Source organism: Nuphar pumila, chromosome 13, assembly GCF_984573655.1.
Source record: "Nuphar pumila chromosome 13, dmNupPumi1.hap1.1, whole genome shotgun sequence".
Lineage (NCBI taxonomy): Eukaryota > Viridiplantae > Streptophyta > Magnoliopsida > Nymphaeales > Nymphaeaceae > Nuphar > Nuphar pumila.
In genome coordinates, this window is record NC_143261.1 from 100,047,867 (window position 1) to 100,192,045 (window position 144,179).

General features: G+C 38.0%; 1 protein-coding gene and 1 pseudogene across 4 annotated transcripts in view; one reads left to right on the plus strand and one right to left on the minus strand.

The window, feature by feature from the left end:
• Positions 1-8,985: 8,985 nt before the first annotated feature.
• On the plus strand, positions 8,986-90,686 carry LOC149819445 (O-fucosyltransferase 29-like; annotated as a pseudogene).
• Positions 90,687-92,382: 1,696 nt separating this feature from the next.
• Positions 92,383-144,179, minus strand: part of LOC149819446 (protein SWOLLEN 1-like) — a 66,424-nt gene continuing 14,627 nt past the window's right edge. Inside the window, exons 2-17 of one of the 4 annotated variants that reach the window (XM_089984897.1) lie at positions 119,464-121,532; positions 118,972-119,241; positions 109,525-109,613; positions 109,198-109,416; positions 108,781-109,081; positions 108,621-108,711; positions 108,468-108,526; positions 108,249-108,356; positions 106,287-108,154; positions 104,085-104,193; positions 103,761-103,941; positions 96,337-96,404; positions 95,375-95,490; positions 94,354-95,220; positions 92,877-92,973; positions 92,383-92,803 (exon numbers count right to left, since the gene is read on the minus strand). In XM_089984897.1, coding sequence (XP_089841023.1) covers positions 92,778-92,803; positions 92,877-92,973; positions 94,354-95,220; positions 95,375-95,490; positions 96,337-96,404; positions 103,761-103,941; positions 104,085-104,193; positions 106,287-108,154; positions 108,249-108,356; positions 108,468-108,526; positions 108,621-108,711; positions 108,781-109,081; positions 109,198-109,416; positions 109,525-109,613; positions 118,972-119,241; positions 119,464-121,522 — 6,528 coding nt within the window. In that variant the 5' untranslated portion in view covers positions 121,523-121,532 and the 3' untranslated portion in view covers positions 92,383-92,777. Of the gene's footprint in view, positions 92,804-92,876; positions 92,974-94,353; positions 95,221-95,374; positions 95,491-96,336; positions 96,405-103,760; positions 103,942-104,084; positions 104,194-106,286; positions 108,155-108,248; positions 108,357-108,467; positions 108,527-108,620; positions 108,712-108,780; positions 109,082-109,197; positions 109,614-118,971; positions 119,242-119,463; positions 121,533-144,179 lie in introns of all 4 variants that reach the window. The other 3 variants (XM_089984896.1, XM_089984895.1, XM_089984898.1) reach the window with 3 other exon arrangements.

Here is a 144,179-nt window from a genome sequence, read left to right on the forward strand (position 1 = left end):
CTGCCATCAATATCCTTATCATATATCACTTAGTCACTTCATACAACCACCTTATGTTGTAACATTATTCATCTTAGTGTCAAATCTAGCCTTATCGGACACTTCATGAGCTCACATGGTAGGGGTGACTCGTAAACATCGCCAAGCTGAAGGAACATCACAAGTTCAAAACCGACGGGTGCATATCTTTTTAACTTTTTGCGAGGTACACATTGAGGTGTGCTGCCAGGTGAACAAGGGGACCTGGGGGTTTTTAGACCAATAAGCTCGGGAATTGAATGAGATGGTTTTCCCTGGAGATCTAAAAAACAAAAGCTAGCCATGTTGGACAGGGTTTACTAGCTCCATGAATAGCAGTCAACCTCAGGCAATCTAATCCTTGAAGACTATGCTCTTAAATGATGAATCCACACTCAAATGGCTCATGGCTGTGGCCTCATCAGTTTGATACAAGTCAAAAATAGCTGTGATCCAGGCTCAGTTTCAGCACCTTGAACCCACAATCCACCTTCCAGTCATGAGTTTAATTATCACATGATAGTCTAAACCGCAAAATGTAATACGTAAGCCTAATTAAATTAATATAACAAATTTAATAAAAGATGTGGAGAAGGGAGGGAAGAGCTCTACCAGCACAATAATACATAACTCCCTCACCACTAATTAACAAGATAACCACTACTAATCACTCAAACGACTTCCAAATCTCACACTCAACCTCTCCATCTCCGTCACCGTCACCGTCGCCCCCGACGTCCAGCCGACCACTCCTCGCTGCCAGGAGCTGGAAAGCTGATGGCTGTGAGTGCACACGTGATGCCCGCATGAGGTCTAGCATTGCTGCAGGTGCTGGCTCGAACGAGTGCAGGCTGGAGGGCGGGGACTGTGGCTGAGTGAGCAGGAACTGCTGCTTGTGATGCTGGTGGCTGTGGTAGAGAGTGTGCTGGTCGGGGCTTGGAATGTGTGGAAGGACCGAGTAGGGCTCAGAAGAGGCCAGCTGCTTTGTGAGCTCGGCGGCTCGGTCCTCGGCAATCAGTTCGTGTAGGGCCATGCTAGATCGTGAGGAGAGGCCGGGAGGTGGAGCCCATGTTGGCGAGCTTTCGGATGACAGAAGAGAGAGAGCACGTCCGGCCCGTGATGACGATGATGTGTTGTAGGCCAATGAGAGCCTGCCACCTGTCCCTCTATTTTCTGCACCAGAAATTTTTCCAAAAACAAAAGAAAAGAGCATGTTGGTAATTTTAGAGAAGAGTAAATGATGGAATAACAAACAAAAGAAGAATATTCGAATTTCCCAACGGGCTACAAATCTGGATAATGCAAGAAAATTACAAAACTACCGGCGTAAAAATAGACTAAAAGGATTTATCGCATATTTGGTTCAGTCATCTTGGTGTGATAACTGACAAGGTTTTACATAAACACTCAAAAGCTAACTAAAGCAGTAAATGGAGGTTGGTGCAATCAGCAAGAGGTAGCTCACTAAGGGGACTAACCAAATATGCAATAAATTACTTGTTTTTATCTCTTAGCTGAAGTACATATAGAAGGTAGTAACTGGTCACGAGCAGAAACCTTTTTCCATCTGTCAAATGAACAAGTCCTTGTCTTGTCCCTAAGAATATGAAGGTAGCATATCATCGAACAGGTGGAATGGGACTTTCCATCTTTTTAATGATTTTTAATTTGGTCTCTCTTTCTCAAACTGTGGTGATGACGGTATCAAAGTCAAGATCTAAAGAAACTAACATGGTTACACGAGTTGCAGAGGTGAGATTTGTCATAATGCCTGGTGCGCCAGCCCTACACAACTTGGTGTCGGCTGCAGATCCAAAACCACCATACTGAAACTTCCCAATTGATTCGACAAGACAGTTCAAATGACATTATCAACAAGAGCAGAAACTGGATTCTATCAGAATCATCATCATCCAAAGTCAGAGAGCTCGATTTTACAATTGCCCAAAAGCCTGAAAATCTCTCAACCTCACCTTCATCAGCCTTCATGTCAACTGCACGCTGTAGTTCAATATCGGTAAGCTGGAATTCTTTCCCAGTTTCCTGCAGCCTTCGGCAGATAATTTTCCAGCTGATTGAGTGAAACATTTTTCTCCAACTGTGTTTTTTTTCTTTCAGATTGTAAGATTTAACTGGTGGACTTAGTAAGGGCGTGGGTATCAGTGACATAACCCGGGGTTAAACTCGCATGGTGGCAGGCCGGGGGTTCTTAATCATAAATATAAAAAAACCTGACCTCCATGGCTTTGAATAGCGTCCAACATCCAGCTGCTTCCCAATCAACAGCCATCCATCACAGCCATGATACAACCACCATCCCAATTTCAACCCCAACCAATCCAGAACTTTCTCCACATTAACATCAACAAGGGATCCCAAACTGTTCTTCCTTTTGAAGAGGAGGTTCTGAAAGAAAGACTTTCCAGTACAGGTAGGTTAGGAAGCTATCTAGGTGAGTCAGCTCAAGGTGTTCAAGTTGAAGGATATCCAACATTGGGAGTTCGATACCCCACTGCACATCTCTTGCAGCAAGGTCGAATCCAACAGGAAACCATCCTTGGAGGGCAAGGGGGGTGATTAATCATGGAGTTTTACACCACAGGCACCAAAACAGGGTCACGATCAATGGGGCACCCCCTCGAGGCCTGTAACAAAAGGTCTGAACTGTAACAAAAGGTCTGAACTGTAACAGTGGTTTCTCCTTGTTATCAAAAAGGACATTTTACTATCATAACCTCAAGCATCGTAAATTACTTAGAAAATACTTTTTATTCTCACCGTTAACACTACTCGGTTTCTATCAAATCACCATCACTTACTACCACAACATATTACCTCTATTAGCAGGACAATGGTCTCTTCCAAATTCCATTAAGATTGTCACTATCCCAACAATTTAACCACTACCCGTATGCACACAGCTTTTGCCATAGATATCAAAACCTGTAAGCTATCATGACCAAACACGCCCAGAACAACCACCATTTTATGAGAAAGAAAACTATTAGTGCCTAGACAGGTGTTAAGAATGTTTGGGCACACACACAATGCAAGACAGTGCAACATTACCAATTTAAACTGGGAATTATATAAATTTTGCCCTCTAACGAAGCACATCCATTGGCAAGTATTCGAGATACATTTTCAGTATTACATAAGATGATGTTGTTGATATTTGATATTCATGCAAATTTCAGTAATACATGGCTTGCTGGTGAGCCGTGCTAGTGAAATATTTCTAAGTGAAATACTATTAGATTTCTATCAAAAAAGCACAGGGATGTACATCATAGACATTATTTTTTCAAAAGGTTTAATTCTATACAAATATAAGTGTAGAAAAGTTAACTAAATAATTACTTTCTTTTGTAAAGGATTCCTAAACACTGGAGATCTTTCTATTCTTAGTAAAATTCAGTTTGATAGTTGAATAACAAAAGAAAAACTGAAAAATATTTCTGAAAGTATTAAACCTAGAAATGAAAAAAAAGAAAGAAAAAGGCCTGAAATTTGTAAAGGAAAAATAATTGACATGCTTTCTAACAACAAATCTGTTGACAGCCAACTATCCTAGAGAATGGGTGATAGCCTGATAGGAAGAACGCAGTTTTATGGGTGTATCCAGTGAAACTGATCCGACGAATGCGAACTCAAATTGGATGGGAACCCCAGGGAAATGTCAGAGCAAGTCTCGGAGGGTAGGAACCGCCAGGCTAAGTTGGTGAAACCTGAGCGTAGCTATGTCACGTGAAGTGAAGAACCTCTGATTTTTTTTTAGACACTTTATCTGATTATGGACCGGAACACAGGAGCAAAGGTAAACTCATCAGCTGGATAGTCAGTGGAGAAAAATTGATATCGCTTTTCCAGGGAAACTGAGATAAAATGAAGGAGATAAATTGTGAAATAGATAGGAAGTGAATAAATGTGAAACTTTTGAAGTCACTATTAGGAAAATTTCATAAATACTCCACAATCACGAGACTTGCAGATAACATGATAATAACCATTGTCATAATTGTAACACTTACAATGAGAACCATATAATATCATCAACAGTAAGTATCAGTATCAATATTAAACACAACCAACAATTATTTTAGTAGTGGACACAATAAAAATCAAAAGAATCAATATATATAGTCATCAATCACTAAGCAAAGAAATTTGTGGTCATCATGAAATTATTTTGAATTTTATAACCTGCCAAAAACAAGCAGAATGCAATCACTTCATATGCGCTGAAGTGTACGAGTAGGTTAACGATTTTAATGAATGAAGACCTACACAAAACCATATGAAGGAGAAGTAGCAAGAGTCATGCTATTAAAGGTCCAGTCCTCCCCATCAACACAAATGGCAGTTTGAATGAGGAAGAATTTGACAGTAGCATACCTTAAACTTTGCACGCAAACTCCAACATACATTTTGAGACAGGTTTGTTATAAAAGAGAAATCATCATGCAATTAAAAAACTCTTTTTGCTTGCCAGAATTTCAATGTAAATTCCTTCCCATTCAAAAAAAAACGCAATAGCTTGACATGATTATAACAGCAAATTAAGTCATACGTAAGCAGCCATGTCTCAAATAAATATATTAGTAGTTTGGGTGCACAATTATCTCTAAAGGTAGCTTCTCTGATTTCATGTCCAGAAGAATACCCCATTGAGGAAACACAACTGCACCTAGGTACACTAACATTAATATCATTTTTGCTTTTCTTGGTAACATGCTAGACATGAAAGCCAAAAATATGGACCAACAACCAAAAGGTTGTGATGTTTTTATGCTAATCGATAGCAGAATAAGATTCTATAGTTAGGCAATCTGAAATTTCAATTTATCTCAGTACATGGACACACACAAACACAAACACAAACACAAATGTGTAAAAACACATGCACACACACCAACCGGTTCTTTTGATTCACAAGAAACTTGTACATCCTCCAGATGGTGTGCACCGAGTATGATCAGCATATATGAGCATTTTAAAATTTGAACTAGAAAATACAGCTTAGCAAGCCACAATCCAAGCAAGCTGAGGATGTTATGATATCAAGTATGCTGGGTTTTGGATGGATGAAAATTAGTCTATAATGCTTACTAAAGCCTTGAAACCTAAGCTCAAGCACTGACATAGAATGTAACTGCACCTGTAGCTGCATTACTAATGACTGAGATTGACATCAGCCAAATATAGCAATTAAATGTGAGTAAAAAACATGAAAATATGCCAAAGAGATACTAATACACTTGCCAATCAAGTTAATGATTACACAACAGTGAAACATAGGCTAAAGAAACAAATAACCCTGAATGCTAAGTAAGTGAATTGCACACATTGATTACTGCATGCAATACAGACCCATCAGTTTGTGACAATGACGGAGTGGAGAAGAAAAAATTAAAACTTCCAGACAAGCATGCAAATAAATCTCAATGCATTAAATATTAACGACCACGAGTGAAACCAGGATGAAATTACAATATAATCAGCATAGAACTAACTTATTGAAACTTATGACAAAAAAAAATGCCCGTAAATATATGTTAGTATTCCATATTAGTCACCAAATTGACACAACCATTTCCAAGCAAAGTTTGTTATTTGCAACAACTACCATCACAGCAACCATAGCTAATTTGCAAATTATTCAAAAGACAATGATGAGAATAAATAGTTTCCCTAAACAAATCTAAGAGCCAGAAAGAGAAAAAGAAGAAAAAGACATTGGTTGCGATAACATAGAACAAATAGGTTCTCTCAAGAAAACATAGAACAAATAGGAGGCCAAACATAAAGCACTAATCAACTTTGTCTCATGAAACCTGTCATATGGATACTCCACTTTGGCCCCCGTATTGTGTCCCCTTATATACTAGTCATGTTTAAAATTTCATAAAAATGGGGCATCCCTGTATCCGCAGCCATATCCATGTGACATAGCATGAAATGCATGCATGTTATTAAAATGCATGAGACTGAGAGATGGGAGAAGACAATGAGTGAGTCGCCATAAAGGTTATTGACCACAAAGTAATCATCTAATATCATTCTTATATGCTCTAACATCCTAAAAATATCTATAAACAACAAAATTTACTCAATTAAGTTAGTCAGAATCTAAAACGAGCCCCTCACGTATACCTGCTTAATTGTTGGTCAGGAAAGGGTTGGGCGAGCTCAACCTAAGCCAAACTTGATTTCTGGCTTAGACCTGAGACTAGGCTCTAGTATTCTGGAATACGTATATTATGTGGCCTCTATCAGCATATGAGGACGTTAACCTACAACAACAAATTAGCTCCAATTTGCCCAGTGGGACATACTGTTAGCCAAGTTACTCAAATCACCAGCGCAACCATGAACCCCTCTATGACTGAGTTTTTTATCTTCTTAACCAGGTCAATTCATGTGCCATGATGGTCCTAACGGAGGCGTGCTGGTGTGTGCGCACACGGGCGCGCCCTCTAGCGGGCGGGTGGGCGGGCACACACACACACCAATAACAACAACAACATACATACAAAAGCATGACTGCAAAGAATAGGGAAAATGAAGGGAGACTAGCAATACACCTTGAGAATGATTCCTTGTTGTGGAGTGGGAAGAGTTCTTTCTCCTACGCTCATTGTGACCAGCTAGTCTCCTTCTACAACTTCTCTTAGAATCATCGAACTCTGAAACCGCATGGAACCTACATTGTACAACAAATAATAAACAAGACATGTTGAACAACCACAGCGGTACTTTAACTCACCCAAAAAAAAGGAAAAGAGATGCATGCGCCAGAGAATACAATGAGAATGAACATCAATTGAAAAATAAGAATTTCCTTCAAAAAAAATGAAAAATAAGAATAAAACTAGAACTTGGCAATGCCTAAAGCTAGAATAAACTCAAAACCAATTTCCCATGTCCTAAAAGAAAGCTGTTTCTGCAACAAAAATTCTAAATACAGGAAGATGATGGTAGTAAAGGAACGGTATCCAAGAATCCGAAATGCAGATCTCAAAATAGATTGCAATCTTCTTCATTGAAACACGAGAGTGACGTGGAAGAAGGATGTTTATTTCGAAAAAAGAAAATAGAAAGAAGTGTTTCAGACGAATAGAGAACCATTAATAAAACTAAGACGGTGGTGAAAAACGATGAGGCCATCTAAAGGAACTAGAATGATGAAAAAATGGTCCATGAAACCTGTTACGTCAATCTGACAATGTCTCGGCAAATTGTAAGAGAGCCAATGCTTCGGGATTTGATTCTACAGAAAACCAGGCGAAGCAATTTGACGAAAACAAAGAAAGAAGAAGAAAAGTGTGCAATCCATCGATATTTACTGCACAAAAGCTCAACCATCAAAAGCAAAGAAACCCTAATTAGAAACACAACTAAGGATTGAGAGCCTCCAATTCATGAGAATCAAATCAATAAGAGAACATGTACAGTAAAATCATAAGGGAAAATGGGAACAGTAAAAATTAAAAAAAAGGAAAACCAGATAAAATTTCTTAGATCGTACACCACCTGAGAGAAATGGACATTTCTCCAAAAAAATATGATAAACAAAACTAGAAAGACAAAGTGAATAAAATACCAGATAACACGATTTATAAAACTTCATTCTCTGAAAGGAAAAGATCAGTAATAAGAAGCGGAACAAAGAAAGAAAAAAACAACAATCTGAAAAATAGCATCAAAATAAAACAGCCTCCAACATTAAATGAAGAAGCCCACTCCAAACCAAGAAAAAAACACAACAAACGAGAATTCCTTGCAAACACAGATCCTTCTCTCTAACGCAAAACGATCAAATCCCGAAACGGAAAAAGAAAACAATAGCTTGAAGAAACGATATCAAAAGTAAAACTCCTGGAAACCAAAGACAGCACGTACAAATAGCCCGTAACTTACCATGTAAACCACAAAACGTGAAAAGAGAAGAAATGCAACTAGAAATCAAGAAATCAAAATCTGCATCTACAACCAAATAGAGAGAGAGAGAGAGAGACCCACCTGCTGCATTGCTGGCAAAACCGTTGCTCCTGTCCCCGGACGACCACCTTGGGTGCCTTCGAGTGCATCTCACACACCTTGTGCCGCCTGTGGTACTCCTTAGCCCCCATCAAACCAACGTTGCATCCCTCCACCTGGCATCTCGGCACCGGCGCTCCGGCAACCGACGGCGATGGCAACAATGGTGGTGGTTGGTGGTGGTGGAGGAATTCCCTCCCTCCCTTCGGCAGAGAAAAACCTAACACGTGGGACTTGTCTTCCATCGGGCTCAGCTTCGGGAAACCGCCGCTGCTGGCGTCCTCGTGATAGTTGCGCTTTCCCAGCCTGAGGGTGAGAGAGTCGGAGGCGACGGCCGGGGAGTGGTGCTGGGGGAAATCGGAGTAGGTGAGGAGGTCAGTGGGGGAGAAGAGGAAGGACTGAGAGGCCTTTGTTTCGATGGGGAGGAAGGTGGGGTGGTGGAGGTATGTGTCACAGTGACTCTGGTGGTGGTGGTTGAAGGAGAGAGATGTTGAGGAGGAGGAGGAGGTTGGCAGGTCAAAAGCAGAGAGGTGGGTGCTGGTGCTGGTGCTGGGATCTTGAGAGAGATTCCATTGGGCTTGATGGTGGCGGTGGAGGTCTGGATGATGATTTTCATGATAGTGATGATGACTTTGATGATGTTGACGATGGTGATCGCTTATTATGTTCCCAATGTGGTCTTCCATCTCTCTCTCTCACACACACAGGTTAAAAACAATCTTTACCTTTGGGCCTTTAGGCTCCGATCTCTCTCCCTCTCTCTACCTTTGGGTCCTTAGGCTTTGATCTCTCTCTCCGGATAAAAACAATTTCGCTATTGACAGCTCTCTCTACTCTTGACAGTGCTCTCTCTCTCTCTCTAAGGTCTAGAAGGAGAGAGGATCAGTAACAGGGACATTATATTTGAGAGAGAGAGGGGACGTGGTGATGGTTGTGTTGGTTTCTAGTGGTGATCCGGTGCCAGACAGGAGGAAGGCTGATGGTTGGCTCAGGAGGAGGACAGACATATCATGCTATGCACTTGCGGAACAGCCTTTCTGCCAGCGCCATCCTCATTGGCTACCGACTGGTTCACACGTGAGAGAGCAGCAGATGGTAGTAGTAGAAGCAGTGGTAATGGGGAATGGGCAACCATAGATGGAGAAAACCAGAGGAAGTATGCATTTTCAGTAGTTGGTCTGAGAGAGAGAGAGTCAGTGGACTCCCAGTCTTCCACTGGCCAGATGACAAGACTTGAGATGATCGGCATTAAATGCTTCCATCTGAGAGAGCATTATTTTTTAGCATCAAGGTAAAAAGAACTCCAATGATGTTTTTGAATTTGGATAAACCCCGTTTGCTTTTCTGCTTCCTGAATGCTATACTTTTAAAAGAGGGCTCTTTTTCTGGAAATTGTTTAACGACCAGGGCTCTTTTTCTTAGATAAAATTTCCATAATTGGAATCAGCGTTTCCCCCAATAACATGCTAAAACACACTTGTGTTCTGACTTCTGATAACAAACACTGTTGCAGTTTCTTGGTGCAACCAAAGGCATGTTTTTCTCTCGAAACAATTATTGAGTTTAGCCTTGTTTTCTTCTGTTTTCCTTGCGTTGGAAAAAGATAAAAGAAACAATCCTTGATAAGTAAAGGCTCCCCATTCTTCAATTCATAAGGTTGGAAACTACCCATATAAGTGCTTTTACAAACAAGTAAAAAGTAAAAAAAGAAGGATATTTTTTAATGCCAAAAAAAGACAAAATATTGAAGAAATTATTTAAAGGAATCTTATGTGCAATGACCAGAATACCCTCTGTTGAGTATATTTTGACAACTTTTCTAAAGGATAGGATATTTTTACGTAGATCTTGAAGATCACAGAAAAAGAAGGAAAAGGAAAGGTGTGTGTAGTGAAGTGGGGGGATATTGTTTGACTGGAAGTAGCAAGAAGGCTAAAAGCAGACAGCAACATGGTTTGTAGTAATTTGACGCAACAGGAAATTCAGAAGAAACTATTGCCATAAATTATTGATTTTTTGTTCCCTAGCATATTGTTTATTTATAGGCGTTTCTCACAAGTTTCCCTAAAAAAAAAGGCGTTTCCCACAAGTTGATGGACTTTTCCTCTCTTTTTTACTTTGCTTTTAATGTTTAAATATAATATGAACAAGAAACGTTGGTAGGGAAACGGGAAAAAAAACTTCTTTTTTTTTTTAGATAAGCAAAACATAAACTATTTTTATTAATAGCATAATGAAAATATACACGAAATCAAATTAGTCCCAGTTGCAGTTACGTGACAATGGCAACCTACTACCCTAGGCCCTAGGCCCTATACTGAAGTCCAATTTTCACCCACTGGTTAAAAACGATAGACCCAATTGTCGTCGTTAGAGTCATAATATAATGAAGTTGGTCCAGTGCCACGTTTCGAACGCCCATATCTTTCTCTCTATATATAAGGGTAAGGAATTTCTTTTTTTTTACTGTGAAACAGTGCCCAATAGAGTAGGGCCTAGGCATGTGTCACTCCCTGTATCGCATTGGATAATGAAATAATAAAAAAAGGAAAAGATATAAAATTGATGGTGGGGCTAGTCTTTCCACGTTCCCCTTGGTTTTAGAGCAAATATACATCTGACACAGTTGGACCTTTTAATGGAGAAGGCTTTCTTGTGCAGACCCACTTGGGGAAAAGCTATGCCTATGTGCACAAAATCTCTCACCATGGCTACTACAAAGAGAATGCCTTTCGTCTCTTTGGGGAACATCATGTACGAATGCACTTGGAGGTTTCTGCAGAACATGAAAGATCTCAATAATTCAAGAAAGCTATAAAACATTTTCAAACATTAAAATGGCCCAAGAGAAACAAAACTAAAATAAAAAAAAGACCCAAATTTACCTTGCATCTCCCTTTTTTATACAAGGGTTTTGATTGGGATTGTACTTTAGTTTCAATACATTCTGCTAATGAATCTAAAGTACCTATATTTCAATCATTGTCACTAGATGCATTCTTTTTATTTTTTAATGGGCATCACTAGATGCATTCTTGAGTGGACACATCAAAGCAAGTTTCCTCTTGCATCCATTATATTTTTAAGTTTCCATTATAATTTGAGTCGACAAAGGGCAAAGGTCATGTAAGTTTGGATGTCATGAAGCAAGAGCATTTCAATTTCTTAGATTTGTAGTTTTGTTGCTAATGGCATGGTGATGTTATATCTTTAATCATACAGTTCGGTAAGTGTTTGAAAATAAAGAAAATAAACGACCAAAAAAAAAGTGCTTTTAATTTTTAGAAGAGGCCAACCATAGGTTTGTTGGAGTGTAGAGCATGTTTTCTACTTAAATATAAATCCTTAATTTTCTTAGATAAGTATAAGTTTGAAAGGTAGTTTTATAATTTTACTCTAGACTTCTTGTATAAACGAACTACGCCTTGTAACAGTGAACTGAAAATTTGTTTCTTGTAGATGTATAGTATCTCAATTGAATAAGAAAATTGAGTGTGACAGTGAAAGTAGCAAACTCTTGCCGAACCACCTAAAATCTTTGTTTCTCATGTGTGTTGATTAGTCAGTACAGTGGCGTTTCCTACAAGCTTCCTATCAAAGAGAAAGAGGGAAGAAAAAGTGGGCTTCCAAAATTTTTAATTGCATACTCCTTTTTTATACCATAAACTTGCACTTTTAGATATGTTATATTTGCGTGAATATTTCTTCTTCTCGATTATGATTTTAAGTGTACGCAAATGCTAAAAATGACAACAATGGATAATATTGTAATATCAATAAATATTACAAATAATTTCAATATTAAGGTGTATCCAAACATCTCGATCATTTGTCTTGTCGAAGAACATACACTACAAGAAACAAAGTCAATAATGGTGACTCTTTAACAAGGACAAAAAAGTCGCCACTATTGACTAGCATTAACGCCGACTTTAGATATCCTTGTGAATACCTTGGCCCCGCATAAATGTCTTTGTTAAAGACATGTTTGTAACAACGTCATTTTATATCGTTGTTATAGACATGTTTATAACGGTTATTATATAGCCATTAATTATTGCGGTTAAAAAACTTTTATGATAATAATTAATGAGCATATAATATCGACGTTATTAATATATAACAATAACATATAAATCTCGTTGTTATAGCCTCATATATAACGGCAATATTATACAACAATATTATATGGCCGTTAATTATTATCGTTCAAAAACTTTTACAATAATATTTAATTGGTATATAATATTGGCGCTATTAATATATAACGACAAGATAAAAAAAAACTTATTGTTATAGCATTTTTCTATAACGTTGATATGTCTGTCACTTTTATAGTCTTTCTTTTTCTCTATATCAGTGACATTTTTGTCGTTGTTATAACCTAGAATTTTAAAAGAACTCAACATACCCTTTTTAGTTTTTCCTTTTTTTCTTTTTTTCCTCTATGTCTCTCTGTGTGATCTCTATGCATTTTCATCGGATCACCGTTGGAGTGCATGCTCCCTCTTTTCTCTCTTTCTTTGTCTCTCTGCACTCTCGGCGGACCGCCACTGTCGGAGTGCCTGCTCCGTCCTCCCTGCAAGGTACCCCTCTCTCTCTCTCTCCCTCTTCTTCTTTCTCGGCCTCCTCCTTCTCTTCTCTTCTCTTCTCTTTCTTCTTCATTCTCCTCCTCCTCCCCACGTTGCCGCTAATCCCCAAAACCCACAACAACAACTTGATAGAGAAGGTTTAGATTATGGAATTCATTTTCAAACAAATGTGAAGATTAGTCATATCTTGGTAAAAATATTCTTGAAATGGTTTGGTTTGGTAACACCGAGATTGGTCATATCTTGGTAAAAAGATTCTTGAAATGGTTTGGTTTGGTAACACCGAGGTTGCTTGAGACACTCAGGCATAAATCAAATGTATCATGTTTACGGACTGGAGGAGCTACAAGTTTTAGGAAGCGGATCAGGTCATGTTGAACATGAGTGTTTTTGCTCATGCTGACATTGTGGCCATCCGATTTGCATTTTAAAAAGCTCAAAAGTCAACAAAACCACGTGGCATTCATCCAAAATGCAAACAGACGGCCGCGATGTCCGTATAACATGATCTAAGCCCCAAGTTTTATCTGTTACTGTTGATCCCCGTAACAAGGTGGGCATTCCATTCAAGTGTTCAGCACACCCATAAAGCAAACTAGAACACAAATTTTAGCATCACCAAGCCATCAAGAAATTAACTTCTTTATGTTCCTGCAATTTTTAATTTAAAAAAAACAAAATGGCCAACAACCCTTATTGTTTTCATGCCTAGTTATAACAAAGTGCACAGCCAACACAATGAATACAGCAAACTACAGTGACAATCAACGAGATAATTGCTTTTAGAGATTAAAAAAAAAAAGGAACTACATCAAAGTAATGAAATGCTACTTAACATACAAAATATAGACCCAAAATATTTAGTTATCATACTAAATCACAATTAGACCAATGAGCAATAACCAAACCAATTTTAGGGTAAATTTAAATATTTAGAAAACAAAGTTGGGTGCTCAAAAATACACAAGACAAACGAGAGAAATGAATATCAACACCATATTTTTTTAGGAAAATAAAAGTTGGCAATCGAAATCTTCACAGAAAACCTCATCAAAAAAAGAAAATGAACACCCAACATCGATTTTAAATGAAAAACTTTTGCTTCAACCGTGTCTAATGCAAGAGAGAAAGGGATGAAGGTGATGTTTTCTTGCATAGTGTTTTTTTCTCTCTTGGGTTGTTTTTTTACAGTTTTGACCCCATAAATATGTCGGGCATGGTCGATTTACAAGGAATCCAAACCTAGATCATGTGTTTTTTATGGAAAAAATGATATTTTGAGCCTTAAAATTTTACAAAGATTTTGGACCATTGATTTTTCAAACCTTATATAAAACCACCCATGTGTGGGAATCGAACACTTAAAGTGTTAATCCCTATAAATCACGTACATAGATCATATTTATATGATAGGAATTTAAAAATAAAATGAAAAAAGCTTGAAAAAACACTTATCAAACTACATTTCATTTTAGGGTCATTTTTTATAATTTTAGAAACTTAGAATTTTAGGGGCATTTTATAGAATTTTAAAAATTTGTGTTTTTATTTATAAATGTCACTGATCAAAATTTTTCTTGTTGAATATAGTGGGGTCACCGTTTGTGAATATGGATCAATCATGGATACACATTCACGACAAAAGTTCTGAACCTTATATATTTGGAATTGATTGATTCATTAAAGCATCACATGTTAAAGTCAATTCTGCTGGTAGAATGTGATGCCCAAGTCGAGACTGCAATAATAAAAAATATAAAATTCTACCATTGATCAAACTACACTTAGTTGGACGTAGTTCTGCCATGAAATATATTCAGTTCCATGTGAGTGTGTCTTAAACCCACGTAGATGCAATGCATGTACACCATGATAAAAGCGAGTATACAAGAGAGGTTCATGATCGGGTCAAAGAAATGCTAAACGATGTTATTATGAGGACAATATTGGATTCAACTCTATATGATAATGGCAAACGTAGACCCCTTCAAGACTTAATGGGTGATGCCTCGGTAATCTATATTTAGGTTGTACAAAGTTAACAAAACTAGATTTTAATCTCAAAATGTTACATATCAAATCAATAAATAATTGAAGTAACAAATTGTTGAACATGCCGATTGATTTGTTAAATGAAGCATTGCTCGAATGGAAAAGATTGTCAAACTCTTACTACGAAGTGAATAAATGTATGAATCGCATCAACTTTGATTATATCAAGATAGATGCATGTGTGAATGAATGTTTGTTTTTTTGGAAGGAGCATAAGAAGAAAAAACATGCCCAAAGTGCAATACTGCAAGATGAAAACCACACAAAGGCAAAGAAATGAAAGTTTCTCAAAAGTTGTTACGATATTTTTCAGTAAAGCCGAGGTTGCAGTGCTTGTTCATGATAATAAAAGCAGCATTAAATATGAGGTGGCACAGGACCCGATGTGCAAGTGATGAGAACATGCTAATTTATCTATCAGATTCTGTAGTGTGAAAGGAGTTTGACAGAGAACATATATCATTCGCAATGAAACCTCACATTATTTTTCTCAGCTTAACCAACAACAATTTCAATCTATTCAAAAATATGAGTCTGTCATGCAACATGTGGCACCTAGTATCATTGTCATATAATCTACCTCCATGGATGTGTATAAAAGATTCTATCGTACAACATTTTTTATTCATTTATCGACCAAAAGTATCTAAAAATGAAATAGATGTTTACATGTAGTCATTAATCAAAGATTTACTAGAGTTATAGGTTGAAGGCATTAGCACATATGACACATCAACTAAAGAGGTATTTTATATGTGAGTAATGATAATGTGAACTATCAGTGATTTTTCAACATATGTTAACTTATCAGGGTAGTCTATGAAGGAGAAGCATGTGTATCCAATTTGCAACATCGAGATAGAGTTAAATAGCTTGAAGTTCAACAATAAGACGTGTTATGTGACACTCTATACATAAAATCACCCTTGGCGTCGTCAAAAGATGGAGTTCAATGGTAAAATAGAGCTTACAAGCCCACCAAATGAATTATATGGACATAAACTAGAAGTATAATTAAGTAACATTATTGTTGATTTCAGAAAAATATGGGTTGATGGAAAAAGAAAAGAACGTGCTGACAACAAATGGTATCTAAATTAGACATATATATATATATATATATATATATATATATATATATTGACTATCATATTGGTCATCACTGAAGCTATGACACAACTTAAATGTGATGCATGTTAAGAAAAACATATTTGACAATATCTTATATACATTGTTTGATGTGAAGGAGAAAATAAATGACAACGAAAATGCACGAGAATATTTACGACTCAAAAAAACACGTTGTCACTTGCACTTAGACAGAAGTTCTGTAACACCGAAGAAACTACAAGCACAAAATACATTCGTGAATACGCATAAGGAGTTTTTGCAATGGTTGAAGGTTATGAAGTTTTTCGACGGTAACACATCTAACATTGGTTGATGCATGAACATAAACGATGGTAAATTTTTGAGAAAGAAGAGTCATGATAATCACTTCTTCTACTAGTGCCTACTTTATATTGCAGATCATAGATATCTAAGGAAGAAAATCAACATGCCTTTAATCCATCTGAATGATATGTTCAGATGGTTGTGCGCAAGGACGTTAAGAAGAGATGCTTTAACGAAGATGAAAGAAAATATTCTAATATTTTTATACAATTTGGAAAATATATTTTCACCCATATTTTTTATCAACATGGTGCACCTAGCCATTCATCTATCTTGTGAAGCCGAACTTACTAGACCGGTATAATATCATTTGATATATCTAATCGAGAGATTCTTTGGTAGATTAAAGCGAACTATGAGGAACAAAGAATGAGCGAAAGCTTCTATTCCTGAGGCATATATTTCAACAAAATATGTGATCTTTTACTCAATGAATGTAAGTGATATTGATACTAGATTTAACCATAAGGATCAGCATGAAGATAAGCCCAACACGACAAGGACACCCAATTTGTTTGTATTCTCACATGACATTCGCCTGAAAGCCGAAGGTGGTTTATCTCTTTTACTTTTAGATTCAGAATATGTGAGAGCACATCAGTATCTACTCAGCAATTATGTTGAATGTGAGTCGTATCTAAGAGAATACAGACAAATAATTCATGGTTGTTATTATCGCAAAATTTTACTTTTGCAAGTCAAACTGACCTTTGAAAAAGATTATGAAAATAACTTGCCTCCGTTTTAAAATGCGAGAAAATTTTATAGAATGGGACTCGCCTGTCGGTACGAGGTTCAACCGTTCTTGGCGCCTTTACTATGGGTAATTGAACCAAGGATCAAAAGTGTGCTTAGCTTTGCTCAACTTGTCTAAATCGTGTCGTATTTCCTAAATGCACAAAGAATCAGGCATGTGCTATGAATTTTCTGAAAATGCAGATTTGAAAACATGATGTTTGCTTCTGAGATTTGAAATACTTGGAAAAGATGTCACTTGAAAAATCGTGAATCATGGTAAAAGAATATTTTTTAGGAAAATGAAAATCGATTTCTGAAGAATCCAAATGTTTTGTGAAAATGAATTTTTGAGGAATTTCAAGTAACTTTGGAAAACTTGATTTCTCTGAATTCAAACTTTGAAATTGAATATATAACTTAGAAAATCGAATTTTAAACTTTGAAAAATACTTGAAATGCCATTTAAAAGCTCAGAATTTTGAGAAAATCATTTTCTGAGAAAAACTTAGAAAATTTTGAGAAAATCGATTTCTTTGAATTGGAATTGGGATTTGCAAATTGAATGAAGTGAATGAATATGGATTTGAAAGATATTTCTTTAAGGAATTGAGAAAATCCTTTTTGAGTTTTAAGAAATGCAGTGCATTTTGAAGTTAGCCCAAGAGTGTAGGCTGAATGTGGCTAATACGAAGATCACAAATCTGGGTCTCATTCGTATTCTGACTATGGCCATGAATACGAATTCCATCGAGTTTGTCAACTCCCTAAGAGCTTGTGCACGTGCTATTTATGTAGACCATAGTGGATTTGTAAAAAAAAATGCATGAATTGACATACATCAGATATTGATATTTGCAAAATCAAACTATATGCAATGCATCCTATTCTAAGCAAAAATGGAAATTCTTATTCCAAAGTTTATATTTAATTTAGGTCACTAATTGAATTTAAATAAAGGAAATTAAAAAAAAGTAAAGTCTTCAATATCCCTGCAAAACTAGAAAACTTTTTAGTGAAAATATGTTGGCTTTTCTAGATTTTTCTAATAATATATAAAAATTATTGGATTTTTCTAGATATAAGTCTTTTTCATGATTCTCTGAGCTAAACATAATGAAATAGGAAATAAAATTAAAGAAATATGAAAATAAGATTTGAAAATTTAAAATTTGGGTCAACATGACCAAAATACCCTTGATAGCAAGACTATGGCCTTGAAATCAGGGTTTTCAGAAAGATATTTTGTAAAAATGAGATTTTGGAATTCAAATGAAAATAAATCAAACATAAGGTAACGTGGTATAATTGAAAATAAGAAAATCCAAGTTAGGAATTTTGAAAATGAGGTAAAATAACCAAAATGCCCCCAATAGCAAGACTATGGCCTTGAAATCAGGGTTTTCAGAAAATATTTTGGTAAAAAGTTGGGTTTAGGGTTTAAATAAAATCAAATAGCAGCTAAATCAAACATGAGGTGTCCTAGCAGGATTATAAACATGAAAAAACCCTAAAAACCTGAACTTATGCATAAAAAACTAAAAATATCATAAAAATCATGATTTTGGCAGTGTTTCGGGATCCTACGGGCACCCTATTTTGCAATTTAATCTATTCAAGCATCAAATGAGATCAAAAATTGATAAAAATCGATACCTGCACTTATTATCACCCTAAAGTTAGATTGAAATAATAAGAATATATTTTTGACATTATTTCAATTCAAAAAAGGCATTAAAACCCTAAAATATGTTGTTTTTACCTGCGGCCACGTACCCATTTCAGTGTCAGACCCAAATTAGGGGCAATTCACCATGGAAATTTATAAAATTTTACAGAGCCAAAATAGACAGAAAAACAAAGAATCTCCTATTTACAGTTCAGAAAAATCATCTTTGGTTTGGGAGATATGATTCCGGCAATTTGCACTTAAATTTAACGAATATAAAATTGATCAAAACAGGCACTTTCAGTTGCAAATACAGAGAAAAATAGCAGATCTCATAAAAAAATTCTGTGATTTTAGCAGTGAAAAATAGACAGATAAATAATTAACTTCTTTTTTTACAGATTATAAATCGGATCTACGGTTAAGGATCTATGAACAACACAAGTTGAATTAGGGTTTTAGTAAATCATAACAAGTTTTAAAACATGGATATGACTTTCTGACAGAGGAAAAATATCAAACAGTGACAAAAAATTATGAAAGTTTTACAATAAGTAGTTGACAGTAACACGAAGCCACTGTACTTTACGGATCTCGAATCGGATATCAGATGAAAGAAATATCACATCTACAAGTTATACTTGAATTTGAACAATGATTTTAATCAACAAAAATCCTGATTTGAGTTTGTATTTTTCCAACAGGGTTTCTGAATTCCAAAACCTCTAATTTTTTTACAGAGACTCAATAACATATCTGTGTATCATATATAAAATATCAGAAATTTCTAACAAAGGTTTAAATACGAAACAACATGATTTCTATGGATCTAAGATCAAAATATGTGAAAATTTAATAAAACACTAAAAAAACATGATTTAACAATGAAAAATAAATAAAAAATACCTAAACAGCAAAATGAAATTTAATTTAATGCTGAAACACATGAAATAAATATTAATATAATAAAAAATAAAAAAATACAGGGAATCTATGGCAAAAATTGATTTTACCTTTGAAAGGACGGATTTAGCCAATTTAACGAGTAAATCGTATCTTTCGTCGGTTAATAACATAGAAGACGTACCTCTCATCGATTCTAACGGGTTAGAATCCTAAAAATCACCCTCAAACTGAGTTAGATCATCTTCTTGGGTCGTTTTTGAGGTTCTTGGATGAATCACATGGTTAAATTCATGAAACAGGAGGCTCTCATGGTGAAATCTTTTGAAAATCATAAAAAAAACTAATAAAAAAGCATAAAATAAAGTGTAAAATTTACCTTGGGGGCTGCAAGTGATAAAGAGGAAGGAGAGGTGCTGGAGAGGAGAGAGAGGCCACAAAATTGAGAGAGAAAAAGAGCCTCTTTTGACCTCTTGAAGTTCCCCTTTTATAGGTTTTCAAAAAGTCACTTAATTAGGGTTAATTAAGAGGTTTTTCTTTTCTCCAGGACTCTTTCTAATAAATCCACTAAGGAGCAATGATTTTTTTAGAGAATTCTAACCTAACTATAACTCTAATTAGCTAACTCTAATTAGCTAACCCTAATTGACTCTTAATTAGACTCTAAAAAAAACCCTAAAAAAAAATCAAATGTGGCGCTACTTGGCGTTTTTCAAAAAACCCTAATTTAAAATTTTAAAATCAAGGTTAAAATCTAAAGTAAAAAAATATGACTTTTAAAATCAAGTTTGGACTCTTCTAGATTCCTAACCTAAGTAGGACATTCACTAACCCGAGTCTAACCCTGACTTTATCAAATGTGGCGCCACCTAGAGTGGGCCCCACTTGAATTTTAAAAAATGATTTTAAAACTTGAAAATGAGCAGCTTTTTAAAAGAGTTTCAAAAGTAAACTTGGAATTGAAAGTTTTGAAATGGCATAGAGTTCTGACTAGGTTAGAAGTCCTCCAGATGTAGCTCCAACTAGGTGGACCCCTCATCGAAGCTTTGAAAAATTTGAAATAAAGACTAAAAACAACTTTAAAAAGGGGTTAGAATCAAAAAATGGAATTCAAAGGTTTGAAAATAGAGTCCTAAGTAAACTAGAACTCTGGACTAGAGTCCTGAATCAATTAGGACTCTGAGGTTTTAGATTTTAAAAGCCAGATGAAAAAGGTTTTTGAAAGATTTCATCAAACCGGTAAAATAAGTCAGAAAATGCAGTCAGGGTTAGAGTCCTAACTCAACAAAAACTCCAAAACAGAGTCCTGAATTAACTGGACTCTGCAAGATGACCTAATTTTTTAAAAATAAATGAAAATGAATAAAAACGAAAGTAAAAACAAACTGGATTAGGACTCTGGGACAGAGTTCTGATCGGACTGAAACTCTAGATTTTTTTTGGTATTTTCTAAAAAACAAATGAAAGAACGTGTGAAAACTGTGAAAATGACAAGTATTGAAATCAAACAGAGTTTTGATTCAGCTGGGACTCTGGGGACTAAGTCCGAATTGAACTAAGACTCTCAGAATTTTGGATTTTCTGAGAAAATAAATGAGGGGATTTTGAAAAACAAGTGAAAACAAGATAGAATTGAAGTTCGGTTTAGAGTCCTGATCTGATTAGGACTTTGAAGAGGAGTCCTAATTCGACTAGGACTCTGAAATTTTTTTGTTTTCTAAGAAGTAAATGGTGAGATTTAAACCAAGCTTTTGAAAACCAGTAAAAATGAAGTGAGAAAACAAGCTTTGGATAGAGTCCTGATTCAATCAGGACTCTGGGATAAAATCTCAAAATTTTGAAACTCCTTGATAAAGGTATAACAATTTTGATTCTTGAAGGGATAAATAGAAGGATTTTTTGAAAGATTCTCTCGAAATTAAAATCAGGGTCAGAGTCCTGATCCAACTAAAACTCTTCAAATAGAATCTTGGTTCAACTAAAACTCTGAGTTTTTACTTCTCTTTGAAAGATTTGATTAAAAACATGTAAGAATAACGATGAAAGATAGAGTCTTGATTCAATTAGGACTCTGAGAAAGAGTCCTAATTCGATTGAAACTCTAGAATTTTGGCCCAAAACAAAGGTTTTTGATAGGTTTTCTCAAAAATAGGTAAAAAGGGTAGTAAAAAATAGAGTTCTGATCCAACTAGGATTCTGAAAAAAGAGTCCTGATCCAACTAGAATTCTGGAAAAATAGTCTTGATTAGACTGAGATTCTGAAATTTTGGCCAAAAATGACAAGAATGGGCAAGGGATATGACTACATCTGGTTTAAAATCAGAATGGAGTTTTGAAAAGATTCAAAAAGATGAAAATACAGAGTCCTGATCCAACTAGGTCTCTGAAATTTTTGAGATTCTTGATAAATAAAGGAATCCAGAAGTGACACCACCTAAATGGGACTCATCTGAGAATTGATATTAATTGAGATTGACTTTAAAATGAATTCAGATTATTTTCTGAGGAAAATATTTTGAAATATAAGATCATGAGGGTTGGCAAATGGCAAAAATGTCAATTTAAAACCCAGGTTTTGAAATTGATTTTCAAAGAAAAGTTTTAAAAACTCGAATCTGGATTTAATATTTTGAAAATGGGAATTCTCGATCTCGATAATGAGATGAAATGACATGCAATGCTATGCAATGCAATGAAATGATATGTCAAATGCATGCAGTGACCTACAGTGACACATAAAATGTAAACACTGGATGAAGGTAAAAATTTGGGGTGTTTACAGATGCCCCTCTTTGCTACTAAGCCGGTTTAGGGCTGAGCTTTGTGACAAAGAAAAATACACCAAATTTGGACTATATACAAAAAAAATGCCCCAGTTACAAGAATCTAACTGGGTATGAAAGAATTTGCTCTAATGAAAATGGTAGATATGGAATGGACAATGAAAAAAAAAGATTCATTTTGTAGAAATGAATTTCAGGTTTTGCCCTTAACATGGATGAGATGAAAAACACCTCGCAGAAGAATGAGGCTCAGGTTTGATCCTTAACCTGATTGGGAAATGAAAATGATAGAATCCTCGACAGAAGAAACCATGATGGGACCTTTGAACTTCCGCACGATAAATTCGATAGGGGTTTTGCAAAAGGATGGAAATTGGGATCCCTAAAGCGTGAAAAGGGGTTGATTTTGGGCACCTCATTGCTGAGACTAAAAAACTTTTGAATTTAATGACCTTTTGCGAGAAAATAATTGGTGGCTTAACCTCAAGCCGAAATTGGACTGTCTATGGTAGGACAGTGGGGGCACAGAGAAGTGTGCGAATCTGAGAGCCCAGACACTTAGATTATACCAAAGAAGGTAAAGAACTTTGAAAACTCCCGTCATCAAGTCCTAAAAGAGATAACAAACGATATCAGGATGTATCAAAAGCGGACAACAAGCTCTCTCTTCATGCCAGGACAACTAGAAAATATTGTCAAAATATTGAAAATTATTTTTTATTATAATTGAAAATTGTGCATATTGATGAAAATATTCTTTCTTTTCTACCTGAAGTATTACCCTTGATTGGGCTTAACTTCGTAGAATCAAGATTTGAATTCAAATTGCTTGCAGTTGACTTTCTTTTAAGGAGGCTATCAATTTTCTTGATATAAACAGAAAAGAGAGTATTCTTGATATTGTGAAAGCAATTGCTAAAAGGATATTGATAAAAGAACTTCACAAAATTTAAAGAGGATTCTTGGCAGTCTGATATCCTAGGATTTTTCTCTCATGATGATCTTTCTGCTCTCTTTTTTTATTGACTGAATTAGAGCTCTCTTAGGTTTTTGAGGATTACATCATCCTTCATTTTGGAGATATCCTGACTTTTCTCTCTTTTTGGAGGAAGTGTACATCACAAACTCCTTCACCTTGGAGATGTTCTGATTCTTCTTTGACTCTGGGGTTATCTTGACGGTATTGGCTCATTGGTTGAAAATTTCTTGAAGATAGCAGAAATTAAATATCTTTTAGGGTTTGTCGAGAAGCTCATCGCAGTCGCCTTCATCTTGACGGTGATCTGAACTTTCCCTAGAAGAATCCGTCACAAACTCCTTCATCTTGGAGATGATTCAAATCTTCTTTAGCCTCGGGGGTCTAACTTGCATAATTCATCTTCATCTTGACGACAATTGAGATATCTCTTTTGCATATATTTAATTGCAGCTTAAATGATTGAAGAGTTATGGGAATTGAGTGGTTTTTCTTTCCTATCCAGGATATTTCGACTGCCTTGTCTTTACAAGAATGATCTTTAAAAATGTGCCATTGATTGCGATCAATATCGATCACTTATGGCTTTGCAACAACATGGTTTAATTGGATCCAAAATGGTTTAATTGGATCCTAGATATTTGATGAGATATTCTAGGTTCAAAGAACAAATTGGACTTTGCGTATGGATTTTTGAATGAATCAAATAAAAAATCCAGGTCTGGGAAGAAATTAGACACCAGATTCAGCATTTGATTCAATATCTGAATTGAAATAGAGAGAATCTTAGATATTGATAAAATATTTGATAAAGGAATTGATCCGAGTCTGAATTTGGGGTATGTCTCAATTCAAAATTTGTTGAAAACAGTGTCCCGAATAATTTTATTTTTTGAGGGTCTTCGCCCTACAGGGGCAGAAACACGGTACTAGACTGGTCTGAACTAATTTGAACTAGATTGGATTTGAATAAACTGAATTTGAAGCCAGTTATACTCAAATGAACTAAATTCAGAACTAAAACACTAGCTCAACCAGTTAGAGTCAGCTCGGTATGGGCTGTATTGAGCTCAAATAAGCTAAAATAAACTGAAATGAACTAAAATGAAGGTTCGAGTGTGAAAGAGTGACTTTGAACTGGAACTGAACCATTCAAACTCTTGGTGAACTTATATTAGACTCACTGAGATGGGATCTAATGGATTTGATTAACTCAGGGATAATTTGGTTAAGATTCAAGCTAAAATAAGCTTATTTCGCCTGAAATGAGCTAAATTAGCTAAAAATGGTTAGGGTTACTCCTCGCGAGCTTAGGAGAGATAGAAATTATAGACATTCTAACTTCTCTCAACTTGAGATGAGTTTGGTTGAACCTAGTTGATGAAAGGTCTAAGGGTGGTCTAGGGGTAAAATGGTAATTCTATTGGCTGGACGAGGTAAAACTGACCTCTAGACTGGGGTAGACCTAGGGGACACTCTATATCACCGTGTAGGAGACTAGCATCGGTGAAATGAGGATGTCTGGAATGGACTTGGAAAATTTGGGGTGTTTACAACATCAGGAGGATGATTGTGGAGGGATTGATTCATTAGCATTTCCCTTCACACCATCGACAAACATCTTATGCTATTACATCGACATGATTCAGAGGATGATTGATAAATATTTTGATGCATAATTGCGTAAAAGATAAAGGTTGCAACTAAATCCAAATATCATCACCACAACCAGGTTTTTGTGCATCAAAAGCAAATTAAGCAACGAAATGTTTCAATAACTATCAAGCCTAGTAAGTCTTCGTACCTCCAGAGATATCATACACGGGTAAGTTTCTTATTCTCTAAGTTTAATTTTTTATATAGTATAGTTTTTATCATGATGACTCTAATAGATTCTTAATTTATTATTTGCAAATTAAAATAGATGGATAGAAACTGACGGCGAGTGTATTCTATAAACTAGTGGATTGTCTCCATACCTCTAGAGGTATCATGCTAGAGTAGGTATCTTATTTTCTAAGCTTATTTTTTATATAGTATAGTGATAAATATGTTTAATCTCATATATTTTTAATTTATTGTTTGCAAACTGAAATAGATGGACAAGAACTGACGGTGAGTGCATTCTATAAACTAGTGGATCATCTTTGTACATCCAGAAGTATCATATGAAGGTAAGTTTCTTATTCTCTAAGTTTATTTTTTTTTTATAGTATAATGCTAAATATATTTGATCCAATAGATTCTTAATTTGTTGTTTCTAGACTTAAATAGATAGACAAGAACACCGGTATATATTTATATTTGAATTGATGTTTGAAGTGTATGTTTAAATTTGAATAAATGTATGTTTGAGGATGTTTGAAGTATATATTTGAATGGATGTATATATGTTTGAGGATGTTTGGTCTGTCTTAATTTTTATTATAATATGATGTTGTAGTTAGTGTGAAATTGATTATATATATATTGGAATTGAAGTTGATATCCTCTTAAAAGTAAAAAGATATTTTGCTAATGCTATCTTTATGCTTTTTCAAATTCTCATGAAAGTGTAGAAAAAAGCAAAAGTATTATCGAGCCTTCAATCATAATGTAATTAAAGTATATATAAGTTATCAAACTAAATTCTCATAATTATCGAGCCTTCAATCATAATGTAATTAAAATATATATAAGTTATCAAACTGAATTCTCATACTACTATGATCATCATTAACATTGTCAGAATTGTTTTCTTTTCTTTTATTTTTTTTGAATTGTAAGATTGTACTCATTCATGAAGTGTGTTTGTTGTAGGATTGGAGAGAATGTAGGGGAGGCCGTTAGAGAGGATGTATATTTGTTTTTTGAAGTGTATATTTAGTTTTGAATGTATGTTTGAAGTTGAACGTTTGAGGGGTGTAGAGAGGATAAATGTTTGAGGAGGTTAGAGATGTGTATGCTTATATTTGAATGTATATTTCAGGATGTATAAACACTAGTGTATTTTTATGTTTGAAGTGTATGTTTATATTTGAATGAATATATGTTTGACGGGTTGGAGAGGATGAATGTTTGAGGAAGTTGAAGAAGTATATGCTTATATTTGAATGTATGTTTTAGGATGTATAAACACTAGTGTATGTTTATATTGGAATTGATATTTGAAGTGTTGAATGGATGTATTTTGAGAGTGTTTAAAGTGTATATTTGAATTGTATAATGTAAAAAAAAAGTTAAAACTAACATAAAAATATTTATTTTTGCACGTTTAAGGCCTATAACATCAACATTCTTGTGTCGTCGTTATCAACCATAATCCCATGTCATCATTAGAACCTATAGTGATTACTTAATTGTCGCCTTCATAGCCTATAATGGTGACTTACTTCTCATTGTTATTGATGATAACGATGAGTTAATTCTCCCTGTTATAGTCTATAATGACAACACTCAAATGTCATTGTTATAGGGTATATCGTCGTTATTGAGTGGGTCACCGTTATTGGTATTCCTAGTTCCAACAAGTTTCTTCACCGGTGTTAGGTCACACATTAACGGCGACCTATAAATGTCATCGTTAATTAGCAACCATTTTTATCATCGTTATAGACTTAGAGCAATGATAAGTAGGGCAATAATGGTGAGAAATGTCGCTATTGTTGATGCTCATCCTTGTAGTGATATGGCATATTGAGATCTTACTTTATGAAAATAGTAAATACTAAATTAGTATTTTTAGTAGCATGTTAAAAAAATAGCTTTTATATCAATCTTTTTTTCATAAGTCTCACTAAGGCATCTTGTATATGTATGTATGGTCGAATTTCCATAAAATAGTCATAATGCTAATAAGAATTAACTTTTTTGCATTTATAGAATAATTCATATAGAATATATGAGGGTTTTTGAGAATTATAATTTATAAAATTTGTTAACCATATATTGATTGTTTTTTCATTATAGTCAATTCATACCAACAAATTCATTTTGTTGAATGTAAAATACTGTAATTGCCAATAATAAAATTTCAAATGTGAGATTTTGTAAATCATGTATGAGCAATTTGATTTATTTATTCAATAATTGGTTACATGATAAATCTTTTCATTAAATATTCATGCTTCAGGTTCAAATCCTGTTATAACTCCCCAAAATCTTAACCCAAATTTTTAGAGAAAATTTGATATTTTTTTTAACATTGAACAACATAAAACAATAATTTTCATGCGGGGATTGAAAGACTCTGAAGCGGGTTACAGATATGAAACAACAACATAAATTCAGAGAATTATTCATGAATAAGTTATGAAAACCAAAATGATTTATATATCTAAAAGTTTTTATTCACAAAATGCAGTAAGATGGATAAAATAGATAGAGTTGCAATTACACAATTACTTAGAATCAAAATGAAACAAAATCCTAACTCTAGTGCTGGATCCTCAGAGGTCCAGGTTCTCGACGCCGCTTTTGCATCTCGCCATACACTGTCTAGCATGTCAATCATCTGAAATTCCTTTAAAGGGTCATACTCATAAAAGTCTGTTAGGTATACACCGATGCTAGATAATTACATAACACTCAAATATTCATTTTCATATAAGATGTAACAGTTTATTAAAGCATGATATAATTCTAACATAGTTTATCAAGGCATGTAATAGTTTAACAAGAAATAATATGACATGTTTCAAGGTTAACAATGGTAAAAAAAACATAACCTTATTTAGAATATAATTATGCATTATCAAGGCATATTTTCATTTCAAGACTATGTGAATAAAAATGTATTTGTTTCTCTTGATTATAGTCCCCTCAGGTATGCAAGAAAAATGATCACCTTAAACAGTCACGATATTTCAAGAGTAAATTATTCATAAGTTTGTACTTTACCCAGGTGTTGAACTGAACAAGACCCAAAACAGGGAGTCTACAACCGAGAGAAAAAAACATTATAGCATATATTTGATATAAGATACATCTTGGACTAGATGCAGTAGTTGAAAATCTATCACCTTGGACACGTTGATAGCCCCGTCCTCCTAACCTTCGAGCAACTGAAGACCATTGGGATGCCTTGCTCCCATCAAACAATATTGGCACTCGATGCTTGTACCATCTACCTCTTCAGGTAGGCCACAAATCTGAATGGGTTACAAGGTTCTTATTGTGGGATTTTGTCATTTCATATGCTTTACATCATTAGGCAATTCAAGGTTTAATAACCCTAATACCCCTCGAGGGTAATTATGATTCATTCATAAGTACCCAACCCATTTAGATGTTTCTCGAGCGCTTTTACTCCAAACGAGTAATTCGCCTGTAAAGGCGAACATAACAGTATAAGTGTGTATTCATATGATAGAGTGTCCCTTTTGCACTTCATAGGTTCATATCAACTCAAGCTCGTGTATGAGCTAACATAAGTACATGCATGCCTATATCATATCATATGTCATGCACACCACATGCTCAATGACACTATACAGGTTCTTTAAACCCTCGACTCTAACATGAGCCAACACACGTATAAATCATGCATCATTTCATGTGTTAAAAAGAAAAGACATAAAATCATGTTTCACCTTTCTTGATAAGTTTCATGAACCTTGAAGTCCATCTGGAGCCATACATATATCATGTACCATGGTTATTTAAGATTTTAACATGCAAGCATAGAGTTCATAAAGTTTGTGAAAACTCATAAATATTTTAAAAGCTCTAAAGTTCATAATTATTTTAAAAACTAGTTAATATTTTAAAAGCTCATTAATATTTTAAAAGCTCTCATAAATGTTTCAAAAGCTCGTAAATATTTCAAAAGCTCATAAATATTTTAAAAGCTCGTAAATATTTTTCAAGTTCATAAATACTTCCAAAAGCTTGTGAAAGCTCATAATTTATTCAAAAAGCTCATAAATGATTCTTCTTGCATTTTCTACATAACATATATAAAGAGACTAAACATATTAGGCTCCATTTTTTGCTTTTGCCCCATTTTACCCCATAGTTTGAAGTGTTTTATGGTATATTTGAACTGTTAGATGTGTTTAGCATGCTCGATTTAGTGGGAATTGACTCTTGGATCATATTTTTTTGATGAAAAAATGTATTTTTATGAGCCGAAAAAATTGATGCCTTCATAGCCATTGATTTTGGATCAAAGAAAAAACCTATATACATATCAGATTCTGGTGATTCAAAAGCTTGTTCCCACTAAACAAAACCTATAGATCACATCTATAGTGTTAGATGTGAAAAAAAAATACTAAAAACTATGATTTTGAAGGGGTAGAACGAGAAAGTAGGCAGAACATACATATATATATATAACTATATATGTATTTATACATATATAAAAATGAGCATATTTATATATGTTATATAATTATCCAAAAAACAACATAAGGACCTTACCTCAATATTCTTGTAGGTTTACAAGGAGCAGAAAGAGGTCGTAACGAAGGTGACAACGACATGGTTCCTGAGATAGCAACAATGTGGTGGTTGTGACCACGAAGCCCATCTGATCCGGTGGTGGTGGCGACAGCGGTTCACGGGCTGCCCCTTTTGTTTTTATTGCATGACAAGGGAAGAGGGAGGGGCGGCACTCGAGTGGTGCCGCTGCTCAGGCAAGGTGGTGGCACCAAGGTGATGTTGTTGTCGCCGAAGAGAGATTGAGAGACTTGGGTGGGAGAGAGAGAGAGAGGGGTTAAGGACTCAAGTAATTTTATTTTTATTTTTACTCGGATAACCGCCCTAGGCACAGAGACCTAACTGCGTTGGCTCAGCCTGCCGTACTAACCGTCTTTGTCCATGTTGGCATAAAACTTCGAGGGCTTACTCTTCGAACCCAAAGAGTCACCAAGCTTCGGCTTACGCAGGGGGTGACACCCATGGGATTTGAACCTAAACTGTCAGTCAAACGGTCTAGGTCCCATCCCACTACGCCAAGCCCTTTGGGTCTAAAGGACCCAAGTAATTGGACTCACTTGGTAAGCCGCCCAAAGAGATAAAGCTTGGTGGTCCAAATCATGGAAGACTTGACCATATTGGGGTGGGGTTAAGCTATATACTAGGCGCTGATGAAACCAGGCTCAGTCAAAAAACGAGCTGAAGAACCATTGCCAAGCCACCATTTGACAGTTGCAGAGATGCAGTTCCACCCCCATAGAATGTTGTGCCAAGCATAGGAACCTCCACCGGCTGCCTTGTCACACCACAAAGAGGTATTTATCACGTACAAATAGGAGTGTCAACAGGCCTAGTTTACCCGAACCAGACCCTATAGGGTCGGGTATGATGATAAATAAGAAGACCCGATTAAAACTCAGGTCTGGACCCAAAAGTCCGATTAATACATGGACCCGGGCATAGTTTGTAAAATTTTATACCAGAACCGGACTCATAATTTTTCAATGTAAAAATGATAAAGAATATGGTTTTACCGGGTATGATCTGGGTTTGGTTCATGTAGTTCTTCTCAGGTCCAGATATAGTTTTTCTTATAGTGGACTCTATTAGACTCTAGAGCCGATACCATACCCAAAAATCCGGTCGAAGTCTGGTTCCACCTGGGTCTGAACCAAACCCGACCGGTTGACACTCCTACGCACAAACTATGCCCATCGAGATTTCAATGTGATAACCCTTAAGCTTACGTAGGCCATGTTAGCATGATTTGTCTCTTCAAGTTTTCGAATGCCAATACCACCTTCCCCTTTTGGCCTACAAAATTGTAATGGCCAATGATCGGATATGGTACCAACGGAGGCCGCGTGGTTGGTACAAAACCCGTGGTATGATTGAATAATAATTGGTGTGGGTCTGACTAAAAACAAAGAATGATCGGATACGGTGCGAGCAAGGACTTGATTAAGAGAGACCCAATCAAGTTTACAAGAAAAAACAAGGTCTTTCCCTTTGCAGTGATTCAACAAGTAAAGCATTGTTGATGGTCAGGGACTTCGCCCGTTGATAGATAGGGGTGTCAACGGGTCGGGTTTGATTTAGACCCAAGTGGAACCAGACTTGGACCCAATTTCAAGTATGGTATCGATTGCGGACTAGAGTCTAATCGGGTCCACTATAAGAAAAATCATACGCAGACCTGATAAGAACTACATGAACCAGACCCAGGCCATACCCAGAAAAACAATATTTTTTATGATTTTTACATTGTAAATTTGTGGATCTTAATTTAAACTCAGGTCGAGCATGGGTCTGGTAGAAAATTTCACAAACTGTACCCGGATTCATGCATTAATCTGACCTTCCGGTCTGAATCCAAGTCTTAATCAGGTCTTCTTATTTATCACCATACCTAGACGCTATAGAGTGATCTGGGTAAACCCGACCCGTTGACACCCCTATTGATAGAGATGAAACCATTGATAAAAGAGCATGATCTTGATGGAAAACCGTCCCCATCATTTGAAATAGGATGGGTTTCATCATACATTCAATCCTAACCATCAAAATGGTTAGGATTGAATGTATGATGGAACACATCCTATTTCAAATGGATGGCTAGGATTGAATGTATGATGAAACCCATCCTATTTCAAATGATGGGAATCGTGTTAATGGGCGGAGGTAACACAGTTTTAATGGCCGGTTGATGATGATACGTGAGATATAAACTTAGTGAGAGAAGATTTGCGGGGTGGAGACCTTGTCCACTGCCATCCCTAATTCTATATCTGATATTAAGGTTAGTCATAATCATAGCTTTAAACAACTCCAAGACAGCCATGTAGATTTCTTATTTTTCTATACCTAATAACTCAACAACCAGTGCCTTAGATCAACAACCAGTGCCATACATGCCAGGCCTACCATACCTTTTGCAATTGAAAAATCCCTGTTAGTTATACCAAGAAAGCAAAGCCATTGAATTCAGAGTATAAAACAAAAGGCAATTTGTTTATTTGGTTATTATTCTTTACAAAGAATATATGACACTTATGACAGACATGTCTAAAAAAAGAAACCAGCACTCTTTGTTTTTGTTTCCCCCATTATTGACAAAAGCATGGAGAATCCAAACAGTAGGTAGTTGAAAAGCGTTGTCATTTACAGGTGTGGATGTATTACAGAATCTCTTTTGGCTTTCTTACGATCTCCATCCTTTTTGTTATTATTGTAGACACAAACACAGACCCACAGTCAATATGACACCTCTTGGCCTGCAAGGGAATGTGCAAACCATAGCAGTGGTTTCTACATGTTAGATCGAAAAAAAAATGTATCTTTATAGGGAGATAGAAAGGCCCGCACATCAGGTGCAACCACAATGTACACTTTGAGTGTGCCGCTGTACCTGGATGCCATGCATCTTCTGTTGGGCCTCAAAGCTGACAGGTTGTACCTAAGAGAAGGAAAGGCCCTCAATAGAAAGTTTTTCGCTTGTCTATGTAGCATGAGAAAAAAAATGAAAAAATGTGAAAAAAATGAGAGAGATGAAGAGGATGGTGGTGGTGAGATGGATGGTGGTGGTGGTGAGATGTAGTGAGATAGGTGGTGGGGACTGTAAAAATAAATTTTCTCTTGGTAGGAAACGTTCCTCCACCCCCTCATGGAGGAATGTTTTCTATCAAAAAATGTACTTTTTAGAAAAACTCTCAGCCAAAAAAATTCTCTCGCTTGAAAGGGTCAGAAAATCTATACCAATTGCATTCTGGATCACTTTTTTTTACATCTTTCTCGCTTCCAAACATGTCAATCATGTTCTTGAGACGGACTAAACATCGGTTGAAAAAAATTTGAAATAGTGTTTGCCAAGCAAAGAACCTTCATGAAGCTCATCAAAGCGGAGCAGGCTGGACGGTGAGATAACCAACCTGGTAATAGTGTGTTATTGGGTCCCACTCAAGCAGCAAACTTTTTCCTACAATGGACATTGGCACACAAAAGTCCTTGATGTAGACAACTAAATCTTTCCCAAGCCCCTAGTGCCCCAAAACTATTAAGGACCATTTGACACTAAACAAATGGTAGAACAAGCATTAGCCAAGAAAATAAAACAGGTGGTAAATTTTTACCGAGATGGTATCCCAAGTGGTAAGCGGGGTCCTGTGTCGAAGGCCCAGGATCGTATCCCTTTGCCACATGGGGCTGTTGTTGTTCTGGTAGGAGTCGGCTTAACCCCAGCTTGCCTTTCAATATATATATATATATATATATATATATATATATATATATATATATATATATATATATATATATATATATTACAGGGTAATTTTCATATAGGTGCGCATGGCAAATTCATTTTTAGCTTTTCCTCAGATTCTAAATATTAACATAAACACCTACCTTTCTGAAAAATAGTTCAGATAACAGCCTAAGTTATTTTTACAAATTGAAATTATTCATCTTTTAACTCTAGCTACAAATATAGAAAGCTATAGAAGTCATTTAAAGAGCGAGAAAGTTTAAAAGTATCATTTCAAAGGTCTTCAAGGGCTCCACTTGTCTGGTAACAGCCACTTAAGTTGACAGTGTTCAAAATCCACAGGTGGTATCCCTTACCGCAAGGTTGAAGTTGGGTGTACTCCCGGTAGACAGGGGCCTCAAGGAGTCAAGGGTTTTACCAGCCGGAGGCCAGCCAAGGTGGGGTCAGGGATTAGGGCTTTTTTCCTTGAATTATCCTAAAAAGTATCATTTAAAAGATTTAATTATACTTAGTTGATATAAAAAGTAAGTTGGTCCCTCTTAGATGCAATTTCTCATTGGTACACACTTTTGTAAAAGCATGGCGCATGGATAACAGAAAAGGAAAAGAGTTATAGTTGTGGGGCCCGGCTTTATTTTCTCCTTTTCCATTTAAGATGTGACACCAACGGTTGGAGAACCCACAAAAAGAGGCTCCCCATAAAAAAACAAACTCTCTCTTTATTTTATACCATAATACCAATGTGGTACACACACTTATTTGCATATCTAGCCACCAAATGGTAAATCCAACCGTACATATATATTTAGCATTATTTATTTACTAGATGTCATAATATTTCTTTTTTTTAAATGGTGGAAATCAACGGCTTACAATTCATTAAAATAAATATGGTTTAAAAATGGTATGAAGTCCATTTTGACCATGAAAGCACTAAATAGCACATGCTAAACACAATCCAACAGATAGATTTCACTCTTGAAGCTTAACTCTATGTAAATCAAGTGCATACCATCGTAAGCTTGTCAAGATATGTGCTCAAATCAAGGAGTTCGGCCATCGTGGAAATCAATCAGATGAAGTTTATGAAAATTTGTTCGAATAAGGTTGTTGAAGAAAGTGGTTATCAACAATAAACATCATCACATAAGGAGTCTCAAAAGGATAAAACCTTATCTCATAAGGAGTCTTAAAAGATCAAGGCTCATCTATGGAAATCGTCCAAAGAGACTCCAAACCAAGCTGAATTTATCCAATGCAATCAAAATAGATTCCTAGATAAGATTACATGTTCATCAGACAAATCCAGGACTCTAAATGGTGTATATAAAGCAAGAAAACCTCTCTTAAGGTCGTCTAGAAAGAGAGAGTAGTTTGTGAACGTAGGTCACATATTGATCGAGCCACGTAAAAAAATTTTGTGTTATCATGTGTGTTTGGTTATGCCAAAATTGTGCTTGCCGTTTCTTTATGGTATTAGAGCCATAACCCCTTGGGCATCTCGGTTTGCATGCTCTATGAGTTTCAATCTCAATTTTTCATGCTCTGCATGTTTTTTATTCTCCATGGCCTCTAGTTCTATGCCATCATCATCAAATGTTGCTTCCCTCATGCCAAACCCTTCCATTCAATGGAATGTGTTTTCATATGTAATGTCGATCAAACTCGACAAACATAATTACTTCTTATGAAAGTCTCAAATTGATCATGTTATGTTATCTCTGTTGATGAATCGCTTTCTACACAAAACAAGTTGGTTCAAGAAGGAAATAATATGAAACCAAATCCTGAGTACTTTATTTGGACAAGAGAATATCAACTTGCCTTGAGTTGGATTCATGTCACTCTTAGTAAGCCTGTGTTACACCAATTTGTTCAGATATCTACTGCTCATAAAGCATGGACTACGTTAGAGCGGGCATATTCTTCCCAATCTAGTGTTCACATTCTTCAACTAAAGAAAGAACTTCAATATATCAAGAAGGATGATAAGGGTATGGTAGGGTATCTTGATCGCATAATTTTTTTTTCAAATTCTTTATGTGCTATTTGTGAACCTCTTTCTGATGAGAATCTTGTTCACTATGCAGTGAATGGGCTATCGAGAGATTATGAGAGCTTTGTCACCTCGATTACCACTCGAGATAATCTATCCACGTTTATGGATATTTATGAAATGTTGATCAACCAAGAGAAAAAATTATAAATTATTAACAGTCACTCTCTGCATGGAAATGACAAATCTATACATGGAGAAACCTCCTCCACTGCCTTTTTCTCTCAATGAGGATGCAGCAGAGGAGGACCCCATAGTAGAGGTAGAGGTTAGTTTAGGGGGTTGGTCAGTCCTTTAGAAACTTTCAAAATAATAATAATTTTCAAGGTGGTCACCCATGGAATTTGAACCTAGACAGACCGCCAAATGGTGTATGCCCCATCCAACTATGCCAAACCCCTTAGGTCTATAGTGCATCCACCCTTTGCTGTTATGAGTTTAGGTGAGAAGAATAGTCTATTTTTTTAGGGATAATAATAAAACGTGGTTTCAAGGTTATTCCAATTTCTTTCTCAAGTTCTTAATCTTTCTTGGGACTCCATACAGGCAGAAGGGTTGAGATGACACAATCAGTGCACCACGGAAAGCAGATTTGATCCTATTGTCATCTTCTTTTTTGTCAACATGATATTTACAAAATAAGTGGCACATCTTGGGGTATTATTTTATTTTTTGAAAATATCATTAAAAAAATCTAATATTTTTAAAATGTTTGTGATACTTGGTGTGGGCAGATTTTAAATATAAACAAAAAATGATTTTCTTTTTCATATTTAACCTGATAAAACCCCACACCCGGTCTGGAGACTTGGTCTTCATGCATCCAAGGGCTGGCAAACACCAGAGCTAGTACCCTCACCCCCAAGGCCTATACAGGACTTCGACTTATACAAGGAGATACCGCCTAGGGGAGTTGAACCCCGATAGCTAGTGTGACAGCTCCAACTATGCTTATCCCCTTTGGGTAGGGATGGCAGTGGACCGGAGGAAAGCGGGGCCCCGCCCCGCCTCGCCCAGTTTGGACCAGGGATGAAGGGTATGAAACGGGGATGGCGGCGGGTACGAAGGTTAAAATCCATCCCCATTCGGGGATGGACGTACCCTTTTTCCCGCCTTGTCCCCGCCACGATCCCCACCTCATCCCCGCCCCGCCCCATCCCAGCCACTTTTCCCCACCTTATCCCCGCCCCGCCCTGCCTCATCCCCGTTTGAACCGGGGATGGAGGACATGAAACGGGGATGAAGGCGGGGGTGGAGGTTAAAATCCATCTCCGCTAGGGATGGAGGCGGGGATGGAGGTTCTAATCTTGAGGCGGGGCGGGGGTGGAGACCTTGTACCTTGTCCCCCGTCCCGCCCCGCCCCGCCCCACTGCCATCCCTACCTTTGGGGTAAACATAAAATTACCAACCTATGGGGGCACCACTTGTCTGGTAGGAGCAGCTAGTGCACATCACCTTCTGCTGGGACGTTGCAGGTTCAAAAGCCAATGGTACAGTTGTATAATTGGTAGGAGTCTGCCTTTCAAAAAAAACATAAAAATACCATTAATGACAAGATTGTTATAGGTGAAAATGATTTGAATCTTCGGAAAAGGACATGGTGACAGTCGGATGTTGTAATGTAGGTTTTTATATGTTCAAATTCGTCTATTTTCAACTATAAATTTCAAAAAGTACTACTTTATTTTGGATAACTTCAAATTTATGAACACTTGAGGCACTTTGTGTAACTCAGAAGGAGGCTCAATGTCGCAATCTATGAGAAACTTTCTTTTTTTTAAAGGCAAGCTTGGGTTAAGCATACCCCTACGATTGGGTTTTGAACCTGCAATGTTCCAACCTACCATACAAGTGAAGCCCCTCTTGATACTAAAGTCCAACACAAGCATTGGAAAGCTCACCCCAGAAAAAAACAAATGCATTAGACGCCTTAAGCAAGAAAGGGAGCAATATGTTGGCTAGTCTTTCAAGCATGACTGAGAATCTTAATGAGTGAAATCTTTTTCGATAAGATAAGGGAATCATTAGTGTATTCAGTATGGCCATGAGGATTGAACTAATGGATCAGATCATCAAGAAATATAAAGATGATTTATCGTTCACACAAATGTTGGATGCATGTAAGCAGGATGAGTCGACCTTGCATCTGTAAGAAGATGAAAATATATGGTTTAGGATCCTTTGACATAGCCTAGCTGAAGTACATGGACGACTAGGATCAGTTCACATTCAGGTGAAAATTCATCCTAACCATTGATTGGATGGTTATAATCCTAACATTCATTAGATGGTTATGATTGAATGTAATATGAAAGTCGTCCCATGTCAAATGATGAGACCCATAGTCGTCAGTCGGGGTGGCAATGATTCAAGGGTTTGCTTTTGTCATTAGGCTGGCTTCATGGAATCACTTGGATCTAGATTTGACTTATAATGTATTTAGTTGTTGTAGATCTAATCCAGAATAGCCAAAATTTGCAAAACCTACATGAGTCTGTCCCATTTGCATCCCATGAAAGGATTCTTTCTCAGATCTTCCAATTTCAAGCCCTAATATTTTCCTAAAAATTGAGATTGGAGAGGGGCTGAGAGAAGAGGGGCTAAGTTTGAGCAATGGAGGACAACCCCTCTCAAACTCTACGTGAACTATTTAAAGAGAGGGGTTTTTGCTCTAACTCTTACTATTTTTATAAAATTCCAAAAAGAGCTTTTCTACAAAAAATGTTTTCTAAAAACTCTAAAAAAAACCTACAGTATTTACTAAACTACTAAGACTTTCTAAAAACTATTGCGTCTAATCTGAAAAAAAATCTAAATCCTAAAGAAAAAATATGAATACTAATTTCTAAACAACACTAATTCACAAAATTAACTTACAATTTATGTTTTTTCGAATTTTATCTTTTTCACATGTTTTCTCAAAACTAACAGTAAACATGAGATTTTAATGTGATTTCTTATTGGATCATGAATGAAGTAATATGAATTAAATGCTAAAATAAATGCATGATCAAATACCCCCATGTTTATCATTTGCTAGTCCTCTAGCAAACTGAAGCAAAAATTCAAGAATCAAAACTACTCAAGCTAACTCACTTTCATAGGAATCACGGTTGCATTTAGCACATGCAACAAGCCCTTTCAACCCTGAGTTAACCCAGTGGATGAGTAAGGTCTCGTGAGGGTTTGCAGTGATGCTACCCACAAACATCTCTGTCATGTATGCATAATAGTACACATCTCCACAAGCAGTAGGTAGTTAAAGACTTTGTTTTCACAAATATTTCATGTTATTACATAATGAAAACATAATTAGATTCTTTTATATACCACCACGGAATAAAAAGATTTCTTTCACTTTTCTGATATCATAATTATTTATGTTTTATTCGTGAAAAAATAAATAAATACAAGTTATTATTTACATATCCTCACTCACATGTTTTCTGCACAGGTTTTCTCAATCATACTTCTAAGCAGTGAACTTTTTCTTTTTAAGCTCTTTTCTTTTTCTTTAATTTTCAACTTTTCACACTTTTTCTTTTTACGCACTCTTTTTATTTTTATGGCTTGCGTATGGTTTGCTTTTATGCCCTGTGCAATGCCAATATCTTTTATACTTATAGGATCAATATAGGCCAAAGATATTGACTATGACATAAAAGTGACTTCCTTCATTCACCTTTTCGACATGAGACTCAAACACTTCAACTTGTGTATGTTCCCAACTACTAGGGATCACGAAGACTTCCACTCTCCTTTTCGAAATGAAACTCAAACACTTTAACTTGCGTCTGAGCCCAACTACTCAGGATTGTGAAATATATCCAAACAACCTAACACATGCTCTTTTACACTTTTGAGCTTATTTTTGTGATTTTTTTTAATTGCTTAGTTTTTCAAAAATAACACTGTGCATATTCATATTTGTGATTCAAAATAAACTCTAACATGCATCTATTGTCATTTCTTTGACATCCACATAAACAACCATAATTTCGAGATCCATGTCAATTTTTTTTATGGGGCTTAAAAATACTCTAAAATATTAGATTTTGAATAACATTCATATAAGTTCAAACTCTTGCTTTAAAGACCTACTTTTCATGAGAGATGTGTAAACATGTGCAAGAACATAGACAAAAATATCAAGGTGTGTAAAACTACACCCTCCCCCATGCTTGAATGACATTGTTCCAGGGGCATTCTCTCATGCTTATATGAAACTAAGTGAATGCACATAAAACGCAAATAAATGAGAGAAAATAGTAGAAACAACCTCAGATGAAATATGAATGTCAGTCCTATGACTACACAGAATGCAATATGCACATGACATGACATGACATGAAACTCATAAACAAAAATAAAAACACAACCTAGAAAATCTACAAATCCTAAAAGCAAATCTAATAATATACAACATATGGGTTGCCTCCCATAAAGCACTAAGTTTTACGTCCCCAGCCAAACGGATCTCTAAAAAACCTTCATCGTCCATGAGATCAATGGACATGAAGTCATGCTCAATCGGGCTCTCTGAGAAAAAGAGTGTCATCTGTAACACTGCGCACAATGTTTCTGCCCACTCTACCTATACAAGTGATATCATGACTCTCAGCATTGTATGACATGAGGTTAGTCTCATCATGGAGACTACTCTCGAAAAGAGAGTCAAGAACCGATCAACTATCAATATATGCAGCATCAAGCAAGGGATGGATGTGATCTTGCTTGACTAGGTCAAGCATTTCGTGAATATAGGTCGCATGCTTGCTAACAACAATTGGTTGCCCTAAGGCCTGAGGAACTGAAGCTCAGGAAATATATGATGAAAACTCAAGCTATGGGCCATGCCCCTTCTCCTGGGACCTGGTGGAGGAGATCGACTTGTCAGTAGGTATGACAATGGTTTCATCAGTCGTTTCTAAATGGGGTGGTATGCCTTCCCACTCTGAAGTAATATAACAGATTTGACCTGATCATGGTAAGAATCTAGGGGATGCAAGCCAAATGACATGAGATCCTTTCCCTTTGGGTTGACAATAGTCTGACTAGGTAGTCTCTCCTCGTTGCGTCTGCTCAAGGCCCCAGCCAACTGTCCCATTTGAGTCTCTAGCTTGTAGGGATGACAGTGGACCGGGGCGGAGGCGGGGGACAAGGTCTCCACCCCCGCCCCGTCTCAAAAAGCTAACCTCCATCCTCGGTCCATCCCTGTGGAGGGGGGGGCTTTGGACCTCCACCCCCGCCCTATCTCAAACAAATTATCCCTGCCTCTCCCCCGTCCCCGTCCCCATCCTCATCTCGTCTTGTCCCGTCTATATTTCTGTTTCTAATATTAAAAAAAATAGAGATTACCCTTTTTTAGTTTCCCTTTTACCGGGTGTCGGTGGGTAGGATTTGTCGAGAGGTGTCGTCGCAGATGTCATCGGGGCAGGGTGATTTTCATTGGAGCTTGCATCGTCGGGCCACAATCAAAACATCCAAGAACGAGTCTCTAGGATGGTGGCGCATGTTTCAGGACAAGGTGATTGGTGGCCATTGCCACCATCGACGGACGGGGTGGAAGTCGGCAACTCCTTGCAGGCGTGATCGTCCTCTATCCTCGGAGGCAATGCCTTCTTACTACCATCCAACATCGCTTCCCCCGTCCCTCGATGGACTTCGACGATGATGGTCGCCGATGGTGGAGAGAGAGAGAGGGGTGAGGGCAGACGAACGTGATGCTGCTGCACACGATTTAGGGTTAGTAACTTAGTAAGTTAGTAATTTTTTTAACCGGGATGGGGCGGGGATGAGGCGAGGATGGGGCGGGGTGGGGGAAAGTGGTCCATCCCCGCCTCCATCCCTGAACGGGGATAGATTTTAACCTTTGTCCCCTCCTCCATCCCTGTTTCATACCCTTCATCCCTGGTCCAAACGGGGTGAGGAGGGGCGAAGCCCCGCTTTCCCCCGATCCATTGCCATCCCTACTAGCTTGGCTATCGATTGCGTATGGGAACAAAGAGTGGCCTTAATGTCAAGAAATATCTCTAACATCTTCTTTTGAAATGATGCGCTCGATGTGGGCTCCTGCGAATAAGGCAAACTAAACTGGGGGTGGACCTGTGAAAATATGAGACGTGAGTAACCTTGTGAAAAGGTACTTTGTCTATGTTGTGTCTGAAGGAGCTGATGGGGTGGGTTAAAATTGGAGTGGTTTCGCCATCCAGGGTTATATGTAGGTGTAAAAAGATCATGCACGGGTCTAGCGAAACCTTGGGCAACCTTCACCTGCTTCTGAACAAATTCAGAATATAGCGGTGCTGTCGGACACTCGGAAACAAAGTGTGCAGGGCTAGCGCATAACTCACACACTTTTTCTACTGGACTTCTCAAAGATGAATTGGCTAGGAATTGATCTAACTTCTTAGTCAATATGTCAACTTTGGTATACAAATCGTGCTCGGACCCTACTTCGAAAATCTCAACTTTCTTATGACCGCTAGGCATAGATGTGGTCCTATCGAGCCGTGAAAACAAGGCATGATGCATGGCATTTACACTCAAAGTCTCAAATAAAGACCATGCCTCGTCCTCACTCTTGAGCATGAATGTGCCCCCACATGATGAATCAACCATTTGCCTGTCCTTCTCGGACAAGCCATCGTAAAAATATTGCACCAGTTGCCAACGGGGCACCTGGTGGTGGGGGCACTTACGGAGAAGATCTTTCATCATCTCCCAAGTTTCGTGAAATTGTTCTCTCTCAATCTGAGAGAAACTGATTATGGCTTTACAAAACAGATTCGTCTTACCAATTGGGAAGTAGTTGTTGAGGAGCTCGTGTTGCATTCTTTCTCAAGTGGTAATCTGAATCGTATCGAGAGCCTTTAGCCAGTGCTTGGCATTGTCCTTGAGGGAGAACGGAAACAACGTTAACCTTAATGTGTCATCTCCAAAGTTGTTGATCAGCATTATTGAGCAGGTCTTAATGAATTCGTCGAGATGACGGTATAGGACTTCGTTGTTAAGGCCATAAAATGATGGTAACATTTAAATGATGTTGACCTTTATCTTAAACTGATTCGCTCCTACATTTGGTCTCGTGATGCAGGAGGCGGGAGTGTATTGATTTGGCATGAAATACTCCTTAAGAGGACGAAACAAAAGTTGATCATTGGTCATGGTGATGGGATAGAGGGCTCTCCTAACAAGAGACTTGGGGTCCTCAATAAGCTCAGAGACAAGTGATTGTCGCCCTTGCATGCACCAACAGAGTAGACCGGTGCAGCAAACATCCTAAACTTTAGGTTTTTTTACCTAACTAACGCGCTAGTGGCCAAACCACAAAGTGAGTAAAAAGGAAATCAATACTAGAAAGCAAGAAATGACAAGCACCATACACTTACACACAACATAATTTTTGTGAAAAACAAACTATGAGCACGGTACCACTCATGCACAATCACCTCTAAGGGTATCCTAATAGGTGGGCTGTGCAGAAAAAGTAATTTGGTTTCAACGTTGTGCAAAACACGTAGTTCTAATCTTAAGTACAAAAAGCAAACTAAACAATCCTAATTAATCAACAGGAAAGTAAACTAAACAATCCTAATTAATGAACTAAATTAAACTAGCAACCTAAAATATGAGAACAAACATAAGGCAATAAAGTGATTACTCGTATTTTGCCGTTCTTTGGCAACGACACCAAAAATTGATGTCAGTATTTTTAAAATGATTTTGAAAAGATATTTTGATATGAAAATAACATGAAAGCCAAACACCAAAAATAAAACTGGCTCGCACGAGTGATGGAGTTTGGGTCGATAACGGGGGATACTTGTATTCAACACGCAACTAAATTACGCTTTATTGCCTAAAATGGAAAAGTACGAGAAAATAAAACCACTTAGCTATTACATCAAATGTTTGCCCTACGCAGAGGATTTAAAATAGTTTTATTACAAACCCCTAAAATTAAATGCAAATTAAATTCCTAATCTAAAAGAAAAGAAAAAAAATACTAAATGTCTTCTATGCTTGTGCCTTGTGTTGCGTGTTGAATGCATGCTACCACGTGTCTCATTTTTTTGCCTTTACTCCACGCCTTCCTGCACAACACAAGCACACGAGTAGCACAAGAGGAGGACTAGAGCTATACTATGCGAAATGCATTAAATGAATGCTAAAAGCTAAATGCTAATGTAAACAAAATCAAATGCTAAATAACTAAACAACAAGTAAACACACAATGCTAAACACACACACATTCGCTAAATGCTAAACACATGCAATATACAAGTAAACAACAAATGCTAAATAACTAAACAACAAGTAAACACACAATGCTAAACACACACACATTCGCTAAATGCTAAACACATGCAATATACAAGTAAACAACAAATGCTAAACAACTAATGATGTAGATGGATGAAACAAGGAGAGACGAGGCTGCAATGAAACAGATACAGATAAAATTGAAATGTAAATGCTGCTGCAAAACAGGAAATGCTATGAATGAAATGCTATAAAAAAAGACTGCAAAACAGGTAAAAATTGAACCAAGCACGGCAGATTAAGATAACTCCGTCTGATCAGATCTAACTCTGATTTCATGGTAAACACTTCCGATCAGATGAGGATTTCCAGTAATTGCAAGGGAATTCTCATCAGATCTGATGAAGAGTTGCAGCAATTGCAAAATAATTTTGGCAGGTCTAGATTTCAGTAGATCTGATGGAATCCAGCGAATGCAAATCCAACGGTCTGGATTTCAATTCAAAATGAAGTCAGACCAAAGATGCCTGAGTCACGCTGATAAATCAACAGAGGAATGCTACACACGAGCCTCTGGATTTTAGAGCAGAGCAAGCCAGATAAAGAGTTTTACAGCTACTGTGTCTTTACGATATTAAAAACCAGAGATTCACGTTAGCTAATATGAGATATCCACGGTGAATCAGAGATTCACCATAGAACTCAAATCAACTCCTAAAAAAATGTAATCTCACAGTAGATGCAACGATGTACAATGCAATGCAACAAGAAAAACTTTAAAAATAACAGAAAAACAAAACAATGCATAGATTATGCACAAAAGAATTTGATGAACAGGATTTATTCTTTTGTTTATGCAACTACTTGAACTAATTTGATTCAATACTAATCTAAAGCAAGAACACAAGGGAGAAGGGATATGAGAGAAGAAGAAGGGGGAAATAGAAGAAGCAGAAGATGAAAAGAGAAGCTACTTACAGATTTGGTTGGGGAAAGAAGGTGGCCGCTTTTTTGCCGTTGTGTCACCCATTGAGGAGAAATCCACCCGCGAGAGAAGGATTGAGAGAAGAGGAGGAAGAAAGAAGGAGGAAGAAGCAACAAGTGGAGAGGGGCTAAGTTTGAGCAATGGAGGACAAACCCTCTCAAACCCTATGTGAACTATTTAAAGGGAGGGGGTTTTGCTCTGACTCTTACTATTTTTACAAATTTTCAAAAAGAGCTTTTCTAAAAAAAATGTTTTCTAAAAACTCAAAAAAAGAAAATACACTATTTACTAAACTACTAAGACTTTCTAAAAACTATTGCGCCTAATCTGAAAAAAAACTAAATCCTAAAGAAAAAATATGAATACTAATTTCTAAATGACACTAATTTGCAAAATTAACTTGCAATTTATGCTTTTTTTGAATTTTATCTTTTTCGCATGTTTTCTCAAAACTAACGATAAACATGGGATTTTAATATGATTTCTTATTGGATCATGCATGAATTAATATGAATTAAATGCTAAAATAAATGCATTATCACCTCCTATAATTGTATAGGGAAACCTCTGCATTAGACTACAACGCATAAACAATGTACTCATGAGGAAAACTGGTGCATTGGGTTCAAAGGTGTTGAGAATCTTTATCATATTAATGTCCCTCACTCCGTCCTGGTGAATGGACCTGGCCAGGCTAATGCCATCTCTGTTTATAAAATATGTCCTGAGCCATTGTTCTAATCTGGAAATATAAACTTATGTCGTATTAGCAGAACTAAGAAGTGATAACTTAAGATGTATGTGTATTAGCTAGGCATTGCATGCATTATTTAAGAAAGAAAATATAATTAAAGATAAGAATATATGCACACATTGAAGGGGTTCTGCATATAGTAAGTCATGCATATTAATTGCTCCTACATTTTATTTCTTGAATGTATGAATTGATGCTCTTTTGTTAAATTTATAAAGTTTGAACATGCAGGATTAGTTGTGTAATTATTTCAGTTAATTCAAAATGCTAAACTATGAATTTTCTATTGAAATTTTTGCTTTGAGTTTTTGTCTTACAAGCTTAGCATATTTCACTCTATTGAGACATGTTTTGTCTGGCCCTATATGGTTTAATATTTTTTAGGTAATGAGGAATAACTTACATGGGAAAGTGGGAGTTTGCGACGAGAACCGAGTCTACCTTTCTTCCTCATTTATAAGATTTTTAGACTTTGATTTATTATTTGATTTTTATAACAATGGATAATTTGATTAATATTTTGCATGATTGTGGACATTGATTTATTTTATTTAAGATGAAATCTATTTATTTTAAGTTTTCACAATCGTATGGTTATGCATGAATTCGTAAAGTAGCACGCCAACTTTTAGACCATATGACCTTTTCCATTGCTATTTGTTAAAGATTTTTAAAAGCATTTAAAAAAAAATCCACCATTTTCGGGTTATAAAAATTAGGGTGTTACACAAAGTCTCTACTCTGGTCCTATTTCTTGACAAGATCCAAGACCTCACACTCTTTTGCCTGTGAGGCATCTAAAATGTAGGGCTTGAGTCTTTGCCTATTGACCTTGAAAGTACCTTGTGTACGAGGATTGTACAGGAGCACTGCACCATGCGAAAAGACCTCATGCACCACGTATGGATCATCCCATCTTGATCTCAGCTTCCTTGGGAAGAGCTGAAGATGAGAATTGAAGAGACATACTTTTTGCTCAAGCTTGAATACTTTTGTAACAATATGTTTGTCATGAAATGCATTGGTTTGAGCTTTATAGATCTTCGTACTCTCGTATGCATCATCTCTAAGTTCTTTAATCTCACTCGCAATTGCCACTCCTTGCCAGCATGGGTCTTATCAATATTAAACTTTTTGATTGCTTAGTAGGCCCTATGTTCCAACTCAACAGGGAGGTGAGATACTTTTTCGAAGACTAAACAATAAGGCAACATGCCAATATGGGTCTTAAAGATAGTTCAATAGGCCCATAATGCATCATCAAGGCATTGAGACCAATCCTTCCTGTGTGGCTGAACTGTCTTCTCAATAACCCTCTTAATCTTCCTATTTAAAATCTTTACTTGTCCTTTGGTCTCAGGATGATAAGGGGTGGCAAACTTGTGGTGTAGAGAGTATCTTCTCAGAAGAGAGGCAACTTGCACATTCTTGAAGTGTTTGCCACCATCACTAATCATCGCTCAGGGTACACCAAACCGACTAAAGATATTATGCTTAATGAACTTAAGCACTATTTTATGATCATTGGACTTGGTTGCCATGGTCTCAACCCACTTGGAAACATAATCAACCACCACAACAATATACACATTTTCAAATGATGGCAAGAATATGCTTATAAAATCAATGCCCCAAACATAAAAAATCTCCACTACAAGTATGGGGAGTAAGGACATCATGTCCCTCTTGAACATGTTCCCTGATTGCTGTCAATGAATACAGTGTTTTTAAAACTCATGAGCATCCTTGTGGAGGGTGGGCCAATAAAATCCACACTGCAAAACCTTGGTTGCAGTCTTCCTACGACTGAAATACTCTCCACAAGCTAAAGAATGACAAAAACTAAGAATAAACTCATACTCTTCCTCTGGGATGCATCTCTTTATCACTTGGTCTGCATAATACTTGAATAACTCTGGTTTATCCCCAAAATAGTGCTTAACCTATGCTAAGAATCGATGTCTTTTATTCTTAACCCAATGTGCAAGTAGTTGTTTGGTTACCAAATAGTTCACAATATTGGCAAACCAAGGCAACTACAATGATCTTACTGTCGTAATATGATCATTTGAGAAAGAATCATTAATTGGTCTCTGATTCATTATGGAATCCACAATCAACATGAAAAGATGGTCGGGTACTATATTCTCGTTACCCTTCTTGTCTCGAATCAACTACTATATTCTTGCTGCACTTCTTGTCTCAAATCTTAAGATCAAACTCCTATAATAGTAAGACCCATCAAATGAGTCTAGGTTTGGTGTCTTTCTTACTCAACAGGTATTTCAATGTTGCATGATCAAAATAGACAACAACCTTAAAACCAAGTAAATAGGACCTAAACTTGTCAAATGTGAACACTATGGCAAACAACTATTTCTCTGTTGTAGTATAATTCATTTGAGCATTAAAAAGAGTCTTACTCGTGTAGTAAATCACATAGGGCTTTATATCAATCCTCTACCCTAAAATGGCTCCTATGACGTAATTAAAGGCATCGCACATGATCTCAAATGGGATCATCAAATCTGGAGACCTCAAAATCGGTGCAGTGGTCGAGACATCTTTAAGTGTCTCAAATGCCTTCTTGTACTTCTCATCAAAATCAAAGGGTTTCTCTTTGGCCAATAAAGTATACAACAATATAGAAATTTTGCTAAAATCTTTAATAAACTATCAAAAAAATCTTGTATGCTCTAAGAAATAACACACTTGTGGGGTCAATTGTGAGACTGACTCCACCTTGGCTCGATCCACCTCAATTCTTCTCTTGGACACAATATGTCCGAGCATAATCCCCTCCTGCACCATAAAGTGACTCTTTCCCCAACTGAGAACAAGATTTATCTCTATACAATGTTTGAACATTCTGATCAACTTATGAATAAAATTATCAAAAGAAGAGCCATACACTAAAAAATCATCTATGAAAATCTCCATAACATCATCTACCATATCGAAGAAGATTACCATCACACACCGCTGAAATGTAGCTAGGGCATTGCAAAGCCCAAATGACATATGCCTAAAAGCAAAGGTGTCATAGGGACATGTGAATGTCTTCTTCTCTTGGTTATCAGGGTGTACTGCTACTTGATTGTATCCTGGATAACCATCCGAAAAAAAGAAGTAGCTTTGTTCAGCAAGTCTCTCAAGAATCTAGTCAATGAATGATAACGAAAAGTGGTATTTCTGCGTTGTAATATTCAGCTTTCTATAGTCTATGCAGCTTCGTCACCCTGTCATGGTCCTTATAGGAATACTCTCCTCCTTCTCATTTTCAACTACTGCGGGTCCCGACTTCTTAGGAACCACCTGAACTAGACTCACCCACTGACTATTCGAGATGGGATACATTATCCATGCATGTCTCACACAGACTTAAATCCTTATTCACAATAAATTTTGTGCATGCAAATGGATGGATCTATCCCTATGAGATTTGTCACTGCCCAACCTATCGTTGCTTTGTACTCATGCAAAACCTCAATCAATCTGGTCTTTTGATCCTCTGTGAGGTTTGCAGAGATGATCAAAGACAACATATGGTTGTCTCCGAGATATGCATACTTTAGTGAAGCTGGTAAGGGCTTCGACTTAAACTTTGGGAGACATTCTATTAAAGACTTGGCCAGTGTCTCAACTAAAGTGGGGAGATGCTCGAATCCTCCTCTCCAGAAAGGGTGCAGGAAACTATCAATGACACATTTAAGGACTCTCTATCTAAGTTATCTTCTACTTTACAATAAACATCTAGTGGATCTCTAATCAACAAGTCAAGAGTTTTCTTCCATCAAATCCTGAAGAATATCTACATGAAAGCAAGCATCATCTCCAACGGGTCCTATGGCAACATTAAAAATATTCAATCTTACTTTCATGTTGCCAAATAAAACATCCATCACTTCAGTACGATAATTGATAAATGCATCATCCGTTGCTAAGAATGGCCAACCCAAAATGATCGAAGTCTGGTACTGGCTGTCTACGCCCTCCATAACAAAGATAATGAAGTTGACTATAAAATATAACTCATCTACCATGACTAGCACATTCTCAAGGATTCCTCTCGAAACCTTGATAGAATGATCTGCCAGTTATAGGGTCATAGGAGACAACTTCATCTCTCCTAATCTAAACGAATCATAGAAATGCCCTAGCAAGAAATTAACACTTCCCCTAAGATATAACAACGCTCGCTCAATATGAATATTTCCTATGATGCATGAGATAATAGAAGCACCGGGGTCCTTGAGTTTAGGTAGAGTTTGGTGCTGAAGTACCAAACTCACATGCTCTATTAGAAGGACCTTAGTAGAAACCTTGTCTCTTGGTTTGAGCTTCTGCGTGCATAGTTCCTTCAGAAACTTGTCGTAGGCAGACACTTGTTGAATAGCTTCAATAGGGGAAGGTTGACTTGCACTTGCTTGAAAATTTTGAGCATCTCTTGCATTTTAACCTCTTGCTTGCTAATGCCTCCTGGAGACTCTAGGGCTCTAAGATAGGGTGGTTTCGGGACATACACTAGGGAATTCCTTTTCTTCTAAGGAGACTCACCTCTATCATTGCCTTTATTAGGGTTAGACGACTGAGCATAAGTAGAAGGCATGGTCTCATCTGGCTCATATGTCGTCTCTCTCAGAATTGACTGGTACTCTTGTCCACTCCTAAGGAGCATAACTATCTTAGCCTGCTGCTAGTGAGGACCTATCATACACAGAATAGAAGATATTATATCCTTGCCCTTGGGGTTTACTACAGGTTGACTCGGTAAACTACCATCATTCCTTGTTGTTAATGCCTCTGCTAACTGTCTCATATGTGTCTTTAACTTGACTATGGACTGCGTGCGGGAGTTTAGCACTTGGTTTCACTTTTCAAAGGCAGTTTGGTTAGAGGTTTTCACCTCCTACTGAAGAAGTCTCTCCTCAACGAACAAATGTTGGGTGGTCTCGTGCGGAGCTACTGTGGGAAACATAGGAGAGGGTTGGGGGTAGCTTGGCCTCTGGTAGGTCTGAGTGAAAGCATTAGGCCTAACTTACTGTATTTGAGGGACAGAGACCAAAGCTCATGGATTCTTCCACAAGAAATTAGGATGGTTTCGCCAATCCAAATTATAAGTAGAATAAAATGAGTTATTCACGAGTTTGGCGACCCCCTGAGCAACTTGTACTTGTTCTTAGACAAATTTAAAGTACTGAGATGCCAATGGACACTCATCAACAACATGTGTCAGGCTAGTGCATAGAGCATACATCACATGAGTAGGTGGTGGGCTAGCAAGAAGCTGATCCAGTTTTTGAGTGAGCAAGTCTACTTTGCTCTGCAACTTAACCGTTGTACCCACCTCAAAAGCTCCACCTTTTTTTCATAATTCCTGGTATGACCCTCTCAACCCGCGAGGTGGAGGCATGATATAACGAATTCTCACTCAATGTGTCAAATAGACGTCATGCCTCATCCTCACTCTTTAACATGAAAGTACCCCCACACAAAGAGTCAATCATCTGACGATTCCATTCAGATAGACCATTATGAAAGCATTGAACCAATTGCCATTTCAACACCTGGTAGTGGGAGTTCTTTCATTCTCTCCCAAGTCTCATGAAATTGTTCACCATCAAACTGTGTAAAGCTTGTAATGGTTTGTCTAAACTGATTAGTATGACCTATCAAAAAATACTTATTGAGAAACTCCTTCTGCATTTGATCCCAAGACCCTAATTCTATGATATTTAAGGACTTAAGCCAATACCTAGCCTTGTCTTTTAACGAGAATGGAAATAGGGTCAATTTTAATGCATCATCTCTGGAATTTTAGATTTTCACAATGAAGCATACCTCGAGGAACTCATCTAAATACCTGTAGAGATCCTCTTGACTAAGTCCATAAAAAGAATGTAACATCTGAATAGCACTGACCTTAATGTCATAATGTGGCGCCCCTACATCAGGTCTCTTGATGCATGATGCTTGGGTGTACGCTGTGGGTTAGAAGTACTCTCTTAAAGGGCATGCAGGTCCAGTATGCTCCATTTGATCATCCATTTTGCTTTGACCTCAAGAAGAACAAAGTAGTCTATTAGGATCTTCGACAAAAGGATGCAACGAGAAGCTCAAAGATCTACACCCTTGCATACATTGATGTATCTGTCAGGTGTAAGTGCACTAACTACTTCAGACAAATAATCTTAAATACAACAATGCAAAAGATCATGTACCTATATTTATTAACTAAGTTAAAGCCTATATTTACTAACTAAACAAAAATATCAATAGAGTGAGTAATGAATTAGACCTTATCTACGTCGTTCCCCGACAATGACGCCAAAAATTTGGTGTGATTTTTGCAAATGTTTATTTTAAAACAATAATTGCACACCAAATAATAAATTCAAAATTAGTCCTTACACTCGTGTAAAGTGGCAAGTCGGATTGTCTCCTTAGATAATGGGAAATAAGGCATAATATTTCACTTAAAAACCTCACTTTATTAATACTTCAAAAGAAAATAAAAGAATTACACTATCTCTACAATTACAATGCGATAAAAGTAAGCACGATTAAAATAAAAGCAAATCCTAAACTAAGCTCAAGACTCTCTCTATTCGGGCTCAATTAAAGAGGCAATGATAGATATCCTCCTTCGTATGTAACAACCTCTAAGAGAAAAATCCTGCAAAACAAAATAACACAACTATACCTATACTGGCAAGACTATTATTAAAATAACTAGAAAGCCTATAGGACTAACAATTAAAAACTCAATCAAATTAAACCTAACTAAATTCGAGAACAACTAAAAAAAATCAACAACTAATCAAATAATCAATAATAAATCTATTTAATTTAACACTACTAAAAAACAAGAAGATTATACTAATGGTCATAACTAAAAAGAAAACTAAATAAAAACACTTTTGTTTTTCTTGACGAAAATCAATGCACATACACATACTAGACCTAACTAACACTAATATATCGAATAACACAAAGCAACACCCAAAAATAAAATAAAAAAACTAAACTATTCTACCCAATTTGTAAATAAAGAAAACCGACTTCAGCAAGACCTATCAACTTTGTATAGAGAATGGGAAGGGTCAAAACAGATCAGAATCTCCTCAAATTTGGCATAGACCTATCCAATATCCTCTAGTTACATGTCCGCTTTGTTCTTGGATGAAAGTCTACAAATACTCACATGAAATGATGAGCTAAAATGCGAATTTCACTTTATCGATTTCTATTCTTAATGATAAAGCAATTAAAAATTAATTAAAACAATGCAATTCAATCTACTTAAATACTAATTAGAATGCAGACTAGACTAAAATCGATTCTAAACTAAGAAATAATCACTAACTTGATGACAAAAAGTTGAAAATTAATTTAAAATATAAAAAAAAACTAAATCTCACGATATAATCACCTACCGCTAATGTGAACAAAAACTCGGCTAATATCGACTAAATTAATCTTAAAAATGATGATGATGATAGAATCTAACACAAAACAACAAGATGAAAATAAATTTTAATCTAACTAATATGAAATTAAAATTAACAAACAACAAAAATTAACTATGACACATCAAAACCGCAAGACATGCTAACATCGATTGACACTATTCAATTAATCTATTATACCTTAATTTTAATCAATTTAATTTCATTAAAATTTTTAAAAAACTAGAAAAAGACTTAATGAATAAATCAATTTAATAAACTAACAAAGAACTATATGCCAAATCTACTTAAATCTATTATATGCCTAGCTACAAGTAGTGTGTGAGAAGATGTAAATGGTTGTTCAATGAGTTTTAGAAAAAAAAGAGTAGTCTACCTTCCTTGAAAACATATACTCACTTTTTTTTTTCCTGCTGCAACATTGATATCCTCTTGCTGCACACATCTCGGAGCCGAGTCTACAAAAGAGAAGATTGATGGAGAAAAAAAATAGCTCATAATTGTTAACGAGGTTCTTGACCGTTGAAAATGAAGGTAATTGAGATTTTTATGCCAAATCCGATTTAAAGCTTCAAAAGATTGTACCTACAGTGATTAAACTACAAGAAGAATAAAGAGAACGCGAAGAATATGAAGAGGATCACAGAGAAAACCAATCAGAAAAAGAAGAGAAAAATGATAGAGAAGAAGAAGAAGAAAATACGAAGAAGAAAAAGAAAAGAGGATGGCACAAATTAAAGAATACTGGATGAGTTTTATGATTGTTGTAGTTTTTTTTTTTATATGAAAAATTTATCTTATTTTCTGAAACAACTCTTAGTTCAAGCTATTTTCAAGAACCACTTTCAACTTGTTAAAATTTACAACTTACCTCTAAGCGACATCTTTGAGGGTGATTCGGTCTTTTTCTTTATCTTGAATGTTTGGGTCTTGGATGAGCTTGAGTATTATTCCATCTGATTTAAGGGACATGGTGAAGGCTTTGAGTCTGGATCTAAATCTTCTCAAAAATAGTTCTCACAACCTTCAAATAACTCTATCAAAACCACATGTAAATGTATAAATGAGTAATAAAATGATTTGCATTTTATGCCTTATCACCGTGCCTATTTTACTAGTTTTGAACGAGCTTTTAAGAGCTGAACATAAGCCGAGACACAACCAGCTTGGCTTGTTTTCCAGGTCAAATGTGCATTCGGCTTTGGTTAATCCACAGTTCCCTCGAACTCGGTCCGACCCGTTTACAAGAGTAGTGCATTTGAAAACAAACGTTACAAAATGACGGAAGAGTCCCTCTCAACCGTCTACGTACGGGAGGGGAGGCCAATATCGTCCGACGTGGCACAGAGTATAAATATATATTGGAAACGCGGGCTGCGGCGCTGTGCTGAAAAACCGCGGACGCGCTCCTTTTCAGTTCCTCCAGCCTCTTCCAAATTTCCGGCGTCCCAGTGAGACGAAGACGAAGGAAGGCGTCGGCCCGCCGGAATCCGGGCGGAATTAGGGCTCCGGGAGGGCTACCGATGAACCCTAGGCAAGATTCCCGAAGGAGTACGGATCCCTCCTTCATTGATGTCTCTCATTTATGGCGCGTCTGCACTCGATCCTTCCCTTTAATATCTTTCCTTTTTTAGTTCTTTTTTCCCGCCATTATTGCCGTCGTCCGGATCATTAATTTCTCATGATATTTTCACTGATTTAGGGTTTCCTATTCGCTCCTTTCGTGCGATCCGCCGCGTTCTCGGTGCGAAATTTTCGTTTGATGATTTTTGGATTTTTTTTCTCTTTTTTGGGGGTGTTGATTTCGACGGGACTTGAGATCGATTTTACGTGTCTTATTCTGATGATTTTAGGGTTTTAGAGGGGGACTTTTTGGGTTTTGCCTTTCTCATGGTTGCTGTCACTTGTTTTGGGTGGATTTAGGATTCTAGACGAAGAAATCCGGTGATTTTGCTTTGTGTTTTTCGCTTGTTTGTTGCATTCTGAAAGTTACGCGGTAATGTGTTTGGTTTATTTCAGTGTTTGGCGAAGTCGTGGTTGTTTTTGTACGTGATAGTGTTCGTTACCGAGAATGTGGGCTCCGAGGGGGCTTTTTGTGACTAGTGAAGGGAATTCGTGATGTCTATTTCAACCTCTATTTGTAATCATTTTGAGGGATTTTAAATATCTCGTTTCGTGATGGATATAAGATTTTTGCAGTGCGTTACATAATTTGTTTGTATTTTTTTTTGCAGGTGTAAGTTTCTAAGGGTTATACTTGAAAGTGGGAAGAAGGAAGCGGGAGATTAATGGCCTCAGAAGGCAGGATCAAGTGCTGATTTTGGTGGTTTTGGGTTTTCTGGGTCCGATGGGTGCGGTTAAGTTACGGGGCTGCAAGTTCAAGAGAGTGAGAGTGAGCTTTCCCCTGTCGAACTTCGACATGCCGCGGAAGCATTTGCAACAGAAGTGGAGGTGGCTAAGGAGACCGGCTTCTTTTTCTTTGATATGCGGAACAGCTATTTTTGCCCTTGCACTTGTTTCTTTGTTTAGTGGGTCGTTCATCGATATTGAGCTGTATCCACACCAGTTCCTGAAGCGAACCTCATTTTTCAAAATGGTATGGAAGTTTAATGAAGGATGTTTCTTTTTTTTTTCATTTTCTTTGCTGATCTGTTTTATTTGCTTGTTTAATAGGAGTAATCCTCAAAGTTCAAATTAGTTTACATGGATTCCCCTTATTTGATTGTTACGGTTCTCATGATGCTTTTTTCATAGTTATGCATGACCCAATTCATGGGGTTTAGAGAACTAATTGGGACACATTTTAAAGTTAGAATCTATAGTAATTTTCATAGTTTTCAATGTTTACATACTGTGGGCGGGTGATTGCATTGACAACATGTATATCACATACAGTGCGAGGGGAAGGTCATAAAGAATGTGCTCAAGTAATTGATGTGATATATTATGACCTTGATCCTGTTGGTGGCAGTCGTGGTGGTGGTGGAAGGAGAAGGGTCTTCTGGTAGACCATTGCAGTTGCTCATGGTGACAGTGTAGTGAGAGATAGAGGATTTTCCGGCGGTGCTGGATTCTATCTCAGGCCAGTGAGGAGATCGGTAGGCGGACGGAGAAGCTCCGGCAGATGGAGCTGGCAAATTGGGGCTGGACTCCCATGGCGGTGGCTGACATAGGGGTGACCGGATTCCTTTTCTTTCACTAAATAAACATGAGAATTGAAATCACATGAGATTCCAAATCACATGATTTTGAATCTCATGAGATTCCAAATCTCATGTTATTTATTTTCAGTTTTGAAAAACACAATCACTTTGTTAGTCAATTGAGGAAGATGTGTGTTTACAAGATGGAAGAGATCAATAGAGTGTAAAGCCAGTTTAGATCATAGTATTTTTTGTTTTTTTGAACATAACTCAAAAAAGACAAGTTTTCATGGGATTGTAAGATGAACCTAAAAAATGTGCTGTCAATGACACCACATGGTAGCAGCTTTCAACCTTCCACAGCAGTCAAGACTTCTCAACCTCTCAAGCAGCCAAGAGGCCTAAGAGGCAGGAGACACAGTCTGAGTCCATGCTTATCTTCCTCTAAAACTCAAATACAGTATACCACATGGACAATGCAGAAATCAAGAAGGTAAACGAGATAGGCAACTTAATTTTTTAGTAAACCAATTTCATGAAATGAATTGAAGAAGGTAAATGAGATAGGCAACTCAATGGGTGCCTATCTCTAGGGAGTTCTTTCTACATTTTAAGAAGGGGGGGGGGGGGCTGGACCCATATAACTTATATGGGGCCAGGCTCCATATAAGCTTAAAAAAACTTCCTTTAAAAGCCTTGGGGGGCCTGGGCCCCTTCCCCCCTTCCTTTTGGTTCCGCCCCTGCCTCCAGTTGCCACATTTTGCAACTAGTCTTGCCTTAATGCCACTTTGGCTTGGTTTTGGACGCCCATGTTGCTAAGATATATTGTTGTGAGTCTTGTGACAGTGAGCCCCTTTCATGGGGATCAAAGAGCAGCCTCGCATCTTCTCGTGAAAAATTCATGTTCGCTTGTTGAACCCAGGTCAAAAGAAGTGAAAACTGTTGAACTGATGCATATATTCATGAAAACGTGTTTTGTTTGTACGAGACCCTATCTTTCTTGGGCTTTTCTTTGTCCTGATCGGCTGATCAATTATTTTTTTTCCTTTCTTATAACTTGCAAGGATACATATTACATTGTTTTGTAAACTGAAACCAAATGCTTTTCTCAACTCTCACTGCATATTACATTGTAGGCATCATGGTTGAAACAGTTCTCACACAGTTAATGCTGTGGGTTTGCAAATTAACTGTTTCTTGCATCTTATTCCAAGACTTCATATTTTTACAACTTAGGCCTTTTCCTTTATGTAACTGGTGGTGGTTTCTATGTGGTTGTGATTATTACTTACTACATCGAGAAAAAGTTTTTGCTTACCTTCTGACACCGTGTTTGTCTTGTACTTAATCTTTGTACTTGGAGTGGTAGTTTTTACATATGAATGTTGAATAGTCATTATTTATGCTAGTAGGGATGCTCGTGCCATCTGGATTCTGTTATACTTCTGTGCAAGCCGTCCATTACATAAGTACATATTATGGTAGTAGCCATATTATTCTGGTTTGGATTGCTGCTATGTTGAATAACCCTTTTTAGACTTAATTTTCCAATGGTAATTATGCTTTTACTTTATCTGCCAGAGCTGATCTGACTAATATACAATGAATTTAGGATGGACGTCATGCTGCACCAATTGACATATAGAAATCAAAAGTTGCAAATTTCTACTATGGTTGTTCTAATAGAGGCCCTCATTTTTCTTGTAAGCCATTGTTACTGTCTTGTTCCTTTCTCTGACAAAGTAGGTGTATGCTTATGGTTTTAATTTGTGATTACTGTTATGGATGTAACCATGTTAATTATCCTTATTGTTGTGGGTCATGGGCTATGTCACCTAGGCATATATATGGTGTCTATGTTCGATACTGGTACAGAGTGTTGGACACATTGAGTCTTAAAACTTGGATACAGGGACATGACTGTACACACACCCCGAAGAGAGATACATGTTTGAACCTCAATTCATAAAGAGAGAGGGGAAAGCATATTTGAGCCTTAAATGACAAAGTAAGAGGGTAAAACATGTTTGGACATTCAACTACAAAGAAAGAAGTGCAATAGGTGGTGTGGCCATTAAGAAATCAAGATTCCTGTTATATTATGCAAAATTAGCAAATTATATAAAGATATGTTCAGTCTGAAACATATGGCCTGAAGTTTACAAAGAAGATGAACACTAGGTAGAGCATGCTCTGATAAGGATGCTGCTTGGCACCATGTTTGTAATTTATCATTATCATTTGGTTTTTTGCTTGTCACATTTGTTATTTGATTTATACTAATAGGCTTGTTGGCCAACGGAGCATGTTAAGTTCTTGTACTCATAGCTCCAGTTATTGTTCTCTTAAAGTAAGGATTGAAGGTATCTTCTAAGACATCCAAGATGTAGATATCCTCTTTGGTATCAGTTATTTTCTTTTCTTTCAATTTTCACATGAGTGCCCTAGTTTCTATTGGGTTCAGCTTTTCATTGTAGGATTATGACCTGGAAAACTGTGCCTTCATCTAATGGTTCTTGATAATGAACTAAGAACCAAAGGGGCGTTTGGTTCAAGGGACTTTTCATCTTTTGAGGTGAAATTGAAGGGAATTTTTTGTTGAAATGGAAAACAGAAAAACTATTCTATAGAGAGCTTGGAAGATCTTGTTTTTATCTTCTTGTTTTATCTCTGTGCGACAAGAGTAAACTAAAATAAACCTGCTGCTTATGGCAAAAATTAGACTTCATGGGGTTTGGCATTATACGTGGTATAGATGCGTGTATATTGTCAGATAAGCAAGTGAAAAACAAATAAGCATGTTGTAAGCGAATTAAATGTATATCATGTATGGAAATGTGTTCCTCCAAAAGATGTTCACCAAATCATAAAAAATGGAAATTCGAAAAAGTTCCACCAAAACACCAAAATGAGCACACAAAAGCCACAATGGGCTCACACACAAAACCCACCAAAGGGGGTAACACAAGAATTAAAAATAAATATTTTTATTGATAATAAACCATGCAAGAAGCATACATTTGTAAGGGGGTTTCACCCCTTTATATGCACAATCCAAAGTCTCCAAAAAGGCATTGGGAGAGGCCCAATTTCTCTAAATATAGCCGTTGGACCTTCTCAACGTCTCTTGAGTTGACTAGTCAACATTTGTTAACTAGTTGAATTCTAACAAAAAAAGTAAAAAGCTAAAAAACTAAACTATCTAGTTATTGAACCTATATATATATATATATATATATATATATATATATATATATATATATATATATTAACACTCACCTTTGAACTTACGGTTGGATAATTGAAAGTTTGTCTAAGAGAAAGTGAAATCTAGGAGCAATGAGAGGTTTGGTGAAGAAATTCGCTAATTGATATTTCAAGTAACACATGGAATATCAATAGTGCCATGTAATACTCCTCTCGTATATAGTGATAGTCCATCTCAATATGCTTGGTACATTCATGAAAGATCCAACTGCTGGCAACGTAGATGAAACTTTGTTTTCACAACACATCCTTTATGCTCCTTTAATTTGGACTCCCATGTCAGCCAACATTCTTCTTAACCATACCACTTTCATAGTGGTTGTAGACATGGCTCAATATTCTGCTTCAGTTGAAGAGAGATAGACTTCTTGGTGCTTCTTACATATTCACGAGATCAACGAGTCACCTAAAAATACACAAAAACCAATTGTTGAGTGTCGGTTATTGGGATCACTTCTCCAATCAGCATCAGAATAAGTAGTTAAATCTAATGAATAACCAAACAAAAAAGTCAACTTTTATCTAAAAATATGCAAAATTGCTCCCATATGAACAAAAGTAGGAGCATGCTAAAACTGGCTTGTTGTGTGAACAACATGTGCTATGTCAGGTATTGTAATTGAAATATAAGAAAGTGCCCCAATAAGCTGTCTGTATGTTGTCAGATTTTTTAGTGGTTCTTCATAATCAATTTTCATCTTAGTGTTGACAACTTCAGGAGTGTCAACCTTATCATCTGAGATTCCAGACCTGACAACAATATCTAGATCTAATTTAGATTGAGTCAGCAAATAACCTTTAGAAGAATAAACAACTTCTATAACAAGAAAATATTTAAAAAATCCCAAATTAGTCATTTCAAAATGTGTTTTGAGAAGTTTTTTAATGTGTTCAACTCCTTGTTTGTCTCATTTGGTGACGATTGTGTCGTTCTCGTAGAGGAGAATAATAATAATACCTGCATCAGAAATCTTAATAAACAAAGATGTCGGTCAGGCAAGATTAAAATTCAACATCAAGCATAACTTGATTGAACCTAATATACTAAGCCTTTGGTGCTTCTTTAAGCCCATACAAAGCTTTATCTAAATGAAGAGCCTTTCTTTTAGTAATACTTATACCAGGCGATGCTTCCATATAAAATTTTCCAACCAAATTCCCATTAAGAAATGCATTCTTGACATCCATTTGATATATTTGTCATTTTCTCATAGAGGCAAGGGTTACTAATGTCCTAATTGTGGTCATCCTAGCAACTGGGGCAAATGTCTCTTCGTAATCTATTCCATACTCTTGAGAATATCTCTTCTCAAGTAATCTAACTTTGTACCTATGTCATATAGGTGCGGGTGCGGCACTTTAAAAAAACTTGGGCGCGGGGGTGCAGGGAGGATATATATATATATATGATTTTTAACAGTTTTAAGTTAACACTTTGTGTATTTGTGTGCATTTATATATATATATATATATATATAATATAGATACAAATAGACTTGATTAGGGTTAACATAATCTACTTTTGGATAAAAATAGACCTCAGTGTGGTTAACTTCACCTAACACAAAGGAAGCTGTGTCCAAGTGTCACACCTGCCTTGGTGCAGGTGCGATGCGGTGCCCTGTTAGAAGAGTCTGTGTGACATAGCTTTGTACCTTTCAAGAGTTTTATCACTCTTGATTTTTACCTTATATATGTTAAAATATATGTACTCACACACACACACATATACTTATAAGTATGTATATATATATATATATATATATATATATATATATATATATATATATATATATATATATATATATATATATATATATATATATATATATATATATGAAATACCTGATAGGGGTATTTTAGCCATTTCACATAGTTTTAGAAACAACTATTTTCATTAAATAAGATATTTTTCTTTACTTAATTTTTTCTTTTTTCTTTTTGTAATTGCTTTTTTATCAAAGCATTGGGGGTCCCACATGTAGTCGTTGGACCCCCAACGGTCATAAATATGACAATTGGGGGCTCCAACCACCGTATGTGGGAGCCCCCAATGGCTCCCACTTCTTCTCCTTTTTGTATAAATAGGAGGTTCCCCTCTCTTGTATTTTATGGCTTTTTAAGCCCTCTCTCAATAAAGATTCATATATTTTTGCCTCTTTGAAGGCTTCTTAAGTTGTCCCTTAGTGGACTATTTCGGTATTCCCCGTTGTGGGTTCTTGCTTGTCCATTATTGAACCGTGTGAATGCATTAAGCATTCTTATTATACATTTCCACATACTTTCTAACATGGTATCAGAGTTTGATTGTGATCGAGTTATTCTTTGGTACATCGGGAAGCGTGTTATTCAAGAAATTTTAAGAAAAATGGTGAAGTATTCACTTTTCTCTCTTTTCCTTGGAGTTATTCGTATGTATTCTTTTTCCTTAAGTATCATGCATTATGAAGAAATATCTACTTCCTTGATCATTTATATGTATGTGTTCTCTTTGTCGTTATATTTTTTTATTAAAAATTAAATCAAAATGTATTTTGCACATTTAGAGCTTTTGTTATTTGGTTCTTCATTGAACCTTTGCTTTTTCGTATATCACGTTACACTTTTTTGTATGTTTTGAAAATTTTAAATGTTAATTCTTAAGTCGGTGAACTTGTTTTTCAAAAAACTAGATATATGATTGCTCAAAACTTGCTTTAATGGGTCATTAATCATGTTTATCTTTCAAGCATAATTTGATGTCAATCTCACTTGAACTTGTGTGTATGGCTTTAGGAGCTTTGAATTTATATTTTATGCTTAACTTTGTTTATAAGCATGTCTTTCATATGAATGGTAAGTCTTTAGATAAAGTTATGTTGAGATTAAAATTTTTGTGATATATGTAGTGTAAAACTATTGATCACGTACTCTTCTACACTCTCATCATATTTGTTGTTTCGTATTGAAGGTAAAAATTCCTTATTAAGTTTTAATTCCTTTAACAAGGCTTAACTAATGCGTCATTTCATATGAGCAATATTTGTTTGGAAAAGTTTTTTTTATGACGCATGTTGAATTAAGATTAGTTTTTTTATTAAAAGGAGTAGTCTTGTATTATTATCATATGAAATATGGTTTTTTTTGTTTTTTTGCATCTTGATGCTCTTAGAGATTCTTTAATTTGATTGTCTTCAAGTGTTTGTCTCATTGTAAAATTTATGGTTCTTATTAATGCTTGTTGCATAATTGTTGAATTATGAGTTGGTTCTAACCTTTTAAATCATATGTTTTTGATAAACTTATGAGTTTTGAATTTTTTGAATTTCTAGATTTGTGCCTTAGTGCATTTTTAGGTTGTGCGGTTTTAACAAGTTTATAAACTTATTATCCTTTTGAGTGTGGGTTTCTCCCACTTGAATGAAAGTTATTATTCCTCTTGTATACTCTTTTTGAGTATTTTTGTTAAACCCTAGTGGTTCTTGTGAGTATATGCTCTTTGTGAGCTTTTGTGGTTGTTGTGAGAAGATTGTTTGTGAGTATCTTTCGTAGATACATTTGTGGAGTTCCTTTTTCTTATATGGTATCTTTCAAAGATTCAATTGAGAAATTAATATTTGTGAACCTTTGTGGTTCTTTTGAGATTGGTTGTGAGCATCATTTGAAGTTCCAATTGTGGACTTCATTTCCTTTCATGGTTTTATTATTGTCATTCTACATTTTGTATTACATAAAATTGCATCTATTATCATTTGGTATGCATATAATTGCACTTTATATCTATCATAGTTAATGCTTGATTTGATTCTTGGATTATTCCAAATCAGTTCTTACGCGGCATTGCTTAGTTGAAAGCAGTGTTGTGAAAAGCGTTGAGGCGTAGCGAGGCGAGGCGTAAGCCTCGAGGTGTAAAGCGTAAGCCTCAATTTTTTTTTGAAAACTTTAAAAAAATTATAAAAAAATATCAGATTTTTAATCGGATTGTAAAATTTGGCTACCAAATCTAACTTATTGGATTTGTGTCAGATGAATCCTTAATTTGAGCTTAATATTGAAGTAGGATCCAATTAGATCCAACCCAAGATTCAATTAAAGTCCTGTCAATTCATAAGCATTTTGTTTTTGTTTTTGTTTTTTTCAAAAAGAGTGGTTTTACCTGACTAGCTTGGGTTTGGTTCTAGCCATGTGGACCTGGACATGGTACAGGCAGTTCAAAGTTAGGCGCGGGTCTGGACATATCATGCTGACTTGGTTCTTCACGATAGGAACCCAAATAAGTACTTAACCTTCAATCAGTTGCCATCAACTCAACTAGATGGAGCCTTGGAGAGGTCCACAAAATACTAATTGAGTTGGCCCAAAAAAGGCATTTCAGGTATGTATCCTCTTCAAGTCTAGCTAAGTTAGCCATAAAGTCTACAACACCGAACCGAGCCACACCCACCCAAGCTTAGGGCAAGCCACGTGGAACCCAAGTAAGTCAACAATCACTAGAACAATCAACATGTAGTAATATTTTCAAAATCACGATATTATCCTTTAGATGAAAATATCATGATTTTATTACGATATTTACAGTCATATCAGCACAACATGATTAAACTATCAGTACATGATTAAACTATCAGTTGTTTTACCTTGTATTTAACATTTGATTTTTTGTAGTTTAAACTTTTATTTAACATTTTGTTCTTTGGAAACAAGGAGAGAGAGAGAGAGAGAGAGAGAGAGAGAGAGAGAGAGAGAGAGAGAGAGAGAGAGAGAGAGAGAGAGAGAGAGAGAGAGAGAGAATCCCTCAAGTTTCGGGAGGAGCGGAAGTCTCTCCTGAGGGCGAAGGCCCCCCTGAGAGTCCTCGGCCTCCCCTTCCCCTTCGGCGTATCAGCCGAAGAGCTCTGCTTGAGCCTCGCCACCATCTTTGATGCTGGCCCCTCCGTCCACTTCTCCTACCGGCCCAACGACCCCGCCAACGCCTTCCGCCTCGTCGTCAAGTCCGACATCTGCCCCTTCGGCTCCCCCGCCGTCTCCACGCTTTTCATGAGCGCCGAGTTCGACCTCCTTCACCACGGTGGCCGCGACTCCAAGTTCATCATCTGGTTGAGCCCCTCGGCAGGCAATTTCTTCGTCAAGAAGATGGCTGGATCGTCGCCGATCGGATTCTCCGATGATCCCGCCTCAGGCTTTAGTAAAATTTTTTTTGCGCCTCATGCCTCAGGCTTGCGCCTTGAGGCACAGAGGGCCGCGCCTCAAGGCGAGGCGCGCCTTTTGCGCCTCAAGTTGCATTTTTTATAACACTGGTTGAAAGCTTATCTTTTTATGAGTATTCTTTGCATTTTATGACACTTTTGTTGTCCACCACAAGTTGTTATATGATGCATCAATCTTTCTTGGCCTTATTATTGTTGAATCAGAGAAGTTGTCGGGGTGAGTTGTGTGCACCTCATTTTATGTCTTTTTAGATTATCAACTTATAGTTTGACTCTACAAGACATGTTATGTGATCTCTGATTGCGAGTGTGTGGTATCACTCGTTTGTTCTTTGGCCATTGTTTTATTATGGATGCTCTTAATTATGTGTACCTGTGATGGATGTTTAACTTTTGAGACCATAGTGTTTCTAGATATGTTGAAAAATTGATATTTTTTAATTGTATTTTCATTACAAGCTTTCTTGCCTAAAGTGTCTTCTCTTTTTATGCTTCTTATCTAAGTGTCATCATATGTAGACAAGAATTGTTTGTTCACACTTTCGTGTGGGCTTTGAACTCTTGTTCTAGTCGCTTATACACTCATTTCAAGTATCATTATATGTAGACAAGAGGTATTTATGCACACCTTCGTGTGTGTCTTTGGCCTTTTAGTGACATCATATCTATGTTCTTGATCTAGTCACTTATACACTTGATTTGTGTGTTTTGGAGGTCTAATGAAGTGATTGCTTGTAGTGGATAAACTATTGCAAAATTCCATTTATCATATGGGATTTCTTACTAATTCTGTAATGATTTTTTAAATCTTTACAACTTGTTTCTTTCTTGCATAGAAAAATATTTATCGATAAAAGTTCATTGATAATATGCATATTTGGAAATCACTGTTACCTTTTGGCATTTACCCTATAATGGATTTGTAAATTTTGCACACTAAGTGCTTGTGGTGTTAAGCTTTTGAGCAAAGCTCCTATTCACTTCAATAAAAGTTCTTATTGTTTTATGCCTTTGTGCACATATCTCTTTGTGGAAGTTGGTGCTCTTCGTATGCAGTCTCTTTGTAGACATTATACATTGCTTTTTTTGAAGACTTTTTCACATAGTATTGAAATGCTTAAGTAGTTTTTGATAAATAAAGATTCATTATCCTATTATGATCTTCCATTTAAATATCCTTTTTATGGGATTTGTTTGAAATGTCTCTTAATAGACACTTTTTTGATAAATTAGTATGTTTTTTAGACGACCACTATTTCTTCTGAAATATTTTTTATGCATAAGTGTTTATTTCATCTTAATGGATCATTTCCTTTAAATAAGATAATTATGATTTACCGTCGTCCTTGAGGAATGCTTCCTTTTTATCTAATGATTTAAAAAGATGTTACTATTTTGTTTAAACCACTCTTGCTTTTCAATATATTATTGTTGCAACTCTTGGGTTAGAATATTTTTTTCTTGTATACCCTCGTCATAGAGATAATCAATGAAGAGACTTGGGGACGATCACCAATAAAGGTTTTTTTGAAGACTTAGAGTTGCACAATTTTTTTGAAATACCATAAAGATAAAGTTTTTCTTTGAAGACTGAGACTTCTTTAGTAAAGCTCTCTGTCTTATTTTCCTACTTCGCAAACTTTTGGTCATCTCCCTGTAAAGTTTGAGGGGGGGGGGTGTAAAAATACATATACATGTGTGTGTGTGAAATACCCGATAGGGGTATTTTAGTCATTTCACATAGTTGTTTTAGAAACAACTATTTTCATTAAATAAGATATTTTTCTTTACTTAATTTTTTCTTTTTGGAATTGCTTTTTTATCAAAGCATTGGGGGTCTCACATGTAGTCGTTGGACCCCCAATGATCATAAATATGACCGTTGGGGGCTCCAACGACCATATGTGGGAGCCCCCAATGGCTCCCACTTCTTTTCCTTTTTGTATAAATAGGGGGTTCCCCTCTCTTGTATTTTATGGCTTTTTAAGCCATCTCTTAATAAAGATTCATATATTTTTGCCTCTTTGAAGGCTTCTTGAGTTGTCACTTAGTGGACTATTTCGGTATTCCCCGTTGTGGGTTCTTGCTTGTCAATTATTGGACCGTGTGAATGCATTAAGCATTCTTATTATACATTTCTGCATACTTTCTAACAATATACCCATCAACAACCTATAAGTTTCTTTCTTAGAGAGTATCTTGAATAGTTTTCACATACTTTCTAACAATATATCCATCAACAACCTATAAGTTTCTTTCCTAGAGAATATCTTGAATAGTTCAAGTATTTGCTTTTTCTAAAGCGTCTAACTCTACCTTCATGGTTTCTACCCATTCAGAATGTTCTTTTTCTTGAGCATAGGTTGAGGGTTCTATGTAGGAATGCATTAATGCAATGTAGGCTTAGGTGAAAATGAATCATAAGACACATTTCTCAGAAGGTTTTGATGCTCTAGATGCTCTAGATGACCTTCTAGTTTCTATATGGTTTTCATTATTAATATATTTTCCAAGGGCACATGGATATGTAAAATTGTTACGCTTGGAATATTGGATACAGATTTGCTCTTTAATTACATTATCACGAGATGGTTTTCTACTTTATCATTTCTAACTTCCCGATCTTCATCAAGATCAACATCATAATCGTCATACTTTGAAATTAGATCCAACAAGAAAGAATACTCAATTATTTTCTTAGATTTCTCAATTTCAAAAAACCTTTCCTTTTCTAAGAAAGACACATTTCTTGAAACATATAGTTCTTTATTTATGAAATCAAAGCATGTATAGCCTTTTTGGTTGTTCGCATATCCCCAAAAGACACATGGAATAACATGAGGGAAAGTTTATCATTCTTATCATTAAAAATAAATCATTTACAACTAAAGATTCTTAATCTAGAATAATCAGAAATTAGTTTGAAAAGTTAGATAAATTGTTGTTAACATGGCTTTAGCCCAAAAAACTTTAGGTATTTGGTTTGCAATAAGCAAAGTTCTTGTGGTTTCTATGATATGCCTATACTTTTTTTTTTCAGTTAAAGGACATGATTTTTTATGTGTGATATCATTTAAATCTAGGTAATCTTTAAATTCTTCATGATAAAAATTCTCTCTGAATCAGTGCGAAATATAGATATATCATTTTTAAATTTATTTTTGACTAAATTGTGAAATATTTGAAAATGTTAAAAAACTTTAGATTTGTTTTTAAGAAAATAAATCCAAGTATGTCTATTGAAATCATCAACAAAAATTACATAATATGCAAACCTATCCTTACATAGAACAGGTGCTGGGACCAAATATCCGAATGTATTAATTCAAGTGGTCATGTAGAGATAAATGTTCTTTCTTGAAACGACAATCTCTTTATTTTGCCAAGAATATAATCTTCACATGTAAAATTTTTAAAATTACAAAAAATTTTCATCTTTGGAAAAGATTGAATTTTGGATACATTAGGGTGGCCTAGCCTTTTATGCCGTAAATCCAAATTTAGTTTTTGAACATTACAACGAAAAGTATTCTTGGGTATTTCCAAAAAAATCATGTATGTTCTATGCTTCCTATATGCTTTTCTCACGTTTCCTTTCATGTATTTTCTCTCACGCTTGCACTCACTTTCCATGTACTTTCTTTAAATTAGTAACCATCGTTGTTAGATTTTAACAAAAATTTAACTCTTTTATTGAAAAATCATGAAATATAAGAATGATTAATTTTATTTTAGTTTTTATTTGTTTCTTGTTCGATTCCTATTCAATTACCATATTGCTTCATTTTTTTTAATATTTTGCTTTTAAATTGATACTTCGCTTCTCGCTTCCTATAAATTTTAAAATGCTTTGCTTCTCGCTTCCGCTTCCTGTATCGTTTCTTGCTTCCATTTCCTAGTTTGGCAACCTTGCGTTGGGCTCTACAAAGAGTCCTTATGACAGGTGCTATTGGTTATATGATATCAAATGACATTGCTGAAAACTTTTAGCTGGTTGAAAACTCAAAAAGGGTTCAAACTTGGTGGTTTTTTGTTTTTTAACATATATTTTAGAATTTCTTTAGATTTTCTCTTGTTGAGAGACTCTTGAGATGGTCATGAGTGACATGGATTGTAACTAAAAGTAAAACAGAAGTTGTGGAAAATGTTGATGCATGCATACTTGTGTCACCTAGATTCAACTGTACGTAGTCTCAAGATATTGGTTCTGAAACATGCCAAAAATAAAAATTCTTCATCTCTACAGCTTTTGTGATCATGTATATTCATTTCCTTGGGTAGTCCTTGTCATAGTTTAAAAAAATGGCCCTTGACTTGACCCAGCACGAGGTGACCTGTGACTTTGGACGGATCAACTTGATGACTTGACCAAGTCATGTTGACTTTATATTATATATAAAATATGTATATAATATGTTTGTTATATATTCCATTACCAGTATATCATATATAATATGCATATAGGCATATAAAATGATATTATTACAATATATTTATTGTATACTAATATATATAGATATATAATGGGTTAAGATTTGCTACAGTCGCTTGTAGGTGCAAACCAAAGTTGCCAAAAGCGGGAAGCATAAGTGGGAAATGAGTCACTTCTAAAATTTTAGGATGCAGAAGCACATACCGACTTATAAGTGAACCGGGAATCATCTCGGAAGCAAGAAGAGAAGCAGACTGGAAGCGACTTAAGAATCGAACCGGAAGCGAACCAAGATTTGCAGGTGAAACAAAGAGGAAAGCGACCTAGGATTCAAGTGGAAAGTAAATAGAAATCGAACAAGATGCAAAAATATAATGATATTTTTCCTAATTTACCAAAGTATAAGATTTATGTTAATCATTGAAAAAATAAAATGAGTAGATAACATTAAAGTCGATTTATTAATCATATATGTAAGTGCAACCATTTAACAAAACCATCATGTTGCAAGCATTTAATAAATAATACATCAAGAAAAATTCATAATTCATATTCCATAATCCATGCAACACGAATTTAAAAACTACTAAAATAATGAAAGAGAGTGAGAAATAGAGAGAGCGATAGATGGAGAGTGAGAGAGAGACAAAGCGAGAGGGAGGGAGAGTTAGATTAAGAGAGAGGGTGTACCTAAGAGCACCCATCGTCTGAGGTTGGTGGAGGTCACCTGAGGTTGATGGAGATTGCCCTCAGAGAGAGAGAGAGAGAGAGAGAGAGAGAGAGAGAGAGAGTTTTGAATGAAAACCAGAAACCTTACTCGATTTAGGGTTTCTTCACAAAATTTTTAATGACCATTTTGCCCTTTTAAAAAACATTGTTTCTTTTATTTTTTTTGGCAAGAAATAGTTATTAAGGGGTAAAATTGTTGAAGCCCCAAAATATCAGGAAACACAATTCCCAATTCTGGGAATCATATTTCCCTTGAATGGGAAGCTCGCTTCCCATTATTGGAAAGCGTGATTCCCCGAGCATTTCGAAAGCGACACGTTTGCTGCTTCTTAAACACATTTCAGAAAACGTGCTTGCCCAATGCTAATAGTGTTTCTAGTAATCTTGGTGCAAATAACCTAGCAGATGGGTCGGAATCCCCTTTTTGGTTTTTCTTTTCTCACATGTAACACCATAGATGTGATCTACATGTTTTGTTTAGTGGGAATCGATTTTTGGATCGCCAGAATCCGAGCTGTATATAGGGTTTTCTGGCGATCCAAAAATCAACGGGTATGAAGGCATCAATTTTTTCCGATCATAAAAACATATTTTTTTCATTGAAAAAACATGATCCAAGAGTCGATTCCTACTAAATCGATCATGCTGAACACTACTATGACATTAAATTGTGTCAAAACAACCCACATCGTGAGATTGAAACTAGATTGTAGGTGCAATCGATTGTACCAAATATGAACCCATATATAATATGCATATTATGTCATATGTAATTATATATAGGACATATATGTGTCGATAGAGTGATTGGTTCAGGGAATGTATGGTTGGATTTCCCATTTTTTTCATTTTTTGGTTCTTTTTTCTAATTTGACCTTACCGATGTGATATACATTTTTTAGTGGGAATCAACTTTTGAATCATCTGAATATGATGTGTGAGCAGGTTTTATAAGGTTTCAAAAATCAACAACTCAAAACTTTCATAAATTACAAAGCTCATAAAATCGTGTTCTTTATCACAAAAAACACAATCCAACAACCAATTCCTAGAAAATGAAACATGCTGAACACCTGTTTGGTCTGATTTGCAAAACATGCCAAAACTCGGATAACTCAGCCAAGTTTTGTTAGGTCCTTGGTCATTCACTGGGTTAACCTAGTAAGAGGCTGAGTTGGGCTGAGTCGACTGAATTACCAGGTTGTCTCGGTGAGTTTTCAAACATTAAGCACAGTGCTCTTGAAGATCATTCTTGTTGTTGGTTATTGCTTCATTTCTAGATCATTCAAGTGGCTTTTTTCTTGCATGTTTTTTGTGATACTGCTGGATGTTCTCGACTTCAGTCTTATCTAATCCCAGCTGCTGTTCGTGCAAGCTTGTCAAATGGGTATTTGCTGATTGCTGCAAGTGGGGGCCTAAACCAACAAAGAGTAGGGGTATGTTCTAAACTTTGTATGTTTTGGTTCCCCCTTCTCGTTCAGTTATGTTATGAAGATCACATATTTTTAAAGTTCAGCTTGCTCCTTGTATGCCTTGAGAACATAAGATAGTATTCTTCAAGTGTGTGTGTGTATTGTCATACATATATATTTGTTTCATATTGTACATGTATACATATATAGAGTAGAGCGTAGGTGCTTGTGATACATGCTTGTTGTTTTTTTTTTGCTCTTCTGGTGTTTTTTTTTCGAAGTTCCGACCCCATAAATGTGTTGGGCATGGTCGATTTACGAGGAATTCACACCTAGATTATGTGTTTTCGAAAAAAATGATATTTGGAGCCTCGAAAATTTATAAAGATTTTGGACCGTTGATTTTTTGAACCTTATAGAAATCCACCCATGTGTCGGAATCAAACACTTCAAGAGCTGATCCCTATAAAATCAAGTACATAGATCATATCTGTACGATCAAATTTTTAAAATAAAATGAAAAAACCTTAAAAACCCATCAAGCACGTATCTCAAGCACTTAATGTTCAAGCACCTACGCTCTACTCTACATATATATTCATACCAGTTTTGTTAAAAATGCACCTCAAAGGCGCAAGTAGCGTGCCTCGCCTCAAGGCGAGGGCCTTTTTGCCTTGAGGTGCAAGCCTGAGGCACACTTGCCCTGAGGTGTACGCCTCAGTGCGAGGCGCCCCTCAAGCATGAGGCATGTACCTCACATTTATCGAGTCAAATGGGGTCAAAGCCCTCATTTGACTCAATTTTAGGGCGAAATAACTTGAAGTCTCCCGCCCTGCTCTCTTGGTCTCGTCTCTGTCTCCCTGCGTCTCTGACAAAGAAGAATGAGGTACACTTCTCTCTCCCTCCTTTGTCTCTCTCTCGGTCTCCCTGCGTCTCTCTCTCCCCCTCCCTCCTCTGTCTCTCTCTTTCTCCTCTTTTGCTCATCTCTCTTTGTCTGTCTCTCTCTCCTCTTTCTCTCATCTCACGCTCTGTGTCTTTGTTGAGTCTCGTCTCTCTCTCTCTCTCTCTCGCCTCTCATCTCGTCTATCTCTTTCCTTTTTTTTTTTTTTTCTGAAAGGCAAGCTAGGGTTAGTTAGACCCCTACCAGTTATACAACTATATCATTGGGTTTTAACCTATAACACCCCAACATAAGGTGACATGCACTAACCTACAACACCCCAACACAAAGTCCCTACCAGTTATACAACTATACCATTGTTGTTGCATTAATGTTACTTTTACATGTTATTCTCATATTTTTCAGTATTTATTTAAGATTTTTTTCTTGTTGGTTGTTGTTTCATCAATAAAATAAATGTTTTATTTATTTGTAATTTTAGATATTTTTACAGTTTTTTTTAAGTTTAAATTTTTTTGAGGCTTACGCCTCACCTTAGTTTTTGGTGGAGCGCCTCGCTTCGCCTCAACGCTTTTCACAACATTGATTCATATATATGCTTATATATGTGTATATATATATGTTATTTATATTGATGTAATAGGTAATATAGTAATACCCTCTAGAGGTATTTTCATCTTTTTGTAATAGATGTCCACTAGGGACAATTTTGTTTTTTTATTTTTCTTATTTTATTGTTATTTTTTCCTTTATTGCATTATATGGTCTTTATGGTCATTGGGAGCTCCCAACGGTCGGAGCTTCCATTGGCTTTATGCCTTGGGTCCTTTTGTATATAATGGCACTACTTGTGCCCATTTTTTTAATGCTTTTCTTAAGCATTTATGCTCAATAAAGATGAATATTTTTATATTTTGTGTTTTTCTATTTAGTTCTTTAATGTCTTATATGCACTTAGTGCTTGTGTTGTTGCCCTTCGTTGGCTATTGTTTTGTCCTATAGTGGACATGTGCTTTTGCATATTGTGATTGTGATCTTATAAGCCCTTAGTGGCATTGGTTTTGTATTTTTTGCTATTTCATTACATGGTATCACATGGGTGCGGGTGCGGGGCTGTGACACTTTTGAAAAAACTTGGGTGCGGGGGTGCGGCAAAAAAATAAAAAATTATATATATATATATATATATATATATATATATATATATATATATATAAAGTCCAAAACTTGGACATAAATGACTCTGGGTGCGTTGACCACACCAGGGTCAGGTTGACTGCACTGGGCGCGGGTGCAGCACTAGTTGGCCGAGTCCCTGTGACATAGCATGATATGTATCTCATATCTTTAAGTATTTTTTGTGTTATTCTTTTTATGCATTATCTACAAGGAAACACTTATTTTCTTTAATCTTTGTGTGTGTGTGTGTGTGTGTGTGTGTGTGATTTCCTTTGTTTTATTAAAACAAAAAAAAACTTTGAATGTTTTTTATTATTGTTGGACTTGTTCTTATAAGGTTTATTTATGCTTGAGCATTTGTTGGTTTTTGTTCTATTATTGAACTTTGTTTTGTTCTTTCTTGAAAATTTGTCATATATTTTAAAATGATTTGAGAAATTTTAAAATAATGTTGTGTGTATTTCGTAAGTATGATCTTATAAAATTTGGCTTAAACTTGTGTTTAATCTTTCTCTTTACTCAAGTAACACTCAAGATATAAGATACTGACCGGGTCAAGATTTTCCTTGAATCCAAGCCACACAACGATAACAAATCCTTCACGAAGCACAAACTCAAACCAAAGAATCTCAAGACCAGGAAAAGAAAAAATACCAAGAAAGATTTCTTGGCTCTTATACTATGTAATGAAATATGTAGATACAAAACGAGGGCCTCTAAGGGCTTACATGATCTTAAACACAAAGTGCACATGCACATACACAAGTCCAACTAAGAGATAATACAAGAGCACAACACAAACACTAAGTGCATTCAAGACATCAAAGAACTAAATATCAGAACACAAGAATGTAAAAAATATTCATCTTATTGAGCATGAATGCTTAAGAGAAGCATTAGATATAAGAGGGAGAATTACCCCCTTTATATATACAAAAGGATAGCACTTAGAGCCCTTGGGACTAGGGGTGGCAAAATCTGACTTGACTCGCCAACCTTGAAATGAAATGGGGATCTTTGAAACACGAGCTTAGATTAACAAGAGCAAGTGTCAAGAATGACACTAAAGCATAACCCTTAAAAAGGGTATAACTGGAAACAAAATAAAAATAAAAATGTATTCTTTATTGATATGAAAAACCAATTGCTTAAGAAGCATTGGAGTAAAATACAAGAGAGGCTGCACCCCTTTATATACACAGCTGAAAGAGGACTCAATAGAGCTGTTGGGCACAGTCCAACAGCTCTATTTAGAGCTGTTGGAATGTGTCAGTCCAACAACTCTATTGCTAGTCAAGTCTGGACAGGACTTGACTAGCAACAGTCATTCTAGTTCAAACTGAACTAGATGACATAAAGACAAAAAATAAAAATAAAGGAAAAAAATTACAGAAAAGAAAGAAATGAAAAATGTATTTATATATATAAAATAATATAATATTATTATATATACATATATGTATAGTTTTAAATTTTAACACTCCCCCTCAAACTTACGGTACAATGAGCGAAAGTTTGTCTAAGAGAAAGTGAAATCGGGGAGCAGCGAGAGGCTTTGTAAAGAAGTCTGCTAACTGATATTCTGAAGTGACATATGGCAGATCAATTATCCCGTGTAGATATTCCTCTCTGACGTAGTGACAATCCATTTCGATGTGTTTGGTGCGTTCGTTGAATGTTCTGTTACTGGCAATGTAGATCGCACTTTTGTTGTCACAACACATTTGTGAAGCATTTGTTGCTTCAACTCCCATGTCAGCAAGCAGTCGTCGGAGCCAAACTACTTCCATGGTCGTGGTTGCCATGGCTCTGTATTCAGCTTCGGTGGATGAGAGAGATACCTTCTGCTGCTTTTTACACCTCCACGAGATTAATGATTCCCCTAAAAAGACACAAAAGCCAGTGGTTGAGTGTCTGTTATTGGGATCACCTCCCCAATCAGCATCAGTATATGTAATTAAATCAAGAGAAGAGGAGGAAGATAAGAAAAGTCCTCGTGAAAGAGAGGACTTGATGTATCTGATAATACGCATGACTGCTCCCATATGAACAGAAGTAGGAGCATGTTGAAATTGACTTGCTGTATGAACAACATGTGGTATATCTGGTCTGGTAATGGATAGATAGGATAGTGCCCCGACAAGCTGTCTGTAAGGAGTAGGGTCTGCAAGAAGTTCTCCATCATCAATCTTCATTTTAACATTAACAACTTCTGGAGTGTCGACTTTCTTATCATCAGTAATACCAGACCTGAAAACAATATCAAAAGCAAATTTAGTCTGAGATAATAAATATCCTCTAGGAGAATAAGCAACTTCAATACCTAAAAAATATCTCAACAAGCCCAAATCAGTCATTTCAAAATGAGATTTAAGAAGTGTTTTGATTGTTTCAACTCCCTGTTTATCGCTTCCGGTGATGATCATATCATCCACATAGAGAAGAAGCACAATGATCCCTGCATCATAATTCTTAATAAACAAAGCAGTGTTAGTTAAACAGAATTGAAAACCAATATCAATCATAACACGACTAAACCTATCATACCAAGCTTTTGGTGCTTGTTTAAGTCCATAAAGAGTTTTTTCTAAGCGAAGGACTTTACCCTTAGGAATACTTAGACCAGGAGGGGGTTCCATATATACTTCTTCAACTAGCTTTCCATTTAAAAAAGCATTTTTGATATCCATTTGAAAAATAGACCATTTTTTGATAGAAGCTAAGGCAATTAAGGTTCGGACAATAGTCATACGAGCCACCGGAGCAAAGGTTTCTTCATAATCAATCCCATATTCTTGGGCATAACCTTTGGCTACTAAACGGGCTTTATATCTTTCAAGAGTACCATCACTCTTGGTTTTAATTTTATAAACCCATCGACATCCTATAGTTTTCTTCCCTAGAGGAAGATCTTGAATATTCCATGTAGAAGCCTTTTCAAGTGCATCTAATTCAGCTTTCATGGCTTCTATCCATTTGATATCATTTTTTGCTTGAAAATATGTGGATGGTTCTTCATATGAGTGAATTAATGCAATAACTGCCCTATATGTGGGTGAGAAAGACTCGTATGATACAAACTTTCCTGGAGGCCTCGAGATTCGGGTTGATTGTTTAGTTGGAATGTTAGAATATTTCTCAAGTGCACATGGAGGATTAGACTCTTGTCGCCTGGAATATTGAATACTAGTATCTCTATGAACTTCTTCATTTTCAACATTAAGATCAATAATTCTTTGATCATCATCAAAGTTACAGTCAAGGTCATATTCATCAGATGTTGATGTTAGATTTAGCAAAAAGGAGTACTCAGTGACGTCTTTTAATTTTCTAAAATCAAAGAAGCTCTCATTTTCAAGAAAGGAAACATTTCTAGACACATATAGTTTATTATTTTTGAAGTCAAAACATCTATAACCTTTCTGGTTTTCAGCATATCCTAAAAAGGCACAGGGAATCGCACGAGGGGAAAGTTTATCATTTTTGTCAGTAAATATGAAACATTTGCACCCAAATATTTTTAGTCTAGAGTAGTCTGGAGAAATGTTCATAAGTTTTTCAATGGGAGTGATATTTTGTAACGAAGAAGATGGCATCCTATTAATGAGATATGTGGCAGTTAAGGCAGCTTCTGCCCAAAAGTCTTTCGGGACTTGATTTGCTATTAATAAAGTCCTAGTGGTTTCTATAATATGGCGATGTTTTCGTTCTGCCAGTCCATTTTGTTGAGGTGTATAAGGACAAAATCTTTGATGTGTGATGCCATGCAATTTAAGATAATTTTGAAAATCTGTGGATAAAAACTCTCCCCCTGAATCTGTGCGAAAAATAGTAATATCATTTTGAAATTTGTTTTTAACCATATTATGAAAAGTTTGAAAGTATGAAAATACTTCAGACTTATGTTTGAGAAAGTACATCCACGTATGTCGGGAGAAATCATCGACAAAAAATAACATAGTAAACAAATCCTCCTTTAGAAATTACTGGTGCAGGACCCCAAACATCCGAGTGTATTAATTCAAGTGGTCTTGAAGAGAAAAAGGTTCTGTTCTGAAATGGTAATCTTTTCATTTTGCCGAGAATACAATCTTTACAATCAAATGATTCAGAGTTACAAAATTTCCCTAGATTTGGAAAATGTTGGATTTTGGCTATATGTGGGTGACCAATTCTGTTATGCTACAGTTCCAACTCTATTTTTTGAATATTATAACAAAAAGCTTTCTTCGGCATTTCCAAAAAAACCATGTAATAGAGTCCTCCTTCTCTATGGCCTTCCCCAATCAGCTTGCCTGACTGGCGATCTTGTACCCAACAACCATGAGAAGAAAAAGAAATATTACACCCATAATCAGAAATTTGAGATACAGATAAAAGATTTAAATTTAATTTGGGGACATGTCTAATTTCTGGAATAAAAAATTTTTTTGTTTTATAATTTTTTCAAAATTTCCTATTCCTTCTATTTCAAGAGAAGTCCCAGCAGCAGTAAAGACCTTTGACACACTTGTTTTATTTTTAACACATTTGGATAGACTTTGATTATTTGGGGTCATATGAAAAGATGCACCAGAGTCAAGAAGCCAAGAAATTTTACCTAGATCAGAAAAAGATGAGGCTGCAGCGCCGGTTGAAGCTTCAGATGAGGAAGAGGCACCTTTGATGAGAGGCTGAAGAATCTCCATTAGTTGGGCCAGGGAAACTGGTGCATCCTGATCTTTAGGCTCCGATCCAGCAATTGCAGCTCTTTTTTCTCTCAGCTCCTTAAGTTTGGGACATTGTGGCCTGTAGTGTCCCGGTTCATAACAATGATGACAAATAACTTTCTTCTTATCATAGTCACCATTTTGTCGGTTAAAGTGAGGAGGCCTATATGATCGAACATGATTCCCTGGTCTAGACACGGCTAAAACGGAATCATCTTCAATTTTTAAAGAACCTTTCTGGAGACGATTTTCTTCCATTGTTAACTCTTCAATAGTTTCAACAATAGAAGGAATTTTTCCCCGGTGAAGTAGGGCAGATTTAGTGGTTTCAAATTTCGGCCTTAATCCAGTGATAAACTGGTAAAAATGTTCGGCATCGAGTTGTTTCTGACGAAGCTCGATGTCTTCGGCACAATGCCACTTTGGTTCTAAAAGGAAAAGTTCTTTCCAAAGTTCGGACAACCCATTGTAATATTCACGAATAGTTTTGTCTCCTTGTGTCATCATTCGAACTTTTTCTTGGAGGTTGCACACGTGTGCAATATCTTTAAGGGAATACATATTCTTAAGGTATTCCCATGCCTTATCGGCATGATCAAATTTGGCAAGACTTGAGCATTTTTTAATGTCAACGCTATTGATAAGCCATGACATTATATTCGCATGAGATATTTTCCATTCTTTCCATTTCTTCTCGTATGAGGCAATAGCCTTGATTTTCTCTTCTTCCGATAGAGGGACCTCTTTATCTCCCTCCTTTTTAGTAAGAGATAGCTTAGGTTCCGAATCAGAACCATCTACAATCCCCCATAAGCCTTTTCCCCATATATGGTGCTTCATGATTGAAGCCCATGTTACATAGTTCGTATCGCTTAGTTTCATAGGCATGATGGTGACTTTATCATTGTCATTCATCGATTACAAGAAGAGAAAGAATAGGGATAGAAGAGAAACAAGAAGGAAAATGAAAAAGAAAGAAAAAAAAAACAATACAACAAGATGTGAAATCTTCTCCAATGAAGTGATAAAACACTTCTCTTCAAGTGGCGAACACTTTTGCAAACAAGCACGGAAACCGAGGCAGCTTTTCCTCAAGATTTAGTACTTCCGCAGCTCTGATACCATGAAATGAAATGGGGATCTTTGAAACACGAGCTTAGATTAACAAGAGCAAGTGTCAAGAATGACACTAAAGCATAACCCTTAAAAAGGGTATAACTGGAAACAAAATAAAAATAAAATTGTATTCTTTATTGATATGAAAAACCAATTGCTTAAGAAGCATTGGAGTAAAATACAAGAGGGGCTGCACCCCTTTATATACACAGCTGAAAGAGGACTCAATAGAGCTGTTGGGCACAGTCCAACAGCTCTATTTAGAGCTGTTGGAATGTGTCGGTCCAACAGCTCTATTAAGAGTTGTTGGAATGTGTCGGTCCAACAGCTCTATTAAGAGTTGTTGGACTGTGTCAGTCCAACAACTCTATTGCTAGTCAAGTCTGGACAGGACTTGACTAGCAACAGTCATTCTAGTTCAAACTGAACTAGATGACATAAAAACAAAAAATAAAAATAAAGGAAAAAAATTACAGAAAAGAAAGAAATGAAAAATGTATTTATATATATATATATAATAATATAATATTATTATATATACATATATGTACAGTTTTACATTTTAACAAACCCGACCTGCCAACCCGCTTCTTATCCGGGTTAGGGTTTGGCTTAAACGGGTTCGTGTCATAAACGAGTCGACCCGCCTAACCCGTTTATTAAACGGGTTGTGTTCGTGTTAGGGGTATGCCAACCCGCTGACCCGTTTACACAAACCCGTCAACCCGCAACCCGTTTATATATATATATATATTATGTTATTAGGTTGCGGGTTAGTAGCAGCGCCATAAGACCTATTTATTGCTAATAATTATTAATAAAGTATTTACGGGGCAATGTGGGTTGCTTTATGGGGCAATGTGAGAGTACGGGAGGACGTCTTAAAGTATTTACGGGGCAACGTGGGTTGCTTTGTGGGGCAATGTGAGAGTACGGGAGGACGTCTTATTTTATTAATTGATTTTAAATACCAAAAAAAGAAATTAAATTCATTGGGATTGCTTCAATGCCAGGCACGTAGCGTTAATAAATTTTAAAATAAAAAATGATGATTTTATCACACAGTGGGTCAGGAACATTGAATCTAAACCGATTTTCGAGGCCTTCCGGCGAAGGACGAGCTTCTTGGCTGCCTTTTTCTCGTGGGGAGTTGTCCATTTATCGAGACGTGGGGCTCGCCTCGACGTGCATTTGTCGTTGTTGATCCTGTGCCGCATGGTGGTGGTGGTCCTTCGGTAGAGGCAGAGCTCGCCGTTGGGGCTTCGGTGGACCTGTAGATGGCGTCAAGCAGAGCCGAGGAGAAGGATGGGTTTCTCGGGAACGTTCCCTCTTTCGTTTCCGATCTCCATCTTTCTATCCTTTCGTGTAATTATTATATCTCCACACAGAGAGAGATGGAGATAGAAAGATGGGATGGCTATGGTGGTGGTGTTGGTATGCTGAAAAAGACTCAAAAGCTGCAGAGAGGTGTTTGGAGGTTGGAACAATTGGAGTGAGAAACAGTGAGTCAGGGCGACATCTTAAGAGAGAGAGAGAGAGAGAGAGAGAGAGAGAGAGAGAGCAAAGGGTTATGCCAGTGAGAGAGGCGCAATCAATGCCTGCTGATGAGAGAGAGAGAGAGAGAGAGAGAGAGAGAGAGAGAGAGAGAGAGAGAGAGAGGTCACTCCTTCGTCCTTTTTAGCTTCAAGTATGGTCGTGTTTTTTCTTGGTAATTTCCGAAGCATGCACTTAAGTTTCCAGCATATTTAAAGAAGGCGACCCATTTAATAAACGGGTTAACCGTGTTGTGTTACCCGTTTAATAAATGGGTCCTGTTCGTGTTTGCCACATCCGACCCATTTAATAAATGGGTAGTGTTCGTGTTGAGGTATTCTGACCCGCCAACCCGCCGACCTGACCCGCCAACCCGACCCGATTGCCACCCCTACTTGGGACCACCTCTAACTTCTCTAAGAGCTAAGGACAATAATGCCCTTAGCTCAAATCAAAAAGACAAAAAAAAAAGAAATAAAGAAAGAAAGACTATAGTGCCCCTAACGGGCACTTCCTATTACAGTGCTGTGAAATGACAGAAATAACCCTAGAGGGTATTATCTATTACATTATTATAAATAAAATATATATACATGTACAACTTAATAAATGACATAGCCACTGTTTTTTCAAAAGATTGGTACAACAAAGTCACTGTATCGAAAAGGCAGAATGATGTCCAAGACTCCAAAAGGACAATTAGTCTAATTTGCCTACTGCTTGGGTGGGAATACTGAAACTGTTTTCCTGTAACCAAAATTTAAAATTGTTGGGAGCCCTTAACCACATGAAAACTTTAGTATGACATTGCTACTACAGAATGACCATAGCTGCTATTTTCTCATAAGAATGATACAGCAAAGTTGCTATCGATAAGGTGGAATGATGTTGAAAAGGACACCTAGTCTAATTTGCACAGTGCTTGTGTGAGAAAACTGGAATTGCTTCCTTGTAACCCAAATTTAAAATTGATGAAAACATTTTCCTTGTGAAAAAGGATATAATAATCTGTATTCTCCTTGCAAAAGGGATGCAGTATTAGCTGTGTGGCTGCAATGGACAATAAACGTGTGGACCAAGCTATAGCCTAATATATCTAGTTCTTTCCGGCACTTCCAAATAGAACAGCATTGTCTTCTCATGAATTTAGTAGGTTTGGTTTTTCACAAATTGCATCCTTATAATTGTGAATTCTTCATATAGTCTTATATTTTGAGTTTAACACAGTCAAAAGGATCAAAAAATGAAATCCATCTCTAGCTGTGATGGTTATTTTAATTTGTAGTTTTTTTTACAGAATATCAATGATGTGTTTTTTCTCAGATAACAGATGCAGCGGTTGTTGCAAGGATACTGAATGCCACACTAGTCGTACTTCAGTTGGATCATCGTTCATTCTGGAAAGATGGCAGGTTCTCCCTTGGTCCTGTTCATGCCAACTGATTCTACTCTGAATTTTTACTGTTTGTTTTCTAAATTCTAACTAAATATTGGCATGGAATGCAGTGATTTTGTTGACATCTTTGATGTTGACTGGTTTATTTCATCACTTTCAAAGGATGTGACAATTGTAAAACGGGTTCCTGACAAGGTGATGAGGTCAATGGAGAAGCCACCTTATACCATGCGGGTTCCACGGAAATCAGCACCTGAATATTATCTGAAGTGCTCCCAATACTTCTGAGGAGATGTGTAAGCAGCTACTGGACGTTTATTCCATCATTTGGTTAGATCTCATTGGATATTAAAAATGTGGTGCTTCTTACTGTATTCACAAATCATTCTAATGAGCCTGCCACAGAATGCTTTTACTGCACAACTTGTAAACCCGTTTTTAATACTTATTTGATTCAATTTAAAGAGTTGCTCTGAAGTATATTGGTTGCTAGTGCTGTCATTGGCAATATTGTAAAAATATCGCGATAATGTCTGTGATTTAAGGTCAGCCAAATGTAATGAAATACAAGAGTGCACAATATAAAGACCACTAAGGGTTACACACTTACAAGAGAGAGCACACAAATACAAAGCCAGTTAAGGCACAAAAGGGCCACTAAGGACTGATACAAGAACACAATAGGAAGCACAGTAACAACCCACTAAAGAGGCAAGAACCACAAGTGTATATATATATTTAACACCAAGGAATAAAAAAATACATCAGTCCTAGAATACATTCTAAGGAATAAAAGAAAATAAATAATATATATACATATAAATGTGTGTGTATATATATATATATTTAACACCAATATTATCAGCAATATATCACAATATTTTCAAAATATCACCAAAACTTGAAATATCACCATAATATCACATTATTTTTGGGAAAAACTTATAAGCCTACATTTTCTGTTTTTTATTTCTTTTTATACTTTAAAACCTTTTAAGACTTATTTCTTGATATTTTTGGAAAAAAACAATGCAAGCCTTATTTTCTTATCTTTTTCATTATTATTTATATTTTTTCAATTTTTAAACTTCCAAGTTTTTTCCAAGAAAACCCGACTTTTGAAAATCTTTTTGCGAAAAACCCTCAGCAAGAAATTGCTGAGACCGGTTCAGGTGACTATGGTTGCTAGCATAATTGTGTAATGCATAACATAATGGATCTTTGAATTCAATTGAAAGCCTTTTTTACTTTTGGATGGACTTCTGTTACTATATTCACATAATTCTACTGATTTTTTTAAAATACCTGCAATTCACAAAAATGACAACAATATTTGTAATACTTTTTGGAAATGTTTGTTGGAGTTTTCCATGATCAAGCTTTTCAAGTGGCTGAATTGCTGAATCAGCGACATCGTTCAATTTAGAGAGTGACAGGCTGACAGAGCGTACTTCCTTACATTTGTATGGACCTCGGACTATGACTTGGATGGCTGAATTGTTGTTAAGGCAAATGAGAAACAAATTCAGATGTAGTTGTCATGCATCTGTGGATAAATGACTTTTTTCTTTGTTAGCAGATTCTCACGTGTAATTTCTGAAAAGTTTTCAATTGATTTCTTCCTTCTGATTAGTTAAATTGATATGCACTTGCTTTAATGTCTTAAAATATGCTAAGCTGTCCTCCATCCTCAGAATTCTTGGAGCTTTTCTTAGCTGTTGTTTAAAGTCATTGGCACTTGAAGTATGTGTGTGATTTGTTCTTGATATTAGGAGTGAATTCAAAATTGTATGTCCATTATTTACGTTTACATTCTAAATTTATACAGGTTGTCCAGTTGACAAAATTTGACTATAGACTCACAAATAGCCTGGATGATGAATTACAAAAGTTACGGTGTCGTGTAAACTATCATGCTTTGCAGTTTACAAGGCCAATCAGAGAAATTGGACAGATGTTGGTGAAGAAAATGCAGATTATGAGTGGTGGACGCTACATTGCAATCCATCTGAGGTAGGACTCGGTTAGTATCTTAACTGTTTTAAGTTTTAAGTTATGGGCAAGATGATCTGGTCATTGTAATGAAACCAAATGTGCATAAGTACAATGCCACTAAAGGGCTACAAAGAGTGCACAAACATAAAAGCCTCTAATGGGCTAAATACAATAAGCCACAATGGCTAATACAATCCACTCACAAGAGTAAAAGAGGGAGAACACAAAATATAAAAAATAAATTATATTAAAAATGCTTGAGAAAAGCATTCTTTTAGTGGAGGGGGAGATGCCGTTTATATACAAGGAGACTCAATATAGCCGTAGGGATGCTCCCAACAACTCTATTTGGTCTTTTACAGTGACTGAAATAATGAAAAAACCCCTAATGGGTATAACCTATTACAATAATGTACAAACAATACAAGATGTATATATATTTTAACAGTCATGAGGTCTGGGCCTTGAGTCAGTCCTCTGCATAACCCTCAAAATTATTTGGCAAGAGAAAAAAGGAAAGAGTCTAGATTTCAATAATTCAAGTGACATAAAATTGAAATAAAATGAAATGAAAATACTACTTGATGATTACATGACTCTATTTTATGATGTTTTGTTAGGTAAGAGTCCTAAACTAGGAACATGGGATTTGACATTCAGTGTCATGCAAGAAATATGAATAATAGTGCATGATCATGTTGACTAACAAGTGAGCAGACTAACTTCGTTCGACCGTCTCAAGCATGTCTAATTGTTGGCTAGTTCAGTAATTTGAAGATTTATCAGTGTTGTAAGTATCATACAATATCATATGATACGGTACGATACACACTCGCATCGCGATACGAGTCTGTATCATACCCGTATTCGGTGCATCGTACGATACGGTATTGACGCACCTTTAAAAGGTCAAAAGTTACTTTTTTCATTATGGGTTTAAATATCTTTTGAGGGCTGACTTCTCCATTTGTTTAGAGGCCATCAGAAGGGAACTCATGCACCCTAGAAGCCCTGAGAGCGATTTGGGGGCCATTTCGTGCGCTAGGTATATGGGTTTTGTGATTTTCTCAAGGAAGTGAGTTAAGGTAAAAAATCTATTTTCTTTGCTTCTCATTTAGTTTTTTTGGGGAAGATGGCATTAGAGGATCCAACATGGCAATGGGGGCACTCAAGTAGTGAGTGAAAATCGATTAAAAACCAAGTGCAACTATTGCCAAAATACTTGTTCGGGTGGTATCTTTCGATTGAAGCATCATGTAGTCGGGACACATCTTAATGTTGTCAAATGCACGTCAAGGAAATTATTGGATGCCTTGAAATGTCCATGCCAACAATTACTTGATGATCTGATATGAAAAAGACAAGAAAAAAGATAAATAAGGCAAAAATAGGGTATACGGAGCTCTAGGAGGATGTGTATAACGAATATGAGCTCCCTACTTCTAATCCTATAGCTCCTGACATATGATCAGAAGTAGGAAGTTCTGCAGCGAAGGGCAAAGGTGTGGTTGATGCCAATAGTAGTGTTGTCGCGAGCATAAAAAGAAGAGGGAGTTCTTCGAGAAGAGGTAGAGCTCAAGGCTCTATTAGGAGCTTTTTTCTTACTAGGAGTACCCTTGGGGCGCAACCTAACATTTGTACTATTATGACTCCTCAACATTTAGTCGAGCAAGCGAATGTTGCTGTTGGAAGATGGTTCTATGATGCATGCATTTTTTTTAATGCGGCAAATTTCTTTCATTTTCAGGCATGTCTGATGCCATAACGAGTATCGGGTCTGGATATAAAATGTCTTCTTATCATGCTTTGAGAGAAAAAGTTTTAGATACTAATGTGAACGAAGTGAAAACATATTGTGATGAGATGAAGCAGTCATGGATAGAAACTGGTAGCAGCATCATGGCAGATTGGTGGACAGACATAAAGGCAAGGACCTTAATAAATTTTCTTGTCTATTGCCCCAAAGGAACTATGTTTTTTAAGTCAATTGATATGTCTGATACGCTCAACACAACATATGTATTGCTCAAAGTTTTTTATTAGGTTGTGCAAGATATTGAACCTAAAAATATTGTGCAATTTATTATTGATAATGCAACAAATTATAGGACAACAGGTAAAAAATTGACAGAAAATTTTGGGTCATTCTTTTGGACTCTGTGTGCTGCCCATTGCATAGACCTTATACTTGAGGACATCGATAATATGAATGAGATAAAATAGATAGTTGAATGCTACTAAGAAATTACTAAATTTATTTACAATTATGCATGGGTTTTGAGCCTAATGAGAAAGTACCTTGGTTGTGCTGAGTTAATTTGTAGTGCAGTTACTAGATTTGCTACAATTTTTTTAACAGTACAAAGTCTAGTAAAGAATATAGTTGCACTAAAAAATGCATTTATTAGATGAGTGAAATGCATATTTTCATGCACAAAAAAGAAAGCCCAGAGAAATTGTAGATATTGTTTTTAGAATTGAATTCTGAGAGTCATGCACGAAGTTGAGAATAACTATACCTTTTGTGAAGGTGTTTTGATTGTTGACAGTGAAGACAAACCGGCTATGAGTTATCTCTATGTGGCCATGAATAAGGAAAAATAGGTCATTAGAGATAATTTAAAGGAAAAAAAAATTGTACATGCTTATATGAAACATCATTGATCATAGGTGGACTGAAAAACTTCATCAACCTCTTCATGCTGCAACATATTATTTAAATCTTGAATTTAAATATTTCCCTACGTTTAAAATGGGCAGGGAAGTCACAAGAGAATTTTTTATTGCATCGAAAGGTTGAACGCTGAGTATAGCATTCAAGATCAAATTCATAGGGAAATAGAAACTTATGATAATACATTGTATGATATGGGAAGACCTGCAATGGTGCAAAACCGTGCCACGATGCGTCTAAGTAATTTATTTTATCGATTTCATATTTTTATTTAGTTATGATGTTTTGTATGATTATATTTGTTATTGTTTTATCAATTTCTCATTTTCTTGTTTTTTTTTCAAACATGTGGTGAGCCGGGTTTGGAAGTGATGTTTCAAATTTGAGAGCTTTTGTCATTCACATTCTTAACCAAACGTGTAGTGCAAGTGGATGCGAGAGAAACTGAAGTATCTTTTAGCAAATCCATACGAAAAGAAGAAATATATTAGAGTACAAAAGGCTCAATGACCTCATCTACGTTTGTTACAACTTACGACTGAGGTTGAGGTATATAAAATTATAAAGTTTATTTGCCATTTTTATTTGTTTATTTATTTATTTTATATTATTCAAAACCCAACTAATTTTAATTTTTTCATGTCATCTTTTTAGGCAAATCCAAAAGTTATCATGAAGGAGGCACAAGGAGCAATTTGATTCCATCAGTTTAGAACATTTTGATGAATTAGATGCATGGATTGAAGAAGAAACAAAGACTTTTTTGAATGAAGAGGACATTCAGTAGATTAACGTGAAATGAACACAGAAGATAGATGATGAAGACTCAACGTATCTTGAAGACGATGTGGATGTCGAAGGAGGAGAATAATAAGAAGATAATGATGATGGAGATGATTATGATTATTGAGGTTTTATATAATATGTTTTAAAAAAACTTGGTTATTTAACACTTAATTGTTAACAAACTTGGTTATTTTGTTTTTGTTTATGTAATATGAAAGTATGGGTCTTGTGTCATGTTCTTAATTGTATGATATTTAATATTTTGCATTGTTCTTGTGAGATATGCATGCAATATTATCTATATTAGTTGATGTTTGATGATGTCTTATGTGGCTCATAGAGATATAAATGCTTCTATGTGTCATTTCATGGTTGTATTTTATACAATTTGTCATTGTTTCATGGAATATGATTTTTTTTAGAATTTTTGCTAATTTTTCTGATTTTTTCAAATTTTTGAAAATTTTTATTAAGAATTTAGGATATTTTATGATATGATACAGTCTTAATTTGTGCCCGACCGATATAGGTAACGATACAATACTTACAACCTTGAGATTTATACAGTACTACAGAGCTGGCTTTTTAGAGCCAGCACTTTGCCAAGAGATAGCCCTGGCCTGGTTACCTTTATTAAATCTGAAAAAATTGCATGCCAGGAGATTTACACGGCCTTTTTGTACATGATCTCCTTTCAAGGAAATGTCGGGAAACTTTCCTCCGTTTTCATCCTAGAGTTGTGTTATTGGACTCTTATAAAGATATGCTGGTATTGATTTCTGCTTATTGCAGCCTCTGTCCCGGGTATCAGGTAACTGTATTTAAAATGTATTGTAGAAGAAAAAGTTCTAGTTCAGGTCATCAATACCAATTAGTATTTCACGGTCTACATATCTTAATCGTCACAAAGTGCTTCTGGTCATTATTATATGTGCTTATTCATAAAATTCCGACTCAGTTAAGTGATAGATCAATTCAATTTGGAATACAAAAAATTTGAGATGTATATTTTGGTTGCCATTCTTGTACAAAATATTGGATTATTTGGTCCTATGTCTGTTGGCAATTCCTGCTATCATCCAAATCATTAACTCATCCATTTCCCCCTTTTATGGCCTTCTGGTGTGATAATGCTGTTCTTTTTTCTTTGGTCTTTGATTGTGATTGTTGTTACAGGTTTGAGCCTGACATGCTTGCATTTTCTGGATGCTATTACGGTGGAGGGAAGAAGCAAAGGGAAAAGTTGAATGAGATAAGGAAACGCTGGGCAACTCTACCTGTGAAACCACTACACCAATCCAATTACTTTTGAATCCTTGAATGGAATAATGCTGCTGCCTTTTTTCTCTGTGATTGAAAATGAACTGTTGTAGAGAAATCAACCTTGGTTGTCGAGATGCCAAATATGATTAAACTCATATGACTCGATCTGATATCATCCTGTAAATTTTTTTTACTATTCTTTACATTTTCAAATATTGTTCAATTATTGTCTTTGTGTACTTTTAAGTGCCATCTGCATCAGGGACTGCTCAAGTTCATACGTTTTACTGGCCTATTCAACTCCACAGGATTTGGGTCCAGAAGGTGAGCTACGACGGGGAAAGTGCCCACTCACTCCACATGAGGTGGGCATAATGTTAAGAGGCCTCGGTTTCAGCAATGATTCATATATATATTGCTTCTGGAGAAATATATGGAGGGGAAAAGACTCTTAGTCCTCTTCGAGGCCTCTTTCCAAACTTCTTCACTAAAGAAATGCTTGCAAATGAAGAGTTGTTGCCTTTCATGCCTTTCTCTTCTCGTCTTGCTGCTATTGACTACATTGTATGTGATGAGATCATGAGAGTGATGTATTTGTCACAAACAACAATGGGAACATGGCAAAGGTGTTGGCTAGGTATGTTTCTGAAATTCCTTGGTTTCTCAATGATTCAGAAATAATAATAATAATAATATGACGTTAAGGGTCTGAATGACTATCTTGCAGAGCGTGCTATCGACCAAACCTTCTGTTGTAATCTGTGGTGGTCTAACCATGTTAAATTTCAGAGTATTTACTGCATATAAAAAATTTGAAAATCATGTCATTTTCTTAGGGCATGTTTGCAATGCACTGTGATTTTTGGACCCTGTATTTGTAAATCACAATCATCGTACTTTCTCAAGGTTAGTGGAACATGAAAAGGTAGTTATGATTTTGACTGCCAACTGTGATTGTTTTTTCTTCTTTTTGGCTTGAAACTTGTGAAAGTAAATCACAAGGTTGACCTTGTGATCTACTTTCTCAGCTTCTACTTTCTCAAGCTTCTACTTTCTCACATGTGACCAAAACAAACAGGCCCTTAGTCTACCCTGTAAACTACCTATTATTGCATTAATCTTTTATGATATGGGTAATATTATGTTTTTGATATAAAGATGTGGGTGTGTGTGATTTTGTTGGTACGACATATAAGTGACATCGAATTTATTGGTATTAGTTTTGCTTTGCAAGTTTTTCCCTAATTTAACCTGAAAAGAACACAATGTTTTCAGTTTCTCACCTATATATTTTATTTTATCATGACATTGTGTGATAAATGGTTAATTGGTTATAATTATAGGCGATAAGTTGACTATATTGTATTACTTTTTCTTTGTAATTGTTTTCTCAGTTCTACGTGAAAATAACAGAATATATAGAATTTCTCATCTAACTTGTTTCTGTTACATGATTGCAAGAATGCATGCAGAATACACACGTGTGTTTGTGTTTAGATCAATATCTTGTTCCTAGGTTTTGTTTTCATTTGCATTATTCTGCTTCATACCGTGCATGCTTTCCTGGATGTTTATCTATGCGTGTATGTTCCGTCAGTTTTCAATAATATTTGCTTCTCATGTTTTGTTTCCCTGAGGCAACCATTATATAAAACTTTTATTAGTGGCCCACACATTTCAGTTGTTTCCCTATATATATATATATTGCGTGTGTGTGTCTTTGCTTATCACCTGCAAGCTCCAGTGCTTCTGAGTTGCTGTAGTTTACTTCAACCAGACTTGTGTTAATCATGTACTCAGTTGCCTTTATTTCTTTACAACTACAGGAGATACATGGGTCACAGACGAACAATTCGGCCTAATGCAAAAAGGTTGAGCTCGCTATTAAAAGCACGCCATGAGATGTATCCAGAAATATTTGCAAGGTTAGGTCATGCCAGACAGGATTCATGGGGGAACCAGATGAGATGAAACCTGGACGAGGTGACTTTCATGAATTTGCTTATTCTTGTATATGTGAAAAACCAAGGCAATTGAACAGTAGCACTGACTAGCAACAGGAGCGAAGGCACATGGACTGTAGGGTCAACTAGTAACAGCTATACACTGACCGAGTCCGCCGTTCCATCCTATGCTGAAGATGAGAGAAGTTAGCGTCCACTTGTTTGGATTATGTGTGCAAATGGGCTTTCATGAGTGCAAACAAGAGCAAGAGGAGATGGTTATAAAAGAAAAATTAAGCAGAACGCTATTTGTCCATTACCTTGCAAAGCAGGGGAATGGATGGACAGAAGTGATGAAAAGAGTAGTGGGGGACGAAATCTTTTGTGGACATTGTGATGGCTTTTCAAAATGACAGAAATGAGGAAATTTTGCATGTACAGACGCCTGAGGTGGGTGCAGTTAGTTCTTGTTGAGGGACTTGTTCTTTGTTAAGCGCTTATACTCGGATATTGGTCATTGGCAGCATGAAGAGGTGTACTGTAAGTTAACATGCTTAGCATACAATACAGCATTGTCTCCGGGCATGCATACCCTCGTGCTTTCACTGGCGGTAATTGCAACATCTATAACTAAAATTGGCAGCCAAAGGAGACTCGTGAGAACGAAGTGTCCAATCCTTGTTAGCTTTGTGTTATCCGACTAATTTCTGATCAAATTTTATTATTATAAATCAGATACCGGGTCACAAAAGTTTATGGTATTATAGTCTTCTCTTTTGCTAATTTCCAGATTGTCAGATTCTGATCATCAGAACTCCTGACTAGGGTTTTTGCTGAGAAAATATCAGGACACTTCGATGTTTTCATCCAAGGCCTTGCCATGTTATAGAGAAAAATTAAGTGTATCAGGTCAGAGGGATTGCAAAATTAACGGCTAAAAAGAGTTCAACCATGGTGTTTAGGATGCTGTTCCCGGTTAATTCAGGGCCAAGACTACTGAAAGTTTCCCTCCGGGTGGGGCTCCACTTCTGCCTTGGTGCGTGCATTCCACACGGAAAAAGGAAAAAAAACGGTGACGCTTTCCGTAGAAATTGCCTCCTGCTGCAGGAGCCAATCAGACAAGCGGCATCTGACAAGATGCAGCAACATTTCTCCAACCATAATCTAGACTGCCTTTCTGCACTCTTTTCAGTTTAAAAGATTCTGAAGCCAAAATTCCTAGTTAGCAACGCTTTTAAGCTAACTTAAAAGCTACAAAATATTGTGTAACGGAAGTTGGTGCCAAACTTATTTTGAAATGGCTATTTGCCTAAAGCGAAAACAGGTCTCTCCACGAAAGGTGCTGTCCACGTGAAATGCAAGAATATTGAGTTGCACTCGGTCAGAGTAATGTTGTCAATATGGGTATCGGCCATGAATCTTCAGGGAATTGGCCGATTCTGATTCTGACCTGAATCGGCCAGTTTTCAACTAGAGGATGAGGTGTGTCCATTAAGTATTAAAATACTTAAAAAATAATTTTAATGGTTTTTAAGCATTTTTGAAAAATAAGCCAAATGAGCCTGTTTTGCATTGATTTTGAGCCAATTCAGGCCGATTGCATGATACTGACAACATTGAGTTGGAGTGGCCCAAGGCCTGCGAACCAAAGGGGAGTCAATGTGATCATCCAGGTCGACTGAGTGAAACACTGATCAGAACCAAGTCAGGTCAAGTTGATCATAACTTCTCAATTTGCTAACACATTAAACAAGAACGAGGGGAATACATAACATACACAGGTTGTAAATGTACCTACAAACACAAGAATCACAAAAGCACACATAGCTTGGCATCTTTATCATAGACAGATGAAAGTAGTATCCTCGCACAGCAAGTCAAATTGCATGTGAATGTGTTATTGCACCTAAACAATATCATATGAAAGAGGAAATTTTCCATATGAAAAGAAAGAAAGGATTATGGCATGCACAATTCATTTTACAACTGTTTCACCCCAAAAAACAGGGCTTCCGCATTTGGTCACCTACAGCTAACATTATGTACACAATAAATTAAAGTGGCAGTATTCCTCCTGCATTTACCTCATCATCAATTGATGGCACGGAGTAAATCCTAATCTTGTAAATTAAAGTAGCAGTATTCCTCCTGCATTTACCTCATCAGTTGATGACAAGTAAATCCCAATCTTGTTGAATGGCCCTATTTCTGTAAACCAAGGTTGTTCCCTGGTTCAATAAACGTCAATTCAACGGTTAATCACTAAAGAAGTTAAATCAAGCAAATATGGTGAAGCCTTACCCTTTGCAGAGGAGTTACAAGACTTGTCGCCCTTATCATGCACACCACTGGAAGAAACCTTGGTTATAATTAAGGAGCTCTGTAATCCTTCCAATAGCTATGGAAAAAGGTACCATGGAGTTAGTTCCAAGTTCCAACCAATGTTTAAACAGACCAACCAACCCAGGAACTATAATACCGTCTATCAATTTTATGCAGTTTATTATCTAAAGCAGCTGGAGCCCCAGCAAACCTCAAAAACAAACAACCTACAAGCCAGGCAGGTGGAAGTAATACAAAGACCTAGGGTTGAACATTGGTAGTAAGTAGCCAACTCAGCAATTTCATTACAGAATGGAGTGTCAATATCCATAAAAATACATACATAAGAAACTGAAGGATAAGAAAGCAAATTTGTGTCAATGGTTCTTTTAACAAAGGAAACAAGAGGTGGATAGGTACTGTCATCGGTTAGGGCTCCTAAAAAAATGGACGAATGAGATTTGCACAAAATTGATTTTTTTGCTTTTTAGGTTCACATTACCACCTAAGATTAGGTCATGGGGATTCCCATTCAGAAGGCTAAAGTGCAATTTTTGAGAAATTGATAGAATGAGGGATTCCACACATTTCCACGTCTCAAGCAAACATGTGAAATGCAGGTCCAGGGATGCATTCTCATTAGCAAGAATTCTTGCCTGGATCAAAGCAGATTAAAGATAAGACCACCAAAGAATATGAAACTAAAAGTAGTCTGGCGAAAAAAAAACCCTACCTGGGTAGCATTGCCAAACAGAAAGAATGGGATCAATGGAACATCTCAAAGGTAACAGATCAACCTCGTCTGACAAGGCTGGTCAATCTCCCAATTATCTCAAGGCAGGGATGTGGCTGCAAAAGAGCAGAGACATCTGGATCCAGGCTGCATCTAACTGCATATTCCTCAATGTAGAGAATGCCACGTTACTGTGAAAGAACCCTTTTATCCATGCTCAACAAAATGAGCCAGATGCAGAACAACTACCCAAACCAGACCTCAGATCCTACTGACAGTACCAACTATGATTATTAGACCTGTTTGGTGGATCCATGCCAAGTTCTATCCGAGCTCAAATAGTACTCAATCCTCAAGAACAATGCAAAGAAAACAGCAATATATAATCAATATGCTGACACAATGTTACAGTAACACTTATTCTGCTTTTATACCACATGTGCCAACACTAATGCAAATGGTTAAATATAATTTTCCTACTTTTTCTTCACAGCTGTGACAAGTCAGTGGGTTTATATACACACGCACACAAGAAAAGAGCCTAGGGCCAGCATTGAAGTTATCTGCTATTAAACCCGATTAGATACCATATCTTTCTAGATCCACATTAAAAGAGAAAAGTACAATTACAAATATTTGTGCAAATAGACGCATAATTATAATTTTAGTCATAGAAAGAGAAAACCGAAAGGTGAACAAAATTAACGAGTCCAAAGAAATTACCCTTGAGGTTGGGTGAATCCTTCGATTAGACCTCCGTGGCTCAGAAGCAATCTTTCCTTGACTATCAGTAGCAGCTGAATCCTTTCCTTCATCAGAAGAGAGCTTTTCACCAGCAGAGGTGAGCTTTACTTTAGGTGTCTGCCTAGAATCTACAGCTGAAGAGGACCTGGTCCTGGATGGAAGTACACCTGAACTCTGCTCACCTGGAGCACTTAATACTTTTGGAACGTCAGGGAAAAAACCAATTTCCATCCCGTTCTGTTTCTGTGGATTGTCTTCATGGATAACAGAAGGTTGCACATTTGGTACAGGATCAACCCCAATAGCCCCACTTAAAGGCAAAACAGAAACTGATGAACCATCCTTCTCAGGTTTGCTCTGAAGGCCCCGTGACCTTCCTGATTTAACATCTTTGGACTTTGTGTCAGTTACTCGACCTCCCTTTAGACCATCTTTGGAAGCATTTTTCCTCCCAGAGGATCTTTGTGGCATCAAATACCTGGCAAACTTGACGGCCTTGTTTGTTTCACCAACCTTGCCAACTTGTTCTGCAGTATAGTGCTTGCTGACATCCATAAATTTCCTTTTCTTCCCAGGCTTAGGTACCCCAAACACCACCCTTGGTCCTCCCTTCTGTAGTCCAGTTCGCTTTACTCTCCCTGCAGCAGGGTTATTATATTCTGTGGTGCTCCTCCCAACAGAAAAAAAGTTGTCCTTGGTTGCTAAAACAAATGATGTCGACTCTTGAAGTTTCATGGAGCCATCAAAAGTAGTTTTTGACAGATTCACTTTTCCCTTTTCAATTTGTGCGACATTTTCAAGTTTCCGATCCAATTTTTGTCGTTTATCAATTCGAGCATCACCCGGCTATTAACATGTACCAGAAAAATAAAAAGTGATATCAGTTTAACATGAACATGTCCCAACTTTTTATTTCAAAAGTAAAAATAATCAAATACTGTTATGTTTTGCATTAAAAGGGGACGATTAAAACCAACTAATACAAAAGGACAGTTGCAACCTCATCAACCCAACTAGTACTTTCTTTTGAACTTGACCACTCAACCCACTGCCCATCCTTCCAAACTAAAGATGGTCGAATATTCCAGGTTCTTACAGTTGATTTATCTCCTTCAGCTGCATATACAATCCCAATTGCAAATAAGTTTCAACATAGATGACCTGATTCATGACTAAGATATATAGCAATATGGCTTTTATGGAGAAACAGAGCATAAAGAAATATAAACAAAGTAAAAACCAGGCAAAAGAACATAACATACTGGTACAAATCCAGTCCAAGAATCACGTAGAAAGTAATTCATATAGTTAAGAAAAAACCCTGTGCTAGCTAAATGAATGCATAACTAAACTCCCGAAAAAGCTATTGGAGTTTGAAACCGGGAGTGTTGAACTCAATATTGAACCGAAAGACACTTGTTTAAAAGTAGGAAGCTACCGCAAATGAGTAGCAGTAAGTAAAAGTTATACTCATTCACATTAGGGGGTGTCAACGGGTCGTGTTTGGTTCGGACCCAGGTGGAACCAGACTTGGACCTGATTTTCGGGTATGGTATCAGGTCTGGACCCGGGTCTAATCGGGTCCACTATAAGAAAAACCATACTCAGGCCCGATAAGAACTACATGAACCATACCTGGTAAAACCATATTTTTTATCATTTTTACATTGAAAATTCCAGGTCTGAATCGGAACCCGGGCCTGGTATAAAATTTTACAAACTATATACCCGGGTCCATGTATTAATCAGACCTTCGGGTCCAGACCCGGGTCTTCTTATTTATCACCATACCCCGGACCCTATAGGGTTTGGTTCAGGTCGGGTCCAGGTAAACCCGACCCGTTGACACCCCTAATTCACATACAATATAGCAAATACATTAAAAAACAAGCTAACCAAATCTTTTACATGTGTTTGCAAAGAATTGAATAAAAATAGCAAAGTAGATATTATTGGCATTACCTGGAAAATGAACTGTCAATTTGGTTTCATCTTCTTTGCTTTTCTCTATGATAATCCCTTCCCTCCATCTGAAAAAAATTTCATGCATTCAATACGACACTAATAACCTAAAAAATAACAAATACTAACTAAATAAAATCTGAAAAAAATCCACAAAAGAAAATTAATATGTAGAGGGCAAGAACAAGCATGACCTATATATAGACCAGAATCAAGAGCATTAACACTAGGAAAGAAATTTCTGCTGCAAAGGGAAGATCTTGGTATAAAATCTAAGTAGAAATGGAGAATAATTTGCAGAAAATTTTTGGTAAGCTAAAAAGAAAAATGACCTTTTTGTGAAACAAAAAGGAACAGCTGGGCAAATAACAGTGTCTATACCAAGCACATCTCAAATTGAGCACTGGGACATGCCACATGTCACCATAAAAAATCAAATTTGCACTTGGGGGAATATGTGGTCACAATGACCAGATTACCTTTAACAGGGATTACAAACGATCATACCATAAATAATAATATTGGAAATGTAAGATCGAGTCAAGTGTGGACTTCCCAATCAAGTCCCATCTTTTGAAGGTCTCCAAGTAGAATTACCTACACTGGCCTATTCCAGATAACTAGATAGTAATCTTATGTTTTATGCATTGCCAACAAACTGCAGCTTACTTTCTTCTGGTGTTGCCACTAGCCCCACCATTTTGGTTTTGCACTTGCGTTATATACAACTTAAAACATAACATCATTTTTCTTCCCTAGACTCTAACTTCTGGTGTTTGCTTCTTCTGTTTATGTGCAATATTTTTCTATTTAACTCCCTTTCAGAAATCTTCTCTTTCTTTTTCCTTCCCTGAAACACTTTGCAGGAACCAATTAAGTTCATATCCAGAATAAGAATAAAAATAACCAGCACAACAAAAAGCATTCTGCCTGAATAAACCTCAAATATCAGAACTGACATATCCCATGTTCTCTATATCAGAATCATGTAAAGCTAAACAAAAGAAAGGTGACTCAAACATAAGACAGAGAGATACAAGGTCTGGTGTTCTTAAGCTCCCCACATACCTATACCTCTTCCATTAGACAATCTTGGATGCATATCTGATCAGGAAACTTCAATTCATATGAAGTGGTGACAAGAAACAACAGCAGTGAAATGAAATGGGGATCTTCGAAACACGTGCTTTGATTAACAAGAGCAAGTGTCAAGAATGACACTAAAGCATAACCCTTAAAAAGGGTATAACTGGAAACAAAATAAAAATAAAAATGTATTCTTTATTGATATGAAAAACCAATTGCTTAAGAAGCATTGGGGTAAAATACAAGAGGGGCTGCACCCCTTTATATACACAGCTGAAAGAGGACTCAATAGAGCTGTTGGGCACAGTCCAACAGCTCTATTTAGAGCTGTTGGAATGTGTCAGTCCAACAGCTCTATTAAGAGCTGTTGGACTGTGTCAGTCCAACAGCTCTATTGCTAGTCAAGTCTGGACAGGACTTGACTAGCAACAGTCATTCTAGTTCAAACTGAACTAGATGACATAAAGACAAAAAAATAAAAATAAAGGAAAAAAAATACAGAAAAGAAAGAAATTAAAAATGTATTTATATATATATAATAATATAATATTATTATATATACATATATGTACAGTTTTACATTTTAACACTCCCCCTCAAACTTACGGTACAATGAGCGAAAGTTTGTCTAAGAGAAAGTGAAATCGGGGAGCAGCGAGAGGCTTTGTAAAGAAGTCTGCTAACTGATATTCTGAAGTGACATATGGCAGATCAATTATCCCGTGTAGATATTCCTCTCTGACGTAGTGACAATCCATTTCGATGTGTTTGGTGCGTTCGTGGAATGTTCTGTTACTGGCAATGTAGATCGCACTTTTGTTGTCACAACACATTTGTGAAGCCTTTGTTGCTTCAACTCCCATGTCAGCAAGCAGTCGTCGGAGCCAAACTACTTCCATGGTTGTGGTTGCCATGACTCTGTATTCAGCTTCGGTGGATGAGAGAGATACCTTCTGCTGCTTTTTACACCTCCACGAGATTAATGATTCCCCTAAAAAGACACAAAAGCCAGTGGTTGAGTGTCTGTTATTGGGATCACCTCCCCAATCAGCATCAGTATATGCAATTAAATCAAGAGAAGAGGAGGAAGATAAGAAAAGTCCTCGTGAAAGAGAGGACTTGATGTATCTGATAATACGCATGACTGCTCCCATATGAACAGAAGTAGGAGCATGTTGAAATTGACTTGCTGTATGAACAACATGTGCTATATCTGGTCTGGTAATGGATAGATAGGAAAGTGCCCCGACAAGCTGTCTGTAAGGAGTAGGGTCTGCAAGAAGTTCTCCATCATCAATCTTCATTTTAACATTAACAACTTCTGGAGTGTCCACTTTCTTATCATCAGTAATACCAGACCTGAAAACAATATCAAAAGCAAATTTAGTCTGAGATAATAAATATCCTCTAGGAGAATAAGCAACTTCAATGCCTAAAAAATATCTCAACAAGCCCAAATCAGTCATTTCAAAATGAGATTTAAGAAGTGTTTTGATTGTTTTAACTCCCTGTTTATCGCTTCCGGTGATGATCATATCATCCACATAGAGAAGAAGCACAATGATCCCTGCATCAGAATTCTTAATAAACAAAGCAGTGTCAGTTAAACAGAATTGAAAACCAATATCAATCATAACACGACTAAACCTATCATACCAAGCTTTTGGTGCTTGTTTAAGTCCATAAAGAGCTTTTTCTAAGCGAAGGACTTTACCCTTAGGAATACTTAGACCAGGAGGGGGTTCCATATATACTTCTTCAACTAGTTTTCCATTTAAAAAAGCATTTTTGACATCCATTTGAAAAACAAACCATTTTTTGATAGAAGCTAAGGCAATTAAGGTTCAGACAGTAGTCATACGAGCCACCGGAGCAAAGGTTTCTTCATAATCAATCCCATATTCTTGGGCATAACCTTTGGCTACTAAACGGGCTTTATATCTTTCAAGAGTACCATCACTCTTGGTTTTAATTTTATAAACCCATCGACATCCTATAGTTTTCTTCCCTGGAGGAAGATCTTGAATATTCCATGTAGAAGCCTTTTCAAGTGCATCTAATTCAGCTTTCATGGCTTCTATCCATTTGATATCATTTTTTGCTTGAAAATATGTGGATGGTTCTTCATATGAGTGAATTAATGCAATAACTGCCCTATATGTGGGTGAGAAAGACTCGTATGATACAAACTTTTCTGGAGGCCTCGAGATTCGGGATGATTGTCTAGTTGGAATGTTAGAATATTTCTCAAGTGGACATGGAGTATTAGACTCTTGTCGCCTGGAATATTGAATACTAGTATCTCTATGAACTTCTTCATTTTCAACATTAAGATCAATAATTCTTTGATCATCATCAAAGTTACAATCAAGGTCATATTCATCAGATGTTGATGTTAGATCTAGCAAAAAAGAGTACTCAGTGACGTCTTTTAATTTTCTAAAATCAAAGAAGCTCTCCTTTTCAAGAAAGGAAACATTTCTAGACACATATAGTTTATTATTTTTGAAGTCAAAACATCTATAACCTTTCTGGTTTTCAGCATATCCTAAAAAGGCACAGGGAATCGCACGAGGGGAAAGTTTATCATTTTTGTCAGTAAATATGAAACATTTGCACCCAAATATTTTTAGTCTAGAGTAGTCTGGAGAAATGTTCATAAGTTTTTCAATGGGAGTGATATTTTGTAACGAAGAAGATGGCATCCTATTAATGAGATATGTGGCAGTTAAGGCAGCTTCTGCCCAAAAGTCTTTCGGGACTTGATTTGCTATTAATAAAGTCCTAGTGGTTTCTATAATATGGCGATGTTTTCGTTCTGCCAGTCCATTTTGTTGAGGTGTATAAGGACAAAATCTTTGATGTGTGATGCCATGCAATTTAAGATAATTTTGAAAATCTGTGGATAAAAACTCTCCCCCTGAATCTGTGCGAAAAATAGTAATATCATTTTGAAATTTGTTTTTAACCATATTATGAAAAGTTTGAAAGTATGAAAATACTTCAGACTTATGTTTGAGAAAGTACATCCACGTATGTCGGGAGAAATCATCGACAAAAAATAACATAGTAAACAAATCCTCCTTTAGAAATTACTGGTGCAGGACTCCAAACATCCGAGTGTATTAATTCAAGTGGTCTTGAAGAGAAAAAGGTTCTGTTCTGAAATGGTAATCTTTTCATTTTGCCGAGAATACAATCTTTACAATCAAATGATTCAGAGTTACAAAATTTCCCTAGATTTGGAAAATGTTGGATTTTGGCTATATGTGGGTGACCAAGTCTGTTATGCCACAGTTCCAACTCTATTTTTTGAATATTATAACAAAAAGCTTTCTTCGGCATTTCCAAAAAAACCATGTAATAGAGTCCTCCTTCTCTATGGCCTTCCCCAATCAGCTTGCCTGACTGGCGATCTTGTACCCAACAACCATGAGAAGAAAAAGAAATATTACACCCATAATCAGAAATTTGAGATACAGATAAAAGATTTAAATTTAATTTGGGGACATGTCTAATTTCTGAAATAAAAAATTTTTTTGTTTTATAATTTTTTCAAAATTTCCTATTCCTTCTATTTCAAGAGAAGTCCCAGCAGCAGTAAAGACCTTTGACACACTTGTTTTATTTTTAACACATTTGGATAGACTTTGATTATTTGGGGTCATATGAAAAGATGCACCAGAGTCAAGAAGCCAAGAAATTTTACCTAGATCAGAAAAAGATGAGGCTGCTGCGCCGGTTGAAGCTTCAGATGAGGAAGAGGCACCTTTGATGAGAGGCTGAAGAATCTCCATTAGTTGGGCCAGGGAAACTGGTGCATCCTGATCTTTAGGCTCCGATCCAGCAATTGCAGCTCTTTTTTCTCTCAGCTCCTTAAGTTTGGGACATTGTGGCCTGTAGTGTCCCGGTTCATAACAATGATGACAAATAACTTTCTTCTTATCATAGTCACCATTTTGTCGGTTAAAGTGAGGAGGCCTATATGATCGAACATGATTCCCTGGTCTAGACACGGCTAAAACGGAATCATCTTCAATTTTTAAAGAACCTTTCTGGAGACGATTTTCTTCCATTGTTAACTCTTCAATAGTTTCAACAATAGAAGGAATTTTTCCCCGGTGAAGTAGGGCCGATTTAGTGGTTTCAAATTCCGGCCTTAATCCAGTGATAAACTGGTAAAAATGTTCAGCATCGAGTTGTTTCTGATGAAGCTCGATGTCTTCGGCACAATGCCACTTTGGTTCTAAAAGGGAAAGTTCTTCCCAAAGTTCGGACAACCCATTGTAATATTCACGAATAGTTTTGTCTCCTTGTGTCATCATTCGAACTTTTTCTTGGAGGTTGCACACGTGTGCAATATCTTTAAGGGAATACATATTCTTAAGGTATTCCCATGCCTTATCGGCATGATCAAATTTGGCAAGACTTGAGCATTTTTTAATGTCAACGCTATTGATAAGCCATGACATTATCTTCGCATGAGATATTCTCCATTCTTTCCATTTCTTCTCGTATGAGGCAATAGCCTTGATTTTCTCTTCTTCCGATAGAGGGACCTCTTTATCTCCCTCCTTTTTAGTAAGAGATAGCTTAGGTTCCGAATCGGAACCATCCACAATCCCCCATAAGCCTTTTCCCCATATATGGTGCTTCATGATTGAAGCCCATGTTACATAGTTCGTATCGCTTAGTTTCATAGGCATGATGGTGACTTTATCATTGTCATCCATCGATTACAAGGAGAGAAAGAATAGGGATAGAAGAGAAACAAGAAGGAAAATGAGAAAGAAAGAAAAAAAAACAATACAACAAGATGTGAAATCTTCTCCAATGAAGTGATAAAACACTTCTCTTCAATTGGCGAACACTTTTGCAAACGGGCACGGAAACCGAGGCAGCTTTTCCTCAAGATTTAGTACTTCCGCGGCTCTGATACCATGAAATGAAATGGGGATTTTCGAAACACGTGCTTTGATTAACAAGAGCAAGTGTCAAGAATGACACTAAAGCATAACCCTTAAAAAGGGTATAACTGGAAACAAAATAAAAATAAAAATGTATTCTTTATTGATATGAAAAACCAATTGCTTAAGAAGCATTGGGGTAAAATACAAGAGGGGCTGCACCCCTTTATATACACAGCTGAAAGAGGACTCAATAGAGCTGTTGGGCACAGTCCAACAGCTCTATTTAGAGCTGTTGGACTGTGTCAGTCCAACAGCTCTATTGCTAGTCAAGTCTGGACAGGACTTGACTAGCAACAGTCATTCTAGTTCAAACTGAACTAGATGACATAAAGACAAAAAAATAAAAATAAAGGAAAAAAAAATACAGAAAAGAAAGAAATTAAAAATGTATTTATATATATATAATAATATAATATTATTATATATACATATATGTACAGTTTTACATTTTAACAAGCAGTACCAGCTCAATGGGGAAACAGAAAAGATATAGATAAGTGGGTCCCATGGAATAAGGATTGTGTAGCATGCTGATTCATAATGAAAAGATGCTTAGCAATAGTAAATATTTCTTTTCAACACTTGGTTCGCTAATCAATTCAAAATAGCTTCCACAAGTATGTCCCTAACTGCAGGGGAAGAAGAAGGAGAACCTATAAGACTCAAACCCCAATTTAAAGATGGTGCAGGTGATAGAATAGCAGAACACTAAGCTTGACAGACATACACAGAGCAGCTTTAATGACCTATAAACCAGTAAGAAGCAGTTGATGCCAACCCCATGTAACTGTGGCACTCTGTGCACTTGAGAAATGGCTGTGGGGTACCTGTTGGTTGTGATTGGAAAATTGCATCAGATACTTTATTTAGTCTAGTGACTTCTCACCAAGTACTTGAGGGGGGGGGGGGGGGGGGGGGCATCTCGCTTCAGCAGTGGAGTTATGGTCAAGTATAAAGCTGGTGGGAAGCTAAGTTTGATGCTTAAAGACATATATTCAAAACCGAAGCAGCCATGTGCATAGACAAACCAATTATATAAATTCAAATGATGAAGATATCAACTGATCTTCAGAAAACATGTTTGGAACAGTCAGTTTCAAGCCTTCAGAATACATATAACAGAGGAAATATAAATGGAAATGGAAAGATCAAACGTGTATAGAAAAATTACCTAGACAATAACAGTTCATGCAACATGAAGCACAAAACACCAAGAAGAAAAGCATTGACAAACTGAAATTACATTAAAATCCAAAATGTAATCTACCAAGGAAACCAGTATAGATCTCAGCACCACGAATGCAAGATCTCAAGAAAAAGTGGCATTAGCGGTCCAGAAAAAAGATGGAACATAAAACACTTTCATACCCATCACGCATCCAGGCATCAACATGATCACCAACAGACCAGTTATGGTTCCCCATAGCTGCTCTATGCCTCTTTCTCGTTCCTTTGAATTTCATGGCAGTCATAGGATAAGCAATGCGTACTCTGGGATGTTTGCCATCAGCAACTTCAAGAGGTATCCACTCCTTTAGCTTCCCTGGGCCTACTTGCATTAAAAGAGAATATTATTAATGTGGTCCCACAGCCCACACCCCTGAATTCCATAGCTACATGAAACATGCCTACTGAGAAGTAATGGTACATGTAGAAACAGACGCATCATAGTTTCCAAACTTTAAAAAGTACCTTCATCAGACAAAAGATCATTGTAGCACACGTGGGCCTTTCCATCCTTTACCTCCAACACTTTGGCTGAGAACCATACCGCTCTGAGACCGTCGTCGTCAGAAATAACCTATCATTGTACTCAACATAAAAGGTTTATAAACACCAAAAACAATACATATCTGATAAAACAATGTTCCAGAAAGGCAAGGGCGACAATAAATTGAATCACCTATGTAAATGAGCAGGTAAAAAAAAGAAACAAATAAATTACATACACACATGCAAATACACACGCACACACAGAGGGAGAGTTAAATATGAAGAAGAAACATTTCTATGAACTACTGTGTATTAAAGGAGGTTTTACAAACTAGGAGGCAGATGAGCAAGATGAGCATTGCTATGAAAGAAGAAAACTCTTATAAACCATTAGTAAGCAAACGAGTTCATGGAACTCCAAAGGTAATGTTAAATATGTAAAAGAAACATTGCTGAGAACTACTGGGAATTAAAAGAGCTTCCACAAATGACCAGGTGCAAAGCAAACTTTTTAGTTGGAAAAAAACATGAGACTTCAAAAACCATTCGTAAATCAGCAGAAAATAAAAACAATAATAGATATGATAATAGAAGCTAAAAGACCAAAATTTGATATCTTGGTAGAAGCTAAAACAACATCAAACATGAACTGTTCCAATGCAATAAAAGATTGACATTTGAAGGTTCAAAATATACAAGCAAACTCAATGATTCAAAGAAAATTAGTTAAACAAACAAGTCAGTTGGTCCACAATAATAGATATGACAACAGAAGCTAAAAGACCAAAATTTGATATCTTGGTAGAAGTTGAAACAACATCAAACATGAACTGTTCCAATACAATAAAAGATTGGCATTTGAAGGTTCAAAATATACAAGCAAACCCAATGACTCAGAAAATTACTAAACAAACAAGTCAGTTGGTCCACATCATGCAGTCAGTTGGTGAACAACCTCCTTTTTTTCCTTAGCCTATTCTTTTACCCTTGGTATACCTTGGCTCACCAAATTTTGCAAAGATTCCCCAACTAGCACAGTTTATGCATTTAGGGGACGTTTGGAAATGCGAAATACAAGTGAGAGAAAAAATTTTAAAGAAAAGTTTTTATAAAAAGTCTGAGTTTTTATAAGAAAAATTCTTCCACTTGAGACGGGGGGAGGGGTGGAGGAATTTTTCCTATCAAAAATTCTTTTTGCATTAGAGCATCTCATTCCATGGGCTGCCATAGGAAGAGCTTCCTCCATCTTCATCTTCCTCCCACCCACTGCCATTTTTAGGCCTCTCTGTTATTTTCTCACATTTTTCCACTCTGTTTTTCTCATGCTACACAAACAAGCAAAAAAATTTCATTTGGAAAAGTGATCATATCAAAACATCTCATAGGCAAAATTTTCTTTTCCTATGAGACTTTTTCTTGCTTCCAAATGTGCCACTCACAATAAAATCAGCTCATTGTTGTGATTACTGATTACTTGACTTGTTCAGGCCCCTTGATGAACAAAAAGAGTAAGAACGGAGTTAACTCAAAATTCATTTTTATATTACTTTTTCTTGATCTTTCACCAAAAATCATCAAGCATTTCATGGGTCCAGAAGAACTGTTGATCATTAGAAAGCCACCTCTCCAGCTTCTCGCATCCAAAATTATCCAAGGATTCCATTTCTGACAAAGGTACAAAGTATACACACCATATAGACCATGGGAATGCCTTGAATTCACAAGTCCATTATAGCAATTTTCTTAAGCATAAGCTGCTTCTTTGGAAAGAGAAATTATAAAACCATTTAAAATTGTTTGAAAGTTACATTCTTTACTACAAATTTTCTTATTCTCATGCTTACTAATACAGAACCATGTGTTAACCAACACAATAGTTGGGACAAAGAATCCTGAATTTAGACACTTTTGCATGCACATGCACATGCACATGCACACGCACACGCACACGCACACGCACACGCACACGCACACGCACACGCACACGCAATAACACACACACACACACACACACACACACACACACACACATATATATATATATATATATATATATATATATATATATATATTATACATAGTATGTGAGCATGTGTGTATGTATGTATGTTATATACATGTGTATGTATCCATGCATGTATAAACTGCCAACCTAGAATTAAATTAACAGATCAAACACACCTCAATAAGTGATCCCTGCTCAATGGAATTCCCCTTTGAAGTTTCACTTTGCACATATTTTTCAGGTCCTTCAGATTGGATGGGGATGGAAGAGCTTCTTGATTCAAACTCTGATGACAGGTTGGATCCAATGGTATTGCAGGTATCAGAAACCTTCTGTGTTCTCTTCTGGTGTATTGCTGTTGTTTCAATAATGGCAACATCTTGAGGTGCTAAATTTACCAGCTCTCTGCGGTTCTCAGTTGACTGACAGACTGATTCTTTAGAAATGTTTATGACCCTCTCTTCAGCACCTTGCACAGAATCTTTTTTAGACGAAGCCTTCACATTCAAGCTATTGGGTTCTCCAGAATCCCTGTTAGATGGTTGTCCTACCTCCACAGCCTTTGGTCCTGCTGAATATTCCCCAGAGACACCTTGATGTTTCCAATAGCCCTCAGGGCCAGCTTCTAATAATTCATTCAATGTCAATGGGATAGGGTCACCCATTGCAACAACTGCAGTTGCTTGAGATATAGCCTCTGCAGCTAGCTCTGCAGCCTTTACAACTGCATCCAAGTTCTGAGCTCTTTTAAGGGCAGATGAAGTAGCTTCAACGCCCTTTCTTGCAGCCTCTTTTGCAAACTCGGTAACAGAAATGGAGCTGCCTTGTTTCCCCTTCCCTCTCAAAACTGATGGAGGGGTAAACTTTCCAGAAAATTTCCTAACTTTAGAAATGCCAATTTCAGTACCAGAACCACCAGTAACCATCTTTTTCTTTGTTAGTGCCTCATCAGCCATCAGTTTTGCTTGCAATGCCGCATCAGATGCAACCTTAGCAGCTGCTGCAGCTGCCGCAGCAACTGAAGCAGCTGCAGCAGCTGCAACAGCTGCAGAGGCCAGCCTGCCTTCAACATCAGTATCAAGTCCAGAGTTCTTCTGTACAGCTAACTGACTCCATATTTCCTGGCTATGTCTGGCAGCAGAAGTTGCGAGTGCTGCAGCATCTTCTGCCCAGAGCTTCGCTTCTTCAATTCGGCTGCAGGCTTCTTCTGACAAAATAACTCTTTTCTGAGTGTCGTTACCAGATATTATCTGATAATTTGAGGAGGGTGGTGCTGCAGGAGGACTAGGTGAAGTAGGAACACCAGAAGTAACTTTAGATACAGCGATTACAGAAGCAGATGGTGTGGTAGGTGCAGTAAGGGAAATGGGTGCAGAGATGTGCTTAGTAATTATTGCTGGGGATCCTGGCCCTTTTTGCGATTGTGGAACATATAAAAGCTGCTTGTCCTCTGAAGGCACTGGCACACTCTTCCTCCTCTTCCTTGGTTTTTGCTCTGCAGAAGGGTGCCTACCAGAAGTAGAAGCAGTCTTCTTCACCTCTGCTGGAACATTTACAGAGGCTAATGGGGAACTCAAAGCAGAGGACAAAGGACTAGATGTAACCAGTGGAATAGAAGTGACACTGACAGATGCTACCACAGGATTGTCTCGAATAGCAGATACTTGAACAGTTTCTGGCATGGAAAAAGCAGTACCCAGGGCAGTTGTATGAGGAGACAAAATCCAGGGGACAGGATTGGAGACCTGAGAAGGCCAAGAGCTGGGATGTCCTGTAAAAGGTCTTATTTGGGGAGATGAGTAGAGGTGTAATGGTGTGAAAGTTGGATGAGGATCAATAACTGAGGCCCTTGCTATGCTACTGGTCTGCACCACATCACGAGATGAGGTTGACATACCCCATATTGGAGAAGGCAGAGAAACTGCAGGATTTACAAGAGTGACAGGGGAAACCTTGCTAGATGTCCTACCAGCAGAAATAACAGGGGATTTACCCTGAACAGAGTTTCCCTTGGAAGCTTGCTCAATACCTCTCATCCCTGAAACTTTACATTTTCCCAGTCAGTCAGGGGTTCAACTCCCAAAAAATGTGGGTGTGGCATCTCCAATAACTTGAATGAAATAGAGAAAAGAGCACACCTGCGGGAACAATGGGAGAGACCTCAGGGCTAGTATGCAAAGATTTCTGACTGAGAGCCTGTTCTACAGCCACACGCCACACATTTTTCCACATGCTCCTTCCACCATCTGATTGCCACACAAAAAGCACAAACATCAGTATGAGGAACTGGAAATGTCAGGAAAGCACAGTTGGATTAGCAAGAATGGGCGCTTTAGAATAAAAATTGCAAATCAAACCTCTCCCAGCTTCACCAAAGGCTGAAATCATACAAGTCTCATCTGGTGCTATACCTTGACTGAAATAATGCTAGAACTTATTAGACCAACAAGAGCACAAACTACCATAGGCATGGCTAGGAAAACTGACACATAACAAATGAAACAACTTACAATAAAGATCCATATACAAAAATCTGTGCACGTAGCTGCAGTTGTTGCAGATCTGTAAAAGGCTGCTGAAACAATGCCAATGTGGGAGAAGCTAACGCATTCAAAGCAGATGGATTAGATGTTTGGACGATTGTCATAGAGTATGGTTTGGTAGTGTTACCTTCTACATATGCTACTTTTTGTGCCTCTTGCACTTGCACTGGACTGCTTAGCAAAGTTTTGCCAGGACCAGATGAAGCATTGCTCACATTTTTATCATGTGCAGTTGAGGATGTCGGCTTGGTGGATGATGTTTGTTTTGACGGCTTTCCTTTATTGATTGTCACCCTTTCAGTTCCAGTACCAGATTTTGACCTGCTTTTACCCATACCATGATCTTTGCCAGCTTCATTCATCTTTTTCCCATTACCTACTTGATGAGTCCCATGAGATATCCCCTCTCCTGATCCCATATGGTTGCTCTAATGAAAAACCAAAAAGAAAACTGTTGTTAGTAGTACTCCAGTCTATAAATTAAGGCCAAAAAGTGGAAAAACAAAAATGTGAAACAATCAATGACAAGTTAATGAGCAACTACCTGGAACAATTCAATAGGCTCAACAGAAGGAAACGGTTTCCAGCCTTTATCATTTTTCTCATTCACACATGAATCTGCCATTTTTCCTACCTTAAATGTGAAACTTTTGTCACTTTCTGGTGTATCACTCCCGCCAGGATTTGGGTCAGTTGCTTTCAGTTTATCAGACAGACCAGTGATATTGACAGAAGCAGAAGACACATTTCCAGAAACAGGAATCTGAGCCAAGGACTGCTTCTCACCATCATGGTACTCAACCTCACTTATACAAGGTTCACTGCAACTAATAATGGTAGGTGAACCACAATCAAGTTCAACATAACTTACAACATCATTATCGGCTTTGGTGGCACCAACACCAGTCTTCAACGACTCAGGCTTGCAAGAGCTACCTTCAATAGAGTCTAGCGCATCAACTGTGAAAAACAATTCATGCATGTGACACTCAACAGGCTTTTTGCATGTTCATCACAGCAGTTAAATCAAGACTAAAACTTGTAAATGGATCTTAAATATGGACGCCAAAGCATTGAAGGCCCTTTCTGGATTCAAACCAGACTGCAGCCCATATTACCAGTTGGGACCGGCACTCAAGCATGAATAAGATTAAGAGAGAAGGTGACGTGAATAACATGTGAGTTGAAATGCAGTCCAACTTCACTATGTCTTTGTTTCCCTCTCTCTGTATGTGTGTGTGTGTGTGCACGCATGATGCAGAGCAGGACCAGGCCGGACCCCTACAGCGTGACCCAGGCCGACGCCAATGGGATGGACGATCAGACCCAGATGATGGATCCGACCACGAGCGAAGGTCTGAAGCATGCACACACACGTCAACGGCGTTCCAGCACGTCAGCAGCATCGAGTTTGTCTTGGGTCCAGGGACTGGACCCGAGATCCAGATCCATTAGCAACCTATTAATACCCTGTTTAGTGTTGCGTGAAGGGGACTGATTTTGTTTTACTCTGAGGTTCCTTTCACCCTTTGCTTTCCTTCCGTTTCTTTAATTTGTTATTTCTCTGTCACGTCAGTTTTGCAGCAGTGGGGAATACTTTTCTTTCTCTGCGTTTTCTTACTGTCACGTTCAGCCTACCGCAGCCTTTTGAATATCTGTATTTATGTTCTTTTGTTTTGTTTCCAGTCGTTACAGCAGTTTTCAGTCTTTTTTGCAAGTTACGTTGCCTTGATTCATTGTAGTCTTTCTCAATCAATAATAAACTATTGATTGGATCAATCGATCCGATTTTCTGGGTTCACGTTTCCTTTGAATATTCGTGGCTGCTCGACTGGCTGTGCATTGGAAGACCAGCATCAACGTTAGTCCATAGCGTGGTAGCGTTGATTTTCTCGTTGTTTCAAAGAGCGACAACGTCGACAACCATTAAGCGAAAACTTCGGTTCCCTCACTGCATCAAAAAGGTATCAGAGCACCAGGTTTCCTCCTTCGTCAGCGGCATGGCGCAAGAAACGAGGGACGATCCTATGAACGAGGAGCGTGAGGAATCGAGTACCGTCAACGAAGATCCGATGATGCAGATGATCGACATGATGACGGAGGCCCAAGAAAATCTGCTACATCGAAGGCCGACTCGTGGTCCTCGAGTCGATGGAGACGCGCGCAACGTCCATGCTGAAAACAAGTGGTGGATTGGGCGCCGATGCTTCTGGTCTCACGGGTGCGATGACGATCGAACGAGTCCAACCGAACGTCCGACAAGCTACCGTGCAACCAGATGGCATTGAGGCAGGCCTGCACAGGGATGTCGGCCGCACGATCATCCAGCAGACGGTTTGGGAGCTGACTGCAAATAATATTATTATGGTTTCGGCAATTGAAAATGACGGGCCTCTTTACGGAACATTGAACAATCCAGCCGATCAAAATGATGTTCTTGGTGTTGGTGGCACTGATTATGATGATCATATAGCTTCTTTTTCTTCACATGGCATGAGTGAAAAGAAGTCGTTTTTGGTTCTCTAATTTAGGTCGGGTCTGGACCTGATTTCTGTAATGGATCGGATCCAGATCCAAAGTGATGGATGTCTGTTGTAAATTCGTATATTATTAAAGGGTATTTTAGTACTCTAAAAAGGTTATGTAATAGTTATATATTAAACCTCTTATAGAACGAAAAGACGCTGGAGTCAAAAGACGAGTTTTGCAGCCTCTTCTTCTCGTTTTTCTATTTCCTGCACAGGTGAATGTGGAGATCCTCACTTCCCAACATGGTATCAGAGCAGCATTGAATGTTGGGCCTGAGATTGCCTTCCAGAAAGATCGCCCCTATCCAACTCCAACTCTGCGTGAACTCTGCGTGTGATTTCTTCCTTTCTTCCCTATTCTACTTCGGCCCTGGTAAGAACCCTTTCAGATCTGGTAACCCGACCTCTGGGTACGTCTCCTCCTTCCTTTCAAATCTGGTAACCCAGTTAATGGTTATGTCTTCTTCTCCTTTTTAAATCTTCTTTTTTGTTTTGTCGATGTGTGATCATCTTCAGATCTGGTAACCTCTTTTCAGATCTGGTAACTTCTCAACGCATGTTCTCTTATCTTCTTTTCTGTTTTGTCGATGCGTGATTATTTTTTTCAGAACTGATTCCCCTATAATCAGTTAACTGATTCCAGAGGTGTTCACTTAAATCTGCATATTCAGTCGTTAAGATTAATACTTGTGATGTTTCTTTCCTTTTTTTTGAATTATTAATTGTCCTGTTTCATGTTTATCAAATCTGAAACTACTTCCATGTTTTGATATTCATTATTGAAATGTTTTAAGTCTGGATACTATAGATACAAAGATCGATATTGTGCTGCCACAGTTTGCAATATTCTGTTTCACTTTTTCATATTCCTCTGTGCGATTTTCAGGTCGTGTCTCTAAAACTGTTTAAATCAGTTACCTATCTGGTCATACCCGAGTATAATAAGTCTGTTTAAAAAAAAAAAAAGGCAGGATACTCGGGTGACTGAATTTCTGTTTGATTCAGACTCTTCTTTTCATTTTCTTTACCAATGGACTCAACCTTCCCACAGTCAGGCCTTTCCTCCAACTTCCTTAGCCAATTGGTCTCTGAAAAGCTGAATAATTCCAACTTCTTGACTTGGAAAAGGCAAATCCTTCCTTTTATAAGGAGTCAGGATCTCTCTGGTCACCTGGATGGATCGGTCTATCCCTCCAGAATTCACCTCGCAGGAAAAGACAGGCAATAAAGAGGCACAATCCATCGTTCTTCTCAAAAATCCAGATTATGTCGCTTGGATGAAAAGAGATCAAGCATTAGTGGCATACATCACATCAACACTCTCACAGGAAGTTCTTGTTGCCATTCCCGATGATTGTTCAGCCAAAGAGTTGTGGGACAAGTTAGTTCAGACATATTCACAGATCTCTGAAGCAAGAATTGTGTTTCTCAAACGAGAATTTCAAATGTTGAAGAAAGATTCGATGTCTATTATGGAGTACCTAAATAAAATGAAAGGCATTACAGATCAGCTGGCTATTGTGGGATGTCTCGTCAGTGATAAAGACAAAGTGCAGCAGACCTTGAGTGGATTAGGGCCGGACTATCATGTTCTGGTGACATCTTTTTTGTGTCTCCCGGAACTTCCAAAATTTGAAGATCTTCGTGCAAAACTATTGCAGTATGAAATGACCCTAAAAGGGTTCTCTGAGGACACCCATGTTCATTCAGGAACTCAAGATGTGCTAGCCACGGGACTGACTTATGGCAGAGGCAGAGGAGGAAATTCTTTTCGAGGAAAGGGAGGACAAGGGAGAAATGTCTTTAGTGGTCGTGGTATCCTTCCAACGCCCAATATACAGGAACAAAGGCCTATTCCTACATGCTTCCTATGCAATAAGAAATGACATATTAAGGCAAATTGTTGGTTCAATCCTCAAAATAAGAGAAAAACTCCACAAACAGAGGCTAAGAAGGATGGAGAAGTAAAAGAGTTGTTATTGGCAGCCTTAACAGGCTTAAATATGAAACAAAATGATAAAGGCATTTGATACATCGATTCCGGAGCAGCGACATACGTCTCAGGTGATGCGGGTAAACTCTTGAATCTTAACCCTTATGTTGGTAAGAGTAGCATAGTCACAAGAGATGGTTCTCATCACTCCATCTCGCATATTGGAAATGTCATTATACCCATGTCCAAGTCTTCTCTTAATCTTTCAAATGTTATTCATGCTCCTAATATCCAGAAGAACATTGTTTTTGTCTTAAAACTTGTTGATGATGTTAATGCCTCAGTTGAATTTACTCCCTCTTCTGTTTATGTCAAGGATCTTCGCACGAGGGAGACATTCGCTGAAGGAAAAAGACGAGGCAACATGTACATCTTCCAAGAAGATCCTTCCTTCGATGTTCATTCTGTTGATTCATCCTTGAAGCCTCAATATTCGTCTTTTGTTCCTTCTAAATATGTGTGTGCCATATCTGAATGTAATAAGCCAACTCTTTGGCATAGTCGTTTGGGTCATTGTGGTCGTCATTTTATTGAAAAACTTGTCTCAAATAATTTCATTCCTAAGTCCAGTCTGGGTTCAGAAGCCAGTGAAATAAAATGTCCTAGTTGTCATTTATGTAAGAGTCATGTTTTGTCTTTCAATTTAATTAATAAGAGAGCTTCAAGGCCTTTTAAGACCATATGTTCTGATGTTTGGGGCCCTGCCCCATTTGCTTCTGTTTCTGGTAGCAAATATTATCTCATTTTCATTGATAGTTATTCCCGCTATACTTGGATATTCTTCATGAAACATAAATCAGAAGTTTTTGGATTGTTCCAAAATTTTCATTCCTTTGTCAAAAATCATTTCTCTACCAATATACTCAATTTCCAATGCGATGGAGGAGGGAAATTCTCTTCCAATGATTTTGTTAGTTTCCTTCAACATAATGGGATAAAGAGAAGAGTGTCTTGCCCACATACACCTCAACAGAATGGAATTGCAGAGAGAAAGCATCGACATATTGTTGAGAGTGCAATGAGCATGATGCACGAAACTAATTTACCTATCACTCTATGGACAGAAGCTTTCCACTCCACAGTTCATGTGATAAATCGATTGCCCATGACCATTTTGGAAAATAAGTCTCATTTTTTCTCTTTATTTGGAATACATCCTGACTATCATGAATTACGTGTGTTTGGATGTGTTTGCTATGTTCACGTTGATAACTCATTGAGAAATAAGTTTCAGGATAAAGCATTGAAATGCAGGTTCGTGGGATATGCTGAAGACTAAGGTTCGTGGGATATGCTGAAGACTATAAGGGGTATAGGTGTTATGATCCATTGAGCAAAGGCGTCAAAATATCGAGGAATGTCGTTTTTGACGAGATGAACTTTGACAATCAGCCTGTTGATCCAAGTTCTCATATTGCTAGTTCAGGTCCAAGTGTTGAGGTGTACGATCCATGGTTAAATTCAAAACTCTTCTCTAATGCTAGAGAAGATTGTCCTGCAGATTGCAGCCAGAAGGAAATATGTCAGGAGTCATCAAATATATCCCAAACAGAAGAGGTTACCAAACAAAACTTGGAGCCAGTAAAGTATAAAGGTATTGTATACACCCGACGAGCAAGAGCCCTCATCCACTTCTCGTGATAATGATTCTGGTCCTTCTACTTCCGCTCCACATATGTTGGACAACTTCAAAAGATCCACGCGGGCCCGACATCAGCTTGACAGGTGGGTTAGTTATAAAAAAAATTCATTGGATTTTCAACTGTTCCTAACATCCATAAATAAAGAGGATGAGCCTCTCACTTTTTATCAAGCTGCCAACTCTAGGAGATGGATCGAAGCAATGAATGAAGAGATGGAAGCTTTACATAAATGTGGTACCTGGGAAATTGTGCCTAGACCACTTGACAGGAATGTAGTTGGGTCGAGATAGGTATACAAGATAAAATATAAACCAGATGGGAGCATTGAAAGGTATAAAGCTAGACTTGTAGCCAAAGGGTTCACACAAGAACAAGGACAAGATTTTGATGAAACCTTCAACCCTGTTGTTAAGATGGGAACCATTCGTATTGTATTGGGTCTTGCCATTGAACATGGATGGACGTTGAGCCAGTTAGATGTTAAAAATGCGTTTTTACATGGGGACCTAAAAGAGGACGTATATATGGAACAACCCATCGGGTATGCAGAACGAGATGCCAATCATTATGTATGCAAGTTGAAAAGAGCTTTATATGGATTGAAGCAAGCTTCTCGATCCTGGTTCGAGAGTTTTTCGTTGGAAATACAGAAGCACGGTTTCTCTCGGTCTCTTCTAGATCACTCATTATTCATCTACAATGAACGAGATGTAACCACTCTTCTGCTAATATACGTCAATGATATTATCATCACAGGGAACTACATAAACTATATTGAGGAGGTAAAGAATATATTAAATCAGAGATTCAAAATGAAAGATCTCGGTGATCTGCGATATTTTCTTGGAGTAGAAGTTGATAAAACGTGTGATACACTTACTCTTACTCAACACAAATACACAAAGGATATTCTTAGTAGAGCAGGCATGAAAGATTATAAGCCATTGGCAACTCCAAGCATCGTCCATCAAAAATTGAGTTCCAAAGAAGGAGATCTATATAAGGATCCAACTAGATATCGCAGCATCGTGGGCATGTTACAATATCTGACCTTTACCAGACCTGACATAGTCTATTCGGTAAATCAAGTATCTCAGTTTATGCATGAACCTCATACATCGCACATGGAGGCAGTTAAGCGAATACTTCGTTATCTAAAGGGTACAGTTGGTGATGGGCTGGTGTACAGGAAAAGTGAATTAAATAAAGGTGGTCATGAAATCATTATATATGTTGATGCTGATTGGGCGGGTGACCTAGATGAACGACGGTCTGTATCTGGTTATTGTAGTTTCATTGGATCCAACATGGTCTCTTGTAGTAGTAGAAAGCAAAAGGTAGTCGCTACGTCAAGTACAAAGGCTGAGTACAGATCGATGGCTGCTGCGACTGCTGAGCCTACGTGGATAAGACATCTCTTAACAGAGATGGGAGAACCGATTGTTCATTCACTCCTGTTGTGTGATAATCAAAGTGCCATCAATATGTCCTTTAACCCCATCTATCACAGTCGAGCAAAACATATTGAGATTGATCAACATTTCGTCAGAAAGAAGGTTGAAGAGAAAGAGATTGAACCTGTGTTTGTGCGAACTGAAGGGCAAGTTGACTGACGAAAGACAAATTCTGGTTTCTAAAAGGCAAGTTGTTCATGGTCCAGGACCATGCACAACTTGAGGGAGGCTGAAAAGAAGTCGTTTTTGGTTCTCTAATTTAAGTCAGGTCTGGACCCGATTTCTGTAATGGATCGGATCCAGATCCAAAGTGATGGATGTCTGTTGTAAATTCGTATATTATTAGAGGGTATTTTAGTACCCTAAAAAGGTTATGTAATAGTTATATATTAAACCTCTTATAGAATGAAAAGACGCTGGAGTCAAAAGACGAGTTTTGCAGCCTCTTCTTCTTCTCGTTTTTCTATTTCCTGCACAGGTGAATGTGGAGATCCTCACTTTCCAACAATGAGTACCTGGGAGATTCCACATGGTTATAGGCATGTAAAACCAGATATTGTTGCATATGGACGAGAAATTGTGGGCTCTAAGATTAGCACAGGTTGCAAGAGCCTTTCAGGCACCAGTGTTGCAAGTCCAGTAGTTGCTGGTGTGGTTTGTCTACTGGGTGCTGATAGACTTGACCTCCTGGAATCATATGAGATTATGAGAAACTACCATCCTCATGCCAGTATCTTCCCAAACATTCTTGACTACACCGACTGCCCATGTTCTTGGCCTTTCTGTCGTCAGCCACTCTATGCTGGAGCGATGCCCGTTATACTCAATGCCACTATTCTTAACGGGTTGGGTGTGATTGGCGGTTTGGCATCCATCTGATGAAGTCGGCAACTTGTTAAGCATCCACTTCAGCCACTCTGGTATCACATGGCCATGGACTGGATTCATAGCACTCCATATGCAGATTAAGGAAGAAGGATCTCAGTTTTCGAGGCTTATTGAAGGTAATATTACTGTCAACATCTACAGCCCACCGGCCAGAGGAGAAAAAGATCCAAGAAGGAAGTGGTATAATGCAAGGTTTTAAAACCCGTGACTCGGAACTCGACTCGTGACTCGGCGGGTCAACTCGATGACTCGGACCGGTTTTTGTTAACTTTTGATTTTAAAACAAAGACAATATATAAATTGTCATTTAAACATATAAAGGTTTGTAGAATGACTTAATTACTAGTTTAATTGATTAATAAGTAAAATAACATCAAAACCAATCTACAGGCTTCGATTTGGAGTCGTCCAGGAACATCGTTTCACATAGTGAACACCTAGCAGCTATTCCCAACGACTCCTTCATGTTATCACCCGGTGTTTCTATTGCAGCCAATCCCTCTTTATTTCAACTTCAGAAGGTTGTGGCGTCTGTCGTGCTTGTGACCAGCAATGCAAGGCATAGTGGTGGGACTATACTTCCTCACCTGAGTTTCGGCATTCCATGTGCCGTTCTTGAGCTCATCTTCAAGATTGACACATGTTGCCTATCTTCAATGTGTCTGATCTATATGCCTACTGTGGTGACAATAAATCGTCAGAGCCGACTTCTTCCCAACCAGGGGAGAATGATGCAGAGCAGGACCAGGCCGGACCCCTACAGTGTGACCCAGGCCGACGCCAGTGGGATGGACGATCGGACCCAGATGATGGATTTGACCACGAGTGAAGGTCTGCAGCATGCACACGCACGTCAACGGCATTCCAGCACGTCAGCAGCATCAAGTTTGTCTCAGGTCCAGGGATTGGACCCAAGATCCAGATCCGTTAGCAACCTATTAATACCCTGTTTAGGGTTGCGTGAAGGGGACTGATTTTGTTTTACTCCGAGGTTCCTTTCGCTGTCACGTTCTGCAGCAGCCTTTACTTTCCTTCCGTTTCTTTAATTTGTTATTTCTCTGTCACGTCAGTTTTTCAGCAGTGGGGAATACTTTTCTTTCTCTGCGTTTTCTTACTGTCACGTTCAGCCTACCGCAGCCTTTTGGATATCTGCATTTATGTTCTTTTGTTTTGTTGCCAGTTGTTACAGCAGTTTTCAGTCTTTTTTGCAAGTTGCCTTGATTCATTGTAGTCTTTCTCAATCAATAATAAATTATTGATCGGATCAATCGATCCGATTTTCTGGGTTCACGTTTCCTTTGAATATTCGTGGCTGCTCGACTGGCTGTGCATTGGAAGACCAGCATCAACGTTAGTCCATAGCGTGGCAGCATTGATTTCCTCGTTTCAAAGAGCGACAATGTTGACAACCATTAAGCGAAAACCTCGGTTCCCTCACTGCATCAATGCACATGTGTAATCCAGATGCTACCCGTTTCTACCAAAGTTAACTTCATCAAAGTTAAAACTACACATGAAAAAACACTGGTCTTATATCCATTTGGATGTTCGGTTGATCTGGCACGTCCCAAAGAACAAATCCAGACAGATACTAATAAAAAACTGATTAAAGCAAAGATATGCAAGTTAAGAAAACCAACATCAAATCACATAATAGTCAAAACACCACCACCTCCCAGGTCATTTAGTTAGTAACTTATGACAATTAAAAGAAAAAAAGAAAAGAACAGTTTCTAGAGTCCACAACTTGAAAACAACTTCAGCAAACATAAGAAAGGTGTTCATATTAGCTCCAAAAGAAGAAAACTATACCTGAATTTGGTGCTGGTGTGGGATTCATAGTATCAGAAGAAGCTTTTTTAAAATCTGAATCTGAAGGGTTTGTCAATGTCATAGCAGATGGGCAGGCAATTGAATATGTCACAGTGTTTATGCTAGGAGAATGATTTTGACAGGCCTTTTCTTCTGATGATACAATGCCAACTGCCGATGTCTGATCTTTGCTTTTATACATACTAGACATGGATCTCACAGCAGGAACAATAGGTTGCAAGAGCTGTTCATCTTGTCCATTTGGTTTATCTGCAAAACAACAACCATCCTAAAAGGCTATGCATTGTCATGCACAAGAAGTACCAGGATCATATTCCACGTGTTATTCCTCTTACAACTTTTGAGATCATGCAGCTACAAACTAATCATAGAGATTGTGGAGACAACAATTATCATTACCTAAGAACAAAAGGCATGAAAGAATGAATGCAAAGACTCAGAACCTTGAATCAGCTTAACTCAACTAATTACCTGTAACAGGCAATGCTGATAATTCAAATTTTGTCAAGGAAACTTCAGTCACTGCAGATGAATCACTTTGTTCAACATATGAAGCAGAATAAACAAAAGAATCCTTCTTCATAGAGTTCCAATGATCTTGGTTGTCTGTTTCTCCTGATCCAGGCACATATGATGTCCCTTCTGTTTGTTGAGTATTCTCTTTATCAGATAAAATGTAATCATCGGTAGCATGGTGAACAGCCCCCTCCAAGCTGCCAGAAGCTACAACACCAGAAGCATGCCCTGAAACAGCACCACCTGGTCCAGGTTTAGCTCGATCCACAACTACACTTAAGCCTGAAGAGGACATGCTTTCAGTTTTAGATACCAACTTATCAGAAGTTTGAGCATCCTGCACAACCATCTTAGGTTGCCCTGTACCTTTCTTAGCAAGATCCGGAGAAGGATTAACAACCATATTTCCAAGATCAGAAATATCACCAGCTTTGGATGCATCTAAGCTCGATGAATCAATCTTTTTCTTATCTAAAACAGGCGCACAATCAGGCATCTTATTGCCATATGATTGTTGTGAAGCATCTTCAGAGAAAGATTCTACGGAATGGAAATCTGTTACACTATGATCTTTTAGGTTAGGTGATCCTTGACAATGTCCAACTAGACTTTCTGAGATATCATTAACTATAGAAGGATTCACCTTAATGTTGTTTACTGGTTTATCAGCAACTTCCTTCTGTAAAATTGTAGAACATGGATTTGGAATTACTTCGGTATTTGTTGTGTTGACCTTTGTGCAACTGACGTCAATGGACTCTGAGAAGTCAGGAACGCCAGAAGCAGATACTTTTTGCACCATACCAGGGTTTCTTGCAACTCCACTACTATCTTCAACCAAATGTGCTTCACCAACCTGATTGCCTTTTCTGTCCACAAATTCATCCTCCATAGGGTGGTTATTCATCTCTGCATGTATTCTAGGAATTTGGTCACTAATAGCATTAGCACCATCTGCATTTACAGTCCCTTGTGGCCCCTGACATAAAACCTTGTTGCTTGCTTCTCTTATAGGAAGGGTTGCCTTTTCAGCAATCGGTAGCTTTGGACTTGTATCAGGTTGCATGGTTGCAGAATCTGTTTGTCTGCTGACAAGCTTTTCAGAGGACCCCTCATTTGAAATTGTAGAGACACAATCCCTTGCATCTTCTTCCACTGATTCACCATGTAATGGGCCTTCTATGAAAAAGCTGTTCTCTGCTTGTTGAGGGCCTAAACCTTTTACATCCATACCTTCAGGGCACTTTTTATCATCTAATAGAAAGTCAGTTTTGGTATCTTGAAAAGATTCAACAATGATTGAGTGTTTATGTGATGAACTGCTAGGCCTACTTGCTTCTCTCTCATGCAAGTCATTTGTTGTCAGATCTTGACCTCTTTGATGTTCATGATGATTACTGGTATGACATTCAGGCATACTTTCAATATGGGGCATATCCTTTAAAGCATATTTTTCTAACGAAGATGAATTTATTAGACAACTATCAGGCAATACTATAGGATCATCATGAGAAGAATCTCTTACGTTAGAAGAGGAATTATCTTGAAAAAGCCCTAGATCCATTTGTTTGTTAAACTTATCAAGTGTAGCACAGGCATCTGATTTTGCAGCATCGCCTTTTTCAGTGGTCATCTCATCCTGCCCAACAGAATTCAGTAGCATTTCAACAGATTCAGATGAAGCAGCCTCAGACCAAACATTGTTGTTCCTTGAAATGCTGCAAGATTCTTCAGGGCTCACACCAAAGTCTATGCTTTGAGAAACTGGATCAAGCACCAGAATATTGTTATCTTCTCTTGAATATTCCTCAATCCAGTGGTCTTCTGTCTGATTTGGAAGGTCAAGTAATATTTCTGTTTCTCCTAAATTATCAAACCTCAAATGGACTTGAAGGTGTTCATCTAGGTCAAATTTAGGAGGTGCATAAGAACGTAACCCTGGAGGAAATTTAGTGTTATCTTCGCTGACTAATTGAGTGTTTTGGGGTGCATATTCATTCTCATCAAAATCCATGAGCGTGTCCCTACAATTTTCAAAGGTCGCAAACATGATCACATCTCATATAGACCATGCAATTTTTTGTATTTAAAATAAAAATTAATATACAAAAAAAATTGGCACAGCAGCTCATAGGTTAATGGTGCCACTGCTGCAAGATTAACAAATACTATCAGAAGGCAAGACATTGAAGATTTAGAAAACGCCTCTGCCAGAAGATGCAACCACATAGAATATTCTCCAAATACATACAATGAAAGCCAAAAGAGGTCCACAATATAAAATATGTACGAACAGAAAGACGTGTTGCAATACATGGCCTATAATTATCTTCAAGCCACTATAATATGAAATGCAATAAGACCTAAAGGACAACGGAGGCACTCAACCTAATAGTCCTTCCCTCAGAGTAGATATTCTTTACTGAATATATGGAAGGAATTCTGAGAGTGAGAGATCAGGGGAAGCGCAACTGTATGTATAGCAAGCAGCATAATACTCATACTTCTGCAAATTATCTTCCTCTATGTATTTTCAGCACGTTCTGTAAGCAAAATTAACAACCAAATTGCTCAAGATGATGTGCAGTGCAACCCCAAATACTATAATTGAGATCTCTAACTAGCAACAGCAACATCTATGCTCCTCTATCATCTAGTTTTATTTGAAATACCAAAGGAGAGGCTGGCCCTATCAAAATATGTTGAATGAGAGAATTGCTATTGGAGAAATATTTTCCATCGACCCCTGAAGTACCAAAAAGGTAGCTCCCACAGTACCCACTTAGGTTTGTAAATCAGGGATGTGTCACCCAAAATCAAGAGAAGGAAGAAGAGAGTTAGGAGAAAATAGGGCTGCAGCACAAAACTCCATGCAAATCCCATTGTGGGTCGTGGGTTCCTTTAAGTATTGACCTCTTTCCAATAATATCCTTGAGGTTAATGTAGATTGGTACAGTAGAGAACAGAGAGAGAGAGAGAGAGAGAGAGAGAGAGAGAGAGAGAGGAAAAGTTGTTCTTAACATTGAAATTAGGTCTAATCTCCTGTTTAAGTAGAGATTAGCCAAAAGAATAAAATTATAGTTAGGTCCCTTATTATTTATAAAATATAAGAAACAACCTTAAGCATGAATAAAACTCTAATTAGTCGACTTATCTAAACACTCCCCCTCAAGTTGGAGCATGGATATCAATCATGCTCAGCTTGCCGCAACAGTTTGAGAAACTGGGCCTGGCAAGAGGCTTTGTAAAAATATCTGAAACTTGATCCTCAGAGATTACATGCTTGGTAGAGATATGTCCAGCTTGAACCATATCTCGTATGTAGTGATAGTCAACTTCAATATGTTTTGTCCTCTCATGAAATACCGGATTATTGGCTATATATGTAGCTGCCTTGTTGTCACACATCATCACCATAGGAAATAAAACCTTCACTTGAAGATCAGTCAGCACTGTTCGAACCCACATTAATTCAACTGTTGTTTGGGCCATAGCTCTATAATCTTATTCAACACTTGACCTAGCAACAACAGTTTACTTTTTTCTTCTCCAAGAGATTAAATTACCTCCCACAAATACACAGAATCCTGTGGTAGATTTCCTATCCTCTACAGACCCAGCATAATCAGCATCAGAATAAGCAACTACCTCCAGAGTGCCTCCTTTCTTGAATAACAACCCTTTTCCAGGAGAGGATTTTAAATACCTAAGTATCATCATTATAGCATTCCAGTGTACCTCAGTCGGTTTGTCCATGAATTAGCTAACCTTGCTTACAGCCAGAGCAATATCAGGTCTAGTCACATATAGTAACTTTCCTACCAATGAGCGATAGCTCTTGCTATCAACAGGTTTTGACCCCTCATCAAACAAATGAACTTTGTTATCCATGGGAATATTTGTTGGTTTAGCTCCCAACATTCCTATCTCTTTTAGTAAATCAAGAACGTACTTCCGTTGTGACAAAATGATGCAGGGCAGGACCCGATTGGGCCCATCATGCCACTCGATCCACCACACAGGGCAGATGAAGGACCCCGTGAAGATGACTCACTTGCAGGGACGGAGCCACGACGCAGGGAGGTACCCCTGCGCACCTACGTCAGGCGTGGTGGAGCTCGCACACCCCAGAACCAGCTGCAAAGAGATACTGACCCGGATCGTGGGTCGGATCCAAATCTGGATCCACGACCCGATCCAATAAACAGTCTTTAAGAAGCCCTGTCTAGGGTTGCGTGAGGGGGAGAAAATTGAAAAAGCTTCAGCCGACTTCTTTTCTGCAGTTTTCCTATTCTTTATTTGATTGCTATTTTCCTTTACGTGTCTTTACTGTTTATTGCATATTCCCATTTCTTATTGAACATTTCTGAATTAATAAAGAAGTTCAGCCACACCGATTCATGGTGGGCCATTAGTTTCACTCCTCCTCCAACACAGCTGCATCAAAGTGGTATCAGAGCCGCACCCTTTCTTCACCAGCGAGATGGCTCTTGAAGCAAGGACCGATCCGGTACGCGGCGAGGAACGTGAGGAGGCTTGCAGCGAAGATCCGATGCTGCGTGTGATGGGTATACTTACAAAAATCCAAGAAAATATGTTGCGGATGAGCAGGGATGTTGCCAGTCTATCAAAGAGAATGGATGGTTTCGATGAACGACTGGTGACCCTTGAAGCATCCGGGCCACCAGTCGCCGGCGCAGATCGGGTGGATGGCGCAGCGACAGGCGTGAACCCTGTTTTGTCGTCAGTCTGTCCGTCGACCCAACTCCAGCACAGTCATGTTCCTTCGCTCCCAACGGCACCGATGCAGACTCCCAATCCGGGTACGTTCCAGCAACTTCGGGGCGTTCCAAGGGGCGACGTTTCCTCTGTAGGGGTACCGAACTCAAGGCAGTTAGCCACCATGGCTGCCTCGCAAATAAACTCGACCCCGCAGGGAGTCGGCGTCCCACTGGGTCCTTCCTCGGGCCCAGTTCTGGGGTGCCAGCACCCCACGACCACGACGCAGGCCAGCCCGAACCATCGGGACCCCAGCATTACGCTGGGCCCATCGGTAGGCCCCAGCTCGTGGCCACTGGGGGTACTACAGGCCGGGACGGGACGACAGGGCCCCAGCAGTTCTCTGGGTATTCCATCGGGCCCTGTTCCGTCGACCCGACCCGGTGAAGCAATTGGCTACCCCCCCGACCTAGCGCGCGGATATGCAGTCGCTGGAACAGGGGGGCCCCTGCGGTTTGGATTGAACCCAGGGGGATCCGATCCAGCCCTCTTGACTACAGGTCCCGGGCCCGTGTCACTGGGACCGTCCGTTGGGTCTCAGGGAACGGGCCTGGCGCCAGAACCCCTTCAACCAGCTTACCCCGTTGGGTCCGGTTCGCGGGCTGTCCCGAACCAGATCCAACTCGTTAGATTTTATCCCCATGATGGACCCCTTTCCGACCCAGACCCATATCGGACCCGTACGGAGCTCCAGTTTGGATTTGAGCCGGGTCAAAACCAGACCCATAATCTCTTGGATCGGGGATCGAGTTCAGACCAAGCCTATTATCCCCAAAACTCGAACCTCGATCCTTCCCATCCATATCTGGGTCCGACGACTAGTGTAGGAGTGGGCCCGAACCACATCCCATCGGGCGAGTCAACCCATCCATATACCCATCAAGCCCCATACCCATACCCAAACCAACCTGTTTACCCAAACCTGACCCAAAACCCAACCCAGTATCCGACCCAACTCCATACTCCTAACCCACAACCATACTATAACAATTCTACCCGTCCGGAACCAGAACCTCAACCGACCCCCCCGCCCCTGAACCTTGGACTTCCCGTCATTCCAGTACCACAATACCGGCCGCAGATGGTGCCCGCCCACGGGCAAACCCGACCGAGGCAATGTCAGAAGGAACCGGCGCGCCCAGACCGCCGACCCCCCATCGGGAGAGTTCGACAGCACCAGCATCCCGGCGAACAATACCGCCATACGGGCAATGAAGCAGCATGGGACGACGACATCTTCTAGAACGAGCATCCTGCAGGAATAGTGGAGTCGCGACAACAGAGACCACCAGACCACTCCTCCACCTATGGCGTGAAATTGGATCTTCCGGAGTTTGCGGGGCGATTCGACGCGGAGCAGTTTTTCGACTGGGCTTATGCAGTGCAGTTCTTTTTCGATTATCACACAGTTGCTGAACATCGTCGTGTCTCGTTAGCTTCTACACGATTGAGAGGCCTAGCACAGACATGGTGGGTGGAGCTACAACGATCAAGGGAGCGGCAGGGATTAGAGCGCGTACAGTCGTGGGAGGAAATGCAAAGACTGATGCAGTCAAAGTTCGTGCCTTCGGATCACGCCGAGCGAGCCTACAAGGAATACCTGACCCTGCGCCAAGGTTCCCAAACTGTAGCCGAGTACACCGCAGAGTTCCATCGTCTTTCCCTGCAGGTGCAGATCGAGGAAACAGCTCGTCAGCAGGTCACGAGTTACATTTCGGGTCTCCGCCCTGCTATCTCTGATGATTTTAGTTGTGTCACAGTCGAAACATTAGATCAAGCCAGCAGTTATGCCATGAACATCGAGGACAAGCTGAAGCGGAGGCAGGAATATCAGACGACCCGTAATGAGCCCTCCAGCCGACCCAAGCCCAGTTTCCCAACCAGGAGAGCAAGCTCCCCTAGTGATTCAAAACCTAGGACAAACCTTAGCAAACCTGACCAGTCAGGTCCAGCTTTTCACACCCGATCCAAAGCCAAACCTATTGAGTCGACCCTTCGTTGTTTTAGGTGTCAAGAGTTAGGACATGTCGCGTCCAAGTGTCCGACCATGAGCAAGAACACCCATCTGGTTGAAGGGATTGTCGAGTCTGCAAGTGAGAGTGATAGTGATGACAATTCACTAGTTGAGGTTGAGGATGAGAGGGGAGTTATAGAGTTCGACGGCAACGTCGAAAGTTTGTTGTCCATCCGTCATGTGTTGACCACACCCCGAGAATCGGCTCCATCGAAATGGCTAAGGAATAACATTTTTAGGACCCGGTGCAACTGTGAGGGTCACGCTTGTGATGTCATCATTGACACCGGAGCATGTGAGAACATGGTGTCTGAGAGTGTGGTGTCTACCTTGAAACTCAACACCGAAAAGTTGTCCCAACCCTATAAGATGGCCTGGTTCAAGAAAGGAAATGAGGTTCCCATCACTCAGCGTTGCCTAGTCCGGTTTTCCATGGGGGAACACTACCACGATGAGGTGTGGTGTGATGTGGCCCCTATGCATGCGTGTCACATTCTTTTGGGACGTCCCTGGCAGTTTGATCGTCAGACCACTCACGATGGCCGCAAGAACACTTACTCTTTTATCTTTAATGGCCATAAGATCGTCCTTCTACCTATCCGGGAGACAGGTTTCCCCACAGTGGACAAACCTGAGCGAGTCCCCCGACTCGCCGGTCTCTCGTACCGGCTTTTCCTGGACCACTGCCAGGAGGATGGCTATTGTTATGCCCTAGTGGCTAAGCCAGTGATGAGTTCGTCTGTGTCCATTCCCGCGGACGTTGCCCCTCTTCTCGAGGAATTCCGCGACGTTATGCCGGATGACCTTCCTGATGGATTACCTTCAACAAGGGTGGTTCAGCATGCCATTGATTTTGTGCCCGGGTCGAGTCTACCCAACCTTCCCGCGTATCGCATGAACCCCTCCGAGCACACTGAGTTGTTAAGACAGGTTCAGGAATTACTGCAAAAAGGTTTTATTCGTGAGAGTGTTAGTCATTGTGCCGTGCCTGCCTTACTCACTCCTAAGAAAGATGGGTCTATGCGCATGTGTGTCGATAGCCGTGTGATCAATCGCATCACAGTCAAATACCGTTTTCCCATTCCTCGTTTAGATGATATGTTTGATATGTTATCCGGTGCCTCCATTTTCTCTAAAATTGATTTAAAAAGCGGGTATCATCAGATTCGTATACGCGAAGGAGACGAGTGGAAAACGGCATTTAAGACACATGATGGATTGTACGAGTGGTTAGTCATGCCGTTTGGGTTGTCTAATGCCCCCAGTACCTTCATGAACATGATGACCCAAGTCTTGCGTCCGTGTCTTGGGAAGTTTGTTGTCGTCTACTTTGACGACATCTTGGTCTATAGTTCTTCATTGTCTGATCATTTGAGTCACCTGCGTCAAGTCTTAGATATTTTGAGAAAGGAAAAATTGTATGCCAATGCCAAGAAGTGTGAGTTTATGACATCCTGCGTCGTGTTCTTAGGGTTTATTGTGTCTTCTGATGGCGTCAAGGCAGACCCTGCTAAAGTCCGAGCGATTGTCGATTGGCCTACCCCAAAGACTATAGGAGAGATTCGTAGTTTCCACGGGTTAGCCACCTTTTACCGACGTTTCGTGAGAAATTTTAGTACCCTTATGGCCCCTATCACGGAGTGCCTAAAAGGTACTAGCATTCATTGGATGCCAGCGGCTAGCAAAGCCTTTACGATCATCAAGGACAAAATGACCAGTGCTCCTGTCTTAGCCCTCCCAGATTTTAGTGCAGTCTTTGAGGTTGAATGTGATGCCTCTAAAGTGGGGATTGACGCCGTCTTGAGTCAGAATCGTAGGCCTGTCGCCTTCTTTAGCGAGAAGCTAACTCAGGCCAAGTGTCAATACTCCACTTACGATGTTGAGTTCTATGTCGTTGTACAAGCCCTTCGTTATTGGAGGTATTATCTCATTTATAAGGAATTTGTCTTGTACACGGACCATGAGGCATTGAAGTACCTGAACAGTCAGAAAAAGTTGAGTGCTCGTCATGCCAAGTGGGTCAGCTTCTTGCAAGAGTACACCTTTTCGCTTCGGCATCAATCGGGTACCCTGAACAAGGTGGCTGACGCTCTTAGTAGGAAGAACAGCCTTCTGATGACTATGTCGGTGCAGGTCGTTGGTTTTGAGCAATGCAAAGAGTTATACCCTACGGACCCTGATTTTCACAAAGTCTGGGAAGGGTGCACCTCTTCAGATCGCAACCTCGACCCCCGTTTTTGTATTCATAATGGTTACCTCTTCCGTGGTAACCAATTATGTGTACCCAATTTCTCCCTTAGACTTCAGTTGATTTCTGAATTACATAAAGGAGGGTTAGCAGGGCATTTCGGGCATGATAAGACGTTCGCTCTCTTAGATGAACGATACTTTTGGCCCAAAATGCGCAAAGATGTTGTCAAGTTTATCCAAGGCTGTCATGTGTGTCAAGTGTCCAAGGGTCATCGTCAGAATAGTGGTCTGTACACCCCGTTACCCATTCCTGAACGACCGTGGGAGCATGTATCCATGGATTTTATCGTGGGCCTTCCCCACACACCACGTCGTTTTGATTCCATTTTAGTAGTTGTTGACCGGTTCTCCAAAATGGCTATCTTTGTTCCGTGCAAGCGCACCACCGATGCCTCTTTAGTTGCTTCAAATTATTTCAAGGATGTTGCTCGTTTCCACGGTCTACCTCATACAATCACTTCCGATCGCGACACGCGTTTTATGAGCCACTTTTGGAAATCGTTATGGGCCCTGTTGAAAACTAAGCTTCAGTTCAGTAGTGCATATCATCCCCAGACTGATGGCCAAACCGAAGTCGTGAACCGCACCTTAGGAAATTTGTTACGGAGTCTAGTGGGCGAAAATGTCAAAACTTGGGATCTCGTATTGCCCCAAGCCGAGTTCGCCTATAACAACTCCATTAACCGTTCTACTGGTAAATCTCCGTTCCAAGTAGTGTATGGTCGGTCTCCCACCCATGTCGTTGACCTAGCCCCTGTGTCAGATCTCTCAGCTCCAGCTCCGGATGCCTTTGATGCCGTTGAGTATATGCGTGACGTTCACAGACAAGTTCGGGCCAAACTTGTTGAAAGTTATGAGACCTACAAAGCTTTCGTAGATCAGAGTCGTCATGATGTCCAGTTCGAGGTCGGTCAACTCGTCTGGGTGTATCTGCGTCCAGAGCGTTTTCCTGTAGGCACCTATAGCAAATTAAGTCCTAAGAAGTATGGCCCTTTTAGGATCCTTCAGCGATTGGGTTCGAATGCTTACCTCCTTGAGCTGCCCGATGATTGGCATATTTCCCCTATTTTCAACGTGGCTGATCTATATGCTTACTGTGACAACAACAAGTCGACAGAGCCGACTTCTTCCCAACCAGGGGAGAATGATGCAGGGCAGGACCCGATTGGGCCCATCGTGCCACTCGATCCACCACACAGGGCAGATGAAGGACCCCGTGAAGATGACTCACTTGCAGGGACGGAGCCACGACGCAGGGAGGTACCCCTGCGCACCTACGTCAGGCGTGGTGGAGCTCGCACACCCCAGAACCAGCTGCAAAGAGATACTGACCCGGATCGTGGGTCGGATCCAAATCTGGATCTATGACTCGGTCCAGTAAACAGTCTTTAAGAAGCCCTGTCTAGGGTTGCGTGAGGGGGAGAAGATTGAAAAAGCTTCAGCCGACTTCTTTTCTGCAGTTTTCCTATTCTTTATTTGATTGCTATTTTCCTTTACGTGTCTTTACTGTTTATTGCATATTCCCATTTCTTATTGAACATTTCTGAATTAATAAAGAAGTTCAGCCACACCGATTCATGGTGGGCCATTAGTTTCACTCCTCCTCCTCCTCCAACGCAGCTGCATCACAAAACCACACCCTCACTGCCCCTGGCTACTTCTATGCCCAGAAAGCATCTAAGGGAACCAAGGTCTGTTGTAACAAAATGTTTTTGAAGATGAGCCTTTGTAGCTGCAATATCATTCATGCTATCTCCTGTAAGGATGATGTCATCCACATATACCACCATAACTATTATGCCTGAGTTAGTTTTCTTAATAAATATTGTGTGATATGACGCTGATCTATTAAAACCAAACTTTGACATCACCTCAAACAACTTTTGAAACCATGCCCAAGGACTTTGCTTTAAACCATATATCGCCTTTCTTAATCTACACACCTTTTGACACTCCCCCTCAACCTCGAACGCAGGAGGTTGTTGCATGTACACTGTCTCAGACAAATCTCCATATAAGAATGCATTTTTTACATCTAGCTGACACAAACTTCATCCACGGTGAACAGCTACAGAAAGAACAAGACGAATGGTGCCCATTCATGCTACAGGAGAAAAAGTCTCAAAGAAATCAACCCCATATGTCTGAGTATAGCCTTTTGCTACTAACCTGGCCTTATACCTTTCAATTGAACCATCTGAGTTATACTTAATGGTATATACCCATTTGGGTCCAACAATGTCCACATCCTCTGGGGAATCAACGAGGTCCCATTCATTTCATCTTGCATAGCCTGCTTCCATCGGCTATCGAGAACTGCCTTTTGATAACTCATAGGAATAGTTTCAGCAGTTAAGGCTGAAATAAAAGCTTTCATCTAATTACCGAGTCTTTCATCTGACACAAACTTAGATATAGGGTATAAGGTACATTGTTGTGTCTCCTTCCGCAGAGCGATTGGCCTGTCATCATCAACATGAATGTTATTGCTATAAGGAGTACTTACCTCAGGAAAAGAAGTAGATGGAGGCAATAGAGGAGTTGGAGCTCTACGCACATACACCAATGGAGGATTGTGAAACCGTGAGGTAGGTGGAGTTGGATTCGATAATAAGGGCATCGATTCCAAAGGAAAAGGATGAACAGGAAGAGGAAAAGAGTCATCATGATCAGCTTGCAGCCGAGTACCAGTACTAGAATAGTATGGAAGGGACTCCAAGAAGGATACATCCGCACTGACATACTCCCGACGAGAGATTGGATCATAACATCGATACCCTTTTTGGTTTTTTGGATATCCTATAAATATACACTTAGTGGCTTGAGGTGCTAACTTATCACGATCGGGTCCAAGTTTGTGCACAAAGCAAACACACCCAAATACCTTGGGCGAAAGAAGAAAGAGAGGTGCACTCCGATACAAGATTTGTAAAGGAATTTGATCTTCCACAGATGATGAAGGCATGCGGCTGATCAAATAGCAGGCAGTGGTAACTGCATCACCCCAATATGAAGCAAGAACATTGGATTGAATCATAAGGGTGCGTGCTACGTCAAGGAGATGCCTGTGTTTGCATTCAACCACCCCATTTTGTTGAGAGGTATAGGCACAGGAGGTTTGAGGTTTAATTCCATGATCCCGATAAAATTGCAATAATGTTGTGGTTTTAAACTCAAGAGCATTTTCAGTGCGAATAATCTTAACAACAGACTCAAACTGGGTTTTTATTTCAATGACCAAAGATTTTAGAATCTTAGGAACTTTAGATTTTTCTTTTATTAAGAATACCCAAGGCAACTTAGAAAAATCATCGACAATAACAAGATAATAGCGACATTAGGTCATGGTAGGAAACTTACTAGGACCTCATACATCTGCATGAAGAAGTTCAAAGACCTTATGACTGGACTGACTCTGACTAGAAGGAAACGGACTCCGATGATGCTTGCCCAACTTACATGCTTCACACTAGAATGATGTAGTAGATGGAATTTGAGGAATGACATGACGAAGCTTCGACAATGAAGGATGTCCGAGACGACGATGTCACTGAAAAAGACTTGGGGAAGAATCGACTGCATCATAAATGTTTTCCACAGAGTGATGTAGATAGTAGACTCCATTTTCTTCATAGCCTACACCAATCTTTTTCCCCAGGATCAAATATCACTCTACAATTTAGCTCTTTTGTAAGGCAACTCACTGACAGTAAACTTTGAGGAAATAAAGGAGCATGAAGGACATTTTTCAACTATAAGGAAGAGGATATAGAGACATTTCCCTGACCGATAACCGAAAAGGAACTCCCATCAATAATCACATAGATGTCTAGAAGCCTTTAGATCTGAAATTTTTTTAGAATTTTCACATAGATGTCTAGAAGCACCAGAGTCAATAATCCACTTACTATCATGGGGAGAAAGATGATCTCTGGTAGAGTAGGCCACACCAGCTACAAGAGAAGAGGAACTTGAAGGACGATGAGAGACCAACTCCTCGTATTCTGCACGGCTAAGAGTGATAAGTTCACTAGGAGAATTGGATTCATGCTCCACCTCTAGTTTTGTAGCATTAGCTTTTGGAATATTTGGCTTCAATGGAAGAAATGCAGGCCGTCCATGTTTATCCTAGCAACGATCTTCTAAATGTCCTGATTTTTCACAATAGGTACATTGGAGTTTACCTCTACCTCCCATACCTCTTCCACGACCTCTACCTCTAACATTCATAGTATTTCCTCGTCCATAACTAGATGAAACAACCAAAGCAGATGACTGAGATGCAGGTTGAGATTGTGGAAGAGAGATGGCAAGTATGCTCAATGGATTGTATGCATCAACAAGAATAGGAACATCAGACTCAGTCAACATTTGGACTTTAGCAGCTGTGAACTCTGACGATAAGCCTGTGAGCAACCGAGCAACCATAGTCTGTTCTTGATGATCCTTCTGTTTTGAGCAACACAGAGGTCTGTAAGTATTAAGTCTCTCAAAGGCAGCCTTAACGAAAGCATAGTATCGGGCCAAGGTCTGATCACCCAGCTGTAAATTATATATCTCCTATTCAACTTGGAGAATACGACTCACATTCGTCTCTTGAGAATACGTATCTCGAAAATTATCCCACATCTGTTTGGCTGTATTATAATAAATTAGGCCATCTGCAATATGAGGTTCAATGCTATTCATGATCCATGACATAACAATGTCATTATCTTCTTCCCAAGTATTATATTTTCCAGTTTTATCATTTGGCTCAGATTCCAATAAAATATGCTTTCTACGATGTCCAGACACCGACATCATAAACATCCTGGACCACCTTGCATAATTTGTTCCGTTCAATTTAACGGAAGAGCCATATGAGAAAGGATTGGCAAAGGCTTTGTATTCCCCAATAGCCTCATTCTTGTAATTAGATTTGGGAGCTTCACCCATAATGATTAAAAAAAAAGAAATCTCAACAACTGTTGCTGCTGCACAATACACAGATCGACGACGGTGATTTTTCTTCACCACGACACCCAGATCTGTATCAGATTGGGAGAAAAAAATATATGCTCCACACTATGCAGGTCCACACTGCAGATCTGTATCAGATAAAAAAAAAATTGATAACAACGTCTGCTTCACAATACGCAGACCCATACTACAGATCTGTATCAGATAAAAAAAACACTTTGATAACAGCGTCTGATTCACGCTGCCAAAAAAAACTTTGAGAACAACGTCTGCTCCACGCTGTCATTCCATCATCACCAAAGCATAGGCACAGATACTGCCTGCCACCCGCTTCATGTCATCTGCACAACACCCATACCTACACTCACCAAATCGGATCGACCGAAAGCCCATGGCTTCACCACGACTTGTAGATCTGCTTACAGATTTGAGTCATGACTTTTGTCAGATTACAGATCTGTTATCAGATCTGTACCAAAAAAAAACAATGGAACCTAATCCGATCTTCAACACGTGATCTACCTTCATGTGATCAAAAGAAAACAACGGACACCCGATCTTCTACACGTGATCTACCTTCACGCGATCCACCTTTACGCGATTTTCTTCACACGATCCACCTTCACGTGATATGGCGCGCAGAACCAGAGGTCACGTTCCCAAGAGCGTCGGCTTTGATATCATGTAGATTGGTACAATAGAGAACCGAGAGAGAAAGAGAGGAAAAGTCGTTCTTCACATTGAAATTAGGTCTAATCTCTTGTTTAAGTAGAGATTAGCCAAAAGAATAAAATTACAGTTAGGTCCCTTATTATTTATAAAATATAAGAAACAACCTTAAGCATGAATAAAACTCTAATTAGTTGACTTATCTTAACAGTTAATATACAAGGCTTCTTACATAAGAGGGGCAATGTTGAAAACAGTAAACGAAATACATATTAAACCAAAATACATCAGGACGTCAATCTGGATTCAGATCTGGATCCAGACTCAAACATCATGTCTCAATAGCCTCCCTCAACCATGGACAACTTGCTTTTCAAGTACCAAAATCTTTGCTTGCTTAATCCCTTCATGAATAGATCAACCACTTGATCCTGAGTTCCAATAAACTGAGTCATGATCTCACCACTTTCTATCTTGCTTCTGACAAAGTGTTGGTCTATTTCAATATGCTTGGTCCTTCCATGCTTAACTGAATTAAGGGAGATCTTAATCGCGCTTTGATTATCACAAAACAATATAGAGGATGGTGTATGTTGATTTAAATCAGCTAGGCCATCACGGTTATCATGTCCTCACCACTATTCCTTTGATAACGAAGACCATATCCAAGCGTGGTATCTAAGTATTCTTTTAACGGCTTCCACATGAGTGGTTCGTGGACAATGCATGAATTGAGAAACTTGATTGAGAAAAGGTGGGATACTGAAGCATAATCACAATGCTCTTGTATCGTGTAGGATCATCATAAATGTCCCCTTCATCAAGTCCAAGCTTCTGCTGCAATACACTTGGAGTTAAAATTGGCTTACAATCTTTCATCCCAGCCTGGTGTATTTGTGTTGAGTCAGTAACAATGCATATTCTTTCCTATCAACTTCCACTCCTAGGAAGCATTTGAGATCTAGATATTTCATTTTGAATCTTTGGCTCAACACTTTGTTGATTTCGTTAACATGCTCTTCAGAGTTCCCTACAACTATGATATCATCAACATAGATTAGCAACACAGTCATCCATCCCCAACCTTTATAAATGAAAAGAGAATGATCCAAATAGGATCTGTGAAAGCCATGTTTCTGAATTTCAAGCGAAAAGTTGTCAAACCAAAATTTGGATGCTTGCTTGAGACCATATATGGCCCTGTTTAACTTACACAGATAATTGACAGGATCATTTTCACTATACCCTTGTGGTTGCTCCATATATACTTCTTTCTTGAGATCTCCATGCAAAAAGGCATTTTTTGATAAATTTGCCTATGAACTGACGTGTTCTGCTGAAAGTATGACCTAGAAGGCTTTCAAACCATGACCTAGAAGCTTGCTTCAAACCATACAAAGCTCTGGTTAATTTGCATACATATTCCTTTGTATCTCCCTCTGCATAACCTTGAGGTTGCTCCATGTAAACCTCTTCCTTTAAGTCCCCATGAAGGAATGCATTCTTAACATCAAGCTGACTAAGGATCCAGCCATGTTCAATTGTCAAGCCAAGTATAATGCGAATAGTTCTCATTTTTACCACTGGGCTGAATGTCTCATCATAATCTTGACCATATTCTTGAGTGAAACCCTTGGCTACAAGCTGTGCCTTGTACCGTTCAATGCTACCATCTGGTTTATATTTAATTTTATATACCCATTTGCAACCAACAACATTTTTTTCTGGAGAACGGCCAACTATCTCCCATGTTTGACACTCATGAAGTGCCTCGATCTCCTCATTCATCGCTTCAATCCATTTGTTGGATTGGATAGCTTGATGAAAACCAAGTGGTTCATCGTGTTTTTCAATCTTGGATAGGAAAATCTGAAAGTCCATAGAAAAGTTGTCATAACTAACCCATTTTTCAATAGGATGCCTTATCCTGCCTGATCTTCTTGGTGCTTCTCTATTATTAGACAATGCAATGTGTTCTTCAGCAGGTACATTTGTTTGCTCTCTGGGTCTCCTGGTATACACATTACCTTTGTATCTCAGACATTCTGTTTGTGACACATCATCCGAAGCCGTCTCACCATGTATGCTTTCAGGAGTCAAAGTAGTATGATCGGCAGTATGTGAAATAAGTTCAGCATTAATCCATGGATCATACCAATTAGCAACTGCACCAATATGCTCACAATTGACGTCTGCTTCTTTTCCCAGAAAACTATTTTCATCAAAAACAACATTTCTGGAAATTCTAATCTTCTTATTGGCGGGATCATAGCACCTGTAACCCTTGTATTCATCTGCATAACCTACAAATTGGCATATAGAGGCTTTGTCCTGGAATTTAGTCCTCATAGATTTGTCAATATGTACATAACATGTGCATCCAAAAACTCGTAACTCATTATAATTGAGATGTGCACCAAAGAGAACATAACAGGGAGATTGATTTTCAAGAATAGGCAATGGAAGACGATTTATCACATGAGTGGCAGTGTGAAAAGCTTCAGTCCAAAGACTAATAGGTAAGTTACTCCCATGTATCATACTCATTGCACTTTCCACAATATGTCTATGTTTACGTTCAGCAATTCCATTTTGTTGTGGAGTGTATGGGCAAGAAACTCTACGATGCATCCCATTATCTTGGAGAAAATCTAAAAACTCTTTGGAGGAATACTCACCACCTCCATCACATTGGAGAATTTGAATATTTTGAGAGAATTGATTTTTAACATAGGCATGAAAGTGACGAAAAAATGAGAAAAACCTCTAATTTGTGTTTCATAAAGAATATCCAGGTAAAACGAGAGAAACTGTCAATAAAAGATACATAATATTTACTTCCAGAAGATGAAGGATTGGGGACTGGACCCCAAACATCAGAACATATTATCTCAAAGGGCATGAAGGCTATTTTATTTATTTGATGAAAAGGGAGTACATGACTTTTGCAGACCTGACAACCGGGACATATTTTATCCTTCAATGAAGGTGAAACAGACTCTGAAAGAAAACCATTGGACACTAACTTTTCAATAAAGACTTGACTACAATGACCAAGACGAGAATGTCAGAGATCTGACTTATTACATTTGGATGTACTTAGGACGCTTTTAGAGACGAGATGAGACTTGGGCTTCAGGACACTGGAGGCTGGATCTTCATTAAAGACATACATGTATCCACGTCGCTCTCCTTTAGCGAACATCTCCTTCGTTTGAAGATCATTGACAAAGACAGAAGTAGGAGTAAATTCCACAGATGAATTGGTAGAATCAACAAGCTTAGAAACAAACAATATTTTTCTTTATATTTGGTGCATGAACAACATCAGATAAAGGAATAGATGACTCAGACAAATGAATGAGGATGTTGCCTATGTTTGAAATAGGGTGGTGAGTTCCATCTCCAGTTACAATATTAGATTTTCCAAAATAGGGAGTCAAAGTAGAGAACTTACCTGCATTGCTAGTGACAGGGGTTGCTGCCCCAGAGTCAACATACCATATTCCATCATCATTTTGCTTCAGATTCAAGTTGGCCATTGCAGATAGTAGAAGATCCTTAGCATCATCATTGACCCGAAATGTACCTGCAGTTCCTGATGTACCAACATTTCTATTGTTTTGCATTCTATTCCGATTTTGTGGGTTGAACCAGCAGTTGGCTTTGATTTGACCTCGTTTGTTACACTGATAGCATGTGGGAACATTCTTGGAAAAACTGACAATGGAATTTGGTGTAGGTAGTAACCCACGTCCACCCTGGATTAGATTTCCCTTGCCTCTGCCACGTCCTCCTCGTGCACGATCAGCTATCACCCCTGTGGCAAGAACCTCATGCGTAGATGATTGTCTTGTTGAGGCTTCAGACATGCTTTTCAGTGTCATCTCATACTGAAAGAGTTTGGCGCGTAATTCCTCAAAACTGAGCAACATAGGCAAGCATAATAAGGATATAACAAGAACATGATATTCTGAACCCAGTGCATTCAGTGTCTGTTGCACCTTTTCTTTATCTGACACTGGATACCCAACCATGGCTAATTGATCTGTGATGCTTTTGACTTGATTTAAGAATTCAATAATGCTCATTGCACATTTTTTTAACATCTGAAATTCGCGTTTAAGAAACAACACTTTAGCCTCCGATATCTGAGAGTAAGTCTGAGCTAAAACCTCCCACAAAACTTTAAATGTGGAATCATCAGGAATGAAAATCAAGACTTTTTGTGACAATGTGGAAGTGATGTACGCGACAAGGGCCTGATCGCGCTTCATCCAAGTAACAAACGCAGGGTTGCGAATAATATTCGACAATCCTCCATCTTCTTTGGCTTCAGTTGTAAAAAATTCTGGAGGCATTGGAGTGGATCCATCCAAGTGGCCTGAAAGAACTTGACTCCGAATAAAAGGAGCAATCTGCCTTTTCCAAGTCAGATAGTTGTTGGTAGTTAGCTTTTCTGAAACTAATTGCCCCAGGAAACTGGAAGAGAGACCTGAATTGGCTGAAGTATCCATTTGTAGATTTGTTGACAGGAATTGAAACGAAAGACACTAGTGGCTAATATTGTCCTGTTTTATCATAAACGGACAGTGTTGACAGAATATGTTGGGACAGGCGTGACAGAATAGGTTGTGACAGCAGTAACGTCGATCTGGCCTTTCGCAAGAGAGAATGAAACCATATCAATAACGTGATATACAGAAGCAAAGGAAATTTTAGGGCGAGAAACATAAATGAAAGAATGTTTTAGGATAGGCATGACAGGCAAAATCCAGATCAGCAGTAATGTGAAGCTGCTCTTTCGCAGGAAAGAGTGGAACCAGATTCACACAGGCAGGGACTCGGATTTATGAAACTAGAAGAGAACTCGACCTTTGCAGGAAAGGAAGGAGGCAACAAAAAATATGTTTCAGATCTGAATATGTTTTAGATCTGCGACAGAGAGGTTCAGCAAAGGAAAATAAAAGAAGTAGAAGAATAAACCAAGATGCTGAAATGTAATTTTATTTCAGATCGGTGGAAACAGATAACAGATCTAAAAATATATTCAAATCTGTGACAGAAATCCAAAACAGATGGGAGATGATGACGACAGGAAGGAAATAGGGCAGATCTGAAAATATTTCAGATTTGTGATAGAAATCCAAAGCAGACGATATTAGAATAAGAAGAAGAAGGCAACATGAGATGATGACGACAGGAAGGAAATATGATAAAGAAGTAGGAAGAGGAACGAGACCTGTTGACAGCAAGGAGAAGTCGACTTTTACGTCGACTGAGCAAGCTTGTCACGCTCAGAAGTTTTGTTGCTTGTTGACGACAAGGAGAAGTCGATCTTCACGTCGACTGAGCAAAGCCTTTCACACCCAGAGGATCCGCTGCTCTGATACCATGATAAATTTGCCTATGAACTAACATGTTCTGCTGAAAGTATGAGAAAGAATGAAGGGAAAGGAGAGAGCTTTCAGAAATCGGCAGCCACTATTAACTTAATGGCTGCAGTAATGCTTCATTAGTCTTAATAGGGTTACAATAATTTTTACAAGGACAAAAGTGCCCTGTATTAGTAACACATGTTACATTAGAATACAAAACAAAACTCGTGAATGGATATGGATCCTTTATCAGATTCATATCCAATCCATATTCTAATATTTTAACATCTAATTGGCTCAAGGATCAACCATGATCGACGGCTAGGGAGAGAATGACTCGAATTGTCTCCATTTTCACCACCGAGCTGAAAGTTTCTTCATAGTTCAGGCCATGTTCTTGAGTAAACCCCTTTGCGACTAGCCTTGCTTTATATCTCTCTATGCTACCATTTGATTTGTATTTTATTTTGAACACTCACTTTGATCCAACAACATTCCTGTTTGTAGGCCTCTTGACAATATTCCAAGTCTTTAAAAATACTTGATGCTCAGTGCTCTTGCATTTTCTAATTAATGACTTCAACCCATTTACTCGATTTCGCAGCTTGATTATAAGACCGGGGTTCTTCCTGTTTAGAAATAGCAGTTAAAAATACTTGATGCTCAGTACTAAAGTTCTCATAACTTACCCACCGATCTAATAGGGTGTCAAATTCTTTCTGATCTTCGATTTGTTTGGCAGGTTGATCATTATGCAATTCAACGGTTTCTTGTTCCAAAATCTGTTCTAGACTCTAATTTTTGCGGTTGTACATGATACCCTTGAACCTTCCATCTACTGAATCTGCATCACCAATTTGTTGTTCAGCAATGGGCAGCTCCTCTAATCTACCTTCTAAATCGGCAAGCTCACCATTAGCACAATCAATTTCATCTTGATTTGTGACTAATTCCACGGGAAACAAGTTGTCATTCAACCAAGGCTGGTATAGCTGATCTGACTACATCCTTGATAGGGAATAAAAGGAGTATTGGGAAGAGAAAGCAGTCGACAACCTCCCTGATTTCCTCCTTGTCCCTGTCCTCGTCCTCCTCTCACACCACCTCTTCCTCTTCCATACTGTGTATCTGATATGAGTACATTATGGCTATCTAATGTAGCTGATGAACTCTCTGATGCTCCTGTCATATTCATCTCAAACTGAAGCAACTTTGGACGCAAGACTTCGAACATGAGTAGCTCATCAAAGCATGACAAAGTGCTGTAGAAGACGCTATACTTGGGTCCAAGCTCATTGAGAGCCCGTTGCACTTTGTCTTTATCAGGAATCTGATAACCGACCATGGCAAACAGATCAATTATTTCCTTCATCGTATTAAGGTACTCCATAACTGACATAGAACCCTTCTTAAGATTCAGAAACTCTTTCTTCAAATACATAACCCTTGCTTCTAAAACCTGTGAATATGTCTGCACAAGGGCAGCTCATAGTTTCATAGCTGAGCAATCATCAGGAATGCTCACTAAGACCTCCTGTGAGAGAGTAGACATGATATAGGCAACAAGTGCCTAATCACGCTTCATCCAGGACACATACTCTGAATTTTAAACCTGAACAACAGTAATGAGTCCCTTTTTCATCCTTTTCTTCCCTCAAGACAAATTCGGGTGGGATTTTCTGACCCATGACACCTGAGAGATCTTGGCTTTGAATAAAGGGAATTATGTCTCTTCCAATTGAAGAAGTACAAAGTAGACAATTTTTCTGAAACTAACTGATTGAGAAAGCTAGCTGACATGGCTGAAGAAGAATCCATAACCAAGGAATAAACCAAGGCCACGGCTCAAACACTGCTGTTATATAAATTGAGATGAAAACAGTAGGTTCAGTAATATGCTAGTCTGCTCCCTTTTTTTTTGCAAGCAGAGTCAGTCACGAAGAGAAATTTATTTATCAACAGCAGCAAAATGATACCTTCAATATCAATGCAAGACTAATAACTCTCTATCGATTATTTTTTTTGAAGGATCTCAACCTTGATTCAGATTCAGATCTGGAAAACGATATTGAAACACCAAATCTAAATGGATTGACGATTTGCAAAAGAGACACAGGTCTTAATCTATGTCACAGGGATTCGGCCAGACAGGTGCGCACCCGGGTCGACGCGACGCTGTGCAGCACCCGGTGCGGTCAACGCACCCAGGGTCATTTTGCTTCATTTTTGGATTTTTTTTTTAAATTTGCCCTATGAAATGGGCTGCGGAATTTTTAAAAAAAAATCTTGGGGGGGCGCTGCCCCCCTATAACCCCCCGCCAGGGCCCCCCCGACCCCGCACCCATGTGACATAGGTCTTAATCCTGATTCAGATTTGGATGACTTGCAAAAGAGGGAAAGATCTGAACCTTGATTCAGATTCAGATCTGGGAAAGGGTATCGAAATCTAAATGAGTTGACGATTTGCAAAGGAGAGATAGATCTGAATCTTGATTTAGATTCAGATCTGGAAAGAATAAATCAAATTGAAAACACCCAAATTGGAAAGATAAGATTCGGAACGAGGAGATACGTAAGAAGGTAGGCGTTGCACCCATTGAAAATAAGATGAGAGAGAATCGTTTACGGTGGTTTGGACATATTCGGCGAAGGCCTAGTGATGCTCCAGTTAGAAGGATGGAGAAATGGGAAAATATATTAGTTAAAAGAGGTCGGGGTAGGCCTAGGAAGACATGGATGGAGGTGATAGGAAAGGATATGAATGCTTTGAACCTCACCAAGGACATGGCATTGGATAGAAATGATTGGAGGAGAAGGATTCATGTGGAAGACCCATAATGATTTTCTTTTTTGGTTCATATCGCCGACCCCAATTATTTTGGGATGAAGGCGTAGTTGTTGTTGTTGAAAACACCCAAAACAAAATCTGAATCAGAGGGGCAGATCTGAATCAAAATAGTGTTTTGAGAAAAGAGAAAAATCTGAATCTCTTGACCAAGATTCAGATCTGAAACAATGAAGAAAAAGGCCTTAGATAAGAAGAGAATGATATTTAGGGTTTTTCATATCTGAAACGAAAATGAGAGGAATAATAAAAGGGAAGAAGCAAGAAAAGAAAGGAGGAATAAGCCAAGATCTTTCCGATCTTACCAGGATGAGAAGATCAAAACCCAACCGTGCTCTGATACCATGTAAATCAAGGACACGCCACTCGAAATCAAGAGAGGAAAGAAGAGAGGTAGGAGAAAATAGGGCTGCAGGACAAAACTCCATGCAAATCCCAATGTGGGTTGTGGGTTCCTTTAAGTATTGACATCTTTACAATAATACCCCTGAGGCTAATATACAAGGCTTCTTACATAAGAGGAGCAATTATGGAAACATTAAACAAAATACATATTAAACCAAAATACATCAGGACTCAAACATCACGTCTCAATAAGGTTTAGGACAAAGGAGTAGACAAATCAATGAGCATCAGTACCAAATGGAGACTTGCAACTCTCTCTCTCTCTCTCTCTCTCTCTCTCTCTCTCTCTCTCTATATATATATATATATATATATATATAGCCTACCAATAGGTGGCACCAGCGAGATCCAGCGTCAGTAAGGAACTTCGTGTCGCGGCTGCTCCACTCCCTTGTAGTCGCTTGAACGACACTTTGTTGCCTTCCAGCGCGAAGCAAAGCAAATGGACGTTGTGTCGTGGGTTAATTTCGGAACGGGGGACTAAGAGAGACCAGAATAATGAAGAATTTGGATCGACGAGGCATTTCATGAATCAATTGAATGGAAGATCCAAATCGTAGTTTAGTAAGGTTAAGAGAAAGTGATAAAAGACTTCTGCTTTCCTCCTTTCTTTCAAAACCTTCATTAATCCCTCATTCAAGCTAAAATATATGAGGTTCATACTACTTGATCAACTTCACTGAAACCGGCATGAGGGTCCATTGGGGCTTTCGGGTTGGATGGGTAGAGCGGGCTTGGGACATTATTTTCCAATCTGAGTTTCCGATCCTAAAAGGTCGAAAAGGGAAGTGTTATAAGCTTTGAATGGAAACCCCGGTAAACGGCGAACTTCGCCCTTTGTAGGAGAATCACTCGAGTTTAATTAGCGCATGTAGGGATACACAACGAAACAAGTCGACCCGAGCTCGACTCAGGCTGTAAATGAGCCAATTTTGTACTATCTTTGAGGCTCGAACTGAGCAAACGAGCCAAGCCTAATTGGCCTACCGAGCTCGATAAGGCTAAGTAGGGGTGATAAGGCTTGCTTCGTTTTACGGGTATTTCGGACTCGCCCTGACCCGCCCCTTCTCGAGCCCCACCCTTGCCCTGGCCCTTTAACCCTTTCTCGAGGATTCTCGAGCCCCGTCCTGAGTCTTTTCCCCTTCTCGAGGAATTCTCGAGCCCCATCCCTGGAGCATGACACCTCTCGCTCTCTCGTTCACATCCCCATTCCTCTTTGTCTCTTCTCTTGCTCCCATCCCCCTTCCTTCGTCTCTTCTCTTCATTTTCTGAACATTACAACATAATGTATTCTTGGGTATTTCCAAAAAATCTATGTAGTCTAAGCCTCCTTATCTATGGCCTTTCCCAATCAGCTTCCTTGACTGGT